The sequence below is a fragment of the Callionymus lyra genome, chromosome 8, assembly GCF_982586985.1.
Source record: "Callionymus lyra chromosome 8, fCalLyr1.hap1.1, whole genome shotgun sequence".
NCBI lineage: Eukaryota > Metazoa > Chordata > Actinopteri > Syngnathiformes > Callionymidae > Callionymus > Callionymus lyra.
This window is the reverse complement of record NC_141825.1, coordinates 14,700,358-14,844,536: the sequence shown is the minus strand read 5'-3', so window position 1 is coordinate 14,844,536 and position 144,179 is coordinate 14,700,358. Positions and strand designations below refer to the sequence as shown.

Here is a 144,179-nt window from a genome sequence, read left to right as displayed (position 1 = left end):
CACCTTTCATTCGAGTTAAATCTTGTTCTCTTTTTACCCCGCGGGACGGGATAATTTTAGATCATTCCTCCATGTTCAGCTGGAAGTCTGGTTCAACTGGAAATTACATAAAGGTCTAAATTTACTGTCATAGTGTCCCTTTCATCCTCTTGTTAGCATCTTAACTGATGGTTAACTATTTTTCTGCAGCAGGTTGATGAGGTTAAAGCATTTGCTCAAACGTGCGACTCCCAACAGTATTTCTCTGTTCCTCTGAGGCACGAATATAAACTTTTACGTGCATCTATAATGTGAGTGTGTGTAAACTGAGGCAACTATCACAGATGTGTTGTGGAGGAATTTGACTGAAGTTAATGTGGAACTCTTTGGGGACAAATTCTGTCTGTTTGCTTGCACTTCCACTCTTTGTTTTATCATTCTGTAGCTTTTATGAAGTATTGTGTCTTTTGTTGTTCCTGGATGTTTTTCTTTCTTTTTTATGGAGAAAAATAAAAATAAAAAAAACTGTCTTGTTGTTTCTACACTTAAGGAGTGTAAGACAAAAAGACCAAACATCAGAATCAGAAACTTTTATTGCCAGTGTTGTAAACACAGCATAGGATATTTTTTAGCGTCAGTACAGAATAAAAGAATGAAATAAGACGACACATAAAATAAGCAATAGAAAAACAGAACCAAGCACCAGGGCAGCCCTTCTATGGCGCCCACAGATAAGTTACAAAAGCAGAAATAACAAAATTGCTCCTAAAAAAAATAACACTTGTTCAATCTTATCTGTGAATGAAGTTGCCAATGGTTTAAATGAGACGGACACACAATGATCACATTGACTATTGCAACAGTTTATTTTCGTGTCTAAACAAGAAGGATCCGTCTCGCCTGCAGGTAATACAAAACTCTGCAGGGAGATTTCTGACCTGCTCTCTAGTAAGTAAGTAAGTAAGTAAGTAAGTAATATTTATTTATATAGCGCTTTTCGAGACCAGGGTCACAAAGCGCTTAAACAATCAAAACAATACTCAAAAAAGTAACGGTACTAGAAGAACTAGTAGAAGAACTCACATTCCCTAGATCCTTAAAACTCAAGTTTCTTTTTGGATCCATTTGAATAATTTCTGGTTCTTACTTTCATATCTATTCATGGTCAGGCTCCTCCTTCCATCAGTAATCTGATCCAACCTTACACTCCAGCTCGGGCTCTGAGGTCTGTGGATCAGAATCTACTTTCCTGGTTCCTGAACATGCTTTCCGGACCAGAGGAGAGAAATCCTTCCAGTCTGTTGCTCCTAAGCTTTGGAACGATCTTCCTCTCCCTCTGTGTTTGATGGATCTACTGACTCCTTCAAGAAACATCTTAAGATGTTTTTATTTGTTCAGGCTTTTCCCTGATTGTCTAGGACTCCTGTGTTTGTCTTATGTGTCTTGATCTTTAAAGCATAATGTATATTTCAACTGTGTATTGATTTTGATTGTTTAAGTCTAGAAAGGCCCTTTACAAATAACCTTTAGCTACTAACTTACTTACAATGCTTAAAGGGGCAACTTAAAAAAGGGAAAGTGGCAGAGTGCTAGAAGCCACAATTCATTGAGTGTCCACTTATGGCTTTCAGCAAAAAAAAAAACACGACTGAACACGAGATAAAAAAAAAAGGTTTACAGACTTTTAGACGATTAAAAAACATATTAACAGCCTGGGTCACGAAACAAGAACTTACACAATAATTCCATTATTGTCAATGCTATTGTGTAATAATTCCATTGTTGACTCATGTGCAATTACATACAAAGAAAACATAACTACTAAAAAAAAATACTTTTCCTATGTGTCAAATTGTGATGTCAAGTGGAAATGTATTTTTTTGGTATTTTTCCAGAAATCCTGTATAGAATGTTGTAACTTTGCACTTGAATTTGCTTGGTTTTTACTGATATTTCAGCCATTTTTGTGATATTAAAACAAGGTGGTGCATGTAGCGTCCATAAATGTAGCAAACAGATCAATGTTAAAGTATATTGTTGGTAAAAATAAAATGAAAGGAATGGACAGCTACAAAATGTGGAAAGTAAAAAAAAAGAATGGTTTGAATTCCATTTGCAAACTGTTAAAAAAAATTGACAAACTATCAAGTGGAAGTAGAACAATTACTTTACATTGATCATCATTTTTCAGTTTCCTTTGCCGTCAGATTTTCGTAGCAGGACATAAATCAGTTGTTGTTCATGTAGTTTGATGAGTCAGATTTTTTCTTTTTGGTAATTTATAATTTGTACAATACTGTATATAGGAAAAATGCATCTAGGAGGTGTATTATTATCAATTCATTTCAATAAAGTACAGGACATTATTCCTGATGCGTGTCGGATTCAAGCCCTCCTCGTGTTAACATGCTGTAAGACCGCATCGATACAAACCCAGCAGACTTAAAATCCTATTATGAAGAATAAATGAAGTGTGTGAAGCAGTGAATCGTCTCGTGGCCATCAGGCACAAGACTTTAGATCCCGTTAGGACTGATACTGTGGTATAATTGATTTCCCAACCAATCGACTTAAAACCATGGATATCCGGGAAGGAATTCAATGAGGCACATACTGTACTTCCACGGCCATGTTTCTTTTGTCTCCCTCTCTGCGACGTACAGTATCTGCTTGTGTTTTCTCTAGAAAAAAAACATTGGTCCACAATCTGCCAACCTCAACGATAAAAGTGCAACAAAACATTGATTGACACCCATACATCTTCTTCGTCACGTCTATGTCACCATTTTAGCCAAAGTAAGACTTTTACTTTTTACTAAATTACTGAATGTAATATCTCCCACTTAATCGGACTAAATACATATATATATACCGATATGGGAATTGTAAGTAATTTCATTGCATACAAATGCAAAATGTATTGTGTTCCTTTCTTTACCTCAAATCCATTAAACCCTTAACTAAATCACTTACAGTGCTTAAATTAAACCGGCAGCTATTTGCTCAGGTACATGCAATAGAATAACAACACGTGAAAAGGAACGTGGGTCATACACAGTCGGTATTTATCGTGCACTTGTGTACCTTTGTTAAGGCTGGTCTGATGTGTATTTATATTCTCGTTAGAGCATGTGGTCAAGCGTGGATTAATTAGCGGTAATGTAATTCACACTGTCACCTCTCATTATTTTCACAAATCAGGAACCGCTGCAGTCAATACATATTTCCTTTCTCTCTCTCTCTCTCTCATTTTTTGTTCTCCTTCTTCCCTTCCTTCACAACCGTTTGTCCTCCCTATGTCACTTCTTTCTCGGTCTGCACTGTTTTCACATCACGAGGGGGACAAAAACAAACATCTCTTTCCATCACAACCGCTTTTGGTTCAATTAGAAATTAGGTCCTTAAACTTCAATTATTTAACTTAAATGTATAAAACAGAACTTAATGTATTCATGAATAAATATTTGTGATTGTAATTAAAAGTTGAATTGTCAAAGCAAATAAATGACTTCTGATTTAAACGGCGCTATTTCTATGTGTATATACATTTTGACTTTTATTCATTTCATTATTTTATGTATTTCCTTCTTTCAACGTTCATTTATTTATGAAGTTATACATTTCATCTTTAATTTACTCATGTTTTTAACATTTAGTCTTTTTTTTAATGTATATATACATTTTGTCTTTTATTTTTTCATCTATTTTACGTTTCGTCTTTTTTTATGTATTTATACATTTCGTCATTTATTTTTTCATGTATTTAACATTTCATCTTTTATTCTTTCATGTATTTATACATTTCGTCTTTTATTTACTCATGTATTTTACATTGTGTCTTTTATTTTTTCACGTATTTTACATACCGCCTTTTATTTCTTTATGTATTTATACATTTTGTCTTTTGTTTTTCATGTTTTTAAACATTATTTTAATAAATAAATAATAAAAAAAATTTCGGGCCATTGCGTCACATTGACCCTGAGATAACACAAGGATTGATCCTTACTATTATTATGTATTATATACGTTAGGTTATTAGGTTTAAATGACTCTAACCCCACAAAAAAAGAAAAGAAAAAGTCTGGATCCAGAAATCTTTTTTGGATTTGTCGCTAAGTTGTTAGAGTTTGTTTGTTAGAATTCTGCATTCAGGACTTTAACAGCTTTCCTAATTCATTCTGTGAGACACTTTGTGTTGTATGTTTAAATTAAAAGTGACCTTAGAAAGTGTGATTTTTCAAAAGCACATCTTTTCTAGGTTGGTGATGTCTTTACATGAGGGACTGTGACATTTTCACAAGCCGTTAACAATCACCCGCTTCTGCTCGATTCTATTTTCATCTCAAAGAATGTCACATTCTAGATCCAAGTATTTTAAACTCAGAGCCTCCACTTTCTTTCATTAACGGCACGTCCACACGTAAGTGTAAGTTCATCATCGTTGTTACCGTTTCACTTTTCTCATCATCTCAAGCGCTGGATCGACGATGACGGAACATCTGAGTGCGTGCGAGTAGTTTGAGGTGGGGTGAAAGGCAAGTCAAGGTGGAAAGAAGGCAATTTGTTACCATTAGATGTTGAGAAATTAGAGCCTTAAATCAAAAGCCTAATGTGAGCTACTTCATAATGATTTCCTAAATCAAGTGGAGACTCTGAATGAAGAAGCTATAGACGTTTCGCTCTCCTTTCTCCTGCACTTTGACCGAATGTATTCTTGTGGTATCAGATCCCAATGTTGGACACAATAATTTTCCAGTCGGAAAAACCTTCTGTCACTTACAAGGACATCAGTAATACCAGAGTTATACATATTCCTGTCGCTTAATATTGAATAATGAGACGTGGCGATGTCCCGGCCTCATGCATTATTTCACCTTCATTACGTCGAGCCGGAGAACAGGCTTGGGGTGGATAAGAGGTATCACAGGTGGCACAGTTAAACAAGGGAATGGGGGGAAAAAAAGGAGAAAATGGGAGTTTCAAATGAGACCCTACTCGTCGATGTCTTGTAAGGTTGCAGGAACAGAGAGGCCGGTTAATGGAGTGCTGCATTGAAATGACAATGGCTTTCAAAAGACTCCACTGGACTTATTGATGGTCTGCCAACCATCTGTCGGTGCTCTCTTTTTTTTTGTTTTTTCTTCTTCTTTTGGCACGGGGGTGAGTTTGTCCTTTGTGTCCAGCCCAGGTAGGCTGAGGACACGTATGTGAGAGACACTGTAAAGGCAAGACCCACAATAAGTCATGATTGATTTTGTCCCCTGACAGTTGGAGGAAGAGACAAACTCATCCCCGAGCGGCCGGAGCGAGATAGATGGTGCACCAAGACTGTCATTGTGACTGAAAAGCACATTTTTCCTGTCAAGGCAGCACTATTTCTCCTCTGCGGTCTCTGTGCGCAACCGCTTTTGTTTCAACTCCATAATCATTTTAGTCTATTTCTGTTTGACATATTTATTATTTGAACACAGTAAAAGTTGTTCATCTTTCTTTCCTTTTTTTTTTACAATAAAATATATATTTAGAAACGCTTTGAAGGAGATAAATGGCTTGAGCAGATGTTGTATTTAAAATAATTGAGCAATTACACATGTAATTATGTTAATTTAACTGACAAAATGAACAGAAAACACAAACCTCCGCCTTTGTAGCTGAGTCATTGTGTTAGCTTTTTTTTTCAGGCTCACTAAAGTCAGCAAAGGAAACAAGGTGGACTTTTACAACGAAGTAGCAGAGGTTTGTGTGGTGAAAGAAAAGTTACCCAGTGCAGATAAATTTGCATGTTTAACTCTTTTGTTGTTTCAGGGTCAAAGTGACCCAAAGGCCCCAAAACAAATGTGTTTGTGTTGACCTCCCCAGCTTTCAGAAATACATGTGCAGTGGTGGAGGTCGTTCAACTTGACCCAGAGACAACACATGGGTTAATTTAAACACATTTGTTTTGACCCTGAGATACCAAAAGATATAAACTGGTTAAATTCTCAGAATTGAAAAATTCAAATAATTGTCCATAAGTATTTAGTATATAGCATCGCCAGGCTGTATATTTTAAATAGTCAGATCTTGTCAAAATATATTTACGCAAACATTAAAAAAGCTTTTGTTTGTTTCATTTTTCAATTCTAGGTATCATGTTTTAGCATGTTTTTACTACTTCTTCTTCTGTACAAGCAGTGTGTTATGTTAAAAAATCAGTGGCTTAAGTATGCAAGTACATACTATCCACACGTTTATGGGCAAGTCAACTTTCTAGGATGAAACCAGAGTCTTACCCTGTGTAGCCGGGACTCTTATATGCCAATCGGGAATTGTTCAGGATTTACCTGGTCATCAAGGAAAGAAAGTACATTGTGCTACAATATTATTCTCACTCTAAGCACCAGATATCCTCGCCACAGTCAGTACCTAATGTTGCCGACTCTGTTTGTGGGTTCACTCATCCTGTTAACAAGGAAATAGTTGGCACAGGTAGAAGACAGTGGAGAGCAACAGCCCACTAGTACAAGAAAGATCAGCAAGAGCCTGGTTTCTGCAATCTAGATCTTTTTTAAATAATTATGGATCATTCCATTTATTATATATAAATATATTATTTATATATATATTTATTATATATTTATATATTTTATTTAGGTGATGGGCTGATGAGGTATCATGATACAGTGTCTTCATTTGGGAAGACCACTAGATGGCAGTTTGAAAATGATACCATTCATTTAAATAAATCAGAAACAAAGATTATACAGAGGGTGACATCATCATGCTACATCATCAACTGTTTCATAATCACTATTCCCACAGCACTAGCACTTTTTTTAAATTCATGTTATGATGTATTGTTTTTGCCAATGTAAGTAATATAGGAAAAATATCAGCAAGTCTTTGTCGTATTTCTCACCTTTAATAATGTTATCTCCCTTTAAAGTGATACATCAACATCAAAAACAGCTCAACAGTAAAAAAAAAAAAAAAAAAAAAAAAAAAATTGAAATTGCCCCTGTTAAAATCCCATTCCTGCTTGTTGCACACGCTCCGATACTGACATTCATCTGAATTAGCGAAGCCAGATCCTGTATATATTGCAGAGTGTGGTTGCCTAGTAAGACTGCAATCTCTTTATCCAAAATAGCTGTTATTGGCAACAACACCACCATAAAAACCAAGACATTAAATGAAGAATGATCCTTGAATAAATAAATATCCGATAATAGCCTCACAGCAGGAGGGAAAGAGGGGAGAATTACAGCATGATAGCATTTCTGCTCCTTTCGTAATGACGAAGGTGGGGGGAAAAGGAAATTCATGGCACATGGCACTGTGACACAAATTGTACTCATCAATCTGTTGTGTTCCTTCAAGAAGGAAATATTCATCTCTCCCATGTGTGAAATCTGACTCCAACAGAAGCAGCACATGTGAGATGGAGAGGAGGCGCGTCAACAACGCAACATTAAATGATAAATAGACCAAACAGCAGAGCACATTCTAAAATAATAGCCCGAAATGTGCAAGAGAAAATGTGAAAACTACCATTAACAAAAACCCTTTATTGATTTTAAATAACTGAACGATGCCCAGAGTGGATTCCTCACTTTGAAAGAAGACATTTCAAGACATTAAAGCAAGCCATTTGTAATGATTTTCTTCTCAAAGTTGTGTTGCAGTTAGTACAAAAGCAGTGTTTCCCCAGACAGAGCCACATTGTCACGATGCAGGACCCTCGCTGCGATTTCTCATCTGCCACTCAGCTCCTGTTGATTACAGCTGGCTGCCAGGAAGAGGCAAATTAATCAGCGCTGTCACATAACTCAGCAGATCATCTGATCGCGCTCAGGAAGAGACTGCCAGAATTTATGCTAAATCCGCACTCCAAAGCCATCCAAGAGACTGCTGAACTGTGTACTTCCGAGGAGGAAACATTGCAATTGGTCTTTGAGAAGTTGTCAAACACACTCTTGCGTGCACTTTTGATTTAGAACAACACAATTGAAGTCATGTGCACGCTCGAAATCAACTAGTCTGGTTTTGTCTGAACATTTTTATTGCCGGCGTTTTGAACAGAACACATTAATTTGTTATGGTGGCGTTACCGGTTATAAAAATTAAATATTACAAATTAAATAGAAAGAGATTCAGTAAATAAAATACCATAAATTAAAATAAAATAAGAGACACCACTCCAAAATGCCATATAAATAAATAATGAATACAACAATAAAGTTTAAATATTTGAAATATTGAATAACACTTTAGAACTTGAACATATATTAACTATTACCGTATTTTCTGCACTATAATGCGCACTTGAAAGCCTTTTAATTTCTCAAAAAACAACAGTGCGCCTTATAATTCGAAGCGCCTTATATATTAACATTACCTGGTGGGTGACTTGTTTACAAACACTTTCATGACTCTGCGCCGACTTGATCGACACGCCATGGGCAGGATTACATCAGTGCGTCATCACAGGGTGGGATTTACGACTCACGTCACATCATGGCGGACGCTGTGGAATGAGATTACTGCCATGGGTTTGAGCGAGTGTGTCTTGTTTGTTGTACACTCAAAACATGTTTTTTGTTTTCTTTATCCAGTGGATGCACAACGCGACCCCACTCAAATGTTTGACTGTATCTTTTATTCTATGCGCCTTATAATCCGGTGTGCCCTATTTATGAAAACCGTTAAAAAATAGGCTGTTCATTGAAGGTGCGCCTTATAATCCGGTGCGCCTTATAGTGCGGAAAAAACGGTAATAAGATCTATATTCATATATGAATTAATGGAAAATTTGCCATTTATCAACCAATATAAATTACTTACTCACACCTAGTTCATGTCACTATATTCTACCCGTAATAGCATGATATTAAGGAGTTCAAGCTAAACAACATCTTAATTACTGATTACTAACAGGAAATAAAGAAGTTATTAAAGATTAAGATTTCTGTGAAAAAATGCTTCTACTTTATTCACCCCTTATTGTTGAGAAGTAAGATTCATGAACTGGATCTCCAACCGCATCACAAGAAGAAAGCTAAGACTCAACAAAAGGCTAGTCTTGCCAGTCTTGTTATACGGATGTGAAAAATGGAAAATAACCAAAGGAGACAACAAAGCAGTTGATCTATTCCATAATAGATAACTAAGCCGAATGCTGGGTATACATTTGACAAGATCTTGCAGAACTGAAGACCTGCTAGAAAGATGAAGCCACTGAGTGAAGAAATGAAGCTGCGTAGATGGAAAATGATTGGACACAAACTGCGGCAGAACCAAGACAAAGACCGCAATATAGCAATGACATGGGCACCAGAAGGGAAGAGAAGAAAAGGAAGACCAAAGAGACCACCTGGATGAAAGAAACAAAGCAGGATGGATATTATGTTTTATATTTAGTAAGTATTAACAGCATCCTAATTATTGTACATATTCACAGACTTGTGTTCTAATAATTAGGATTATATTAATACCAGTATATTTTTTCTTTTTTTCTTTAAAAGAGAAAATATTAATAATAGTCAAATACTTCTCTTATGATACTTACACGCAATACGGGGTAAATATAGAGAAGCTAGTTTTCAAGTTAATCTTTAATTACATCCTTATTTTCTGTTAATAATCAGTTTAAGCTTGAACTCCTAAATATCATACTTTTAAGGGTAGAACATGGTGAGCCAGTACTTTATATTGGTTAATGAGGGGCTTCTGATTGACATCTGTTAATATCTTATTATAGTTAATATGTGTTCCATGTTCCAAGTGTTACCATGTATTCCTATATTCCCTTCGTATTAGAACTGAACCGATCAGGCCCCAAAATGGCCCTTCAGGCTGTTGTGTTGTTTGTCTTGTGTGATCACTACTAATATTTTCCCGCTTTATTTGTGCTCCAGGGAATGTTTACTGCTTAAACTTGGACGCATATTCGGTCAGCAACATTGACGTATATTCATTTAGCAACATGTCGCTAGAGCTTGCAATAATTGAAATGAGAAAAATAGGAAAACCGAAGGGCAATAAATGCTCAGAAAAAAATATATATTCTAATATGATTACATAACAATTCAATGAATAAATGTATTATGATTATATGACTATCGTCACATAGAGAATAACTTGGAGACAAAAACAAACGGAATAGTAGTTACCGTTCAAAGCAGACTTATTACAGATTCAAGTAGTATTTTTTTTATTTGAGTTCAGAGTTCTGAAGTATTTGTTAACACAAACTATTTTTTGTTCCCAAAGTCAAGCTGTTAGCTAATGTATTTATGAACAATGAAACAACCACCAAAAACGTTGACCAAGGAATAAACAATAAAAGTTATTTTGCTGACAAAGAGACCAAAAAATGTTGACATTTATGTAAATTATTTGGGGGATTGTAAAGATTTATGTAAAGAGCATTATTGATTTGGGGTTTTGAACAATAGAAATGATGCACAAGGTCTCAATCCGACACCCAAACCATATTCGATATGTAATGCATCATAAAGGAAGTAACATTTAAGTTGCTTGAAGCTTTTTCATCAGGATGCAATCTTCTCCTCACCTACTATCAAGGGTTCAAGTTTACTTTGGTCTCCTTTCTACACGCAGCATTAGCCGTTTTGTAGAAGTCATGTTCTTGAATGCAACAGAAAGCGATCCTAACATTAGAAAATAAAACACTGAGAAGTGATTCTGAAGACTGCTCAGCACATGACTAAAGTTGAAGATCCAGAGGGAAGCCTTATTTTCAGTCAGCAGAGCCGAATGTTTAAACTATTGCATTATCAGTTGGGTCGGACAGCAGATTACTATGAGTCTCTTTGATTTGGGGAATCAGACAGCAGGCAGCTTAAGACTTCAACTGCTGAGCGAACAGGCAACCTGCCTCATTTCCATTTTTCAGAACATATCCCACAAGACTGTAAAAGCGGGAGTTTCAGTGAGAGCAAATCAAATTCCGCTCGCAGGCTCAAGTGTTGCTTATACAGCTCAGGGCGAGGATTTGTGGCACGTCGGTGGTCTCGGTTAAGGACAGTGCTACTGAGGCAGAATTATTCAGATACTTTCTTTTCAGGTTTGTTGGTGAAGTGAAAAATAAGTCTGCGGTTCGGAGCATTTCTGCAGGAACGCCGACTTCATCTCCTACTGAGATTGGTCAGACTCCTAAACTCTGCTCTAAAGTGCTCCAGTCGTCTTAGGAGTGCTCTAAAGAATGTTGTGGAAAAAAGATGTGTTTAAAATAAAGGGCGTAGGAATTATATGACGAAATTAAAAAAACGGTTTCCACTCCAATAAACTAACTAAAATATATACAATGTATGGTCTTTCTAAAAACTACAAATAAAAGAGGTCAACAACTTTGTTGTATTTCACAGATATTGTCAAGTAGAGACTCAATTACACTCCAAACCTGCAGAGGGCAAACATGTGCAAAAGACTCTGGTGGAACCAACATTCTGGCATGTGTTGCCAGTAGGACAAAATTCACCTTCACACCCACCAGAACAGCATGGCCTAAATGTTTGGACTGAGCCCAGTCAGTCCTTCTCACCTGCTTCTGAAAACAGGACATGACCATAGCTCCTGATCACTGGTAGGAAAAAACTACTCTTATTGAGGATTATGTTTTCTCAATAAGAGTGCTAATAGTCGATTTAGATACTTTTGTTTAAGCTAATTTAAGCTTGCATTATGTCTTACGAAGAGTCTTTGGTTTGATCTGACGGTTCTAGCAAGAAGGCAGTTAAGAACGAGTCTGGGAATACCCATATCTTTGCGCTCCTTCTTAGCCGAACTCTTCTTAAGAGTCCGTGAAGGTTCTCATTCATCCAGGTCATCCAAGAGGTTCAAAAGCGAGTCAACTGGACTGTGTTGACTTTCTAGGAAGACATTTCGACTCTCATCCGAGAGCCTTTTTTTCTTCTTAAAAGCCTTCTTAAGTCCTTGAGAAACCTTAAAGACTAAGAAAATGGTTGAAGCGGTGAACATGTGCCCAACGCCTAAATCCACTCACCAAATTTCGACTATATGCGAAAAGCGTAATTATATATTTCATAAAAACAAGTGTACAGTGTTTTAGTTTCCACTATTGAACAATGTACGTAGAGCACTGTTTCTTAACTGGTTTGATTTTGGGACCATGTTCCCTTCATGACAAGCTGTGAGCCAAAACAAAAAAAAAAAAATCTAAATATATGTATTTAATTTAGTATATTAAAAGAAAAAACTAGACATTTGAACCAACTTTTATAACACAATTAAATGTAAATGTAATTAAACTATCAGAAGGTGTGGTTATAAAAGAAAAAATAGAAATTAGTGTCATGCCTTTATTTTGAAATACAGTTGGGCTAACTGTAAAAAGTAACTTTTAGGTCAAAATTATTTATAGTAAACAAGGTCCTAAATATTCAGCCCAATCTGATGATGCTACTTTTGGTCGCCTTGTTTGGTCCATGTTTTTTGAAAATCATTTTATTATTAACTTTTTACAGCAATAACTAAATTGAATCAAATTAATTTTTCTCTGGTAATAGTCTGGCAACGTTTTGGTTCCCGAGCCGACAGTTAAGAACCACTGGTCAAGGCTATAAACAATAATGCAATGATTGCAGATCTATGGTCTAAGTGAGGAGCACCAGAATGAGGAACATATTCTTTCCCACAGTGTCCGACTGTGTAAACACATTATCCATTACTAGTAATGTCGGTTGTACCGTTTCTTTCTTCAGGGAGGCTGATGATGATGATGATGATTATTAGTGTTGTCTGTTATGTTGTTATATCGAAAGTCTTCACTTGGAATACATTTCTTCATTCCTAGTGAATGACATGAGTGGAATGAAAAGTGAGTCCTTGGAACTTCCCAAAAAATGAAAAGGAATATTGATGTAGATGCTTTGTGCTTCATGTGCGCAAGTTTTGATCGTGAGTGACTAAAAAAGACACCATTTCAGACAAGCTTTAACAGCATTATACCCTTAAAAACGCTTGATCAAAAATATGAAATGTGTAGCTATGTTTGTTTGGTGTTATCGCAGAGCTGTGTTCGAACGTTTGCGACGCGATGATCTGTGTTTACTTGCTTTAATTTCCGTCATGTTTATGCATGCCAGCAATTCGGCGACGATGGAGCCGCAATTTCACAGTGTTTGCTCACATCATATTGTTGCCATGTGCCTCGAGATTTTTTCATTTAGACCAGCACTAAACTAGAATGTGTCGTCCGATGCAAAACATGAAGACCTCTGACCGGCCAACATATCTATTATGCTGCCACATTTTCTCCAAACCTCATCTAAATATGGAATATCATTTTTCTTGTTGAAAAAATGCCAAGGGAGCATGCCTTTTCCATTCTCTGCCACTCCTTAATTAGAGTTGTGTAATTACTGGGACTATAATTTCTGGGTTGAGGAAATAGGATGTGTAGTGTGGGTTGGAGTAGAAATCCTCTGAGCTTTTCATGCAAAGCAATGCAAGATTTCTTTTTTTTTTTTTTTTCGCTGCGATGCAATCATGTAGAAAGCCTCCCTATAGTATCATCTAAGTGGAGATAAATTGTGGCCTGTGCGTCCCATTATGTAGGCTACATTTAACATTTGCAGCCATTTTGATCAATACAGAAACTGACATGTGTATTAACAACGCAGTTAGGTCTCTGGTCAAGTCTGTAGATACAGACCGCCAACACAAAGTACACGAGATCAAATGCAGAAGTGCTGACTGAGGATTGAGTTCAGTCCAACAAGAAAAGTTGATTGTGTATTAAAGCATCGGGAAATGCCATGATACAATCTTGGGCTGAGAAAATTCTCTATGCTGTTTAATTTCCCTGAAGCATCTGTCTCTAAATGGGGGTTTTATCCTCTAAAGCTCATGCACGTTGTAACCTTCAGTCAATTTATTACCTTCTACGCAGTAAGCAGGATAGCCAGAGGGAAGAACCTGCTGCCAGGACACCGAACACTCTTCAATGTGGGTAATTACAGCAGCACTTTTCATCTCACTGTGCTTAAAATAAGACCTTAAATATATAAAACATGAAAAAGGATGTTCACCCTCGATGTATTTTCAGGCTAAATTCTGTTTCTTTAGTTGTTATTTTTAATTGATGTCATAAATCATTGAGCGGAAATTAATTGTTCATGAGATAGAAAACTTTTTTTTTTTTTTTTACGTCAATATTGTTTCTGAAAATAAAACTATGAGTAAATGCAAAAATAAAATCCATTGATTTCATACTATCGCTAATGTTATTGCCCTTTTCAACCTCATCCCTCGTGCAAAAAGAAAAAAAAGGAAAAGAAATTAGGCAATAAAAGTCCTGCCCATGTTTTAGTTTAAGAGTTGCAAAATGATAGACATGTATTTGATCAGTACAAAAATGGATGAACACAATGTTTTGGTCTCCAGGCAAAGATCCAGTCAATGAGTCATATGGAAAACGTAGATGCAGCAGCATCAACCACTGTATATCAAAAAAGAAAAGAATGTTGTACATATAACTGCTACACCTATATTACTATAAATAAAAGAATGCTTTTTTGAGCGGTGCCTGTAACACAGCAGTAACACAACGATTTCCAGGCCAGTCAAAAACAAAATATGTGCTTTATTTCCACTGAGAGTCCCTGTCTTAGGCATTGAGTTTTTTCTTTATGTTGTTGTCTCCAGCTGCTCATCACCGGCAAGCTTAAACTGAAAGTCACTTAAAATTTAAATTTAACTCATTTTCTATTCACCCTCATCTTGACTAAGGATTGGGATTATTTTCGGTGTAATCTGTTCCTTTTCCTAGTTATAGGCCACAATGTGTGTCCATTTTAACGTTGGACCGAAGCTCGGTTGTCTTCATCTTCGTCCAAAAAGACACACTTAAAAACATCCAAATACCTCCATGGTGCTCGTCTGTAACGTCCATCTTGTATTGAATCCGCCACATGAGGATTTGTTCTGGAACAAATTAAAGAAGTCTATAGTTTGAGCTTCTTTGTATCTGAAGGTCCCAGTCCATCATTTTAAATCTTGCACATGGGCTCTGACACTTGCAATGTGTTTCAATGAGGAAAGAGTTCATGCAGGAGACTGATCACTTCTGCTACAAACAAACTTGAAATATATAGAATTAATAAGGTCTACATTAAAACGGACTTAGATTTTTGCCAATTACTCAAACAAAAATATAACTCTGAATATGAAACCCTTAGTTGACATGAGGGTGACTAGAAGATGAGTGAAGTTTGAATTTTGGGTGAATTATCACTTTAAGTGCAGGAAATCTCCAACAGCCAGATCGATCACCTTTAACATTTAAGCTCTATCAATTTAATTTTCTTCATGTGTTCTCCATTCAACTATCACCACCTTCTTCATATTATTTTTCAGTCTTGCTCTTTCCATTCCTGCTAGAGCACTTCCTGGAGGTTATTAACTTCAATATGCTTTCAAATTCTTCTAAGGAGTGTGAAGCTGACCTGAGAGAGAATTTGGCTCGTGTATAACTCATAAATGTTGTAGACGTATTCATCACACTGATTAAAAAGATTAAAAAGTTAAAATGTCGTCAAATGAATGAAAAACACTGCTTTACCATTTGATTTAATAAAAGAAGGGGGTTTTTGCGATGAAGCAATAGTTAAAGAGAGTTAAATTACAAAATCATTCTTAACTCCTTCACTCACAAATGTAGAGTTCACTGTCTCTCGAGAATCATTGTTTTCAGGCTTGCATCACAATTTAATTTATTTAAATCCTTACTTTTTCTCTGGGCTTCTTAACGTGCGCCACTAAGCTATTTGCTGGCCTCCCTGTTGCTAATTTGAAAGGTCTCTGAAAAATCCATCAGTATATTGTCAGTTTTGAATCCACAGCCTCTGTGGTCTCCTTCTTTCAGTCACTCCCTTGCGTTCAGTGTATTATGTGTTGACAGCTCTTTGAACTTTCATATTTGTGAACTAGTCAAGTGAGCAAAAAGTCATGTGGATTTCCTTCACAGAGAGGCAGTGATTTAAAATGCTTCTGGCTTTTTCAAGCATTGTCTTTCGGTTGAGGAAATTTCAAGAGCTGACAGTCAATTGAAAAGAGAAATGAGGTGGGCCCTATTATTGCATTACAAGCTTGTAAACCCGACGTTTTAAGGAAACGCAATCAGGACCAAAAGTAATAATGTTTACTGGCTGTAACTTTAGAATAGATAGAATTCTATACATAACTGAACATGGACCGTTTTTCCAAGCTTACTATGTAACACATTAGATAAAGACTTAGGAATGATATTAAAGTAGTGATGTTGATGAGGCCTCATAAAATAGCTGATGCCTCATGAAACAGCTGATGACATACCATGATGCAGTGTCATTTTGAAATGATACTATGTTTTCATGAAACCTCATCAGGTTCATGAGGCTTCAGCTGCTTTATCAGTTATCAGCTGTTTCATAAGTTATATGCTGTTTAATGGGGCTTTGATTGTAAAGGTTTCATGTGGCACCAGCTGTGTTATGAGGCACCAGCTGTTTTATGAGGCACCAGCTGTTTCATGAGGCACCAGCTGTTTCATGAGGCACCAGCTGCTTCATGAGGCACCAGCTGCTTCATGAGGCACGAGTTGTTTCATGAGGCTCCAGCTGTTTCATGAGGCACGAGTTGTTTCATGAGGCTCCAGCTGAGACACCAGCTGTTTCATGAGGCACGAGTTGTTTCATGAGGATCCAGCTGCTTCATGAGACACCAGCTGTTTCATGAGGCACAAGTTGTTTCATGAGGATCCAGCTGCTTCATGAGGCTCCAGCTGTTTCATGAGGCACGAGTTGTTTCATGAGGCACCAGCTCCTTCATGAGGCTCCAGCTGTTTCATGAGGCACGAGTTGTTTCATGAGGATCCAGCTGCTTCATGAGACGCCAGCTGTTTCATGAGGCTCCAGCTGTTTCATGAGGCACGAGTTGTTTCATGAGGCTCCAGCTGTTTCATGAGGCACGAGTTGTTTCATGAGGATCCAGCTGCTTCATGAGACACCAGCTGTTTCATGAGGCTCCAGCTGTTTCATGAGGCACGAGTTGTTTCATGAGGCACCAGCTGCTTCGTGAGGCTCCAGCTGTTTCATGAGGCACAAGTTTTTTCATGAGGCATCAACTGTTTCATGAGACCTCATCTACCTATTCCTATATTTAAGATATTATATCCTCTATCCTGTAGACAGCAAGACAAAGACCGGAACAAAACAAATAAAAATACTCCACACATAAAGAACACAACTGAGTTTTGTTTTGTTGTTAAAGCGCTTTGTGACCCTGGTCTATCAAAGCGAGTTACAAAAAAAGCTTACTTACTTACAATTACTTCAGTTGAAGGACATTAGTAAGTAAATATTTTTTATTTGTACAGCACAGGGTCACAAAGTGCTTAAACAATCAAAACGATACTCAATAAAGTATATATTTTAAAGGGCATTAGCTTCATAATGGAGTCCATTTTGACGACATTAGTTTGTGTCATTTGTTCTGTGTGGTGACCTTCCTCAGTCTGAGATTTGACGAGACGAATAGAACTGGAGACAAAAACGACCAGCGAGTAAAAACAGACCATAGACCGTTATGAGCAAGATGAGACCAGGTGCTTTTGGATCTATTTAGATCCTGGAATAAGAGGTTAAAAATACTGTTTGACAAATGCTGTTTCAGGTAATAGAACTATGACTACTTATGAAGATTATTTTTCATATATAAATAAATAGAACTTTACTTAAAGTGTCAAATCATTACAAAGGTATCTCAAGACAGTTTACAGTTTAAGTAACACTATAAAAGAGAGACAGGTTCCTGTTTCTGAACCTACTATACTTTACGTGTAATTTTTCCTTCCAGGATTTCCAACAAAGTTAAATCAATAATGCAACACATCAACAATACATTTTCACAAAAAGGTAGCGTTGAGAGTATACTTTTATATAGTTTTCAACAGTTGATATCGATATCATTACTGATATTTTCCTTTAATCAAATATAAATAGATATATGCTATAAAAGTCTTTTAGATGTGAGCCGTTGACATAAGTGCGAGCATCGATGAAACTTGAATAATACATACATGTATCTACATATACATGCTGTAATATCAGACTGATGACTCACCAAGAAGTGAATAAACGCTTCCTTTAAAAATGTCAGGTCAATGGTACAAGTTATGAAGTTATATCATAATATCCTTTATCAATAGGATCTGGAGTTTACCAGTATTTTTTTTGTCTTTCAGAATCTGTAGGTCAGACTTTCCTTCTCCCCCATGAACCTCAATGTCTGCCTTCCTCTTCTCCTCTTTCATCCTCTTCTTCTGTCCAAACTGGCCTTCTCAACTTTACCTCCAAACTTCTGAGCGGTTCCTCTGATATACTCGATCTCGTAACTCCCGACGACAACCTCTGTATCTTCATCTCCGTGACTTCTAACTCTGCTTCCTGTCTTTATGTCAGAGCTACTGTCTCTAAATCACCGCGGCAGCTCTCACTGCTGTCCTTTAAAGCCTCCACTCTCGCTGCTGCTCTTCCCAGCATGCATTGGTGTTAATGTTCTGTTCATTCATTTGCCTCATCGTCGTTTTCCATACAGTAGTCACAGCAGCGAGCAACCATCCAAGCGCTGACTACTTCTGTGTGCAGGCATGTTTCCGACGACGGGTGCCAACAATGTGTGACACACTTTGGTCCGCCAAGTTCGGGATTTGTCTTCCTGTGCAGAGAGAAGACGATGAAAATCAGTCTATCCAGCTAAGATGAGATCTGAGCGGCACAGTGAGGCTGTTCAGCCAGATAACATTGTTTTGCTTGATGGAGTTATTTATTTATAGTTCACCCTCACATGTCTGAAAGATCTGACGCAGTGACTCCGGCGGAGAGGGTTCGACTGCTGAGATGAACATCACTAATGCAGACTTAAGAAGGGAAGCGGTGAGGCTTTTAATCGCAGAGTGACGGACTGAAGTGGGACTCAGGTGGACGGAGAAGGTTTGGTTGAAACACTTCCTACGTGGGAAAGATTCCACCGATCAAATTCATGATCTGACATTTCCATATCAGCTCAGAAGGATGTTTAAAAACAGTTGTGTCCATTATAGGATGTATTAAGATTGTTAAGGGTGTTGGATGTTCCCGGGAAAAAGGACTCAATATTTAAAAGAATGTAATTTCACAGAAGAGGAAACAAGCCGATTTCAGAAGAGACGTTTAATCCAGTCGTCGCTTTAGTGTCGTTTTTTTTTTTTGTTCCCTGGCATTAAATATGTACGCTATTTACTTAACTATTTACATAATTAACATAATAAAAAGGCTCCCTGATGCTTTGTGGTATGTGAACTTCAGCTGAACCCCATTTAGAATTCACAATCCTCCCCTCTTTCTTCTGCCTTCGCTTGTCAATCACCATTTTTTTTATGCTCTTTATTGTCTTGTTGTGTCCTTTCTATCCATATGTACGCCTGACCTTCCACAGCAGAGGTATGCTGCCAGTGTGTGTGTGTGTGTGGTGTGTGTGTGTGAATGTGCGTCTGTTGAAGTCCCAATACAGCATGAGGAGCAATCTATCTGATCTGCCCCATCTGCTATCAAGACAGGTAGTGTCTGCACTCGGTTTAGACTCCTTTTCTCCTTTTGTCTTTCCGTCTCTATCAATCCGTCTTGTGTTTTTGACACACGTGCACGGACACGCACTTTCAGACACGCGCACATTTTTCTGAGTCATCTAGCAGACATCACTCATGTGGGCTTAAATAGAAAATGATGGGGCCACCACTTTTCTCTCTACATCCATCTCAAGTTGGAATGGACTAAATTGTGATGTCGTTTTTTCTGTTTGTTCGACTCATTCGTTCAAATGTTCCCCACGATGGGTTCGACCGGCCGTGCATCCGTTTCTGGATGTCACAGTGAAGCAGAGATCCTGAGATGATTGATAATGTCACCAAAGTCCACATCAATCTGTCAGTTGTTTTAGATCCTAAGGTTTATTTTATTGTGTTCTTGTTGCATTTTCCTGTGTTTCTTAATTAGATTTAAAGTCAATTTTAAATATTTGATTTCCAATCAATATTACTGCATTTCCTTTTTATTTGTTAGCATTTCTTTTAACTTTTTAGTTCTTTATTGTATTGGCTTTGTTTTTATTTTAATTTATTTTTAATTTCTCTGAATGTAGACTACTGACCACACAGAGAAGGTGTTTAGGGGGAGGAGGGTGCAACTTAATCAACTCTAGGTAAGGGGGTCAGAAAGACCCCAATTAAAATTAATCTAAACCATATGTATTAAATACTAACTAAAGGAGATTTTCAGATGCTTTTTCCAATTGTAAGGGGCACCAATGAGATTGATGAAAATGTAATTATGTCCAGTTGTGATAAAATAAAAATCATATACATCACATTATACATTAAAAAAAATCAGTTATTTTTGTTAATTAGAAGCAAACTGAAAGGGGGCCAGTAGAACCGCTTAAGATAGGTGAAATTAAAATTGAATATATATTATATAAGGAGGATTTTCTTATTTTTAGCTCCTTTAGGCAATTGTAAGGCCCATAATGCCTGCCTCATAAACATCAACAAACTCTTTTTGAGTGTTTTTATATATAATTTCTTATTAATAGGTAAGTAATTTGTATTTTTTTTTGCCAGGCAACATTAGGTATTTCCCCTAAAGGTTCATTATTAGGTGCAAACAATACAAATAAAGGAAATAAATATGTCCATATACAAGTCCAAAAGGTTCATGACAATAAGTTTTTAATTTATCAGGGATCCAAACCCTGATTTTCTAGTTCCAATTTGTTTCAAAAGGACAAAAAACTTGGCTGGAGACAATGTGTTTCCAAAAAAAAAAAAAAATCCCGGACCGGATGATAAAATCTAAAAGGAGCTGGCACGGTGAAGTGGCTTCTTACAGTGCAGATAATGAGGAGCTGCTGTGCAGATGGAGATTGTGAACAGGTGAGGAAGAAAGGGCAGTTCAGGAATTTACCTTCATCCTAAACTAAAAAAAAAATTTTTAAAAAAAGGAGACTATTTCTACAAATGCCATGGTGTTTGTGTATTTCACTGTCAGTTGAAAAGCACAACCTCACACACACTAAAACCGGAATCATGAAGCTGATGCTGATTTCAAGTATGACAACAAGTAATTAAAGAAACGTGAAAATGTCAACTGATAAATGATTGCTTCATTTCTCAGGGGTTATGATGTAGAAAAAAAAAAAAAAGAACCCATGGAACTGTGAGCCCATGAGGAAGAAACGTTATATACAGAAGATTAAATCCAGAATGTCAAGGTATCCTTTTAACTGTTCAACAAGTGTCTGCATCTCATCTCTCTCTATCTTCTTTTCTCCCTTCACTTTCCATCCCTCCGTCTCCGCCAAGGACACCATCCCTGCTGTTGTTACCATGGAGACAAGCCCAGAAGGGCTGTGGGCGAGACATGTGAGGGGACTATGGGTGACTGTGTGTGTTTGTGCTTCCTTGTGTGTGCTCTAAGTATGAATGAATGTTTGTATTCTTACGGTTTTTCAAGCATACTCCCTAAATGGTTCTGCTCGCGATCGTAAAAGTAAAAAAAAAAAAAGGATTTGTCACCCACGTTCGGCCATCAAAGGGGTCAGAGAAAATCATATTCTGTTCCTCTAAAAGGTCACTATGGCCTAGAAATTGTGAATAATGCATGTTTATCATGATAAATTCACCACATTCACGTGTGTCTTTGCTGTCCTTGGCATTGATCAGCCTCACAAGGTGCAAGATTCCAGACGTGGTTTTTGATTTACTTCACGCCGCAAATCTCCGAGGGTTTACGTGTGTGTTTTCTTGTGTGTCACAGTATGTAGGTGGTAATGCATGTGCTGACAGCTATTACTCACTCTATTTAGTGAATGAGATGAAAATGTCATTTTCTCGCTCTCCTCGTCTCCAGTAATGTCACTCTTGCTGTGGCACAGTTGAAACGTCTAACGGCCCAATATATATCTGATCTTTTGTGGGACTGAAAACAGGTTAGTCGCTTAGAAGGACATAAAAGAAATAGCTGTTATATGAGTTTATGAGTAAATCATTGTCGATCAGAGCAGAAATGAAATGTGGCTTCACTCCGAGATAGATTTATGACGCGAGCTGCGATACATTCATTATTAAAAAAGAATGAACTTTGCGTTGTGCATATGCATTAGAACATTGTCATCTGTCGCCGGGATGTAAATTCGACATGTTTACTAGGGTGTAATATAAAGTGACACGATTTGATAATTATACAAAAAACAAGTAAAGGTTGCTTGTTGCAGTTTATAATGGAAGACGTCACGTGAAAACATGTCGTTGGTCAAACATCATAATTACCATATTCAATATATTGATACATATTTAACACTCTTTCTGACATACCAACGATTCAATAATGGAGGGAATATAACACCATTACAATAAAAAATAGAACAAAAACATTGCAATTACATCAAATAAAACTGGTGACATATTTGTTTTGCCGTATCTCGTTCAAATAGCTTTTATATTTCCTTGTTATCATAAACTGTCACCGAGCGGATGTCAAATCATACAGTCGTTGACAGGAAAATAACAAGGTCACGCCGTGATTTCCTTCATGGCCATGAGGCTAAAACAACGTTCAACAACACAGAGCCATATAAGATTGCTCTTAAAGCAAACATCATTTTACCTGCTGTTTAATCTGTCAAGTGAAAAATGTCATTACTATAAAAACATTGGTTCCCTTTAAGTTGTTGAGATACAGAGGGCAAGAGAAGGGTTCGGGCAAGAGAGGCGAAGTCCAACCAAGAGTTGGATTTGAACCATGGACTTTCTTGACTGCTGTGAACCCGCAACGCTAAACACACTTTGCTCCCTTCATACAAGAATTATTGCAAATGTTTAACCATTGTATTATCTTAAGGTGACCCATGTGCCCGGAAACAAACTTGGTTTTGGGCCTCAGGGTTCATATATTACTTGAATATAAGTCTAATAAATCAAGCTAATCTTGGTTTATTCAAAACTTAATTTAGTTCACCCTTTAAGTGTGTGATATTTATTTTAATCAGGCACGACATTAGATAGAATTAGATATTAGAATAAGGTTTAAATCTATTACCCTATGAGAGTTTCAGCCATAAACTGAAAGCGAAAAAACATCTTTAGCAACCTGTCTCACAAAGCATGGACACATAGTGACGTAGCAGTTAGCACACAAGCTTCATACCAAAAAGGTTGTTGGTTAAGCTCCAGTTTGACGACCTTGCTAAGGGAATCAGTGTAAGAAATTAAATAACATCTCGTAGCACAAAAGACAATTCCAAAATTTGGCCAAAATGTAACATGGACACAACTTATATCAAGGGTAAAAAATGTTCATGGATTGAAATAAGTTTACTTGAAATATATCAAAACATAATATTTATATTATTTTTTATGCATCTTCAACTGGAAAAATACTCAACTTTAGGATAAAATTTGTTAAATACAGTTGATACGCTGGAAATAAAGCGGGAATAGAAGTGAAGGACTGTAATAAATTGACTAATTACTATTTTAATACTAAATCTCCTGAGTATATGAGTCATGGCAGACATATGTTTGGCCAGATTTAAGAAGATACTGTATAATCTAATAAATAATAAATAAGATTTAATAATCTAATCCAAGTTTTTAAAGGGCAACTAATGTAAAAACCCAACTTTCCTGACTTGCTCACATGTTTTAAATGTTGAAGTCTTCCTCTCTAATATGCAGTAAGTCCCTCATCATCACGATGCTTGGAAGTTATTATTTATAAAGTTTTCTCCCCGCCTGAAATCTGGGCGAATGCCAGGTTACAAGAGGTTATGTATTACATACATAATGATGTAACAACGGGCTTCACTCCTTGTCCAGCCAGCTGTAATCTTGCCCCGCTTTGTTTATACAACGAGTCCCTTGGAGGTGGAGTCTTCCGGGATTGATGACGCGAGGTGATGAGCATCGATGCTTGACCAATCGCAGGGGAGTGGGTGTGGTTACTGTAAACAGGATATCATATCCAGAAAAAAAGAAGCGTTTTCAGTGGGCACATTTTCTGAAAGAGAGTTTTGTACAAACAAACACATACTAATGATACAAAGAGGTCCCAGATCTATTTAAGACACACTTAAATCAACATTTGTTGCCCTTTAAACTGTGTTTCAATCCCATTTTAAATAGTCAACCTCTCTTGTGTTGTTTTGTAGCTCAAGGTCTCAAGCCAAAGAGTCATTAATTCATGCACCTGTATTCATAACTTCCATCACTCCTGGCATTGCTGGCACATGGTATTCCTTCACATTCCTGCACCTGCACAGAATAGGTGATCTCACCATGTTAACACTCGAAGCGAAGACAGCAGGAGCGGTCAGGAGGGGAAATCAAAAGGGCTAAAAAGAGAGAAATCAAGACTAATACACAGTCTGTAATTACCCTCATTAAACAGCCATCCATTCAAACAGATGGGAGCTCGTTGGTCCTCTGTTAAGCATGTGTGAGTCTCCATTCATGCGTATGTTTTACCTCATCTTGAGCCCGCTAATGTAGCATCATTATCGTCACCTGGACTGACGGTCAAGAGTCTCCGCGGCTCGACGAGTGCCGCTCGAATGTGGTCATACGCCGTGAGTGCATCTCGCTCTTGCAGTCAAAGTCTTGCTAATTCCGCGAGCACGCCAGGGCTCCAGTGGCAGCTCCCTTATGCAAACAAATGGCCTCGCTCGGCAGGTTCAGCGAGGGGTGACGCTCGCCCTCTCGTCGAAGGCAGTGATGGACGTAACATTCAGCCGGAGAAAGAGCACCGTGTCAGACGCACCGCATCTATCCAGCGCTCGGTGCAGATGTTGTGGCCGTGATTAGCCGGTTTAATTGTTTTTACACTCACGCGAGCGGGTTTCTGGCGTGGACTCGCTCCAGAGCGCTATTGTCTGCCTCTTTTTTTTTTTTTTTCCCTCCTCGTTTGAAGGTCAGTTAAACAACAGATGCACGTCCAAGTTTTTATCATCAACCAGGCAACAGGGCTGCAGTGAAAATTATTGTCCTGACATGCACTTCTGAATGTTTTCCACCACCTTTTTTTGGGGGGACAAAATGATGTTGCTTTGATCTGATCCTTCACAGCGGGATGAACACATAGCCCTGAAATCTATCTATCTTTCTTTCAGTTACATCAGGCAAGGTAGCATCTCCCGTGCCATGTTTTGTTAGGCACTCCGAAACCAAACACCCACACAAATTTGCGAAAACATTCACACAGTAGCACATTGCGGGTTCCACGCTCGCCATGAGCAACAGGTGCGACAACAGCCTGCGTGAACCCTGTGATCCTCCACATGGAGAGTGAGTAGGTGTTGTGTTTTGATGATTAGGTAAGGACGAATATGTGCCAACACATTAGTCTCCTGCAGCCCAAACACAAAGTTTTGCCAGTCTAATGTCCCGAGAGACGATCAGCAACTCGGTGCCACTGACTGCACCGTAATTGGTTGAATCACTTCAATCCACCGCCTTCTGTTACGAGAGGCTTCTTCGGGTCCTTGAGAGGAAGAAGAAATGGAAAAACTTTGTATTTACCGCTGTGTTTAAGTGGAAAACAATTTGTCTCAAGTCTTAGTGTCAAAACAGTTTAGCATTTTTTGTTTCCCTCTTGTTCTGACGCTCTTAGACTGTACTATTGTATATTTAAGGTCGACTGATTTGATTTCTTAAATAGATGTTGGACCTCGTTTGTGCTCATGGACGTGTCTCTTGGTACAAAACCTTCTTTTAACAAAGATATTAACATTAGAAATGAAATCCCACTCTGCTGTGATTGGTCAAAAATCAAGGTTTGTCACACAGCACCATCAATCTCTGAAGTCGCCAACTCCAAGGGACTCGTTGTATAAACAAAGCAGAGCGGGTTTTTTTGGCTGCTGTGGGTGGAGTGAAGCCCATTGTTACATCTTAATGGACTATACTCTCATAACCTCTCGTTCGCTGAGATTTCCGACAGGGGAGAACTTTATAAAGTAATAACTTCAAACAGTACAATCCCCTTATACTGCTATATCTGTTTTTAATACGTTCCAAATTCATGAGTTAAGTTGGTTTAAGGAGTCTTGGCCACGGAAACAATGAGACATGATGGAAAGAGAAGAGGGATTCAAACCGCCAACCCGACCATTGAACAACCCTCTCCGCCTCTTGAGTCATTTCCACCACAAATACAACGCAGAATTTTTTTTTTTTTTAATCTGGCCCAACATAAGACTTTTAAAACTAAACATTAAGAACATGAAACCAAAGAATGTAATTCAATATATGAGGGAATTTGACAGTCATGGTAATTATTTAGACACAGAAGGTGATTCTTCTTCTTATTATTATTATTATTCTCAGTCTAGATGGTTACAACATAAAAAGTGCTGTGTTTATGTAAAGGTATTATTCAATCCGGAAATGTGTACATCCGTGTGAATGACCGACCCAATAACCGGCGCCGACACAGGTAATGACGGTAATTAGCCTTTGCCTTTGTTTCCAAATGGCTCTGATTGAATCGGAAAAGTTGAACTGCCATGATTGTTTGCACACATGTGATTGCGGATCTGAAACCCATTTTGTTGATGCCATCTTGTGAAAAACCAATCTATGCTGCAAAGGGACAAAACATGGAAGCAAGGCAAGTTCCAATCCATCAGCGGAAGACACTTAATTTTCTCTGGGCGCCACATAAACGCAATATTTCGATGCATGTGACAGTTTCACGAGGCAGTTTCACGAGACATGCTATTATCTCAATATGTTGTATTAGCTATAAAGAACATTATACACAATTCTAGGGCTGATTTTGAGCAAATTCAAATCGACATTGAGATGTAACATAATGCAATTTTCAAATCAAAGGGGATTCTGTAAAAAAAACAAAAAAACAGAAACACTTACACTGGCTCCACAGTAGGTGGCAGCAGAAACAAAAGTGGACAGAGACGAAGGGCCATTCAAGATGCTGTTTTCTTTACTTTTATCCTTGTATTAAAAAGTGCAAAAAAAACGTTTACATATCCTATAGTTTAGCCAGTTTTATTTCGATTTCTTTTTACACTCTAATTTGTGAGGTATTTACAATTATTTATTTTATTTGGTCATTCCAGGTGTATTGTGTAGAGCTGTGTAGTTTAAATTGCAATTTTTACAGTTCAAAAGTCAAATAAAGATTATTTTTTTCTTTAAATGTGTATATGTATCAATACATTCATTTAATTTAAAATGAATATGCTGACTTGCCCTATGGGAAGGAGTAATATATGTTATGATTTTATCAAATGTTGTGTTGTTCGTACTGTAACTTGATTTGTATGGTATTACCAGAAAAAAAAAACTGAATAAAAAAAACAAATGTTTAAATGCAATTAAAATGTTCAAAGAATTCTTAAGCCTAAAAAAAGACGATATAAATAATGTCAATATCAACATGAAAAGATAAAGTGAAATAAATGTATGCAATAGGGGCAACAGTGTATTGGTTTCAATGTATCATGTCACGAAAAGGCAAAGATTTTAGTTTACCAATTTCCTAACCATACCTAAGAAAAGATGATGAATAAAAGTGACTGTGGTGAGTTTTTCCAAGGAGGTTTGAGGCTTCATGAAACGGATGACAATGTATCATGATACAGTAACTTCATTTTGAAATACCACTAGATGGCACTCTAAGTTAAAAGATGATTCCAGGTTTCATTGATTTAATAGATAATAGCCAGATATTATAAAGCAGAGACTGACATCTAGTGATCCTTCAAGATGAAGCACTGTATCACGATACCTAATCATCTGTTTCATGAAGCCTCATCAACACATCACAAACTTTTCCTTGAGGTGTTTCAACTCGAAAGAGAGATGCAACACAACATTGTAGAAAAGGGAATCTGAGTATAAGGAATACTGGACAAAAAATAAATAAATAAAATAAAAACATAATTTATTTATTATGAACACAGTAAAAGAAGACAGCATGTTGCTTATTTATTGAGTACTATACTATCACTTCTATAAAACAGACCAAAAATCCAAGATTCTGACTGTTATCTTACAAAACGAAACACACACATTCCAATGAACACAGGGAAAAAAGGAGAGTGTTTACCTAATCCGTGAGTGTAACCTCTATGAACAGAAACAAACCAAAATGGACCTGGCAACCACAGGAAGTGGAATGAATGGAGGAGAAAAGTTGATTATAAGGCTTTTAACGACTCCACTAATTAACTTTGATGCTAATTAGATGGGGCTCAGAGTTGCAAGGAGGGTAATCAGTGTCTGGAACGAGACAGAAGTTAGAGTTAAATCACCATCTTTCAAGCGATTATGTGGCGCAGTTAGACGGTATACATGCGTCTAATACGGCCCGTGAAATCTTCTTGCCATGATGAGATGTGCCCTGAGGAGCTTCTGGAAAGTCTGCCTATATAAACTACAGTGAGTATGTTTTTGTTTTGTTGTTTTTTTTTACTTTGGAGGCTGATGTCAGAGTAGTTTCTAATCACACAACTCCGCACTATTTCAATCGGCACTTTTATCACAGTCAACACGCATCGTCACCCACGGATATCTATGAATGTACACTTAACTTGACTTATGTTGACAGCGAGCTGTTTTTTTATTTATTTTTATTCCCAGATAAGTTTGATTTCTGGCGGTTCTCGGGATATCAGCTCAATCTTCTCTCATGCACGGCCGCCGTCTCCGGATTTACTGTGGAGAAATGACTAACCCCGTGGGCAGGAAGCACACCTCCGAGTCTGACTGGTCGTATGTTTCAAGGGCAATTAGGTTTTAATGAAACGGCCTTCAATCCATCTGCATGTTGGTCAAGTAATGCTTGACAAATCTGTCCTTCAGCGAGTCTCCTCTCTGCTCTGAACTGTGGTTCTGCTTCATTTCCTCCGCCTGTTATGCTATGTGAAGAGCTGCTATCAGTGTGTTTCACCTGTGTAACAACTCACAGGGATGAGCTGTGTGACCGATGTGGGGTCATGCTTTGTAAAAGATGAAGCCTCTTTAAATATGCTCTGTGTCGCACAAACATTGGACCGAGTTGATCCGTGCCGCGAGGAAGGTCTGCTGTGGCCTCTCCTGCTTCGCTAACACACTTTAGACTGATTAAATTGACACTTGGTATACCCGAGAACTAGCACGAATACTCTGTTTTTATTTTATGTTTGGTACGCTGAGAAAAGTTTGTATCCCCGAGATAAAACTGTAATGTTAGCAAAGTTCAAAAGGATATTATTGGTCGACAAACCAGGTTCAATAAGGATGAATCAATAGCCGATGGGTCCTCTATCTGAATGATCTATTACTTTTGTAAAATATTAAACAGCTGAACTGATAACAGAATCCTATTAATATTGTTTGTAAGTCATCAAAACCAGTTTCTGATTGTTGGCAAGAATCATACAATACGATACATATCACAATGCAGGTGCAACAATACGATATATAGCGATACTTTAGGAACAAGAATATATTTGTAAAAATGTAGAGTACTTGACTCGAGAAAAATATCCATTACTTTTGTATAATAGTAAACAGCTGAATCGATATCAAACCCTTATTAATATTGTTTTTAAGTAATCTTTCTACTTAAAAAACAGTTTCTGAGTATTGTCAAGAATGTGTTGATACGATACGTATCACGATACAGGGACAACGATACGATATATTACCATATAAAGTGATACTGTAGGAACAACAATATATTTGTAGTATTACCGAGTGGTTGACTGGTGTTGCAGAATTTACAGACCACTTGACTCTTGACTACCGTAAATTCCGGACTACAGAGCGCACCCGATTAAAAGCCGCATGCTCAAATTTTAGAAAGAAAATCAATTTTGTAATTATACAAGCCGCACCGGATTTTAAGCCGCAGGTTTAAACAGCCAAAAAAATGAACTACCGGTAATTCACGTCCATTTCTTACACTTAAATAAATAAAGCACTGTGTTATTCTTCTTAAGCATTGTTCAGATATTTACAGTCCGAGGAACCAGCGACAAAAGCACGAGGCAGGTGGACAAACTGTCCGTGTCCTTCAACCGGGGAATTATTTCTTCATCACGCCGGCAACACGGATGAGTAGTTTGCTTTTTTCCACCTGATCGTAACGCAGTGATTGCGCGTATAAACGCGATTTCACGGCGGGCCGTCCTGCGTCTCTGCGCCTCACCTAGGATTCAATTAACGCAGCCTTTTTTCTGGACAATAATGGACTTAAACATTGGACACTGATCGCGGGGATTTGACTGTGGGGTGTCGTGGGTGTTCGTTGTTTTGTTCATGTTTGATTGATCCTCCTTTAAGGAGCGCTTTTTGTTAAATGTTATTAAGTAAATATATTTTAATTAACTTCTATAACGGCTTCATGTGTGGTCAGTGTTGTTAGAATTAATGCTGTCACTCTGGAGCGTCACCAAGTCCCCATGAAGAGTGTGTGTGTGACGATCTCTCTAGGAGTTATGTGAGAAGGTCCGTTACAAAACGTCAGAGGTACTTCATCCATATTTATGATTTCATCTGGCCCGATGGAATTCTCCGCTATCTTTGTTTGAGTGAATGTGCGGAATGAAGTAAGTTTCTCCTCGAAGTCGGGAGGGAGCTGCTGACACAAAGTTACTCATTCATTCTATTGGTCTACTGTCGCTGAGCAAAATGTTTTTCCCGCCATTAACCGCAGTGTTTAAAGTGTAGTGTAAAAAGTAGCGGCTTGTAGTCCGGAATTTACGGTAATTCATTATTTCAAAGTACTTTTCACACCCTGGTCATTGTCACTTCCAGCTATTGCCATCAGGTCAGAGATACAGATTAATGAAAACCAGGACAAACCGTCTAAAAAACATTTTTTACCCAAAGGCAATCATGGCCCTTAACAGCCTTTTCTTCGCCCTTAACCCACTGTGCAATTTATTTTTCTTGTGTGATGTATTTTCATCAGTGCAAGCTGTTTCTCTCTTTTATACTTTAAATGTATATATTTTTTTCCTATATATTGTTCTTAAATGTTGTATACTTTCTTTGAGTTGACAGCACCTTCAATGTTGTTGTACGTTTGAAAAAAGTGGGAATGACAATAAATATGATCTAATCTAATCCATATAATCTATTTGCTGTGAAACAAAAATATGTCCAAACATCAGCCTTAAAAACTGCTCGAGTCTACTGTATCCTCTCGTCCTCAGTCATTGGCAGGATCTCGCAGGATTAGTCCTTTACCTCTGGAGGACGTAATGACTGCTGCCCTCTAGCATCTGGATGTTTAATCGCAACACGAAATTGATCAAATGTTATAAATATTTCACTTAATAAACATCATTGAATCTTTTTAAAATGTTAAAGGAAAAATCGAGTTATTTTATTTTAAACACATTTTATTGATAAAAAGGAGCAATGTTAAAATATATATATATATATATATATATATATATATATATATATATATATACCTGTATATATCATGTAAAATTCCCAAAATTGAACCAGGGCTGTTAAAGATCAATACAGTATCCTTAGGAAAAATGCTGCATTAATATTTTCTAGCAACCCTAAACACAACCATGTCGTTGATATCAAAAGTCAACGCACCTTTGACATCTTTTTATGTCTTTCAAAGACAGACTTCCAACTCATTTAGACTGAATCACTTTGTTGTTGATCAAACATTTGCAACCTCACTTTATCATTATAATCGTTCATACAATATCTGATGAATTAAAAAATATCACTTGCAAGAGGAGGATTTCTATACTGAAATAGTAAAATACAAGCAGATACGGTATACTCACAGATCCCACAGTGACCTCTCATATCAATTATTCCGATAAAATGTTGAGAATCCGCGCTCAGGTGGATTGTTCTCCAAAGGGACACTATCCATCCTTTCATCTGGTTTGTTTAATTTCATACTTATTTGATTCATCTTTCCGCTCTCATCAGCATCCAAACAGCAGGCAGCTTATTTAGCGAGAGAAAGGGAGGATGTGTGGGGGGGCAGTGTTGCAGTACCCATTCATTACCAAACAGCAGAGAGTGCTTACAAAGCAGCCAGCAACCACCACTCCACATGACTGCCAATATTGCTGAATAGCAGCTGGTTGTGTTCAAAAACAGGATTCTGTTTTGGAAATATCACCAGAAGATGCGGTTCAGTATTCAATATGCTGGAATAAAAGCCTTATTTGATTTATTTTTCCTGTTTGTTATGCCGTTTCACACATTTAAATTCTGTAATGAAGCAGTTGAACGTAGCAGTTGTCTAGACGTTCACTGTTACTTTTGAGAAGTATTTTTTGAGTAAAAAAGAAAACAAAATGAATAAAAGATTTTGCCAATAAAAGAAAATCATCTTTAAACCTCTCAATGTGAGCTGTGCCTCTGACAAACATATTTCTAATCTTGTCCATCCTTTTTACTGCTGAGTAAACAAGCAAATTTAATTGATACAAATAGATGCTCGTAAACAACAATCCAGACTATACAGGGCAACTTAATACAGCCTGCATCAAATAAAATAAATAAGTAATTTCTACTTGTATAAGCAGGATCTGTCTGTCACCAGTTAACATGTAACAAAGATTGTACATAGAAATGATGCTTGAATCAATGCAGTAAAACGGCTGGGTAAAAACTGGCCACGGTCATAATCAGCTTCAGGAATCTGCTTTTATAACCTCTCAAAATCGACTTATGCATTTGCTCTCCTTTTTTTTACGCTTGCGTCTCCAAGGTCTCACCATCAATTCATTGATGTTTAGCATCTCTATTTCCTTCTTTGAGAGACCGATCAGTCACTTTTAACTTTATCTACGTCATATGCATTTGTCAGTGTGATTCAAATCATAAGTGATCAACTGTTAAACAAAAAAACAATGTTGTCTTCTTCAGGGACCAAATATTTCTTCTGTCTTACTTTTTCACTTCCTGCTTTATAAATATGTTGATTAGCCGATCTCTGATCAAAGTATGGTCCAGGTTTCCGAGTGAAAGTATGAAAAAGATCGTATAGATATATTTCTGACAACTTACTCCACTTACTTTATTTTGTCCTATATACTGTACATTGTAATTTGCTAGTTCATCTTTCAACAACATTTTTGGCATTTCCAAAAACATTGAAAATGTAATTAATAAAGGTATTATGTATCATATTTTTATGTTTTATGCATTTTGTTATTTAAATTAAATCTTAAACCCTATTGTACTCATCAGTATACGTCTTTTTGTACAAAACTCTTTTCATTTAAATATTTACATTAGAAAACAAACCTTGTTTTTCTGGAGATTGAATCTTGTTGAACATAAACACACTTACTCTGCTTTGATCGAATCGAGGTCCGTCACCGCGAGTCATCAATCGCTGAAGTCTCCACCTCCAAGGGACTGGTTGTATAAACAAAGCGGGGTGTGATAACAGCTGAATGGAGGAGGAGTGAAGACCATGATTATCTCAAAATGGACTCCGCTCTCATAACCTCTCGTTTGTCGAGATTTCAGACGAGGGAAAACTTTATAAAGTAATAAGTTCAAAACATGGTCATGATAAGAGACTTACTGCATCTTGGAGAGAAAGACTTCAACATTTGAAACATGTGAGTGAGTCAGTAGAGTCGGGTTTTCATATTAGTTGTCCTTCATTAACAGGTTATCGCCCAACCATGGATTACAGTAGCTGCATCATTGGCAAAAATGAGGGCTTCAAAAAAAAAAAGAAATCACTTACTTAATCAATAAACTTAAATCACATTAAACAAAATCAAAAAACACATCATCAACTGCAGCATCATTTGAAGAAGCCTAATCATGCTAAAATGTGTGGATTTCAACTTCAATATATTGTCCCTAAAAGGGTTTGTGGTCATGTTTAAACACACAACACACACATCTCGGGACTAAACTGAAAGGCAGAGCCCTCAAAATAAGGTTAATAATAAGTAAGAAGGTTCCACCTCAAACTCACATCGGTCCATCACGGCTACATCACAACATCTAAAGATCAAATGAATCCCTTTGGTAAACATCCTTGTCTTAGATCTCACGAGTGTTTTGACTTCATTAATCTGATCTATTTTCTACCCCCTGGCTTTGATCCTCTGATGCTGCTCCAATGAACCGCCCGCCCCAAAGGGAGGGTCTTCGACCGTAAATCCCAGCAGAGGTGCTGGTGGAGGGCTGGTGGAAGTACTATAGGCTCAGACCGGACCTTTAATCTCCCACAGGGAACTGCTGTCCATTGGGATGGCTATTTGATACGCTTGCTTGACCTTGTGACCGTAGGCTGTAGTCACAGTGGGAGTTTTTTCATGCAGTTTGTGTTGTTGCCGGTTTGAGTGTGCGCAAGAGAACCATTACAGAAGGGAAAAAAGAAGGTGAGACAAATGTGCGCTGAACTCCGTGTCCTTGAGAAATAGTGGCTTGTTTGTGCTGACACGGCTCTCCCCGAGACTTGTCTTTGTGTTCGCTCTGAACACACCTCATTGTGTGAAGCTCCGTCAGATCCCTCATTCTTATTACCTTCTCTCCGTGACTGCAGCCCCGGGATGTTTTCTCGTGTTTGCACCTGAATCTCATGGTAATTAGATGCATTGCATGTGTCACAGCAAGTTTAGTTTAAACCGTGTGACCTGATAGCGATTGAGCTGTAACAGTATTTTATCTTCTCTTTGGTTTCACAGATGAAAGGTTCCCCCTGTTAGCTTAAAGCGTTAGTTCACCCAAAATTCATACTTAACTAATTTTCCTCATTCCCTCATGCCGACTTAGGGTATGATGATGTTTTTCAAAGAAATATGTTCCTTTTTAGAGTTATAAGCAAAAAATGTTCATTTTAATGTAGCGACTTGAGCTCAGGTTCCGTCGTTTTCATCTTCGTACAAAAAGACACACTTAAAAACATCCAAATACCGCTCGTCTGTAACGTCCATCTTGTCCTGAAGCCTCGACATGAGAAGTTGTACCGGAAAAACTTAAACAAGTCTATTTTTAAGCTTATTTTTAGTGAACGCTGCTGGGCCATCGACGACAGGAATTACTTAAATATCCTGAGAGCTTCCAGTCGAGTCTACAGTCTTTACAGGGAAAACGCTTGATATGTTTTTAGTGTAAAATGTTAGCAGCTAGCCTAACAGAGACCGCTAAAAACAATCTTAAAATACAGACTTGTTAAGGTTTTTCAGGTTTCTTCGATACAAGAGTGAGACGAGCAGTAAGGAGATATTTGGATGTTTTTAAGTGCGTCTTTTTGAACGAAGTAAAGACGTAGACCATCAGTCGATACGTTATAATGGATGTACATTTGACTATTAACTCTATAAAAGAACAAATGACTCTGAAAATAATCCCAACCCTCAGTCAAAATGAGGGTGAGTAGAAAATGAGTACAATTTTAATTTTGGGTGAACTATTGCTTTAACAATGTGGCTTAATTTGTTGCGGTAAAATAACTTGTCATCCGCAGTCAAGGACCTACTGTAAGAACCAAATAATCTGTTGTCACGGCCATTAAAGTCTGCCTTCTGAACATCTAAGAAAAATCCCACGTCCAACTGCATAAACTTAGTTTCACCACTTTATTATTATTTTGACCTCCAGCAAAGCAGCGTGACTAACTTGGGCAGAACAGGCTGACGAGCACCAGCGCAGTGTTCGGTGGCCGCGGGAAGTGGAGATGACTGAGAAAGCTGAAAGGCAGCTGCTTCTCGCACACTCATGTGTCGGGGCCGCTACAGCAATTCTGCTCTTTGTTCCAACTGTGACTTCCCTCTGGGTGAACGAGACGAAAAAAAAGGAGGTTTCATGCCGCGATCAGCAAGATTCACAAATATAAACTTTTTATTTTCATTACTGCTCATAGTCGTAGACGACTTTTGAACTGTTTTGGGGTTGGAGTTAGTTATTTATTTTTGTAGGTTTGGAATATTTTAAATAATTTTTCAAAAGAGAGTTGAGGATTATGGATGGTGGAAATAATGATTAGTCTTGGATTAGAATTTTTTTCGCTAGCTTCTGCTGACTCACCCTTCTATCCGATTGAAAATACTACGTACGGATGGCTTTATTAAAGTGTAAAACTCGCTTTCTGACTGGCTTTAAATATTAATTTATCATTACACGGGCCAATGTTTTTCTGTTCCTCGTCCCAACGGGTCTGCTAGTCTGTGCTACTGATACACAGCGGCTCGTCTTCAAGTGGAGGATGAAAAATCTCTGTCCTCTGAGCATCTGTTCTCTACAACAGGGATGTTGAAGCTCCCAAAAGTACTTGTATTAACAAAATACATATTAAAAATTAAGCTTGGAAACCTCAAGGAAAAGCTAACGGATGAAATAGTTTTAAATCAACTATGATTTATATGGAATGTTAATTTACAAAACGCTTAAATCTTAACCAAATATCAACAGATGAAGGGATATCTCTCAAATAAAACTTTTGATTCAGGCTTTCAGTGGTTATTTCAGGATTTCAGTGGATATTTAAGCTAGTTCAGGAAATATTAACAGTACTTGTGTTATCTCAGGGTCACAGTGACCCAAAGGCCTGTAAACAAATGCGTTTGTGGTATCCCTTGTGTTGTCTCTGGGTCAAGGTGAACGACCTCCCTGGCTTCCATAAATACATATGCAATGGTGGGTGCGTTTAAATCAAACCAAAATATGCCCAATCATCTGGTGTCTGAACATTGCTGGAGTCAACTGTATCCTCTCGTCCTCAGTCACTGCCATGATCCAGCAGGATCTCTTTATTTGCAGGTTGAATTGGGTTTAATTGCAACAAATAAATAGACAAACGCTGTGATTATTTTATATGTTAAGTGTAATTGTTTTCACTTAAGCACATTTTGTAGCGTAAATATTTAAATGAAAAGTGAGTTTTGTACAAACAGATACATACTGATGAGTACAATAGAGGTCCAACACTTGCACTTTTAATTATTATTTCCTATATTTCTGAAACATAATTCTTAAAAAGAAATGTAATTTTTAATATGTGTAAGTTTACAGCTAATTTCTAGTGTTTGAGATTGCAGGTATTTTATCATTTTTTCTCAACGTTGACTGTTTTTCTTTTCATTCGTCCAGGCCTGTGCTGGCTTCACATTATGTGGAATTTTTATGAACCTTTTCAATAAACCAACAGTAACATATTGCTTCCAGCAGCAGATGCACTTAGACCTGCACTGCAGATAAAAAAAAGGAGTCTTGGTGTAAAGGGTTGAAAAGCAGAGCTATATTATGTTTTTATTTCCATATATGCAGCTACTCATACTCAAACTCTCACCTGAGGCTGTTAAACTAAGGTTCTCTCCACATAAACCCTCCAGTCGTCAGAGCAAAAAATCAATTTGCCTATAGTCGGTGCTCGAGCTCATCGCTGAGGTAAATATTCAGTTTAACAGAAACGAGGCTGTGTTCTCTCTTGAAGATTATACCTAATCAAAACAATTTTTAAGGTATTTCCCAGAAGAGACGGAATCATGTACTATTATATCTAATGACTATCACCCTCCTGCGGCACCTGCTCAAGTTAAAGTGAAGCCTCGACCACCATTTGTGGAGACGCCATTCATCCAACGTGTCATATTCCAGAGAAAATAGTTGACACGCATCCCTGCTGAAATGGCCCCAGAGTGCCCCCCCCAACTGTCAGTGTGTGCTATTGATAAGAGACTGCAAGTCCCGGCTGTCAATCATTCAGTCAGTGTGAGCGGGGCTGGTTGCGTCAGGTCATAATTTAGCTGGGGGTTCATCAAGTGAAGCGATATCACATCATTTCATCACGTCCTTTCATCAGCCAGACAGCTTTTCAGATCTACTGCTGCGGGGATTCACCCGAGAAAAGCAAGAGAAACAAAGACGGCCACCTGCTGAAGTCAACTGGATCAAAGTGTCGACTGGAGAGAAACCAAAAAATAAATAAATAACATATCAAAGGAGACGTCAAAATCTTCTTAGATGATCTCACTAATGGGTTTGATATTACACCAAACGTATTGTTATTTTTCATTATTTGTTACAGAAATTTCACTTAAATGGATGAAACAAAACACATAAATAAATACAATTATCATTGAATGGTAAAATGAGGAGGAAATTCATAAAACATGTTTAACCAGTGTGATAGAAAGAAACAGCTTCTTATTTCATATCAAAAAGACCTACTGAGATGCTCCACCCCAGTTTTATGATCACATTTCACACTCTCACGCGTGTTTAACTGGCTATCTAATGGAAAACAGGTCGAGTTCTGGATGAGTAAATCAGAGATCAATCTTCATTCCAAACTACCTACATGTTATTAAAATACACCTTTGGGATTTGAATACTTTTATAGATCCTCAGAAACAGCAAAAATGTAGTAAGTAAGTAAGTAATAGTTATTTGTAAAGCGCCTTTCTAGACCAGGGTCACAAAGCATTTGAAAAATCAAATAATGGCCAAACTATAAGAATTTAACACTTTTACTGTCTAAGGGATTAGATACAAAAACACAGCTCTGAGTTATATGTAGTATGAATAATGATGTCATATATATTTATACATACCGTCTATTATATGAATTTCTTCCCTACTTTTTGTATATGTATTTTCCTACACCTATACAGTATGTTGTTTTATTGACATGTTTATAAATGTGAGAAATATATATATATATATAAATTTCTTACATCCCTTTAACCAGGACGGTTGAAGATTTTCAGACTTGGCAACAAACAAGTTTTTGAAAAGCCTGTGATATATTCATGTTTATACTTCACTTCAAAGCATGCATTGTTATTGTTTCATTAAGTCTGACTTAAGTTAAATGTGTTAATGTGGAACGGATTAAAAGGATGAAAAGACGTGTCTGCCTTCAACCACTTTCTGCTGTGTATACCGTTGCTCTGTCAGGCCCTTCCAAGTCCAGTCTTGTTTGCTGGAGTCAGGTTCCCGGGCAGTGAGGTAGAATGATAGAAGATGAAATGGACTTACCTCGCTACAATGATTTTTCTTGAAGGATACACGAGAGCGAACCATGTGACGAACACATTTGACTTACTCGACAACATGTCCGGGTCTAGCTGCCTGCCTCTTTTGGTTTCTGTCATAATTGTGCAGCTTCACTTCATCAAATACCTTCAAGAAAGTTGAAGGTAATTCAGTTGAAACTATTTTCTCTATAGAGGGACAAGTTCATTTTACCCTGAAACAATGCTAGAAGTTAGAGAGGGAAAGATGATGAGCGGTGAAATGAATGATGGAGGCGCTGGTGTCACAGTGAAAACTACAAACTGCTGCTAATGAACGGCTGCTTCAGCTCCTGGGCTGAGAGGAGGATCTGAATTGTCAAAGCGCCGTATAGAGTGTGCACTCAAAGTAGAAAAAGCCTTTCTAACCTCGGTTGAGTGTCACTTCACATCGACCATAGTAACCACGGCAGGAATGTTTGAATGCATGAGCAAGAGAAGCACTTGAGCTTAATGTAAATGCAGAGAAAACGTCACTAGTTTTTCTGTTTAATTCTATTTCGCATTATGTTTATTTTTTCAAAGATATTATTTTCCTGGAACATGTATTGCTGTAAATGTAGATGATTTAAATAAACTATATTCTTGGCATTATACTGTTTTTCTCCTGTACATTTTTTTATATTTTGTAAAACGTTTCCTCATTTCTGGGCCCAAAGTGCTGCCCTTCAGATTATGTATCGGAATTTTATTTTTTTATATTTAACTTTTCAACCCAGTTTGGTTTCTTTCCTAATTTATATTTCTCTCCCCCCAGTTATATATTGTTATATTGAGAATTTAAAAAAACAACAACTAGAAATGCTTATTATTAACTCTATATTTCTCCCTCATAATAAATAATAAACAATTAAAATAAGTATTTTAATCTTACCATTCTTATACTCACTAGTCAACTACGAAATCCTATTTACATAATTTGTTTATCATGTAGATACTCCTACTCACATAGAGCTTATTCAAGTGTATACATTGTATGCAACTATATTTTAATGGTATTTCTTTTTGGTTTTAATTGGGTGGACCCTCACAATAGTCCTATAATGATTTTTTTTTTTTGGTTATTATTCACGATACTGTACTGGTATGCAACAGCACTTTCAATTTCTTTTTTACTATTCTATTTTTTGCATTAACTTTGTAATGGTTTATTTTTTAATAACGTTTGAAAATACAATAATACATTTTTTAATTTACAATCAACATGCAAATATTCTTGGCGTTTTGTTAATTTTTCGGTTGAAACTAAACATCTGGCCACAAGATGGCAGCAGTCATTACGTCCTCCGCAGCCGGCGTAACACTGAAGTTCTGCCGATGAATGAGGACAAGAGGATACAGTTGACTCTAACAGCTTTTAAAGCTGATGTTTAGACATTTTTGTTTAAAAAAAAAAAGGAAATAAATTATGACTTAGTCAAGAGTCATGTGGTCTGTAAATTAAGTAGTACTCTGGCAATACTTCAAATATCTGGTTGTTCCTGCAGAATCGCAATATTTTGCAATATGTCATATCGTTGCCCTTAAATCGTGTCGCCAGTTGCTTGCCAATACACACCCCTAGTAATATCGCCCTTAATGTGACTTAAATTTGCCAAAAATCAGTTTTCCTTAAACGTTCATACATAGTAAAACAAAATCTACATTTGATAAACAGTCAGCGTCTTTAGAAGGACGAAAGAAGAGAAGTTCATGGGCCACCGGGATGTCTTGACTTTATTGGTAGAGTTCCAGCTCTCAACAGCACACAGTAAATTCTCCAAGAACATCTCAGAACAGTTGTCTAAAAATACTTTTATACAATGATACATAGTGGGCTGTCCCGGGACAGTGACTCCTCCTAAGACCTGATTTACCGAGAGTCCCCTGTTTCCATCAAAACAACCAGTGTTATCACATATTTCTACTACATTTGGTTTTCTGTGTTTCTGCTCCATCCAGTGCTGGCAATAGCATTCAGTTTACTCTTTCTTAGTCAAATCCTCCACCACACGTCTCACTTACAAATAGATTTTCTAGTCTAGTCTAGTATGATCTAAACCAAATCAAAGCAATAACAACTTAATTACAACTATATTACAAATTATTGTAATTATAAATTAATTAACAAGCAGAGGCTCCTCTCTCTCCAGTCAGATCGGGGTTTTTGTGTTTTTGTTCACCTATGTGCATATGTTTGTCTTTGTCGCGTTCGGTGAACTCATGGCGCACGTTCTCTCGTCAGCGGAACCATAGCGACGGACATTAACAACGCAGACGGAAGAGCTTCGCAGCGGTGGTCTGCTCCGGGAGTCTACTCCGCTACACCCCCCGCTCGTGCCCCCTCGACAACAACCAACACACATTGGAAGCACCACAAGCGGTGTACGGAAAACTTCAAAGACTCTGTGTGAGTGTTGTGTTTCTGTGTTTGGCTTAAAGACAGCGCCCCTGACTGTGCTATTCAACTAACTGAGCACACGTGTTATCGGGTGGACAGAGAGCTCGTCGAGGGGGGGGGGAGGCACGTGGCGGGGGGACTCTGTGTTTACATCAGCGACGCCTCGTGCCGCAACGCTGTTATGGTCTACAAACACTGCTCATCTATGGTGGAGTTTACGATTATTAAATGCCGGCCTTTCTACCTGCCAAGGGAATTTAGTGCCATATTACTGGTGGCAATATACATCCCCCCTGGCTCCAATAACAACAGGAGCGAGGCACTACAAGAACTCCACCAGCACATCAGTGACCAGCAGACAGCCCACCCAGATGCCTTACTCATCCTGGCTGGGGATTTCAACCAAGCCAACCCAAAGATTGTGTTTCCACAAACACATCAACTTCCCAACACGAGGAAACAATATCCTGGACAATGTTTACACTACACATAAAGCATTCTAGGATTGCTTCTCCACCACAGACTGGAGCATGTTCAGAGAAGCAGCCACCCACGACGGCACTACAGACCTCCAAGAGTACACGGAGTTTGTTACTTCATACATGTGGAAGTGCATGGATGATGTCACGGTCACTAGAACCATCTCCATTCGGGCTAACCAGAAGCCATGACTGACAGGTGAAGGCTACAAGCTCTTGAGAGCTTTAACACAGCCTTCAAAGCTGGAGACAAGATGGGTCTGAGGACGGCCAGGACTAACCTGTCACAAGGCATCAGCATGGCCAAGAGGGAGTACTCCAGGAGGATTGCTGACCGCTTCAAGACAGCAGAGACACCAGAACCTGTGGCAAGGGATGCAGACCATAACAGACTATAAGCCCTCTCCACAGACCTGCAACAGCTCCACTTCTCTGCTGAACCATTTGGACAACTTCCCCACTCGCTTTGTGGCAAATAAAAGCACCCAGGCACAGACAAAGACAACGCCACCTCCTGAGGACCAGGTGCTCACGCTATGCCCAGTGAGTGTGAGGTGATGCCTCAGACGCACGAACCCATGGGAAAGCCCAGGGTCCTGATAACATTCCTGCCTCAACATGCCTCAAAGCCACCACCATCATCCCAGTCCCGAAGAAGTCGTCCCTCTCCAGGTACAACAACTACCGACCGATCGCACTCACTCCCATCCTCATGAAATGCTTCGAGCGGCTAGTCCTGCAACACATCAAGTCTGAGCTCCCCCCCGCCCTGGAGCCCTTCCAGTTTGCATATCGGTCTAACCGCTCAACTGATCTCCGCTGCCCTCTGCTTAGCCCTCACCCACCTGGAGACTAAAGATTCATACGTCAGAATGCTGTTCATCGACTTCCAGCTCAGCATTCAACACGATCATCCCCCTGCAGCTCATCCACAAACTGGACCAGGTGGGACTCAACGACTCCCTGTGCAACTGGCTGTTGGACTTCTTGCACACCTCTGAAGATCTGTCCTGGAGCCACAATATAGCATCCCTGGCCAAAAAAAAACACCAGCGCCTGTACTTCCTCCGCAGACTGAGGAGAGCAAGAGCCCCACCACCCATGATGCTCACCTTCTACAGAGGCACCATCGAGAGCTTCCTGTCAAGCTGCATCACCGTGTGGTACGGCACCGGTACCTGCACCGTGTTCTGCCGCAAGACCCTGAAGCACTTTGTGAGATTAGCTGAGAGGATCATTGGTGATTGTTATTTTGTTGATATTCTTTTTATTAGTTCATTATTTAAGTATTGTTCAATACAATATTTTCAGGTAAAGAGAAGCCAAATAAGAAAGTCACATGAACTATATAACCAAACATAAAAGTGTTTTGATGTTCATATGCTGTTTGAACATACATCTCAATATTGTGTTTTCATAACATTTAATGTTTGATATCATTCTGATCCTGAGAAAAAGCTGAGAAAGTTTTGATAAATTAGTATTATGTGTGAACCTCAGATCTTTCATTAACATCAAATAAAAAAAGTTTCAAAGTCAATCAGAAGGAGGAGAAAGACAGAGCAGAGCCAATCTCTAACCAATGGGTGCTGAGGAATCGGATGTCTCCCACCAATCCAGGAGCACGAACTAAAAAAGAACTGTGTGATACAAATATTTATTTTCTCACTCTTCTCTCGATTCTGGACGAGATTGTGGCGTTGTGTCCTTAAGCAAGACACTTTACTCTGATTGCTCCTGATGGTTGAGCTGGTGCTCTGCCATACCCCAATCAGTGTGTCATTGTGTGTGTGAATGGGTGAATGCGTAACTTAGTTTAAAGCGCTTTGGGTGCTGAATTAGCATAGAAAGAGGTTATATAAAGAAAGAGCCATTTACCATTTAATACTCGGGCAACAATTCAAATATCTAGTTGTATATATACTGCAATATGTCGTATCGTTGCCCTTGTATTGTGATCGTATCTTAATGCAGATTCTTGACAATACACACCAAAAGTAATGTGGCTCTAAAGGTAAATAAGACAAACATCTATTTTCAGGAAACTTTCATGCAGAGTAAAACAAAATGTTCATGTCTTGCAAACAAAAGTCGTCAGCGTCTCACTGATATAATATATGTATGATGGAATAAATACGGTCATCTGGTGGTTGGAGCGCCCAGAAGTCGTGACACCGGCTGCTGCCGATAACATCACATTGAAATTCATGGAGACCAACTTTCCCATGAATATGATAATGTCGAGAAGTGCCGAAGCACCGGCACGTCAACAAACACCAAGTCTCACACCATGCACTCACACATGTCAGGGCAGGCACTTTTCTTCCCTCACAGCAGTTTGATTGTAAATTCATCAGGCGCTCGCTGTGTGTGACATGAGCCGGTGGAGAAGAGTCGGCTGACACAGGTGGCACAGCAACTTGGTTCATTCAATAACGCCGGCCTGCTGAGGAGAGCTGCTTACGCTACAAATATGAGCAGCAGGGCGGAGAAAAGACGGGAGCTGCAGGCTGAAGAAGAAGAAAGCTGAATATGAAGTCAACCAAGAACTCCCTGAACCTTCCTTTTAAAGGGATGTTTTTGGATTAGGGATGGAAACGTTATTTTAAAGCATCACCATACATCTCACCTCCATCAAAACTCACTCTGTGTTGAAAGACAAACGGTTTATTTGTAGCAGAAAGACTTATTGTGGCTCTCCAGAAATGTGGCAGCCTTCCAGTATCCAAAAGTGGATGGATGGTCGTCCAGGCACACCGGCAATCTGACCGCTCGGCTGTTTATGAGACGGAGAGGGAGGAGGGGGAGAGTGCAAGGGAGGTGAGGAGGAAGCGACGGGTTGAGGATTAATATGAAAATGCAGGGCAGATGATTTGTTACGTGACTAGTGTCTATTAATCTACACTAATGTACTCGTACACTGCAGGCAGGGAGGAGGCCCGTGAGACAGGGCAGCAGGTAGAAAACACTCAAGAGCTTGTTTCTTCTGAAATACACATGTTCCACATAATTGTTCGGTAAATGAAGTTTCAAATGATTTAAGCGCTCGCTTAGATGTAGCACCAGAATGCCAGCCCTCCAGAGAAGACACACACAGTCTCTCACACTGAGCTTTAGTTGTACTTTGAGTCTCTTTAAGATGACAGAGCTCCTTATATCATCTCTTAAGAGGAGAAGCAAAAACTTGTTACACTTGCCAAGTCTCTTTTCAAATGTCTTTCCAACACATTCATACGACATTATAATGCAATTATCAGGTTTTATAGACAGTTTATTATTATTACATTTATTTGTTATTTTATTGTACTTACAAACAACATTACCTGGTTGATTTTACTTCAACTTCAAGTTCTTACCATCCACCACTTATAGCACCCTATTATTATTAATTATCAAGGATAATAAACCACCTTCTATTAAGCCTTATAAATGCAGTATAATGTCATATTCTTTCAGGATCAACTTTAAAATTCTGGTTCTTACTTTCAGAGCTATTCATGGTCAGGCTCCTCCTTACCTCACTGATCTGATCCAGCCTTACACCCCAGCTCGGGCTCTGAGGTCTGTGGATCAGAATCTACTTATGGTTCCACGCACACGGCTCAGGACCAGAGGAGAGAAATCTTTTCAGGCTGTTGCTCCTAAGCTTTGGAACGATCTTCCTCTCTCTTTGCGCTTGATGGAGTCTACTGACTCCTTTAAGAAACACCTTAAGACGTTTCTATTTGTTCAGGCTTTTCCGTGAATTTCTCAAACTCCTGTGTTGTTCTCAGTATTATCTTGATCTTTAAAGTATGTACTTTTTTGAGTATTGTTTTGATTGTCTAAGCGCTTTGTGACCCTGGTCTCGAAAAGCGCTATATAAATAAATATTACTTACTTACTTACTTATATTAATGTGAACATAACATATTATACAAGCAACCTTGATAGAAACTCTCCTAAACTCCCTTCATACACTTTTATCATTGTTTTCTATTTCAGTTACTACCACGTGACTACAGGTAACAGTCGGAACATATGTCAACGTCGACTTTGGCTCAGCTCTTTTCTTTCACAGTGCAGAACAGATAGATCATCTACCTGGTCTCGCAAACACTACAATAAAAGAGGGCAAGATATCAAATGCATATGGCCTTCTTTGTGGAAATTTGCATCAGCAGCTTTCGATTTCATGCACGATGTAAGTCAAAATCAATCTCACAAGATGCCAAAATCTTTTAGCAGTCAAGGGCCAAACCAAATGTATATTTGCCAAACTGTCTCTAACAGGAAGTGTGAGCCTGATTGTGATATTCCTTCTCTGTTAAACAAGTAGGTGTATAGAATAGTAAATGTTTGCCTTGCAAATAAGTAAATATCAAAAGAGGAGGAGAGAGAAAAAAAAAAGAATGTTAATGGAATTCTCAAGTTGATTCACAGTTCATAAATGATGACAGGAGGCAGACGACAGCGGTTAAGTACGTCAAACCCGCGATGCCATTCCGAAACAACATTTCCCGAGAGACTCTCTTTCCTCGCCAGATACACACTGCTGATGAAGACACTGATCCCAGTATTGACGCAGCCATAAAATACAGGATACCTCACACATATCGATCCAGGGCTCGTCCGCACTTCAACATCTCCTCACACGTTTGTTGTTTTTCCATCGAAATAACACGTTGTGTATTTTTAAACGTGTACGAATGTAGACGACAAAGAGAAGCATAAGAGCGACGCGAGGTTAGCGTGAACATACACACACATGTGTACAGCTAATAAAATCGACAAGAATCTGTGCCAAGCAAGGTCTTTCAGATGTAGATCGATGAGAGACGAGGCTGTAACTAACAGCACTGAGTGAAAGGCCTGCAGGCAAGGTGGATTAGGGGAGAATCTCCTGTCACAAGCTATCACGTTTACTGTCCCTGTCCTTAACATGTGTATTGGAGGCATGTGTGTGTGTGTGTGTGTGTGTGTGTGTGTGTGTGTGTGTGTGTGTGTGTGTGTGTGTGTGTTTGTGTTGGGGTGTGTGTGTGTGTGTGTGTGCGCATCTTTTCTTGTCTTTAGATTAGCTGTTAGTTGCAATTGAAGCTCCTAACTTATCTTATGGTGAGTGAAAAATAAGACTGGAAGATAAGTGTTAACATGAGGTCAATCGTATATGTCAAATATTGTGAATACATTATGCAGTTTTCCATGTTAGCTTGGTATAAAATTCAAATTATGATTTAAAGTTTCATGATTTATTAATATATACAAAAAAAAAGAAAAAAGGAGCTTGTTTCTCTGTTTCCATTGTTTCCGTTTTTCATTTATTTTTGATGTTGTGGTTGCTTAGCAACACCTGAAGTGGACCTTGATTTGTCCGTTAAATTGTACTTACAGGACTTTATTTATATTTTACATTGATTTTTAGTTTTTAATCATTTAGACAGAAGGACATAAATATTCCACTTTGCTGGTGGAAACGTAAACTAGAAACCTGGGAATATAGTCTGAAATACATCAGAATGGAAATAACTAGAGCTCCAAAAAAACTGCATATTTATATATAATAAATATCACGTCAATTTTGGCTTGAGTTTAGCCGTATAAACTGCAGCTGGAGTATTTTCGGTATTTTAGTATCTAGGTTTTGCGAAGTTGCTGTCAGGGATGCTCAGGTTTTTTAATCATGTCCCTCCGAAGGTTCCTGACTAGTCGTGTGTTTCTTCCTTCCTTTCATCCCGTGGTTGTGTAATGAGTTGATTGACCTCTGCTGTCAGGGTCCTAATTAGACATGGTAATTAAGGATTAGACGGGTCAGTTGGGAGGTATGTTGCGGGGGTGAGGACGAGGGTGTGTGGCGGCGGTTGATAAGGGATGTGAAAAATCAATAGGTAGCTTTTTTTTTTTTACATCGAGGGACAAAGAATCGCCTCGGCCTTGTTTGGAAGATCAATTAAAGATGGACTCCTGAAGAACGTAAACAATGTTAATTAGAAAGTATCACTGTAACCAAAGCCTGTTTATTGGTGCAAACAAGCTGACTGGAGCAATACAGGGAGAGGGAACGAATACAATGTTTTAAAAGCAAGGCTTGCAGGAAAAAAAATGTGGTCGGAGCTGGAGGATGTTTTCTCCAGACTAAAGTAAAAGAGGTGCTCAAAGGATTGTGCTGCAGGCCGACTGTTCGAGGGAAACGCCTGCTTGAACTCCTCATGGGGTTCCATTCCTGTTTATGACAATATTTATCATACTGGGGGGAAAGATTTACTGCATGGTGTTGTAATACAATAATAATACATTTTACAAAAAATAATTGTATTTTCAAAAATAAAAATATATTTTTTTGACTAAAGAGTAGTATTTAAGAAGTGTTTTTTGATCAATTTGATTGATGTATAATAATAAGAGCATAGGAGCACCACGGAGGTATGTGGAGGTTTCTGAGGGTCTTTTCTGGACGAAGATGAAGCTTTGCAGCTAGCAATGTCTGATGCTAATGCTAATAGAACACTTCAAATGAGCCCTACTTTAATGTGTAAATGTTGTTTTTTGAAGGCTCGTAAAAAAGGTATAATTCGACCGATTTTTTTCACTAAAACTTTAAAAAATGGCCAAAAATTGACATGTCCGAAAATGGAAAAAATGCAGAATACTTAAGTATGATATCAGACGGACCATGTGAGCGCAAAAAATTGTTGCCCAAATGTTAAAATGTTGTTTTTTGAAGGCTCGAAAAAAGGTATAATTCGACCGATTTTTTTCACTCAAACTTTAAAAAATGGGAAAAATCGACGTCTCCGAAAATGGAATAAAATGTCGGAATACTTAAGTATGATATCAGACGGACCATGTGATCGCAAAAAATTGTTGCCCAAATGCGTAAAATGTTGTTTTTTAAAGGCTCGAAAAAAGGTATAATTCGACCGATTTTTTTCACTCAAACTTTGAAAAATGGGCAAAAATCGACGTCTCCGAAAATGGAATAAAATGTCGGAATACTTAAGTATGATATCAGACGGACCATGTGAGCGCAAAAAATTGTTTCCCAAACACGTAAAATGTTGTTTTTTGAAGGCTCAAAAAAAAGTAAATTAATTCGACCGATTTTTTTCACTCAAACTTTAAAAAATGGGCAAAAATCAACGTGTCCGAAAATGGAAAAAAAGTTTGGAATACTTAAGTATGATATCAGACGGACCATGTGAGCGCAAAAAATGGTTGCCCAAATGTGTAAAATGTTGTTTTTTGAAGGCTCGAAAAAAGGTATAATTCGAACGATTTTTTTCACTCAAACTTTAAAAAGTGGGCAAAAATCTATGTGTCCGAAAATGGAAAAAAAGTTTGGAATACTTAAGAATGATATCAAACGGACCATGTGAGCGCAAAAAATGGTTGCCCAAATGTGTAAAATGTTGTTTTTTGAAGGCTCGAAAAAAGTTATAATTCCACAGATTTTTTTCACTCAAACTTCAAAAAATGGGCAAAAATTGACATGTCCGAAAATGGAAAAAATGCGGAATACTTAAGTATAATATCAGACGGACCATGTGAGCGCAAAAAATTGTTGCCCAAATGCGTAAAATGTTCTTTTTGAAGGCTCGAAAAAAAGGTAGAATTCAACTTTTCTCAATCATCAAACTTTAAAAAATGCCCAAAAAACCTTGTTTAATTTTTTTGGAACATTTCCTAATGTTAAATCTTCAGTAAAAGATGGACATTAAAGACGAGCAGTTTGGAGGCATTTGGATGTTTTTAAGTGTGTCTTTTTGGACGAAGATGAAGACAACTAAGCTCCTATCGCTACATTTAAATGGACATTTATTTTTGCCTAAAACTCTACAAAGGAACAGATAACTCTAAAAATAATCACAACCCTTGGTTGACATAAGGGTGAGTAGAAAATGAGTGAAATTTAAATTAAGAAGTTAATCCTACTAAATATACAAAAAACAAGGTGACAGTAAAAAGACAAATGTTTGACTATTGATTTAAGCCCATTTTCTCAATTCTTTCTACATAAAGTAAAGAAAATTAAGACTTTTTATTCAATTTTTTTAATCAAAAAGGGAAAGGAATTTAAAACTTTTGCTATTTGGTCTCGAAAAGCGCTATATAAATAAATATTACTTACTTACTTACTTATTTAAAAATGAAAAAAAAATATTAGAAAAAACTCTCAACTTAAGTTTCTTTTGAAATATTCCAGATATGCGCGATGTTCACCTTTTAAACAAGTTTTTATTTTGTATTGAGTCCAGAGATAATCACAGTGTTAGGAAGATAAAAGCAGGAGAAATAGCTAAGTCTAAAGAATCCTCAATAACCAAGTTTCAAGGTAATGTCTGAAACTGAAGTGAAATAAAAAACACCTACAAACCCACAATAGAATTCCACCAAACAGCTGCCTGATACATTATTCAACAAATAAAACGAAGAGCTGTATAAATGTCTCCATTATAAACATCTGAAGATAAAAAGTTACGTCCAAATCAACCGAGGTGCGACTATCTGAGTCCCTGCTGCGAAATGAAAGACAACACAGAGAGACAAATGCCACCGTGGTGCCAGTTCTGCCCCGTTTACACAGTGAAAGTGTGACACTGAGATGGTTGCTGAGCAAAGACAGTTTTGCAGCTTCTGGAGTGTCAAGAGAGTGTGCTGGCACCAGATACGGAGCAGCGACAGACAACCCAGATCCTCACTCAGAGGGGGCACCCATCACTCACTGTGGCCCAGCGGGGGGTTGAAAAGCGTTCCTTTTTCTTTCCCAGTTGTCACTGCCCCTTGTCTTCATGACATGTATTATATTGTCAGTCCAAAAGATGCTGTAAAAAATGGAGTTATTACAAATAACATAAATATTATTCCTTCTCTGAAGCAAAGAAGAACTCTTTAAATTGGTCAAGCGGCTCATTTCTAAATTACTAAAACCTATTGACCTAAAACATTTATGTTAAGATCCTCGTTTTACTCCCCTTTAGTAGAAAACTTTGGTCCCAGTATGTGGTGTTACTAGGGTGTGCTTTGAAATTCCCTTAAGCTGCTTATGTCAACGTGGCCGCAAATCAACAATCAAAGATACAAGATAAAAGTGGCAAGATGTTCATTTTGGTGTCCGTGAACGTCACACGTTCATCTTCGTCCAATAGGTTGCCAGATTACAGTCCCAAGACCCGGCTAAAAACACACTTTTTATTTTTCGCAGACAAATACTAAATATGGCAACACCAGCCATAGGTTGTCATGAAAAGAAAGAGCAGCATGTAGACGACAGACTCGTCAAAGCAACAAGGATTCATCCTATAATCATTTCAACTGGTTTTCAGATCGACGAGGAAGGAAAAAAACACGGTTGACTTTCACGTCACGTTAAGCACCCATGTTGCGCCTGTTGCTCTAACAGCAGCAGCAGCTCGTCACACAATCACCACTTCAGCAGCAGAGATTAAAGCCACCTTTCCTGCAGCAACGGGCGCCAGATTATAATCGTCTCACCCTGGTATGCACGTTCTTAACACTCCCTGTTGGATTACTGCTCTTACTTGTTTTTTTTGTCCACCTTGTGGCAGAGCCTACTTTTTGTTTTTTTAAGTCTCTTTTCAGAACTTTTTATTATTATTTATGAACTATTGTGATGAAACATTTTTGGTTTCTTTCCCTGTTTGTCTGTTGTCTGCTTGTTTGCATCTGCACATTTGGTCATCCTATGTTAGGAATCAGAACACTGTGAATTGTATCATGATCGGGTCAGTCAACACAAGGGCCGGTAACCCCACCATAAACAGGGTAACTCGGAATAAACATAAATTTCTCAACATTACACAAGGTCAGCCAGTGTCTGGAGAATATTTTTTCTCTGTAAAAGTGTCCAAGATTAGCTTGGATTCAACAAAATCGATCAGCCATGTCTGGTTTTTCAAAGATAAAGAGGAGCGTTAGGTCACATGCTTGCCCTGAATGATTAGCTTCGTTATAGAAACCTTTATAATTGGGCATGAATTATATATATATATATTATATAACATACATTTTTCAATTATAAATCGAAACAAATGTTTTCGACCGCAGAAACCTTTAAAGATCAGAGAAATTAAAGATGGAGACACTTTCCTGTATCCATGACTCCAAGGCTGGTGATGGTGAGATCAAACGTTGAACTCTCAAATCTGCTCCGTCAAGAACACCTGTGACATTCCAACGGTCCTTATCTGGAAGAGAAGCGGTGATATCCAGAGGGGTAATAAATATGTAGGGATTACTATCTAGTCTGTGTCAGGAGAGGTGTTCGCTCAGACCTCTGTAATCAGGGTGACCAGCAAAAGCTTGGTCACTAGCAGGAGCCATATCTTTAATCTATTATGGGATGTTAGAAGGGTTTCTAGATAAGGACAGCTGATAGCAATTTAGAAAAGAAAACTCCTGTTTCTCTGGTGTTCTTATGCTGTAGTCCCCTCCGACAATTTCAGTTGAACAAACCTGCTCCGTACCAACAGATATATCATTGACTTGTTTGCACAAGTCAGAACAATAAAGAATCTTTTTGATTTATTTTTTATCATCTGTTCTATAACATACATATGTATAATCTTTCCTCTAGACTGAAACAACCTTTCAACCACTGTATACGTCTCTGTGTGCGTTGTAATGATCATCAATGATTGAGATCCATTGCAAGTACTTTATTGAAGTTTCACCCCTCATCCGGTCTTAAGCCGTGTGCTTTTGGAAGGATCTGCAGTCCCCAGCTTCCTGGATCAGGATAAAAACCAAGGCGGTTCATTTATTCTGTCAGTCCCCTGTGTGTGACGAGGAATATCAAACCATTTTTTGGTTCAATCAGATGCAACTCTATCACTAACCTATAGTTATTTAACCAGATCACGGGGTGTTATGTGACTGTCTCAGTGTTGTACTTTTTTCTTTTGTCACAAATTGAGTTGCATCAGGGGACCCCCGACCTTTTTTGCACCACGGACTGGTGTTATATCAGCCTTATTCATGGCTCGACCTTCAGATAAAAACTAAAATAAAAGTGTGTTGAGTTCGTTTTACACCAAATCAGACTTCTTATTTCTATTAAACTTCAACTGAAATGAGTGTTTTGACTTTTTAATAGTCAAAGGCTAATGTTATATAGTTAAAAAGTTTTTTAACATTTTTTAAACATTTTTTTTTAAACAAATGCCTGATGAACTGGTGCCATTCCCGGAAACCAGGCACTACTGAGTTGCATTATACTATCCAGTGAAGGCATTTCTTCCCTTAAAAGAATTAATGTGATTTGTTCTGACTTAAGCAATTTGGATTGAATTAGTTGAACCCATTGACTCTATATAATATGAAGATAGTACTGTACCTCTAAGGTGACCCATGTGTTACTGAACCACAATTTTTATGCCATTTCGCTGTCACAGCCATATTAAAAATGCAGTCTCTGTTTTCGCCAGACCCAGGCTAATAGACAGAATACAGTTGGTTCGAAATATTATTGGGAGATGAACCCACGCAAATTAAGTTTAGGCTATTGTGGCTTGGGCAAACCTTAAAAGGCCAATTTCCAAAAACGGCTCAAGTCAACCTCAAATGGACACTCGATAAACTAGGGCTTTTTTCCCGAAATAAGCTTTACTTTTAAATACCATATACTGTCCCTTCCGTTTTACTAAGAGACATTGGCTTGGACATATTACTATCTTGGCGAATTTGGTACAGAAAATATAAAATTTCTGTTTCCTCTATCGTTGGGATATGACATTCTAACTTCATGATATTGATGACATATGGAAAAATGGACAAATATATAGAATTAAAACTGAAAAAGAAACTAGATGTTTCAAATTCACAGATTTGAATGTCACAGCCAAAATATTTCCCAAGATATATGTTAAATCAACTCACATGTTTACAACTTAGACCACACTAAAACAGACTGAATGCAGGACAGGAGTAAAATCTCTGGTGTTTTTTAACATTCCCTTACTCCTCTGGGTAAAACTAATCCATTCCAAATAGTGCTTTTGAGCTACCCAAGGTAATAATTTAGCCTCTGGTGTCTGCCCTCACCGACTTCAAAATCATGCTTTTGGCTTCTCAAGGACCTGGGATTTCTAAAAGACGTACTGCTCCGAGATACCATAAGACCATACCAGTAAGTTCTCCACACAATCCTCTTACCAGAGGAAATAAAAAACACAGTATTTCTTATTTAAAAAGAAAAAAAATTCTGTCATAAATTGTTTGGATAGGTTTTGAATCAACTTGGAGAGATTCTGAGCACTTGGTGTTCATAATTTAATAAAAGTTCCACAAGTGCTTTTAGGGTGTCGAGATGGCCGCAAGAAATATTACATGGACCGTCGCTCACACCTGCACTCAGAAGTGTCCTTCAAGTTCTATTTCCTAGTTTGTTTATTTTCAATCCCAATTCTTCGACAAAGGTCACAAAGGCTAATTTAATAAGGACAAGTGCTATGTTGGATTCATCTCAGTCAGAAGTCATCCGGTTGTTTGATTGGGCCCACTTTGTCGTACAGTATAGTCTCTATCTTTAGGCGTATGCATGTTGACTTAAAGATATATAAACGCACTTACATTTAATGTGGGATGAGCAGTTACAGAATGCATATACATATTTAAATATGCATTAGTGGTGCTTATTTTAATTGTAATTTGTCATTGTTTAATTATTTACTGTAATCTGTTCAAGAAACATTAAATAAATTATAGCCATCGAAATTGAACAGTTATACATGCCCAACCTATTTAAACCACTTGGTACTAGTAGAACTTGTACTTAAAAATTACATAATTTCATCTTAATTATGCAAAGTTAGTGTTATATTATTTACTAAAAAAGTATTTTTATTTAATCCTAACGGACTTGTGTGAAGACTTGTTCTCAATCCTTCCTCTACAGGGCTCCACATTGAAGTTATCTCCCACAGAAACTACAAGGGGAAGAAAGGAACGAAAAGTATAGGTTGCCAGAAGCTATGAATAATAATTGAGAAAAAAGATTGAGGGAAAAGATTTGAGGGACACACATGGAAGATTTGAAGAGATTAAAAAAACCTACTGAAGATGTTCCTTCTTGACAAAGACGATGTCCCATCATGATTTCTTTTTCTTAAGTTGAGCTACAGCAAGTCTATACGAGACAATCTTAAGTCGTGGAGGTGGAAGATCTGTGTCACATCCGACAGCTACAACTATAAAGATCCTTATGAAGAAAAGTGTTGAACTTTTTTTGCACTTTTGACGGCAAAGGCTTGTTTTACATTTTGAATAAATACTCTGAAATCCAATATAGTTCCTAAAAGTGCAACTAATGTGTAGATTTAAGTGTCTCTTAAATGAATCTTAGACCTCTATTGTACTCATAAGTTTGTGTCTGTTTGTACAAAATCTTTAATTTTAAATTTAATTTAAACATTTTCATTAAATACACTTAAGCACTGCCCACTGAATCCGCTGTGATTTTCTTGATGTCTTGTCACTAATAAAACAGACAGAAGTGACAGATAGAAATGGTATAGAAATTAATATTTTAATTTAGTCTTTTATAATTTTTCTCAACCTTGCAGAGATGCTGACATTTTAAGTGGAGTTTAATATAATAACACACTTTACAGAAAGTTTTCTATTTCTGTGTGGACATTTGGATCTTTACTCATTCATATATTATTCTTTACACATCCTTTGCAAGATTGGGTCGTGGAAGCAGCTCTGGGTAAATTCCCTGGGATTCCTTCAGACAGAGTTTCTCCAATATGCTCTTAGTTTGCCCTAGGGCAGTCAGCGATGCCAGAGGGGCATGTGTGACTCCAGAAGACCCTGTTTTTTTTTTTCTTCCAGTACTAGGGTAACATGTTATTGCACATCCTCTACAGTAGGTAAATATTCCCAGGAATTATTAGTGTAGATGTTATGATGCAGGGTTTGCACTGGCAATGCACACAAGTTATGCATCGCTACATTTTCTTTTAGCGAAAAACGTTTAAAACAATCATTAAACAATTTCAGTAAACCAGCGAGCACTGTAAGTAACGTATACTAGATAATTAACTGACTTAACATTAACTTTTTTGTAAGGATCTAATATATTGTCCTCCTGAATAACTGTTATCAGTCTATCTAAATCTATTATTTTGTATTAAGTTTGTTTGATTTTATCGTTTTTTAGGCAAATTGATTAACTTCAAATATTTGCTGTTACAGATTCAAACATACAGATTCAATTCAAGTCCTGAGCTTAAGTATGTTCATCAAATGTACTTAAACACGTGTATTTATATTCTTTCCCCAATGTTTTAATAACCGCTCGTATGAGAAGGTAATGTGAGGATTAGAGATGTCTTCGTTGCCAGAAGGTGGTCCATCAAGGAGTAAATGCCACCTCTGACCTTGAGGATAATGAATCATTCAAGTTCATTTTGATTGACAACATTTGGAGTAAGTTAATAAAAAACGGCTTGTGAAACTGTGACGCAGATACAATAGCAAATTTCCAGCTCTGTGCTCCGGAAAGGATTCCTGACCGACATGAATACTCTGTTTTTCTACTTTCCCACTTGTATACAAGTAAAATGTGTGACTTAAACCAGATCTGAGTTCTACTCTTTGTTTAAGTAAGTACAAACTTAAAGTCAGAATCCTAACCTGACTAATTATTATCCTCAAATTCATATTTATGTCCTGCTTTTTCTGCCATCTACTTTTGTTTTCTTAATAGAGATACAATGTTATGCAGTGTTATAGACTAATGATACTAAAGTTGCCTTAGACAGGTGGCATCTCTAGAAGAAGATAAACAGTTTTGATTTGAGTCTCGCCCAGATTACTTAGTTCCCAACGTGAAAGAGAAAGTCGTCCTTGGGAGTAAATTCCATTTCACGTGTTTATTCTTGGGATACTTGTCAACATGTATGTGACTACTTTGAAGTCGCCTCCCAATTGTTCCCTTTGCTTCAACAAGCTCTCAGGTACCGTGATACTTGTTTCTTTAATGAGGTATATATAATTTAAAAATGTTCCTTTTAACAAAGGGTTCAAATCAGAAATATAGGCATACATCTTTTACTTTGAAAGTCATGTGTTGAATCCACTCAGACGAACAAGATACTTGTGTTTGACAAGGCAGATCAAGGAAGAGGCATCTTTGCGTTTATGACACAGTGTCCCTTTTTTTTTTTTGTTTCAGACCTCACTGACACTGACTCTCAAAGACAACAGAACTCTGGAGACCAAGTTTGAAAGCATGTTTTTCGTCACCCAGTCACGCTTGTCTTCAAAATATTGTGCTGTTATCAAAAAGTGCCTTGACCTGATTTCAACTAGTTGTCACTTCCACTCTTTCTACCTGAGACTGATTAGAGAGTGACTGCTACGATATGTAACCAGTTGAAATAGAGGGTTGGCAATGGGACTTTAGAGTAATATATCCTTTGACATGCTTTTATAGCGACTTTTACAGCTGATGAACACTGGCGTTCACCCCTCGAGGAGCAAATATATATGCGCTGTGTTTGTACCCGTTCACAGAGAGAAAAGAGGAGACAATATTCCAACAAAAGGAAAGAATATGCTGAGCAGAAACACACATCATTTCAGATAAAGAGGGAACCTTCTCTTATAATGAAGCCAAGCTTTGTACATCTCTAAATTTAGACGCAGTTTACTGAGGCAGGTAAGCGTCTGCATCTCACCCTTGTTCCCTTCCCATCCCTGCTGTGCAAGGATGAGTGTGGCTGTCTTATGCTAGATATTTCTCCCTATAGGGTGTTTCCGTTCGGGATGCCGGGTATAATGTTACACACTCCATTATTCTTATAGCCTTCGGGCCTCTAACTGAGATCCATTCGTGAATATATTGACTTTCACTTTGCTGCATGATTGAGGCTTGTTTGCCTGGATGATGGTAGTCTGCAACCAGAGTGTAAAGGATGAAGGGAGGAAAACTGCATCGCTTTAAACCTCTGTTGATTCTTCTGTTAGGGTTTGATAAAAAAATAAAAATAATAATGATAAAAAAATGACTTGAATACGATACATTTAAATCCGTGCTCATGATTAGCAACTGGACAAAATTGTGTCATAGTCAAAGGACGGACAATAGTAGGGGGATTTTATACATAGACCTTTCCTATGGAATGAGGTCCTTTCGTGATGGTACAAGACAAATAACAAGGTGTCCTATAAATGAGAACTTGAAAGAACACTTCCTACTGAGTTGGATCCGACCAATTTTGAGGAAAAATCCTCCCTTTGTTATGTAAATAAGCAAGGCATCAAAAGAGAGGAAGACACCGGTAACAGCTGTCTGCATCTGAAAAAGTTTACTTCACTGGGTCGAAGCTTGTTAAGACAATTATTTTTTGGATGAGGTGGAATTTCAAAAAAAAAAGAAAAAAAAAGAGGAGCAAGAATGAGGAGACATATGAGCGTCGCTGTGGCGATCACTTAAGATGGAGAAGCAAAGACAGGAACAAGTTGGGACTTACTTTGGTGACTGGATGTTCCTTTGGTGTGGGTGTGAGGTTTAACCGTGGCTTGAGACTGGAACTGTTCCCAGATAATTTTGAATCATATTCTGACAGTGTCTCCTACCTTTCTAAAGAGATTCCTCCGGGAGTGATGAACTCAAATAATGTGTTTTTTTTTTAAGTCTTATATGATGAATTCTGCAACGTACATCCTGTTAGAAACCACTGTATGTATATTTTTATGTGACTGTCCAAAAACAAAGAAACCTCCTACTCACAAAATATTTTTGTCTTCCTTGAGACGTGTTGCTTCACACTAATTTTAGAAACCCTGCACCTACCATCTTCTCAGAAAAGCAAAAAATCTGAGGCATCCCTGCTACTGCTCTCAAACTCGGACGTGTACATATATTTTTAAAAAGCTCACATCAAACTGAGCGTTTCGTAAGATTCGAGGTTGTGAGGAAATAGTAACCATTCTTTTTATATCAAGCTTGTCTTTACTCTGGCAGTACATCCTAAATTGATTTTTGTAAACATGCGATTTTCCCAGATACTTGCACAGCTATGTTCATAATATGCACATGTTTATACATTCACTGTCTGTCCTTTTTTTTATCTGGTTGAAACACACGCTTTTAATTACAGGCGTGTTAACAAGAGCTGCTGCCCCTGCTGGTGAATAAATTGTCCCCAGACGTTCATTTCTGTACGTTGAGCAAAGCACAAATATGCCACTGCTTATGTACTCAGACACCGTCGTAATTAGTCACATTTATTCGAGGTGACACTTAAACCTCGGCTACATCGGCGGATGCCGCACCGATGCCCCTAATGAATCACGCCGCTAATGACGAGCGAAAGACTGAGCCACTGTTTGGATAATACGTCTAAATGTGACACCTTATAAACAAGCCGTTGGAAGGAGCCTGTGCGTTTAATAGATAATAATGGGATGATGTTTTGCTAATGCCTGACATTATTTAGCGCACACTACTGATGCATTTGATAATAATAAACGAAGATAGCAATGAGTACACTCTTCAAACCAGAAGTATTATTACCGCTGTTTACAAGCCAAGGCGACTGTGTTGCACAACTCAAAGGTACTTTGCGCTTTAAACTTTTGCATTTGATGTTTGGCCGCCAAATCCGTGGCCAATTGGAGGCAAATGGCCATAGAATAAAACAATTGCTATGACAGAAGCCGACCTCCAATCGGTCTGAATTGATACTCTTCATACAATTGACTTACTATTCTATTTTATATGCTACGCCTGTCTAAATGGAGATTTCTGCCCAATTTTTTTGTGCCAACTTCGCAGCCTCATAGCAGCAGCCTCAGACAACCAAACAATATGAAACTCTGCACAGATAAAGTTCATACAGCGATCTGTGACCTCCTAGAATTTGGCCAACCTGAGTCTGCCGCTTTGGCCACAGTAACGTTCAAAAGTCAAGATCTTTTGGCCTCGATAGCGCAGGAGGTGAATTTTTTTTTGTTATCCACCCACCTAATTTGGAGATTGCGGAACATGACTAACTCAAAACCTAATTTTAAAACTTTGGGCTAGGCCCAAAAAAAACATTTGTTTAGTCTGCCATTCTCTCTCTGACGCCCTGAGAGGAGTAGGCATTTTTATGCGTGAAGGAGAGATGGAAATTGTTTTTATTATAGAAGAGATTTCTAAAAGTTTCAACGTTCAATCGTTCAGAGACAGTTTTATTCAACTCTTTTTTTGTAAAAAAAAAAAAAAAAAGTCTTCATAATTTAAAAGATAAAAATCTGAGGGAACGAATAGGAAAAATCTTATGAAAGTTCAACCACAGGGCACATGCTTCCCTGACAATCCAGCACTTTCAAGGACTAAATATACGGATCTGTATTTACATAAAAATAAAAATAAAATCTTGAATAAATAGGTAGAAATTTTACCCTGCCCTTGCTTCCTAATCTTTACTGCCATTAGGAAATCTTTGATGAAAAAATATAGATGACAAACAGAAACAGACAAAATATAGAAGAGTAAGTCAAGAGCTGAATATCAATAAATCAATTAGCTGAAGAAATTAAAAATTAAATATATATAATAATGCAGTCTTTAAGTAGAGTAGTTGTCACGACATGAGGGTAAGTAGAAAATGAGTGACGCTTGAATTTTGCTAGCTATGGAGCAAAACTAATCAAATATAACTGTCAAAACAGTATCTATATTTATTTATTTTAAATCTTACCTTGCCCTTCTCAAATAAAAACAAAAGGAAAAGTACAAAGAGACTAAAATGCATATTCAGGTTTAAGTCCATGAGCTCTTCTTTGTCTTTATTAAACGCTCTTTCGACTCTCAACCTCTCAGACGTACTTCATTCTTTTTAATACACTAATGGTCGACATAAGTGGCGCTAACATGGTGGAAAAGAAATGTAGGGTCTGACTCATATTTTCCAAGTAGTTTGCAACAGATATAGTTGAGCTTTATGTAAGTCAGCATAATGGCTTTTTTTTACAATGAAAAGACTGGACTCGAAAAGACAAAATGAGGTCTTTAAATAACAGCCCATAAGAGAACAAAATTATTACGCTTTTACTATATAAGGGGTTTATTAGGACATCGGGACAAATTGTTGCACCTGGAAAAAATAGAGTAATAATACCTTTGGATGGGAATCAAGTCCATTAGAGAGTCTGTATGGACCGACAAACACATTGGAGATTTAAAGTCACCATTAAAACTAAAAGTATTTTTATTATTTGAGGACATTTGAGTGTCCCGAGGTACTAGAATATAGAAGCTGCAAACAGAAACTACAAGTCAGGTGGATTTGGAATACAGAAATGTTTTTTGGTTACTTCGCATCAGGCAAAAAGCCAAACTATTGTTTTTCTTCCATTTGCATCAGATGAAAACAAATGCCCATGGTTCACCTTGTGCCTGGACAGGGAAGAAGTGGCGTGTGTAATTGTAGCGTAACAGCCTGCTTCCTTACTGCAGGGCCTCTTCTTCCGAGCAGCCGTCTCCTGGGAATAACAGGCAAACGGAGCATGAAGGGAAAGCGAGGTCTGGACCAGGGGAAGATAGCATGACTGTCTGACAGGATGTGCTTAGTTACACACTCTTTGTTCCTACTAGAGCACAGACAGCACACCAAGGCCACACATCGCAGAGGATGGAGCGAAGAGGAAGCTACGGGACATGAGCGCCCGTGTTCGTGTGTGTCTTATGCAAGAAAAGATATATTATGCCCGTCTTCTGCCCGAAGAAACTCTGGGACACATCCAAAACGCCAGAAGCCGTGACAGCATCATCAACAAAACGCAGCTCTGTTCGACACACACACGCTCAGAGAGTTTGCTACTAAACCACTTGAGGAAAACACTGGAGTGTTGTTTGTAAAACTACTCCTCCCAGGAGAAAAGTTCCATTATGACCACTTGTATATCTGTTCAAATGATTAGCCGCACACATTTCCACCAAACTTGTGTTCATACTTTCTCTGTCATAAAACTTTTTTTTTTTTTCTGAAGTCCTTTGTCTAAAACAAGCTGTTATTACATGTCAAGTTCATTGCAATCCTCCATCAGCCCAACTATCTATCTGATGAAGCTGTTTCCAAATAAAAAGCGACTTTAATGTCTGGCCGTTTGCCCAGTTTACCTTTATGGGCCGTCTCTCAGTCTCATTGCATTTATTCTGTCTCATCTCTTTTTCATTTCCCATGTGAACGATACAAGAGTGCAAAGCGGCAGATTGGTTTTTCCGCCCTTAAACAACCTTTAAAAAGAATAAGCTTGGATAAGGAGCTAATAATTAGAAATCAAGCCAAGCAGTTGACGGACTATAGGACTTTGTAATCCTGGCTGTCGATGCGTTTCACCAGAGAAGGATCCTTAGCAACGTTTTGTTGTATCGGTGCTATGATAGCTGCAAACAATAAGATAGCAGATAAAAAAAACAATAATTGAGGCATTTAACCACCACTAAAATGTCCTACAAATGGGAACTGGCAGCATCCTTTTTAACAGAACAAATAGATTACCACTGTTTTTAAAGCTCGTACGATTGTACCTAGAAACTATAGAAAACATTTTTAATTAAAAAAAAAAAATGTTTGCCAGCCTCAAAAAGAGCTATTTATCATTTAATACCTTTTTCAATTGTTTTCAATTGTAGCTGTTTACTTTTCGGCCTTGACGTAATAAAATAAACATAGAGACTTTAATATATCATTTAAAATTGTGATTTAGAAAGGTGATTGTAGTAATTATGATTATAATTTTGTCCATAAGCTCAAGAAAAAAGCTTTGAGTAGCAGATGAATTGAAAAAACTTTTTTTTTTAATTTACTTGGGGCTGTTGTGTTTGTCTTTATGTTGTCCTGGCCTTTTAAAGTATGTATTTTAACTCTGTATTGTATTTTTTTTGATTGTTTAAGTGCTTTGTGATCCCTGGCCTGAGAAAGGCGCTTTATAAATAATTACTTTCCTTTAAATACATTTTATGAATAAATTAATCTGTTTTTTAGTTAGTTTTGCTTAGTTTTGTCAGAGACAAATAAAACTACACATAACAACAGAAGCAATTTATTTGTTATTTTTGACATTTAAGATCCAAAATTTAATTACTGCTATTTCAAAATTGTATTTATAAGTAAGTAAGTAAGTAAGTAAGTAATATTTATTTATATAGCGCTTTTCTAGACCAAATACTTTTGTTGATGACCCTTGGCTAACCCTTGTGTTATCTTTGGGTCAAGGGGACCCAGAGGCCTCAATACAAATGCCACTGCATAAGTGTTTATTGAAGCCAGGGAGGTCGTTCACCTTGACCCATAGACAACACAAGGATACCACAAACACATTTGTTCCTGGCCTTCGGGTGACCTTAACCCAGAGACAACACAAGGGATACCACAAACATATTTGTTTCTGGCCTTCAGGTCACCTTGACGCAGAGATAACACAAGGGCTCTAAATAAATTACAATAAAAACTCTTCGACAATAAGGAACTGCATCTGTTTTAAACAATAAACCCCAAGATTTTTCACTGGCTCTGAATTTATTTTTCCTTTGTTTCAATATCTTCTTTGCTACTTCACTGCACAGGAATTGTGGTATGTAATATTGAAAGAGGCACAGCCAGTACATCAAGATTCAAGCTGTGTTCTGCTCTCCTCCCTAGCTTTAGTTCATTTCGTGTATTTCATGGAGAGAAGGAACAACTGAGAATGACAATACATGTTTTTCAAGTCACAAATGAGTCACGGTGCACACTACTTGTATAATACCATGTTAAAAGACTTATTCATTTGGTAAGTAAGTAAGTTTTATTTGTAAAGCCCCTTTCACAGACCGGGGTCACAAAGCGAAACATGACTTTACATTGGCTGAATACAAAGTTCTGACTGTGAGACTATTGGAGCAGAAATGATTACATATATAAGAAAAAAAACAAACACTTACACTGCAGTATATATTAATATCACAAACTGAACTAGATGTCTACCATCAATCGTGTCACAAAAAGGTTTTTTTTAGTCCAGTTCATGGATGAAGTTCTAACAAAATGGTGGATCTTTTATAGCATGGAAATGACCTGCAAAAAAACTACAATGCATGACACAAATCTCTCACCATTATGCTGAATATGCAAGAGCTCTGGCTTGGTTACAACAAAATAGCTTCTAGATGATGTTTTTTAGAATGTTAGCATTTTTGTATTTTAGAATTTTTTGTATTGAAGTAATATTTTAAGTAAGTAATATTTATTTATATAGCGCTTTTAGAGACCAGGGTCACAAAGCGCTTAAACAATCAAAACAATACTCAAAAAAGTACATACTTTAAAGATCAAGATAATACTGAGAACAACACAGGAGTTCGAGAAATTCAAGGAAAAGCCTGAACAAATAGAAACGTCTTAAGATGTTTCTTAAAGGAGTCAGTAGATCCATCAAGCGCAAAGAGAGAGGAAGATCGTTCCAAAGCTTAGGAGCAACAGCCTGAAAAGATTTCTCTCCTCTGGTCCTGAGCCGTGTGCGTGGAACCATAAGTAGATTCTGATCCACAGACCTCTGAGCCCGAGCTGGGGTGTAAGGCTGGATCAGATCAGTGATGTAAGGAGGAGCCTGACATCCAATAGCTCTGAAAGTAAGAACCAGAATTTAAAGTTGATCCTGAAAGAAACTGGAAGCCAGTGAAGAGTTTTAAGGACCGGAGAAATGTGAGTTCTTCTACTTGAGCAGGTCCGAATTCTCGCTGCAGACTTCTGAATCAACTGCAGGCGAGACAGATCCTTCTTGTTAAGACATGAAAACAAACTGTTACAATAGTCCAGACGAGAAGAAACAAACGCATGGATTACAAGCTCCAGATCATGTTCCGACAACATTTTCCTAAGTTTAGAGATTTTTCTCAGTTGAAGGAAACAATTTCTGGTCAGTTTTCTGCAATGTCGAACAAGAGACATGTCTTTATCAAATACAACACCCAGGTTTCTCAGGCTCAGTTTGACAGACTGACCTAAGTCACCCAAGTACTGACTCAACCCTGGAATCTTATCATCCGGAGCAATCACCAGTGTTCCAGTTTTGTCCACATTTAGCTGTAGAGTGTTTTCACTCAGCCATTGTTTGATTTCTAGGGCCCCTAGGTCCCTGGGCCGGGGATTGGGGACCACTGTTTTATAGTATGAATGTTCAGATAAACGTCTCCGGTCAGTCCCGCTTGTATTATTGGACAGCGACTCTAAACAATTGGCTTCCAAGATGGCTGTGCCACGTGGACGTTGTGGAAAGATACAAAATAATACCAAGAAACAGAAAGAATCTGTGCAGGTCAGCTTAACACTAAAGATTTGTTTTGTTTTAAATTAATGACTTGTATTGAAATTAATTTGAATTGACCAGAAGTACAGGATTTTAAAATTGATCCTTAAAGAAATTGGCAGCCAATGCAGAGTTTTAAGGATCGGGGAAATGGGAGTTCTCCTACTAGAGCACTCCATCAATACGCAAAGGGAGTGGAAAAGGAGAAGTTTTCTGATTCTGATTTTTTATGAATATTTGAAATGCATGCATAATCTAGATGAATAACTACAGAAAAATTGTAATCTCCCCACAATAAAAAAAAAAAGTGTGACGCAGGAACCAAACAGGAAACGGCACAAAAGCTTTTAGGCCTATGTCAATTAAAGAAATCCCTTTGGTTCTGAATGATTATAATATATTACACTTCAAAGGAAACATGTAATGTACTCTGTCTGACTATGTCATTAGAGGCACGTACTTCAATACGTGGAAGCATGAATATGCATGTGCGTAGGAGGTATCGCTTGAAGAGGCCAAATGATTTTCGCTGCCGGCTTGATCTCAAGGGAATAATGTCACTCATGTGAACAAAACACTCTTGGAGTTAAAAGGCAGAGTTTTTTAGGGTGACTGGCCTATTTTTGGCTCATCCAAGTGAATGACTGGGAAGCGGGGAAAAAAAGGACTAAGGAAATGCGTTGACAAACGAGTAGGAAGAACGGCAACAGTGGAAGCAGCTCAAGTATTTGAAAAAGACAGAGCAACATATGCCGATGATGAGAAGGATTTTAATATTTCATGTGTCCTAGATTCCACCCCATAGTTTCCCCAGCGGGATGTAAAAAACTGAGCCAGGGACGAAGCGTGGAGTGAAAAAGAGATGGAACGAGTGAGCAATTTAAAAATGGGAACATGAACATGCAGTTGGTGTTAGTTTGACCGTTTGCCCTCAGAGTGAGTAGCGTCAGAGGTTGTTCTCCTTAAATTGAGCGATAGTAGAGTTCATGCAAGTGAACGATGAATTGACACTGTGAAGACTTTCTTGGATATTTTCTTTCATTTTATTGATCCATAATAGCAAATCAATAAAGCCTCTTAATTGATAATGATCAGCATTTTCAGTGATAGGAAAAGGTATTTCTTTACGATACAGTAAGAGTGAGTATTGGCAAGAATTCGGCATTACAATATGTATCATGATACACAGAAAATATTATGATATATTGCCAAAATGTATAAAATCAATATACATATATTTGAAATATTGCCCGAGTTCTTGACACTGATTTTGCAGAATTTACTGTATCCTCTCATCCTAAGTCATCGACAGGATCTCGTAGGATGTCAACTTTTCTTTGGGTTGCAGAGGACTTTTTGAAGCCCCTTGTGGCCAGAAGTTTAATCGCAATACAAAATTGAACAAAAACTGAGTATTTGCATGTTAATTGTAAAAGTAACAATTGAATGATTGTATTGTACATACACTTTTTTTCAAATAAAAACCTAAAATAAATACGACGAAATTAAAATAGGATCCATGTCCATTCATCCATATTTTTCAGTTCACTTTTGCACAAAGAAAATCCACTTTAATGAACTCCACAATATTTATTTTCATTTTTATTATTAACAAAAGTAAGTACTGCCAATTACCAAGACTGTTCTGAATAAATTCAGTGTTTGAAGAAGTGTTTATATTTCTTTTCTCCTTCTCCATGGACCAGTATATCTTTCTTAGTGACCACCTCTTCCCCTTCACTCCGTGTCTCCATACCTTCTCTAAACCGCCTCCACTTTCTGCCACAGTAGCTTATGCTTAACACCCACAGATTGACACAGTTTTTTAGTTTATCTTAAACTTTAACATTTTGGGTTAAAAAAAAACAGCTTCATCCGATCACAGCCTGTTGCCAAATTATTAAATGGATATCAAAAATACATTCTTTGCTTTACTAAATATAATTACTTTACTGACTGATACCTGCACATTTCCTTTTTAAAACCAGATTAAATACAAAATGAGTAGAAATAAAACAGTAGTGATGAGTTGATGAGGCTTAATGAAACAGCCAATGAGGTATCTTTACCACTAGATGTCACAATAAGTTTGAAAACGACGCCAGGTTTTTATTGAATTAGACCGGAGCGAAAGATTATAAAGTATTTTTGGTCTTTCAAAAAAGGAAGACACTGTATCATGATACCTTGTAGAAATAAACCAATTTCACTTCACTCTCTTCCTCCAGCCTTTCCTTTCTCACTCGTTCCCCCTGCCCATCCTACCACTTGCCCCTTTCCCCTGATACCATGCCAACTTCTGAAAGCCGCCACGCTTGTCGGTCCTCCCTTCATCAGTCATCGGATCAACACTTCTCTGTCAACTTAAATAAAAAAAGTATGAATCCCCTTTTTCATCCATTTGTATTCATCTACCTTTCTTCTATAAAACACTGGAGCGTGCCATTTTTTAAACAACTGTCAGCCTGTCTACACAGCGGTGACCTCAATTCTCACTGGACTAGCTTCAAGGCAGGTCGCTAAACAGAAACTGCCCTTCTGAAAATGAAAAGACTTAAACTTATAGAGCAAATCTGTCCTCCTTGACCTCGATGCTGCAATCAAGCGAACTACCACGATCCTAATCTCACACCTTCAACATTTTACTATCTCAGTGGCGTCCCACATTTCTTGCATGACTCAAGTGTTTAGTTTGAGTGAGATAAAAAGATTCCTGGTATGAGGCTCCATTATTGTTGATGTTGGATAATAGCGTAATACACGATCTGCACAGAAATGTGTTTGATAATGATACTATCAGCAAACACACCTGAGTAAAGGGCCGGGCGATTATGTGATCTCAACGTGTGACGGTGAAACCTTTTAGTACAATCTCGATTATCAGCACTCGCTCGGTTTCTTGATCAAACAAAAATGTTCCACGTCTATATATAGCATGCATGCAGTGTGATCCCTAACATAATGTCTGGAACCTGAATTAAGTACAGTCCTTTATATAATGTATGTATACATATACATATAATGATTAGCCTGGTTCTTTATTGGGGATCTGGCTAACCTGTTTAGTTTAAAAAACGGTTGTGGGGCAGTGATTTGGATTTGTGTCAACGTGACCTGGTGGCAAAAAAAAAAAAGATATATATATGTTTGGGGTTTCCTTTTTGTTTCTGGGTCGAGGTGACCCATTTTCCCATAACCAAATGTGTTTGTAGTATCACCTTGACTTAGGGACAAAACAAGGGATAAGGATTTTTCTAAATATTCTGTCGGCAAAGACCCAAGATCTTGACCGAGAGGTAACTAAAAGGGTTGAATTATTTGAAGAATCTACAACGGGCAGTAAAGTTTTTGCAGTTTCATTACCTCTGATCAGGCCTTTTAAAAAATAATAATAATTGTTGTATTTATTTCTAAGTTGACTTTGAAATATTGCACTGAAGTTTTGATTCAGTGCAATCTATTTATTAAATATAAATGTTAACTACATTAGTTAATAAACTGGAAACCAACATCTATTAGTGTTTTGCTAGACCAGGGTCACAAAGCGCTTAAACAATCAAAACAATACCCAATAAAATATATGCTTAAACGGTCAAGACACCACCGAGACGAACACAGGAGTCTCAGAGAATCATGTGACATGGATCGCCCAACCCTACCCGAGTATGCTAAGCTATATTAATAATATTTCAAATCAATGAGGCCTCAGCAATTTGAAGAAGAAAGTAAGTGTAGCTCCTCTCCAGGGGCGCTAAGTGTGACGGTCAGGGATATTTCTCTTCACCACAAGGGAAGTTTTCGCTGACTGCAACATTTCTCAGAGCTTTCCTTCCTCTGCATACATATTATACAAGGAGTCCCGAAAAGCTGTTTAATCTAAATCCTCTGAAAGATCACTGAAAAAGCTCTCGCACATAAAAAAACGACACACTCCCCAAGATTCTGCTTGACTTTGATTCTTGTCTGCATGATCCCCCCCCCAGTGACCTTGCACTTTGTAATTCAAGGACTTTGTTACAATTGAGAGGAAAGCAGAAGCATCAGCATTTCCACATCAGACGACAGGATCATTAGTTATAGTCTCTCTACAGCGTGTTATTTACCAAGATGCGGCAGCAGTCTGTCGCCCATATTTGTCTTTTTCCACTACATCACACCGTTAATTAGCATGAAAAGTTGTAGCTATCACAGTGAACGCCTCCTGTCAGGTCACGTTCACTTTTCCCCCGTGTTTGTCTGCGTCTGTGCAAATGTATCTGTGTACAAATAGGTGTCATTACTGCACTTTGTGTTACTGTTAACAGCTAGTTTGGAAGACTGGTCAACATGATAACAAGATCAACCCACATCACATCTCTAATAAAATATTAATTAATCATGTGCACAGTTTAAGATCATTTGAACTGCTTTGGTTTGATCTCTTTTGAGATAAAGCTTAACTTGCATATTAAAAGAAGTATACTGCCAATAGCTAAAATATAATCAAAGTGTGTTTTATAAAGCTGAGACAGAGCTGAACTCCAAAGTTGTTTTTAATATCAAATATACTAACATTCAAAGCAGAATTTATAGAATTAAGAAATACCTATGACAGGGGTCAATATGGGTTTTTTGTTTTTGATGAGTTATTTAACAGGAATACACTCAATAATAGGAGGGTCTGTCACCTCCGGCCAAAGCTTTAAAATATAAAAATACAATATAGAAAATTATTTTAATAATAATATTATTTGTGAGTGTAAAACCCTTATTTAAAGGGTAAATAAAGATGATTATGTATTTGTAAAAAATGTTTAATTAACTAGAGTAATTTGATCATTTGAAAAGTTAAAAAAAAAACTTGTGATGTCATTTTTAGGACAATATTACCTGAAAAATAATCAAAGAATTTCTAATAAATAACTGAAAAAGGGCAATTTTTGTATAGATTACATGTGGTTAGAAACTTGGTTTATTATTGTTCTTTGTTTGGAGGTTACACACTTTTTTTAAAAGCTCTGAATGTCCTGTATTGAAATATAATATAAATAAATATAATTTTACTGCATTTATATGGTGGAGATGAGTGCTGGTCTTACCATAAAGAAGTCATTTTAAACAAATAAAAAAAGATTACTCAGTTAAATTAGCTTTGTTAAGCAGGTTTAAAATGTCTTATCAGCATTTTATGAGACATTTGGATGAAGATACTGTTTTGCAAAGCTCTTTTTTTTTTTATCTTGCATATTTCTCTTGCCGACAAGTTAAGGCCTTCCGGACTAACCGGCAAAGTCGAGATATCACTGGGCTCTCTTCTTTTCTATCAGTGGACAATTACAATATTTATGAGGAAGACCCTGCAGTCGAGGAAGGAGAGATGTTTTATTCGCTGGATGTTCCTTATCCCTTTTTATTCTGTGATTTTTTTTTTCTCTCTCCCTCCCCATCTCTATTTTTTAATGAAACACGGCCAAGAAAATCACTCAAGCATTTGTCAGTGTAATTGTACAACACAATGCAATGAATGGATATGAGGCTGCCATTTCAAACTGCTGACAGGCACAGAATAAAACACCTCACACCCAACGCTGGATTAGAAACGGGGCGACTTAGTAAAACAGCAAAAGACAGTTGATGAGCCGATGTGTACGTGTGTTTTTGGATTCCATTATTTTGAGCCAAGCTTTGGAGAGAAGAAAGAAAATACAATTTTATTGTAATCCTTGATTAAACATTTGATAATGTTTACCTTTGTTTATGCACAAGTCTAGATAGTGACTAATGAAAGAGCATCTGTTGCTCCTGAGCAGGATTTGCACGATGTTCTGTCTGATAAAACCTAATTACAACTGAAATTATCCCCAGTGTCTATTATCCCTTTTGTATCCTCTTTTCTCATCATCCTATCTGCCATTTTTTACACCTCGCTTGTAAGAATTTGCATTCTAGACCTAGCCAACATTATTTTCTATTGATCCAAGTCGTTCTGAAAGAGTAATTTCCCCAGAAAATATGTGTATTTGGTGAAATTCTGTCCACACTGACAGATGCTGTTGCTCCGTAGGGACTGGTGAAGCTTTGAAGCCAGAGGCCATCTATTGGAAGGCTGAACACAGGAGCACAGTAAATCAGAATCTGTTTCAATAACGAGAATTTGGCTGAAGCTTTATTTACAAGTCAAATGTTCTGGTGATATCTATTTTTTAAAGGCTTCACAGTCTTGCTGTGTGCATGCTGAAAGACAGAAAGCGAAAGCCAAGGAAGAAAGGAAAGACGACACATCTATTAGGGAAAATCAATTAGCGTACACAGTCTGAGGTCTGATATAGTGAAGATACTCGTGTGAACATGATTCAGTCTTCAGCACTAGGAAACCCAAACAAGTGACAAGTTGAGAGTCTCACGCTGTGAATATGAAAACCCTTTTTTCACCCCCCCGCTGAACACAAAATGCAGCTCACAATGCTTATTTTAAAGCAATTATTAAATACAATGCCCTTAAAGTGTTAAATTATGTGGAGAAATGTTCACTATGCATAGAAAATACATGAAGAAAGATATTTTAAATTGGATTAAGAAGCTAATGGAAAACATGGGTTAACATGACTTAGATAGATATTCTTAAATCACTTTTGTGCATTATGGTGTTTCAGGTATCCAGTTGATTGAAGTGACGTTGTTGTGTAAACCCCAGAGAGTAAATGTTCCACCTTTTGTCAAATTTTTACAGGTTTCTAAACCCCTTTTATTGTCAAAGACCCGTCCTCTTTATTGTTAAGGACACGCCCCTTTATTGTCAAATATCAGCCCATTTGTTTGTCAAAGACACGCCCCTTTATTGTCAAACATACGACTATTTGTTTTCTCAAAGACACGCCTCTTTGCTGTCAAATATCTGCCCATTTGATCATCAAAGACATCATTTGACCATCATTTTTAAGAACATTTTGATATAAACTTAATATGTCAGGTGTTGGACTTAAGACAATGAAAGGGACTTGGAAACATGTCAAAATCAGTTTGACAAAAGTTGCAACATCCTACTTTTGAACCCCTAATAAATGGATACTTCTCAGGATGAAGCACAACATGCATCATGGTTTATTGAGATGAAATCCGATAGGCGAACTAAACAAAATTATGGAAAAAAATATGAAAGAGTGCATCTTGCGCTGTGTCTTTCATCTTTACAAAGAATCAGGAGTGAATCATCGTAATCCATGTATAGAGATGGGTATCATATTCTCATTTAAGGGGGAGATGTCCACCCTTTAGTAAATTGACATCATGGACACTTTCTTCCTACGTATGCTTTCATTCAATATAGATAACAGTAAGGCTAAGATGTACGACCTTCAGTTACCGATTTGAGTCCAGCCGAGATTAACCTTCAGAGCAATTATTGTTCGTAAGGAGCAACATTTTTCTATCATCACTATGGAGCATGTTATTTTACCACTCTAGGACTTGTTGTATTTTTATTACAGAAGTTTTATCTACAGACGAAATGTCACCTTAAAGTGAAGTGTTATTTTTTCCAACCTACTTTTAACTAATTTGTTGGTTGAGAATAACATTTTATATAGTTTTTAATAGATTTTTTAAAATTGAAATATACATTATATTGAAATCTTGGTGAAAAGACGAACTTTTCAGTCGCGCTCTCTGGTCTGATGGAAAAATAGGGCGTGGTTATGTGTGACGTCGACAGACAAAATTGCCAGCTACGTCACGTTGACGTCCATGGTAAAATAAGTGAAAATCAAGGAGATATAAGTGAAAATCTGAGTTTTCACTTCATATGAGTTAAAGATGATGAAACAAATCGTGATGATTATTTGCAGCTGAACTGAATTGAACTCTATTTAGATGAGAATCTTGATTAGAACACGGAATCTTCATAACTAGTTCTGTATTAAATGATTATTATGAAATACTTAAGGTTCATTGCAGGGCACGAATTAGCTTCAGATTCATATCTAAGGGTCTTGAAAAATAACACAATAGGCCCATAATGAATCAAAGTACCACAATAGATTGAGTCATGCAAGATGTGGCACCGGCTTAACGGTTGCCATGACAGTGACTGAATAAAATATATATAGAGAGCGATAGATTAATTTATTTTGAGGACAATGCATAGGAAGTGTCGCAGTATCTGACACTAAACCAGAGACAAGCAAATCCTCTGCTGACCATTTTATAATAGTTGGCTTCATTCTGACTCGATAAATAGTGACAAATGACGTGTATTGTTCCCGCTGAAACAAATTGTACTCAAGACAAACATTGACGAGTTAAAAAAAAAAAAAAAAAATCAATCACCTCTCTAATTGGGTGGCTAATGGAATTTGGTCTCAGAGCAATCTTTGTCCATTGCAAGTCTATTATGGACCAAGTTGTTGACCTGCCAGAGAAAATGGGCAGTGTGGTTCCGGCACTAATTAGTCTGGGCTCCCATAGAACACACAAAGTCCAGACTCTTGATTTCCAGAAATAAAACTGCTTCAGACCAACTCAAACAAGCAGCATTAGTTCTACAACAAGATAAAAAGTATGTAATATTGACATCAGCTAATCCTAAACTTTGGAACGATCTTCCTCTCTCTTTGCGCTTGATGGAGTCTACTGACTCCTTTAAGAAACATCTTAAGACGTTTCTATTTGTTCAGGCTTTTCCTTGATTTTCTGGAACTCCTGTGTTGTTCTCAGTATTATCTTGATCTTTAAAGTGTATATACTTTTTTGAGTATTGTTTTGTTTGTTTGAGCGCTTTGTGACCCTGTTCTGGAAAAGCGCTATATAAATAAATATTACTTACTTACTTACTTACTTAGTTTCTGTCAATTGTACACAAAAATCCAACAAATATAAAATGTGGTGTGAATTTCATGTCATAAGTGGATGTGTAAAACCTTAAATGACTGTTTGTGTAGAAAATCCATTTTTCAAAGAAAGTACTCCGTGGGCTTCTTAACATTCTCTCGCGGTACATTCTCCTGTTTTGGGATTATGACCGGCAAAGCCGAAGATTTGCTGTGTAATTTCCAAGCTCTATCTATTCCTGTCTGTGTCTGAAGAACTGTGTTGGAGGAGACGGAGAAAAAATTCTGCATCACCTGCCCAGGAGATTATTGCTCCTGATCCAAATTTGCATTGGAAAATATGAGGGGATCACAAACCATTAGTAGACGATGAAATGAGAACGCGGCCTCACACAGAGTTGTATATCAGCGGAGAAGCAGAAAAATAACATGCACTTTTTTGATGAAAGCATGTTTCAAATCCCGACTGGGGATGGGATTTAATCATGCAAGACTTCCCTCTCTACTCGTCTCCATAAATCTGGGATTGAATAGAGTGTAACCTGCGATGTGCTTGACATTGCATGTTCATGTCTGTCTCTAGTCATTTGGCCCATGTTTTCCTGAGTGAGGTTTTAAATCCATGTTCATGTAAGTTATATCATTTTATTTAAAATGGAAGAGACGCGCTTTATTATGCATCTTATTTAACTCGACGCTGGGGTTGAGGCGTCTGACAAGAGTTTGTCAGTGTGTGTGCGTCTTCTCCAGCATTTGTGTGTTTTCCAAAGTGGTGCTTTAATTGCCTTTACACTTCGCGTCCTTGTCAGGGATCAGTTATGGCCCCATCATGATGTCTAGCTCCATCATTATCTCATTAGAACAAAGACTAATAACACAGTTCACACACCTTCATAAATATCCCTTTGAACAATGGCTCACACTCGTGTTTAACGCTCCTACTTCTCGCTGTACGTGGAAACGCATTGCTTACGTAAGTTCGCCATCCCTAAAATGCGATCCTGAATCCGTCGGTAATAAACAAAAACCACTGGATTTATAGCTCACAATGCAGATGAATTCAACAAGAATGTTTTACAACCAGAATGTTTTACAACCTTCATGAACATTCTCTCATTCGGAACGGTTCTGTATTCATGTTCGCAATAAATCGTTCTCTGTATGTTTTTTTTCAATGACTTGGCTTTAAATTTCAAACCTCCACCATTATCAGAAAACGTTTAATTGAAATTACATTTCAGAAACAAGCTTCATTTGTCATTTTAAGTTTGTAGAAAAAAAACATTTTATTATGAACAAAAAATCCTATTAGCTAACATTTCTCCTCATCATGTCGTCTCTCCAATATTTATATCAATTTCTTTGGTATATCCATTACAATACAAGCCTTTGTGGCTGATGAAAAATATCCACGTGTTTAGAAGCAAATACATTCTAAAGATAAGGCTGGAGAAATACTATACATGTCAACAGCACCAAGGCCGTTCATGTAACCTGTGAAAAAGGATGATGGGATGGATGACACAAAGGTTCAACATGCCAACCAGGATAACTAGTTCAGCCAACATACTAACAGACTTCATCAAAGGACTTCTGTGTTGAATTTATAACTTTATCCTTAAGACTACAAAGTGGATTGGACTGGTTTAAAATACATTCAACAGCCAAGTTCCATCAAACTCTTTTTAAGCAGTAAATATTTCACAAACAAGTTTTTCCAGAACAATTCTTCTGGTCGAGGCTTCAGTAAAAGGGGGACTTTACAGACGAGTAGCACGGAAGTATTTGGATGTTTTTAAGTGTGTCTTTTTGGACGAAGATGAGCTGAGCACTAGTAGCTGCACTTAAATGAACATACATTTTTATCCAAAACTCCAAAAATGACCAAAATGACACTTTTGCAAATGGTTTAGTTGAAAGCTTAACAGAATATTCAATGGTTAGATTTAACAACCATTTTTTGGGGGGAATATTCTATTTTTAAAGCATTTTTTGAATAATTCAATTAAATAATTTCTACATTCATCGTTTCATTTGTTTTATTGAACAATTGAATTAAATTATCCTCATTAAAAGGTTATTAAAAATATTAAATTTAGAATTTTAATTTTTGAAATATAGTACTTAGAATTTCAAATGTATTGTGTAAAAAAACTTTAATTTAGAAAATATTAGTTATTGATTCAATTGTTCAATAAAACCAAAGTCAATCTTTAAATATATATATGTTTTAGTGTTTAATATATATATATATATATATATATATATATATATATATATAGCTTAAACACTAAAACATTTCAAAAATGTTAAATGTCAATATTTTGATGGCAATTTCATAAAAGATGATCTCAATGCTTGAGCTATTAATATATGTTGATTAGTAAAAATATAAAAGAATACGGAATCCTTTTTTTTTCGTTGTGATTTTTACTTTTAGTCTAAAAAGAATGTTTTAATCTTTCTGAACCCAAAGCATGTCATGTATTGATGTTTATGTGATCGAAGCATCAACGTGACATAGAATAAATAATAAAGAAAAAACACATTAGCTTGAACAATATAAGCTACAAATTAGAATCAAAAGCGCAATTAAAATGAAATGATCTATAGAACAGATTAACTCCTGAGCGTATTCCTCATGTAGGAATAAGGACATTTAGTGTCACACTGCATATGTGTGCAAAATGAGATTGAAGCTCAGGAAATTAAAACGTCATGGTAAATTAATCTATGTGTTTTAAGAGCCCAGATATCCAAGGCACGTTTGACACAATCTCCTTTAATCAAAGCCTTCATCGTTGGGAAAGTGTGAATCACGATAATTACTTCTGATAAAGAAACCATTCCCACGGAGTGCTCCTTGGAGTCATCCTTCAACCGCTAAGTCGTTCACTGCCTACAATAACGGGTGCCATCTTGTGTTGGAGACAGTGCGTGTGAGTTGGACTGTTCATGACAGAAGCGAGGCTTTCCTAGGATTTTCCGGGGGAGCTGGTAAGCCACTTAACATCCCACAAGTCAGAAGCAAAGGGCGAGCTGCCAGCGGCTCATCATTTAGATTTGAGAGATCTGATTGTTGTTCCCATGTGTGTTGTCACGGATTTCATTTACAATTGCCGGATGCGAGCTGCACGAAAAGCAAAAAGCGAAAAACCATCTGGATAACTTCTCTTTCCTCTGTGAATTCTCACACTCTGGGGACGCTTGCATCAAACTAACCTGCTGCTTTCCTGCTTGATGTCTTTTTTTTATTGATGAGCGGCCACAATAAACAAGTTTTGGAGAGGAACCGATCCTCTTCAGAGCTTTTGAAATAAGGACATATAAAAGGGGCTTTCAAGGTTAAACACATTTTTGATTAAAAAAAAATGATAATGCTTAAGATTCAAGTAGAACATTAAGTTCTCACATGATTGATAGGTATTCAAAACATAAATCAACACTCTAATGGTGTTTCTAGGATCCCAAAGCAAAAGCTAACATAACACTGATGAGTATCCAAAAACCAATATAGCTTTTGAAGCTCCAAGTAAGCAATCTACAAATCATTCACATCATTACAATCTTTCCTTTGCCTTTTTAAAAACAGGGGATTACCATTAATGTCTTATTCCTTGTATAGCTTTTCACGAGAAAAGGAAAACCAAACATTGTCTGGCGGAAACGATAGCCTGGTCCTCTTGACCGAGGCAGTACTGTATGCGTGTTCCACGATCAAAGGGAAAACACTTTTTATTTACATTTTCATTTTGTCGTGTTTTGTCCGTGGGCAGTTGAAGGGGGGGCAGTTGTCAGCTTCTTTTAGAGTCCAACCTGGTAAGACATTGAGTAACCCTTTTCTTTTGATCCTATGTGTTTTCTTTGATTTGATTTGTTCCTGGCTGCTCTTTAAGTTACTCAGTTGGATTTTTTTTGTTTGTTTGTTTCCACGTTTCGTGTGCATCTGGTCCCCAGTACCTTCTGGATTACTAACTTTTTGTTTGAAATACTTGTTAAAAGAATGTTGCCATTTTGTTGACTCTTATATCGCGTTTATGTCTGAAAGGTTCGGTTTTCTTTGTGAATTAGAATTGCATTCAATAATTGTTTTGCCTTGTCAATCTCTCCTGTTAATCCTATGTGAAACAAATTTGAGTTTTATCATGTTGTTGACATCCATAATCTCTGTCCTTATCTTATCTTAAACACAGATAACTTTATAAATTACACATAGATGTACATTTACCACAATGTATGAATCAAATTTTTCATATTTTTATTATCTCGATGAATTCTTCTTAGTTGACCTTACCAAAAAAAATTATCTTTACTCGTATTGTTGACACGCGTAATCTCTGTCCCTTATCTTATATTAAACACTGACATCTTTATTAGTCACACATGAATGTATATTAACCAGGAAGTATAAGTCTGGCTGCGATGTTAAGTTTTACTCGTATTGATAACATCCGACATATCTGTCCCTTACCTTATGTTCATTACTCACTTCATCAATGAATACTAATCTACTATGATTTTGAGACCACCATCTGGGGGGGTCACATAAAATGACTTGGCGGGCCAGGTCAAGTATGGGTGAGGAGCTTGTTCATCCAGGAGAGGCTAGGAGTAGATTCTTCTTACGGGTTGAGACTCGTGGTGAGGTGTTCAGGGCGTGTCATACCAGTAGGCGACCATTAGGGGGGAACCCAGGACAAACTATGGAGACGATATCCCTCAGCTGACATTGGAATGTCTCAAGGTCAAGGGAGGAAAGTCTGGGCCTTTTTTTGGCTGAAACTGAAAAGTGTAGAGATATAATGTCGACAAAGATCTGAATATCTCAAAATGATGCATTTTGTTTTTCTGCTGACAGTCTTTTCACTTCACATGCTTTTATCAATAGTCCTGCTGTCCAATTTAAAGCTTGATGTGTCCGTCAATGTGCGCGCAGTCTGCCTCGGGACGTTTTCACGCGCCTCGATTGCTTGTGGAGTCGTTTATTTTTTTAAGTTTCGCTCTGAGATTTACATACGAGGGTGTAAACACGCTCCTGGGTTTTCCAAGAACGATCGCGGCGCAGTCACCAAAGCTCCTCCTTTAAACACACAATCCCCTTAAACCATTAGTCAGCATCGGAGGATGTGTGTGTGCCTGGCAGAAGGGGTGGTGGGGGGGGGGGAACCTCGCGTGGACTATTTCTTGTTGCTTCATGAATGTATTCATGGAAACGCTCCGCCAGGATCCCAATGAGCTCCGCTGTTACAAGGCTCAATGTTTTGTTAATTAGCATTCTGCATATTTAACACATCCAAATTCTCATTCATTATTTATCACTTCAGTGTCAGCTGTCAAAGGCTGCAGGTGTTCCGGATTACATGTCCTCCGTTTGCGTGAATAAGTGCACGTGTGTGGCCAAAACACATCATTATACACCACCTGTTTTGGGCAGTGACCTGTCACTCACAGGCAGGATGTTTGGCCGAGGAGCCCCGGCAGTCAATCATGCCGCAATAAAGGGTTTAAAGAATAGCTTTTTTATGGTTTTCTCCGTATGCCTTTCGATTTACCATTACACCGGGGAGTTGTCTTACTCAGCCCTCAAGGACAGAATCATATTTATCCTTTAAGCATGGTTTTCAGGGAGCGACTGTCTCATGCCCACTCGGTCCTGCCTCGGTGCACTTGAAGCCCGGTTTTCCAATTATTCAAGATAAATATCACCATCCATCAGACACACACGTCTTTTAAAGGTGTCACCAGCTGCCTACGCCTCAGGATGTGGGATGAGATCTCTTTGTTAAAGACAAAGATTTATAACAATTCCCAGTCCATCAACGCCCCCTCCGTGTCCACATGTAAAGGATTGGTCCGCCTGGACTGAGGAGACTCGATCAACCGGTGAGCAGTCCAGATCAGTTTCCAGCATGTTGATCCCAATGCGCATGCTTCCATGTGTGTCAATGCTGCGGCAGTGCCAGTCATTTTCTTGCACTCGTCGACGGAGAGGAGGCCTATATCTCTGCTGCCTCTCGCAGGACAAACAATGCAACTGACGGCAAATTCTCGGTTCCATTGTGCTTCTCTAAGTCCCTCAGGAAGCCCGAAAACTCCACAGCTGCTTCTTCACCTAAGTCACGGATGAGCAAACAAATTTACGGACTTAAAAAAAAAAAAAAAGGTGCCGCTCACTCACACAGATTCTCCGTAAAATGGTCTCTCCAGGCAGTGACACACAGGTGACAGCTGGGCTGGCGGTGTGTGTACGCCATGAAGGATGCAGGTGTATCTGCATCTTGTCTTTCCTCAGGGAGGCCAATATTAGTTTTAAACATTGGTGCTAAAACCCCAAGGGCTTCTGAGGAGGGCAGACTTCTTCTGCATCTTTTGTAACTCCCTTATTACGCTCAACTTCAAACTGTAGAAGAAAATGATAATAGTGTCATTATTTCTAGAGTATTTAGTTTCCTAGTCGAAGGATATAAACACTATGACAATATTTTGTAATTTTTATAAGCTACGGTGGATGAATACTATAGACTATCACTGATTTGTTTTTTCTGCATACCTTTTTTTAACGGATTTTGACATAATGCCACCTATAATCGTTCACCCCATATTGGGGAACTGTGCCGGTGATGTGTATCCCATCTGACATGCATTAAAGGTCATATTCAACCATGTTTCAACTCAGTTTAGATTATACAGACTTGTGGAAGGGAAATAAGACAATAGAAAATTGGTGATATTTGAATCCTTGGGCTGGATACTCTCACGATACTATCACTATATTTTGTGATATCGATGAGGATATCACGATATATGGCCATTCAGCAATTATTTATTTTTGATAAATCATGATATCCACAAGATTATTATGTTTTTACTACATCAAAGCCATCCAATGCCCTTTGTGTTATTAATAACACATTAATAATCATAAAAATAATGAATACTATACATTATGATTAAATTTATTTTATTAATAAACTGTGCAGCCTCTGAGTCAAGGTGATTTGGTGGCCCGAAAACAAATCTGTTTGTGCTATTAATTAATTAAAATATATATTAAATATTATTAACTAATTATACCAATGCTTCACCAAAATGTTTTCTTTTCTTGGCAAAATATCTAAAGGATATAGTAACAAAATACTACTACCTAAAAGTAATGCTTAACAAGAAGAATTAAAATATTTTTTTCTAAAAGACCATGCATGTGACAATAAACCTCAATATATTTTTGTTTTGGTTTTATAATGTATATATTTAATATATTAATATAATAATTATATATGATATATTAATCAAACATTTAGTTTGATAAATAACTACGAACTGATTCCTTCTGAAACAGATAATTTATAGCAAGGTATCAAAAAGCAAAAAATGAAAAAGAAAATAAAATTCCTTGAGGCTTTGTCTTGAATTAATTGTATTTGTGAAATGTCAACTATTTGTAATGCTTATTCAACCAAGTATACTAATAAAGTGCATGTAAAAATGATATCTTTACTTTCAGTGTTCCGAGAATAGTTTTTTCTTATTATAAATGAAGGGTTTTTTTTATGTACAGTATCAAGAAAATCATCAACAAACAAACATAATTCACTTCTGGGAATCTGCAAGAAGAATTATTCATCTGCAGAAATCTTTCTATTAATATGAGCAGACATATCCTCAACAGATTCAGACCGAAACAAACAAACACTGCTGATAAAATATCAATCTCTTTTCCTTTCCTATTGACTGTCCTGTGGGTATTTGAGTCGACTTGGCTGTTTTTCCCTTTGTTTGCTCACTTTTTGGTTTTAAGGCCTGAATTTCATCATCCCTCGCTCTACAAGCAGACGACTAAATCATTGCATCCCCAGCTTGACACGGAGCGTCATTCTCTTGTTTGCACCACATGCTACATCTTAATCAATATTTTCCTAACAATGGGGACACTATTATGCTGCATAAACGGCGATATATAATTATATTTGTTATACTTTATTGCTTTGAAGTGAGTCACACCTGTTCTTGCACAGTAGGGGGCCACAGTTATGATTCAGGACGTAATGACATGTAAAAGTCTGAACTTAATTAATTGATAATAAATTGGGTTTTTTATTTTCATCATATTTCACTCTTTTATGAAGTAAAAAAAAAAAGGTAATTTGCACTTGCCACTGATCATTCCCGGCTGCCACACATGCCAGAAACTCTATTATTATAAAGTATAAATCTTATCTACTTTGCTTTGATAAATCACTGCCGAGACATGAAGCAGCACGACAATGTTGAGAAGAAAAAGAACCTCACACAAAGACTTTTCCCTGGAACTTTTTTTTCCAGCACTTAAGAGAGTTGGTGTTTACGGAGCCACATGAATGTCCCAGTATGTGTCTCGGTTAAAGCTATCTCACTTGGCCACAGGGTCCTTTAATTCTTTATGAGGCCCAGCGGTATTCACATCAGAAACAAATGGAGTCGTTACATATGCAGAAGTGAAACTTGAGACACAAGATACTACAAAGAGGTTACATTGAATTGTATATATAATTCAGGATATGTGAATTAAACATGAAACGAATTAGATGAAGCCTATTAGACATGTGCTGCTGAGCAAGTCCGTGACAGACTGAAAACTTCAACAGGCAAGTCGAGCAAGTAGATGACAAGATTCATTCCTTTGATGATGCAGGTTGATCATTTTTAGGGATTCAAACATTTTAGTGTATTCTAAATTACCGTAAAATCGGAACAAGCCATTCCTTTCTCATGATTTGTATCCTGCACTTATACAATGATGAGACTAATCTATAGATTTGTATAGGTTACCGGCCTCTAGGGGGCGCTCTAGCAGGGCATCAGCCTGACAAACATGTGGGAGAGATAATGCCCACAGGAAGAAGAGTTTGCCTTTTAATATTAGCACATCATGCACGATGATGAAGAACACAAAGATGCATATGACGCAGCTTTTAAGTCAAAAATCGATCTAGCTCTCCAAGTAGCAAATAGAAACTCAGTGTGTCAATGTTTTCACAATTTGTCTTCACTAGAAGTCAAGGGTTGTAACCGTTCTGTAACTGGTTACACGCACTTGCCTATATAACCACTAGTATCCATTCAAACACCTCATAATCCCATTATAGCAAAGCCCTTCCAGTAGTTATCATACACAAATTATTTATTCTTGTAGTCCCACCTAAAATAGATACTAAATTATATCTATCATAGCAGATACATCACAATATTTAATCTAACCGTATTTTGTGGACTACACAAAGCCCGTAAAATCCTCTAATTTTAGCGTGCTCTTTGCAGGGTAATGGAGCTTTCCCGGTAGTAAATAGAGCAGGTTTGAACTAAAAATGTAAATAATGAACTATAAATCCTCACATTTTTGCAAAATAATACAAAGATTTCTTACTTAAACACCAAAAATAATTAAAGCTGTGCAACTCTGGTTCTCTCGGGTCCAATATTTAATGTTACATAACAGCAATAACTAAGCTTAAACATACGTATCATCATAAGTGATGAAAAGCTATTGTTGGACAATGGATACCTCACCACAGGATAAACACATTGTACCCTGTTATTGTCTTTTGCTTTGTCTCTTTGTAACTATTAAATGTTAAATACAATAAAAAGTAATTAATAAAGTTTTTCTGCACCTGAAAATGTATCATGATGGTCTAAGAATTGAAGCTAAAAACAAGCTTAACATATAGAATTATATAAAGAAAAAAATTAGGTATTAGGTATTTGGATGTTTTTAAGTGTATTTTTTAGACAAAGATGAAGAAGACGACGAGCACCGGTCGCTGCATTAACACGGATATTCATTTTTGCTTATAACTCTAAAAACTAACGGATTCAACCTGAGTCAAAATAAGGTTGTGTAGAAAATTAGTAAAAATAGAATTTTGGGTGAACTATCACTTAAATGATCACAGATTTTTGTTTTCCTTGGGGCTCCAAACTGAAAAGCTACATCCAACTAGAGTTACCGTCTGGGTCCCCTTGTGGCCAGCATCTCCTACTACACTTCTGATGTCATTCTCAGTTGGGCAGCAGCTCCTATCTAAAATTTACAAAGAGTTATTTATAAAAACTTTATTTAAAGCTCTGCCTGGATAGCTATAAATGCTTGAATAAATACAAAATTCTTCTTTTTGACTTGATGCCGCGTTCAAACACAGGCTAATCCATCTTCTTAAAATAAGTTGAAAAGAAATAAGTGAACAAATTATTCATTCATATTATTTCGGTTGAAACTTGAGAAACAGGGATGATGCTCGGGGGCTATTTTTCTAGAAAGCAATTATACAGCAGAAAAAAATGAGACTCAGTTGAAATTTAAGTCAGCAGTAATAGTATAAGTGAAGTGATTGCTTAGACACTTTTTTTATTTCCTTAAGGCTCAAGCCTTTTTTTATGAAAAACCTTCAGTTCTTTAGTCCTTTTTTCAATTGTATTCCATGAGAGATAAGTGGGTTTCTATGTTGCATTCCTTGGTTTTTTATCTACAGAATTAAATACGTTCTATGTCGTCCATATATTTATTCACTCGGTGTGTGTATGGATTTCTCTGGGAAAGTAACTGGAATCACACCAGGGGATGTTCTCTGAAAAGAGGGCGAGCGTTTAATACGGTAAACATTGTTGGATCAGCAGATTCTTGGCTTTACAGACTATTGGTTCGTACAACAGCATGACCCCGCTTTAATATAGTCAGCTAATGTGTGTCTCAAGCTAATTGAAAGATGCCAGCGTCTCCCTGCAGTGCCTTTACAAAGCTGATTAAGAAACGCAGCATTTTACAGCAGGATAAACACCCAAAACCTTTTAATTGATGCAGGAAATAGCCGAGAACCCAGAATCCATCAACGAACCCCTGAGTGCTTAATCTGCCAGGTGAAGAAACTGTCTTTTTTTTCTCACCAAAAAAAAAGAAGGGGACAGAGGATAAATCAGAAATATGTGGAAATTAAACCCTACATAAAGCCAGTGCAGAGCTGGTGTCTCCGGTGGCAGTGATTTACAACAGCCTGAGCTAAACTGCTTACCGTCAGGAGCTGTAATGGATGCCAACGTCTGCTTTTAATTTCTCTGGCTGGGAATAGATATTGCTGCTGTTATTTTCCCCCAAAGCGATGTCTACTGAGGTGTCCAACTGTGTTCTACTCAAACCATATGGGTACAAAATCATGCAATTAGAACCTCTATTAAACTTCTTAAAATGGATCACAGAGACAGCAGTGTCGAATGCAAACAACAATGTTCATCTAAATCTGAGCAATGTTGAGGCACAAGATGAGATGAAGATAACATCTGTATGAAAGCATACATAAGGTACCAGAGTTAAAAGTAATCTTACATATATACTGTATGTATGTACAAGAAGAGATCAAGTTTTTCTGTCACGAGAAAGTAAAGGTTCTTATTTGAAAGGTTTTAAAAAATGACCATATTACACGTATGAATGAGGGTTATCACATATTTTTCTTTTAAAGGGCAATTCATTTGAAAACCCAACTCTCCTGACTCACTCACGTTAAAAATGTGTGTTTCGAAGTTATTTCTTGATAAAGTTCTTACCCTTATGAAATCTCGGCGAACAAGAGGTTACAAGAACGGAGTCCATTATGACGTAATATTGGTCTTCACTCCTCCTCCAGCCAGCTGTAATCACATGTATTCCCTGTGGAGACTTCTGGGATTGATGACGCTCAGTGACAAACCTCGAGCTTGACCAAAAGAGAGTTTTGTACAAACAGACACATACTGATGAGTACAATAGAGGTCCAAGATATATTTAAGAGACACTGAAAACAACATTAGTTAGTAAATCATGGAACAGTTTTGTAAGTAATTTCCCGTCAAAATGTTCTTGTCAATGACACCGAGGTCTAATGCATCTCTGAACTAATGTGATCCAGTCACATTTATGCCTAATGTTTAATTATCAGCCTATTACTCAATGATTTAAAGCAGAGAATTTGTCAGATCCCTCTACTAGGATAATTATTTTCAAGTGTGTCTTAAATAGATGTTGGAATCTATTGTATCATGAGTATGTGTCTGTTTGTACAAAACACCCTTTTCATTGATGTATATACATTAGAAAATGTGCTTAAGCCCCGCCCACTGAAACACAGATATAATCCTGTTTACCATAACCACTCCAACTCTGCTTTGATTGGTGCTTACAGCTGGCTGAAGGAGGAGTGAAGCCATTATTACGTCATAATAGACTCTGCTCTTGTAACCGCTCGTTCGCCGAGATTCCAGATGGGGGAGAACTTTATAAAGTAATGACTTCAAAACACGGTAATGATGAGATACTTACTGCATCTTGGAGAGAAATAATACAATATTCGACACATGTGAGTGAGTCAGGAGAGTTGGGAAAACAAAACAACAGTTTAACTGCTAAAGTGAACATTAAATTGGAAGCTAAATAACACAAGACCGACTATATAAAGTCAATTTTATCATCAGTCATTCAGCTTAGATTGACATCTATAGAAAGCGCACAAGTTGTGGACATGACCACAATGAAAACAGGAATGTATTGTTACGTACACAAGAGTAAAGAAACAGAAATATAACAAAATAATCAAAACTGACAACCTTTCTCACACACATGGACAATTTAGTGTTGCCAATGACCACTTATTGTTAACAGTGTAAAAAAAGGTTTGTAAATAAAAATTGTTTGTTTGTGGGGTAACATATTGCAATACTTAGGTTGTGATTTTAAGATGTTTTTATTAGCATCTCCCTTTACCTCTTTTAGTGCAATAATTTGTCTTTTACACAACTTTACTGTATTTATTTTATACCAAAACATATTTTATTTTGTTTTAAATTATGTGTTACAGCCTCTCTCGACCTCTAAAAAATGATCTGTCTTTCAAGTTAAAGAGTAATGAATACAAATGTTTCCTTCTGCCACCTGCTGCGGAAGAAGACCACTGCACCTTCCCAGGATTTCCAGCGTCAGCCTCTGCAAATCTTGTCACAAACGATCCTGCGTTAATCTGTCTACAGCAGAGTCCTAGAGAATTAAAATAAATAATAAAAGGTCATGGTGACCATCCATCAACCTTGCACACGAGGAGGAGCAGGGTTGAGAGCAGATCAATTGTCATCTGTAAGTGATGTTCAATTAATCCACCCAAATAATCTGGTACCTAAGAAGAAACGATGACCATTTTTCTCTTTCGCTTCCCGTGATGCTGCAGGTCTGAAGCTCGGCCGGTAGATGGCATTAGATGTTTACGATTGACACTGAAGGGAACGTCAAGAAGTCGTGATGCGCGCGCTGATGGTGGAAAAACATCGAAAATCTGTTTCACACAAACAAAATGAATGTCAATAATTCCTTCTTTTTTTTTTAACTCATGATCACTATGGGCCCCATTTAATATTCTGTAAGTTATGTGTATATGATCCACAGACACATACTTTGAAATAACAGATTCGATTTTAGGAATATATGGAGAATTTCCGTTTTTAAAATGATGTTCTAGAATTGCTGCTGTCATATTTTAATAGTATTTGCTAAAATATATTATATTTTTACAAATTTGCCACAATTTTCCTCAACATATAAATCCATTGTTTTCAATATTTTACGTGAGGTTTTTGTGAGAGATTAAAAGTATTATTTTACATGATATATTTAACTCACAGGTTGTTGTATTTATATTTTTCTTTTGGTCCTTTAACATTGACAACATAACATTTTCTCTATTCAAATCATTTGGCATCCTACAATGACTTGAGTGTTACTGTAGTATCATTTTAATATTTTCCAATACAATGGTACTATTTTATTTTAAATATTTGTATTTAGTTTATATTTTTATTAGTTTATAGGAAACTATACTTTCCTGTTATAAAGTTTTTTTCTCATAAACCATACATAAGTATTTCAATATATTGAATTGTGTATACTGTACATTTTTATCCATTTTAACTTTATTTTCCTTAAATACAATTATTGTCTGTTTTTTTGTCAGGATATATTTGAATGATGATGCAAAGCATTAGCGTCAAACTCAACGACACCAGGCGATACTTTCCAAGTCAAAACTTAACTTCAATTCAACAGACTTTAATATAAATGTATTATTATTTATTTAAAGTAAAGTACAAACAAAGTGCAAAGAACAAGAATAAAGTGTTCTGTTGGTGTTACATCTGGGGAGGAGCATCCTTCAAATCACTCAGCTGCTCTGTTCACCGTTCACAGTTTGCAGAGGATTACTGGCATCATCCACAATGGACAGTAGTTGGTACGAAGATCTGCTCTGTGCAACGGTAAATAGCAAGTCCAGCTTCATGCCCACCACAAAGACAGTCCTCCTCAAAAACCTGCTCCTCTTTGACAACATTCCCACTCCAGCATGAAACCCAACACTGGCCACCACAGATAGAACTTGTAGAGAGGTTTCCTGCAGATCTTAAATTACCAAAGCCTCCTTAGAAAGTACAATTTACTCTGAACTTTTAGGTGCAGATGGTCTGTGTTGCATGATCAGTCCAGTTTATTATCAAGGAGCTCTCCAAGGTACTTATAGTTATACACAATCTCCACCTCGTCACCTCTGATGGACAGTAGACATGGGTTTATCGTGAACCTTCCTGCAGGTGGTTCTTCCTATTCCATCCAGTCCACACAGTCATATATAAGACTCCTGTACTCGTCAATGTTTTGTCCCTGGTGCATACAACAATGACAGCGTCATCAGCGTGAACTTCCTGGTGTGAGTCAGCTCGGATCTGTGGCAGAAGTCTGATGCGTAAACGGTAAAGAGGAGAGGGGCCAGCACTGTCCCCTGCGGTGCTCCTGTACTGCTGACCGCAGTGCCAGATGTGATATCCTTTAGATAGAGATACTTAGGTCTGTCGGTAAGGCAGGTAATCTGTTTAAATTTAGATTTAGTTTTTTTGAGATTTAAAATAAAATAGTTGTTGTTAATGATCTCGAGCTTTGTGTTGGTTGTGATGTCTCCATTAGCGTTATCATTTAGTTTTGATCTGATATGAATGCCAAAATGGTGCTGGAGCTTACATGGTTATTAAATGTTAAATGTTACTTCGATAATGGTTTGTACGAAAACATTTAATTTACAATGGTTTTTTTTTTCTTTGCAAAATTAAAATGATATTTTGTAACGTTCTGACAAAATACATGTTTTAATAATATAATTAATACACTTTATTTCAAGGCTCCTTTCTAGTCACTCAAGGTCATTATATATATACATTAGAAATGGCAAAGCACATTAAAACATAGTTAAAAAAAAAATTAAAAAATAAACACTAAAATTGCAAGAAAAAGTAGATGAAGTGGCAGTAAAGTGTGTGTGTGTGGGGGGGGGGTACATCAGGTGCAATAGGCAGTTTTGAACATATGATCTTTAAGTTTTGATTTGAAGTTTTGGTGCTTTTATTGTATTTTGATGCAAAATTTGCGTGTCTAAAATTGTGCATTAGGGGATTTGCCGGTTGAGTAAATGTTGTTTCTTTTTTGCCATATTCATGATGGAAAATGAAACCAAAACACTGCACAAAAAAATGTGTTTCGTTTTTGTGTGCAGTTACTAATATGTATGTCAGGACAGACTTGGATAGTACAGTGCATTGATGCCAATCATAATTCAACATGCATTAGAAATGAGCAAGTTTTAGGTATGTTTTAAATATTTTGTATTTTTTAGACAAACATTAAGTATATAAGCTCCTGCAGGCCACCTATGACAACGTGGCGGGCTGGAGTTGGCCCTCGAGCCTTTTGTTGACATGAGTGGTCTCAACCATTTGACTGTTTTATTTTTTTTTCTCCTTAGTCAATCTTCAAAGTCTGTTATTTTTTGTTATCTCCATAGAATAATTTCCTTCAACATGTTCTACTAACTAAATGTTTGTATACAACTTCAATTGTGCTACAAACTGTGTAGATGAGCAAATGATTGTACATAACATTTTGAATTTTTTAATAGTAGCATTGTTTTTTAAATCAACCCTTAGTTTGATACGGGCGTTTTCCAAAATTTTATTTTCTTTTAAATCACAACTTCTTTCTTCCTAACCCCACTATTTCCATTTGGAGGCAGTTTTATACACACAGATCGCAACAAGAACCAACAATCTTTCAAAACAAAGTCTAGTGTAATGTGTCTGCGTGGAGAGAGCTGTGTCCTTCAGAGACCTCAGAGAAATCATGAGGCTTCATGAAACAGCTAATGATGTATCATGATACAGTGTCTTCGCATTGAGAGTGACATCTAGTGACCACTAGATGGTTCATAATCGTGGCTCTGATCTACTAATTCAATGTAATTTAGAATAATTTTCAAACTTCCATCTAGTGGCTTTTTAAAATAAAGACACTGTATCATGATACCACAACTACCCTGTGTCATGAGGTTTTGGATTGTCTTACATCTGGTCAGAGCAAAGGTAATTTGTTTGAAGTTCTCATTGGCCACGTAAGACCCTCACTCCAGGACCCCGGGGCAAAATCTGGCCTTCCAAGTCATTTTATGTGGCCCATGGATGGCTGGTTTTAAATCCAAGTAGATTAATGTTGATGTTGATATTGGGATTTATAAAGATGACAGTGTCTAAAATAAGATAAGGAACACAGATTAATCCAACTGATGGATATGCCAATCACAGAGTATGTTCAAGCCTCTTAAAAAATACAAATAAGAACAATATCGCCATCAGAATTCTACTTCCTGTTAGAAACCGTTATTTTGCCAGTAACCTCAACTGTAAAGGGATTTTGGCGCCTTAAGTTTATTTTAATTTCATGTTTTTCTAGCTCTAAAGCTAAATCCATCACAGGGTGTAAACTCCATATTATCAAGTTTCAAATACGATTTCAAATGTGTATTAAACAAATGTATAAATACTTGATTATAAAAAATATGTGTTGCCGTGTTCCCCCCTCATATTTTAAATTTGACAATAGAATATTTATTCCTCTCACATATTTAATCTAAATCACAGCATCATTTTCATTTTTTTTATTTTTAACTCCTTCCTGCCTGTGTCTCGTGTCAAACACAAACACACAACCGCTTCGTTATCCTTTAAATAAAAACCCAATTCTCTTCCACTCTCTTTCAGATTCTGCCTCTCTCTCTATTCTGGTGGGCCCTCTGGGACGTTTGTAGTGACGTCAACGTGGTATATTTTAAGCACTGCACCATCAATCGTGCAAGAAAAACAAAAGAAAAAAAAAAAAACACACAAAGAAATGAATGAATGAGTCTCGGATGAATGAATGAGCGCCTCCTGCGAGTGGCAGGGTCTTCGTGTGATTACCTAAGTGGAAGGGTCTTCTCCCCCTCCTCTCTTTTTTTTTTTTTTTTTTTTCTTGCTGGATGACCTGCTCTTCTGCTATTTTTATCCCAGTGGTGCTGTTTCTGTTTCTCATCCAGCCAGCAGAAGGGGGGAGAGCAGAGGTGCGGGCGTCTCTGATCACCCCCACCACCCCTCCCTCCATCCCTCCCTCCCTCCCTCTTTTTCCAAAAATAGCCGTGAGTCGTGATCAGCTCGTCCTTGAGAGAGAGAGAGAGAGAGAGAGAGAGAGAGAAATGGGGGGGGGGGAGAGGAAGAGAGACAGAACTGTATTATTGCCTAGAATCAGAGGAGGGGTTATGGATTGATACAAATAGTCACCCCCGCCAAGCCAACCCCGGCGCAGGCTGAATTAATGTGTTGCTATTTTTGGGAGCCCCGTGTTTCCAGGGGAGACCTAATGACGCAATGACGTCAATGCGGGTCAATCGCAGACTGGAGGAATTGAGTGGCTTCCATTTGGGGCTTTTGCAGTATTTTCCTTCTGAAAAGGATGGAAACCGGTGCAAATAGAATGGAGCAGGGGGACCAAAAAAAAAAAAAGAAAGAAAGAAAGGTGCATCGAGATGAATGAGAGTGAGTGGCGTCCTCGTCGTCCGAGCAGCAGCGAGGGAGGTGTGTATATTTCCTTCCCCGTCTTCCTCTCAGTCACATTTCTACGTTTGGATTCTGTTGTCACGCCACTTTGTTTATTTGCGCGTGTGTGCGCCTCTTTTTTTTTTTTTATCCAGATAAAACCAACCGTCAATTCTGCGCGGAGGGAGAAAAAAAAAGGTAACAGCAGCCGCCTCACCTCTCTTTTTTTTAAAAAAACAAGATATATATATATATATTTTTAAGGAATCTGCAGCAGATCTTCGAGCTTGTTCTCTTCTCCCCCAAACTGAAGGCGCGAGATCAGCGAGTCGCGCGTCGTGTCCGCGGACGCGTTTTTTTTTTTCCGCCGCGCTCGGGTCGAACTTCACCGGCGGATCTGAGCCACTTTCAAACTTTTCATTCGGATCTGAGTCGTGGGTTCGGGAGAAAAAAAAACAACAACCGGGGAGTCGATCCGAGTCACATACAGGTGTTTATTCAAGGTTTTTGTTTTATTATTATTCAGTTGCTAGTCAAATGAGCTGATGACGTTGGATTTTCGCTACAAGTGGAGAGAGGGTTGAGCGAAGGAAAAACACTGCATGTGAATGATCTTGTGTATTTGTCGGATGATACTGAGTGATAGACAGAAGCTGAGTTGCACACACACACACACACACACACACAGTGTCGTGAGGGAAGGTGGGGAGGAAGGAGGGGTGAAGGCTATGGGGGGGTTTAGGGCGTTTACCGGCAGGGCTGCTGTGAGGATATCAGGACCATGGACAGATCACATGAAGCTCCATTTTTTTCTTACCATCATATCTCAGACACACACTATCAAAACTACCTGTGAAGCCATTTTAAAAAACCGACAGCTAAATTATAAATTCCACTTTGAACTGTTTTTTTTTAAATATTGTACTACTAGATTAATGTTGTCACCAAAGTAGACGACGACGCCACGCACAAAATGTGTGTTTTGCGTGCTTCTGAATTTTCCATCAATGTTTCATGGATTCACACCATTCATGCTTAATCCGTAATGATTTCTTAACCCCGGAGTGAATCACAAACATGGACCTGCAATTGTTGCCTCAGAAATGTTGGTCGTTCCGTCTCACGTTTGTTTAAAGAATTGTGATTTTCAAATTCACATCATTTAGTTAAAACTATCCTCGGACTAAAGTAGCTGGCTCTGCTCGTGATCTCGAACTGGCTGGACTCAAACTAGTTTCCCCCCCTTTTCGCCGAGAAAGCCCCCATGAAAAAAAAAAAAAAAAAAAGCCTGTTGAAATGTAACTCTGTTGATGATGATCCTTTTTATCTCAGTAATGGTCAAACAGTTGGGTTAGAGCCTCACCCGTCACGCTGGTCCAATACTTCAGACAAAGATGCTTTATGTTTTTAAGATGCTGCGTAGTGAGAACTATGGCCTCAGACTCGCTCATGCTTTAAATCCGACAATGTCCAGGGAGCATTTAGGGTTACAAATGGATAAAGTTGACAATCCCACATCAACAATAACAAGCCTTCATTTTTAAAATCAGACCTTTTTATAAAGGATAGAACTCACTTCTGTTGTCCAACTCAACTTGTGTTGTTTTTAGTCAAGAGGAATATGATTTTTTTTACATATATTATTACAAAATATACATTTAGGATCATGTGCCTAATCGTTTTAATGACAGTACAATGATATGTATTAAGTTTAAGTTGATTAACTTGAGGTTGGATTTCATCTTCTACCCCAGATCAGGATAGCAAGTTGTTCATCATATAACAAATCAAAAAGCAGTCGTAGAAGCAAATTGGAAAAAAATGGAAATAGAGTAAAAAGAACAGAATCAACACCATTTAAAATCCTTACAATGAAAAGTATATATGATTCATTAAGCACAAGCTTCACAATTCTGAATTAAAAAATGAAAATGCTTCATGGAAACCATTGTGACTTTACAGACATAGGAAGGATCTAATAGGTACATTTTGGAATTCGGAGGGTTTCAATATGTTAGGTGGAGACCATGGGGCAAAGCCAGGATCAAGTGAAGAGATTTTAATTCAACTCTTGTTTTTGATGAAACTGCATTTCTTCTTTGAAGTAAGCCAGTGACAAAGGACTCTTTAGGATTTGAATCCCAAATTAATCAAATCCAAACCAAGACCTGCCTTTTATGATGAATTTGTACTAGATAATACTAGAGTTTAGGCATATAAAGAAGTCATACAATGAAATTAAGGAAAAACAACCAATTGACCAATTCATGATTTTGTCTTTAACCATTAAAACATGAATTCATTAATACAGTTGCAATCATTTCGAAGGAAAAACAGTGTAAGATCTCGCTTTACACTCAAGATATATAGATCATAAGATCATAGTTATCTACCCTGAAAACAAATCAGCAGCACAAATCTAGGATACAAAATATTACAAGTCAATTTAGTAAAATTGAAAACAAAAGAATATATATATTTTAAATCTCCACCTCAGGAAAACACTACAGTTTTATTCTGCACGATGGTGTGTGAATGAGAGATGAGTCCAATGTTTGCTATGAAGTAAATCTAAAAGTACTGCAAACCCTACTCACACACACACTCATGAATACAGACACACGAACTTTAAAATGGCGTAGAGTTGTTGTGGCCAGTGACGTCTTTAGTCAGGGTGACAAGTGACCATGTTCCTCAAATTGTAGCTCATTTCAACCAAAATTCTAAATCATTTCATGTGCGAGTGTAAAATGATGTAAATCTCCACCTGAGGAAGCGTCACTCGTGGCTGCATGTTTCAGTCTCTGACCACAAACTGAACGTTTGTGAACGAGTGAATCTAACTAAAGATTAAAACCATCATCATTCATCGTGATATTCCTGAACTGAACTATATCAAGTGAGCATTACGTGTGAGTGTGTATCAACAGTTCACACACACACACACATATCGTTAAAATGACAAATAACAGTTTTTGACGATCAAACAACTGAGTTTCTCTATGAGCCGGACACAAGAGTGGAAGACACGAAAAAAATGTTTTTCTGAAATTGATTGTTGAACAGATAACAAATGTGGATCATTTGACAACCTAAAAACAATCTCAACAGTTGTTTGGTGTGTGAAGAAGTGAATCTACAAGTTCTGCAAATCATGATAAAAACAATAATTACATCAGGGCGACATCTTTATAAATAATATCATTAAAAATACCTCGAATTATGTTTGCTCATCCAATGAAGATAAACTGAAGTGTGTGTGAAAACATGATCCATTCTCTCTCTCACACACACACACACACACACACACACTGAGAACACACACTCTGTAACCCTTCTTCTGACCGAAAAAGCAAGATTTTATGTAAATCATATATATATATATATATATTTTCACATCTTTCTGTATTCTCTGCATGTAAGTAAGTAAGAAAGTAATGGTTAGTTTTCTGGAGCTTATCACAGCTACGGGGGGGGAACAGGAGGGGGGGACCCCGTCGACGTATCGAGAGTCGAAGTTGTTGCTTCAATTTATCTGCAACTTATTTATCTTCCTTTGACCCTTAAAAAGATGTGCATCAAAGTTATCTATCTATCATTCTGACTCCCATCTTGATATGTGGCAATTTATACTATTACAAACCTCTTTGACAAGTGTGTGATAGAGACAAAAGTCAGGGTTTTGTAATGCACTTGCAGTTTTCTTCATCATTTTAAAATTCACCGTATTAATTGAATTACCGCTGAAATGAACACCTGCACAGGTGACGTCTGAAGATTCCAGTTCTTCCACGTGTATTTGATGTCGGAGCAAAGCGGTCTTTAAATGGTTTACAGAAGATACGAAAATAAAGTCTGATGATGCATTGAAAGGGAAAATATTGTCGTAATAGTGAAGAAAAAAACAAACAATCTTGGCTTTCATAAGGTTGTAAAGCTACGCTGCGCAGAAGGTGTGGTTGTGTTGATTTACGAGGGGAAAAAAAACCTACTGTGGCGTCATTTCCACTTGTTGAAGAAGCTGCAACATTCTTCAGATTTTATTTCTGAGTTTTAATAGAAATATTGGAACAGAAAATATTCTGTAGTTAAATAAAAAAGAAATGTTTGTTCAAGTCGAACCAGGTGAGGATGAGCTGCTCGTGGAATATTGTCAGGACTCTCAGTCGGAGGTTGTGGAAGTAAATGAAGCTGAGAACCAGTAAAACCCAGAAAAGATGAAGACGTTACATCTTGAGAACGTTCTTCAAATGGAGGAAGATGTTTCTGAAGAAATGAGGGTTGAGAATCCTTGTCAGTTCCAGTAATACTTGATTTTCTTTTCTGGAGAATTGTGTTTTTTTTATTGCAAATTGAAGTGTACAAATCAAACATAAACATTTAGAAATAACTGAAGTTGAACTGATTATATTTCTAATGTCTTCTGGTGTAAATCAAAAGTTTCTTTCTTTCTTTCATTTCTAGGTAAAAATCTATTTTGTGTATGTTTAACAAACCACAAAGACATTTCTAAACCTGTGTGTAAATAAAATACGTACAAATCTGGAGGATATAAATAGATCATGTATTTTAGGGAAAGATTAAAAGCAGTTTTAAACATTATACTATTATTATACTATTATTACTAAACATTATATTTAACACAAATAAAAATAGAAAATCCTGTTAACCAGTAATTTAAACATCAAATAAATGAGATATAAAAAGAGAAAGCACTTTAACAGAGAAAAAACCTAGGTATGAACCAGTTTGAGCATTTTCCTTATAACAAAATCCGACAAAAATTGTTGTTTTGAAGACATTTATAATTTCATTATTACATGTATAAAGCTAAATAGAATCTTAATCATCATCAAACACGAGAATGCAACGAATTAGTATCAAACAGGTGTATTTAAAACAATATATTTTCTATATATATATATATATATATATATATATATATTAAATGTTTCCTCTTGTGTGTTCCAGATCCGCGAAACCATCAACTTAACCCTGGACTTGTTGTCCCTTTCAGGTCTTTTTGCGGTCTGGGCTTGCTGTCACTCGTCTCTCCAGGAAGCCCTTACCCCAAAAAGCATCTGCAGGGGATCCTTTTCTACCCGGAGAGTTGGACGGATGTCCTCTTATTCTAGCTGCAACCCAACAGTGCGCTGTTGTGTAGAACAAGTGTGTAGAACAAATGATTTGTGTTGCAACAGGATTTTCGCTGAGGAAGAAAACGTCGCAGCAAAGTTTGACCACAAGATGGCAGCATCGTTCGGTACTCCTCTCCAACTTCCACGTATTTCCTCCTGAAGAATCGAACTTTATTAAAACCTGATGTTTATCATCCGACTTTTACAAATGACAGATACACCATAAATTACGCATCGTTTTTATTTGAATGTGTGATGTTTTGCTTTAACTTCTCGATTCCAGTGAAAGTGACGGTGATGATGACGATCTAACATCTGTTACACAAGTTAGTCCTTATTTCCCGGAGAATAACAGCGTGTGTTTTTAAACACAATTCAATAAAACAAATTAAGCATTTAAGCCAAAAGAAGAAAAAAAATGTTGGCTGAAGTTGTAGTTTTTTGCCAGCGAGTTTGGTAGAATTTACGGTCGAATCTTTTGAAACATATTTGATATTACTCAGCAGGGATACATTCACATACTTTCTCATATAAAACGCAATATCTCTAACAATATAACAATATAGTGAATACTTAAATATTTGTCCTGCTCCAGTGTAATCCACTGCAATACTACTTGTGTACTCAGTTACATTGTCAGTTTCTAACGGAAATTGATAAATAATGAACAAGTATTTAAAATAATGAGGTTATAAAATAGTGAATAGTAAAGAAATTCAAATAAAAAATGTATTTTTTGGATTTTCAATATTTGTCCTTCACATCTCTTTACGTGTGTGTAGGTGTGTGTGTCTCGGGGTGTGTGTGTCGTGTGTTGTTAAGAAATACATTCAAGAGAATATATAAAATATTGATCTAAATCATGAATCAACATGAGTTGTAACAGCAGGATTTATTTAAAGCAGTTTATCTTGTGTGGTTTTAACCTCACTGTAAATATCTTAGCCTTATATTTATTTCCTCCTTACATTACTTTAATGGGAAACTCTTTAACACTCTCGTGTTTGGATTATATTGAGATAAAAAAAGTGTCTTTAACCATCATTATAATTTTCCACTAAGATATTCACGTGCGGTTGGAGTCTAATGTTAGGATTCAATTTAATTTCTTCCATATTTCCCACATGAGGAAACGAATTGCTTAAGCCAGATGTACTTGGATCGAGAGGTCACTGGACAGCCCACTGGTCGACAAACAATTACATTATTTGTTAGACTCTGTTGTTCAGGGAACATGTGTTCTTTCAAAAGCAAATATCGATCATTAAAATTTGATTAGTATGTGACATGTGTCATTGATAACACATCAAAGAATGATTGTAAAATAGATTTTTTTTTTGAAAACAATCATGAATGTTATTACATCAGACGTCATACAAAGATGGGTTTTGTAAGAAGTTTGAAGACACATTTAACTCTGAATTAGATCGATCATCTGGTACCGGATCACAAACTACCTCATCAACAGGTCGAAGGCCTTTCAGTCAGAGGTGTGTTTGAATACAGGAACTAACTCTTGAACATTTAGACATTATTCTATTCAATACATTCACGTCACTTTAGACTTTCATGCCGACTATGAGACGAAATGACGCTTGATAGGATTTATTTTGGACTAAACCTGCTTCATGAGACACATGTTTATTCAACCGTCATCAGTCGTGTGTTCTCCTAGTACTTGAGTGGGTTCACTCTCTTCCTCCTCCCACATTAAAACACATAGAGAAACGGTCCATAGATGTGTGTGTGTGTGTGTATGTTTGTTCGTCTCTGAGTGCAGGGTGACAGGAAAATGAATGAAGGACAGCAAATAGCCTTTGAGTAAAGATCAGAAAATCAAATCAAATGAAGCACTTCTGCGAGTAACTTTTAGAATTTTTAAATGAAAACCTTTTTTATTTTTGGTACGACTTCATGGGGGTCGTCTGTCGCCCCTCCCCGGGCAGCGCTTTACCCAGAAAGAGGTGAGACTGGGAAGGTGGAATAAAGCTGGTGAGACGAAGACAGATGTTTTAAGGGAGTATTAGCTGGAGTTGAGATGGAGCCCAGGGCTACAGGACTCTGCACCAGCATGTCCACCACCAAAAGCTCATAGTTACAGATCCCCCTGAACACAGTATCCATAGCAACACATCTGTAACACATAACAACTCATACATGTGTTGGAAGTTTTTTTTCTTTACATTCCATTGAGCAACCCTGACACATATCCCAATATGAACCCTCGGAAAAATCTATTTATACCCAACAATTTAAGTTTAAAAAGTATTCTTCTATTAAAAAAAAAAAAGGAATGTTCAATCTCTCAAGTCAATATTGAGCTTGTTCATCGATCTCTTCCCCACATTGACGTGATCACCGTCACCCAGGCCAATACTGCTGAATCAAGGATTTTTCAATTACCGTACGTCATTGTTAACGTCACTCAGATGTCTGGGAGAGATCAGAGAATTCCCGTCGTTCCCGTGACTCACTCCTCGGTTTTGCATCTGGATGTAATTGGATAACGAGTCTGAGGCTGTTAAAGTGTCGCCCGGGCCGGAGGTCGGGACCATAGTTCGTCATTGGCTGGGTTAGAGAGTGAGGGATGCACAGGGTTTGAGACCTGTGAGTGGAGGTATGTGTGTGTGTGTGTGTGTGTGTGTGTTCGAGTGTGTGTGTGTGTGCGGGGCTCCAGGGGCACATTCCTCCGTGGATGTGACTCATATGTGCTACCATAAGTCATGTGACAAACCATGCTCATGAATTATTAAAGACTTTCTCTGCTGTCCTCTTGTTTTTCTGCAGAAAGTGAACCTGCAAAAAACTTTCTTTTTTTCCCACAGAGCAGCGAAAAACATCTTGTCCATTTCGTAACAAACATGTATTTATTCAAAACTAATTCAACTTTTTTCAAAATGGTTATTAAGTGTCATGGGTGAAAAGTTGAATCACTGAATCTAGCTGTTATTAACTAGCTAAACTAGCAAGTATTGTGGAAATTCCCTTTTGGTATAAGGACAAGCGTTCAAAGTTGTAATCGGATCCATTCTGTGTATTCATGGTGGTGGTTAGCTTATCAAACTTTATCAAACTTTATAAATTATGAACTTTCCTCCTGGAGATCTTGGTTTGTGTGAAGCTTTGAGTGTCGTCAATTAAAGAAACAGTGTCTTTGTACAGCTACGACATGCTTGTATTATGGAGTGGTATACAGGTTATTAAACTGTGGAAGGAGTTTTCAGACAATTTATTTTACTGCCATTTAAAAATAAATAAAAAGAGTACATTATTATTGATGAAAATATGGTGAATGTGGTTTTTATTTTGTTGTATAGTGAATATTTATTTATTATATTATATTATAAGAAATTATATTGAAATGTGTTCATTATTCATTATTGAATTGTTTTGATTACCTTTTTACACACATTTTTTTACAAGTCATGGTTTGATGAGGCTTCATGAAACAGTTGATGAGGTCTCATGATACAGCGTCTTTATTTTTGAAATACCACTAGATGTCACCCTAGGTTTGAAAATGATGACAGGTTTCGTTGAATTAGTAGATCAGAGCCAAATATTATAAAGCAGAGAGTGACATCTGGTGGTGTTTCAACATCAAGGCGCTGTATCATGATACCTCATCAACCGTTTCATGAAGCCTCGTCAACACATCATTATTGAGATTTTAGAGAGCTCATGAAATGGACTGTTGCACTATAAAGGCACCATTTTTCTACAGTTTCTACAAGTGGCCGTAGAAACTGGTTGTAAAAGAATGTGTGAACCAGGAAGTTGTATCACAGATACACCGAGGCTACAATAACTTAAATCAACTTGAACTTATTGCAAATAAATCCATTATGGGTTTTTTTTTTCTTCAACCAAGATTCCAGGAAACACTTGTATGAGTTATTTAAATGTGGAGTCCATCTGCAATCTTCATGTTTTCTTTATAATCCAGTATTCCCGGTGAAACTGCAGATGAACTCATATTTCCCAAAAACTTCCTTAAGCAGGACCCTTTCAGAAATGTGCCAAGTCAAGCAGCTAGAGCCAGAAGAAGGATTAAAGTTTGATATGATACTTTTTTTATGAAGTAAAAGTATGTGTAGCTTTTCACAAGCTAACGGCGAACTTAGCTTTATATCGGACTCACTGAACATCAGTATAAAAATGAATGACTTTAATTAATGGTAGAAAATAAAAAAAATAAAAATGTAGCCCCATGCTTTTATACATCTTTCTATCTGAATCTGTAACAATAGCTTCAACTGATTGGAGAAAATATCAGATTCTAACATAAATAAAAACATATAATTCATAGCATATATATGGTATCCACCCTGACTTCCATCTTCACCTGTTCCACCCTGTCTGCACTCTCTTCTTCTCCTCCATTTCTCTCTGCATTACTGAACTGTTTACATAACCTCCGCCTTTACCTCTCTATAAATCACTATATCATCAAAAAACATCATTGTCCCAGGACGCGCTTCTTTTCCGGCAACCAGTGCATCGACGTCGCAAACTAAAGAAAGCTGGTGATCATCTTGAAATCGCTACGTGACTTACATCATGCATCTCTCAGGACCAAGAATCATTTTTGGGAACTCGTTGGGAACCAAGGTACTCAGGCTTCTGTCGAAGTCCATGCTGGCTGCACATGTGCAACCAAGAAACTGCTTTTACTCAAATCAGCAAAACACCAATTAGTTCTTTCTACACACTAGTGTGTGCAGACACAAACACACGCACACACACACAAGCCCCGCACATACACACACACATGCAAAAACACACACACACACAAACAAGCACCCACAAACACACACCAGACAAGCACACACACATGCACAAACCCACAAACACACGTACAAGCACGCACATACATACGTAGAAACACACACATGCATAAAAAAAACCACACACATATGTACACAAAAAATGATACACTCCCACATACATAAAAACACACATAAGCAAACACACAATACCAGGCACAAATGTACATACACAAACACAAATAAATTTCCTTTTTTTTTTGCGGGGTTCGCGCAGGAGTTTATGAAAACAAACAGCAGATTAAAAAAACAAAAATTTAGATGGAGCGATTGCACCTGGACTCTCAGGTCAAGGTTATCAATAAAACACTCTTGTTAAATGGTGTGTGTGTAGCTGAACATCTACGATAAGATCAAAAAACCTACCCTTACAACTCAACATTCAAGATTTCTTTACGCAACAGAATCTCTACTATTTAATATTTATTCCCTCAAATTGGAGGCGTCCAAACAGAAAAGGTTTACTCTAAATAAACATTGATAAGAGTCCGCATGTGTGGAAACAGCACCTTTGGTCTTTTTACGTCACATTTATTGTATTTTATTCGAGAGGCAGAAGAGAAGTTTTTAAGGAAGAAATGAATGTAATAACGTGTATCGAAAATGTATAAAAGTTGAAGGAGCTTCTGGTGGGGGGGGGCTCAGGGGGGAGAGATGTAGGGATGTGGGGAAGTCGTTGGGGGTGGGGGGGGGGTGGAGGGACAGAGGTGAGTAAGAGATGAGTCAACGCCTCTCCTTTATAAGATCCACTGATGGAGCCCGACAGAGAGTACATCCTCACCGGACGAGGTAAGACCCACAACGCTTGTGACTTGTGTGTGGATTTCTTTACTCTGTATGTTTTGGAAATATGATTTACAAAGATGTTTGCTGTAAGAGTTTTTAGTTTTTTGGGGGGGATTTAGACAAATGATATAGTATTTAATCTTTTCAATGCAAACAATTTTATCAACTTGACTTTCTCGCAGTAAACGGCATCTATATTTGGGACACGCCGGAAAACCAGGAGCCATGCACTGCAGCAGCCTCGTGTTCCTGACGCTCTTTCACGTCGTGAGCGTGACCACGGGGGTTCCTCTTCCCACACAAGGGCAGAAAGAAATTAAGTTGAAGGTCCGGAGGATGGCGGAGCAGCTGGCCGCCAAGCTGCACAAAACAGAGGTGAGTCCGTCTTCCAACTTAAGGGACTTTGTTTTTTGTTTTGTATTTTCATTCTCAAAAAAAAAAGCTTAATGAGTTTATTTATCAGTGAAAAATATTTTTTTTATATAGTTTTGATGAACTTTGTTTAATTGAAGCTGAAATTTACATTAAAAAGTGAACCTAAACAATCTTTAAGACAAAACTTTTAATCAATGGTCTTATAATTCAAGAACTAAAGTGATATGATCAAGAATATGTCAAATCAACTCTTGAATTAAACTTTTTCTCGGCTGTTTTTGTTCATATAGTAAATTTGCTCGAACAAAGCCACTAGAATTAACAAGAACACCGAAGGAGCTTTAATCATCTATAAATTATACTATACATTTTCACTAACTTAATCACATTTAAGATGCACTTTTGCATACTTTTAAGCAGTTTTAAACCAACAAATAAATGCAGATTTATCAGACCATACAATGAAAGAAATCCCCATTTTTTTTTAACATTACTTTAATTTTATTCTGCAACAATCTTTGACGAACACGACAAAGTTACATTTATTTAGGCAACATAGCCAGAATGCTTCCTTGAGCATGACACAAACAAAAAGGTTTATGACGACAAGATGCGTTGTTTGTGCTTCTGGATTCTAGTATTTAATTGTTGACTTTTTGTGTTATATTTCAATATATTTTAATTGAATATTACTTTTAATTCCACACAAAACGATTATGTGTTCTTCTGCATTTGTTTGCAAAAGTTCTGAATCAATTCAAAGGACAGTTTCAGGAAATGTCAATATTGGAACAAGGAAAAAAAAAAAAAAAAAAAACCCACTTAATTTTGTTTTAGACTTACCATCTGGATCCATGACTCTTATGAAGGATTTACTAAAGTTGTAAAGTTAAATTTTACTTCTTCACTCTTAATGTGTGCGATGTGCGGGTGAGTTTTGCACGGGCACATTCTGTATCATGTATGTATCATCGAGAACTTTGCAAAAATATTAAAAGTTTATTTATACATGTGCATAAAATATTGAAATTATCAAAACCTGCAATGCATTTTATTTTGTTAATGTAACTTCAGAACATTAATTTGATTTCTAAAATATTAACTCTTGAATTGTGGTTTGGATTATATTATGACTTTTATTTACATTAGAGGTGTTTTAATATTGATGCAGCAATGTATATGGCCTCCAATGTATATTTCTTGATATAAACCTGAAGAAAACTTAGATTATGTGGTAGTAAAATATATAAACAACATCACCTACACCAAAATGAAGCCTTTGATTTTAATTAAATATTTGTGATTTGTCTTTTTAATTTTAAATAATAGTGTGTGGTTTTCTTTTTAACTGTATAGAATATCTTAATAAATAACTATATTGTAATTTACATTTATTTGTAGGGTACTTTTCCAGACCAGGGTCACAAAGCGCTTAAACAATCAAAACAATACTCAATAAAATAAATACTTAAAAGGTCAAGATAACACTGAGAGAAACACAGGAGTCTCCGAGAATCAAGGAAAAGTCTGCACGAATAAAAATATCTTATTATGTTTCTTGAAGGATTCAGTAGATCATCAAACACAGAGGGAGAGGGAGATTGTTCCAAAGCTTAAGAGCAAAAAGCCTGAAAGGATTTCTCTCCTCTGGTCCTGAACCTTGTGCAAGGAACTATAAGTAGATTCTGATACACTAACCTAAGAGCCCGAACTGGGGTGTAAGGCTGGATCAGATCAGTGATGTAAGGAGGAGCCTGACCATGAATAGCTTTGAAAGTAAGAACCAGAATAAATTAAAATTGATCCTGAAAGAAACTGGCAGCCAGTGAAGAGATTAAAGGATCTATAGAATGTGTGTTCTTCTACTAGAGCGGGTCAGAATTCTGCAGGCGAGACAACGAGTTTGACACGGAAATAAACGGTTACAATAGTCTAAACGACAAGACACAAATGCATGGATTACAAGGTCCAGATCGTGTTGGGACATGTCTTTGTCAAATACAACACCCAGGTTTCTCAGGCTCAGTTTGACAGACTGGCCTAAGTCACCCAAGTACTGACTGAACCCTGGAATCTTATCATAACCAGAGTTTTTCTGTTTTGTCCACATTTAGCTGCAAAGTGTTTTCACTCAGCCATTGTTTGATTTCTAGCAAACAATTGACCAAGTTCAGCCCCTGGGGCTCATTTGGATCAAAAGAGCAGTAGATGCTATCGTGTCCTGAGGTTCTTTTTTCACAATTCACTAATTCTGTTTAATTCGTTTAGTTATTAAACTGTTTCAACACCATCTCTCCTTCACCAGGGTCCCACTCACCTGACTATAACTCCAGAGGACTTTGACGGACTCTCTTCGTTCGCCGTGATCTTGGAGGGTTTAAACGAATTCATCTCAGGCTCCTTCGGACGCTACACTCAGGTGAAAGCCGAGATGGCGTCACTGACCGGCCACATCGTCCACCACTGCGGCGGCCAGCAGACGAGAGCGCCGACGTCCAGCACTCTCCAGACGCTCCAGAGTCAAAGGCATTACACTCACAGCGTCACCATTGAGGCGGTGGAGAGGGTGAGGAAGCTCTTGGATCAGCTTCTGGAAAAGTTGGACCGCATGGATTCCTGCTGATCAGACCCGAGATCTGATGAAAGACACTTAACACTTGGCACTTATTACAAAGCATTTGTATTTATTTCAAGAAGTTCTATTTTGCAACCAAAAATATTTTGATACGGATTTTACTTTCAGTGAATATTTTTATTAAGAAAATAAGAGTGAAGCGAAAAGAACGTTAAACTATCTTCACTCGTGAGAAACAGGATAGAAAAAAGTTTTTTCAGTCACTGTGAACGAGTCTAGAATTCAACTTGACCGGAAATGATGAAATGAAAAGAGAGAATAAAAAAAAAAAGTGGGATGTTTGTTTTTAAGGGGACTGATAAAGTGACTCATCTACTGTCAATGAGGTTAAAAAAAACAAAAAAAAAACACGGCCAAGACTCAAAACATTTGTGTACACATTACACAGGAAGTATAAAGTTCAACTCACATTGAGAGAAAACTTGAAAATGTTTTATTTTTTTGTGTAATGGAGAATCCTTGTTTGACTGTTAAATAAAACATTTAAAATGTAATCAAAAATTGTTGAAGACCATTTGTGTGGTGCGAGTACCAACTACTGTACTTTTAAATGAACTAACCCTGGACTCTCAGCAAACGTGACGATGGAAAAACAATGCAAACATAGAAGACGACACACGCCGGGACTACAGGACAGGAACGTAGATTATACAAGAATAAATTCCATTTTCCTCGTGTCGGTGCGTCATACAAGATTGCTGTAGTCTAGAAACAAGTTATAAAAGTAAAGTGTATCTGATCACCATTAAACATCATTGGCAGACGATAATCACACTCAATACAAACACATGGACTGAAACATAGACATTACGTGATACAGGGCCAGGTACGGAAAAGCTGGTCACGTTTCAAATATTAGTCTTCCTCTCCAAATTGCAGTGATGATCGATTAAACCAGCCTCCACAGAGCTCTTAGTGCGAGTCCGGGGTTATGTCGAACACAAATATATTCATGTTCAAATTGACTTTATCTGTAGGTGTTGTTGACTCACCTGCATCCAAGGCTGATTGTGTGTATTTATCTAGTGACACAAACACAAGACTAACATTTGCATTCCTGACCAGTCATCAAAACACAATCCTGCTGTTATTAGCTCTTTTAATAAAAACTTGATATCACATGACCTCAACATTTCAACAGGATATTTCTCATAAACAATTGAATTACACAAAGAAAAAAAACTTGATCATGGTTTATGTTTAAAAACCGCAGCACAGGGTCTCTAACTATCGAACCACTTGCTTTTTCTGATGGAGCTGCCACTGCTGTTGGCCATCAGCTTCTTCTTGTACTGCTCCACCAGCGAGTCGAAACGATCTCCTCCCTGCCTCCTCTTGGCCGGCTTCGTCGTCGCTCGAGCCTGGAATCAAACACCAACATAAGATGTATACAACAAACCATTTAGTTTGTCTGTGCAAACTATTTGAGATAAACTAGTTAGCGATGTTGACCAATTACTGATGGAAATGATCTCTTTTTTTTTTGTCATGTGAAGCACTTTTGCTATTATTTAATAAGAATGTAATCGTTGGTATTTATGACTAAACACGGACAATTTGAAATATTGCATTAATCTTTCATCTTCAGTACTAAAATCAAGTTTATTCAAAGAAAGATAATCCGTCATCAAACCTTAATCAGTTTTTATCTTGCACTCAGTGGTAGGAACTGTATTAAAACTAGAAAGAGTGCATTTCCAGAAGAAAATGCAGTGTGAATGTTGACCCTGCTGTGCTGAAGTAGTAGTGGAATTAGTATTAAAAGAAGAACAAGTGGAATTAGTAGTAAAAGAAGAATAAGTAGAAGTATTAGTAGAAGAAGTAGTAGTGGAAGTAGTAGGTCAAAGTGGAAGGATTTGAAACATGAGTTTCCCATTGAAATGAATGGAGTAGAAAAAGAGGAATAAAAGAAAGAGTGGAAGAGATAAAAGGAAGCTAGAACAAAGCCCGCATTTCGGAAACAAGCTGAATTGATAAAAGTTTGAACGGTCTAAATCGGATAAAATTTGTGGGAGGAGAAGCAGAAATGCTTTCCAGCATTCACACAATGAATGCTTCCCAGCATTCACACAATTACTCTGTGTTATAGTAATATTTGGTTACTTTTCAATTGCTTTTTTAGTAAATGTGTTTGATAATCAAGATAAGCTTCTTGTAAAGATGTTTTTGCTAATATATAATCCTCCTTTTATTTCCAAAATATCTTGATTCTTGATCTTTTTAAAATATGAAGAGACAATATTATCAGCAGCGATTTCATTTCAGCTAAGCTGGGATGAGAGAGAGGAAATCTGTGACAGTACAGTTTAACGGTTCCGACCAAATATTCTTTCTTTATTTATTCCTGCTTTGGAAGGTACATTTTCAAGAGGAGGAAGTACAAACCTGATTTCCGGCCTGTGTTGGTTTCTCCATTTGTCGTCTCTGGCGATCCTTCCTGCTCTGCCCGGGTCTGGTCTTCTTAGCTGGAGGCGCCTGTTGTTTTCCTTTGTCGCGCAGTCTGAAACAAAATATGGATGAAGATTTTTAAAAGAAGAGAAACAACTGTGGTGATTATCTCCACATTGCAAAAACACACGGTAGAGATTTCACAATAAAATAAAATATTTTCAGAGACGTGTGGAACGAACTGTACCTGTTCTTAGGTCCGTGGTGAGAAGGCATCGGGAGAACCTTCTTCCTCTTCTTCCCGTCCTCCAGCTCCACATACTCCACCTCAGATCTGGTCTGGAAACCGGAATATTTCGCATCTGCCTGCTGAGGCTGAACCGCTGCTGAAAAATAAAAATAAAAATATCATCAACAGATGTTTTTCCTATTACAACAAAAGCAGCCAATCAAGCTGCAGTATGTTGTGCTGATGAAAGAGCTGAGCCAAAAGGCAAAGCTCTCAACTATGATTACAAAATTTGAGTGACCTAAAGACCAAGATTGTGGATAGAAGCAATAGAAGTTTCTCCACAGTGTGTCTGGAATCTCCCTTAGAGACAAGGCAAGGAGCTTAATCTTTCTGGAGAGACTCAAAGCAGAGACGGGTCTTCGCCTTGGACTTGGGTGGCACTTAAGTCGAACTTATCAACGACTCGAAATTGTTGTTTTTGTCTCGAGACTGGACTCGAAATTGTGGTTCCTGAATAAAGACTCGAAATTGTGGTTTTTGACTCGAGACTTGAATCAAAATTGTGGTTTGTGACTCGTGCTGGACTCGAAATTGTGTATTCTGAATCAAGACTCAAAATTGTGGTTTGTGACTTGAGACTGGACTCGAAATTGTGGTTCCTGAATAAAGACTCGAAATTGTGGTTTTTGACTCGAGACTTGAATCAAAATTGTGGTTTGTGACTCGTGCTGGACTCGAAATTGTGTATTCTGAATCAAGACTCAAAATTGTGGTTTGTGACTTGAGACTGGACTCGAAATTGTGGTTCCTGAATAAAGACTCGAAATTGTGGTTTGTGACTCGTGCTGGACTCGAAATTGTGTATTCTAAATCAAGACTAAAAATTGTGGTTTGTGACTCGAGACTTGAATCGAAATTGGGGTTTGTGTCTCGAGACTGGACTCGAAATTGTGGTTCCAGAATAAAGACTCGAAATTGTGGTTTGTGACTCAAGCCTTGACCTCATAATTTGTGACTCGAGAATTGTGGTTTGTGACTTGTCTCAAACTTGTGGTTTTTGACTTGAGACTCGACTCGGACTCATGTTTTTTAACCAGTGCACAATTTTGAATTTATGGTACAAATAATGTATTGTTATTTTTTAAATCGTTCACCAGTCCGTGGAAAATTCCATTTTATGCGTTAACTGAGCCAGTTACGTTTAAAGTTCTGCTGCTCAAGATAAAAAAAACACTCTATAAAGAAAGTAAAATATCAAGAGTATTGCTTCTGATGATGATATGTTACAGTTCATGCTTTAAAATAGTGATGCATTGGTCTAAGAACGCTGATATTGGCAGCTCACCATAGAACACTCATTCTAATGAAAGGATTTGAGACTTGACTTTCATTTTCTAATAACTTTTTTGGGACTCAATGGAAAACTGCAGATACTCCACATTAAGAATAGCCAGTAAAGGGGGCTCAGGCACCTTTTAGTCCAGTTGGGAGGAGGCCTCAGGGCAGACCCAGGACATGTCCGAGAGACAATGCCAACTACTTGGTCTTCTAAAAGGCCTCAGTGATCTCTTATAAGAGCTAGAAGAGGATTTAGAAGTTATTTTATCTTCCCGTTTAAAAGTGCACCAACATATAACAGTCATATATAAGCGGTCATAATGATGGCGTTGATGCACTTTTTCAGAACAATAATGAGTAAAGTTTTTCATTTGACTTGGATACATTGAAAATAAACGACTTACCTTGACGTTTTCTTGGTGGTTTATTCGTGGGTTGAGCAGCAGGTCCACCTTTTTTAAGTACTTTTCCATCAGCCGGTTTCTGTTGTTTTGATGCCATTTTTTCATTCTGCCTCCTTATAAAATCCTACAAAACAATTCAATATATATAAATCCTTCTTTGTGATGGAAACTTCGCTTTTTTTTTTACTCACTTTATTTTTCTGGTGTCGCAATTCTTTTATTTTCAGCTTCCGCATATCCTCCAGGGAGAACTCCACGATGGGTCTCTGTGGAAAACATATTTGAAAACGGCTTCACATGCCGAGGATGTCTGACCAAATAGAAGTGACATGAAAATACCTTTTGCTCGCCGAAGATATCAGGATTGTTGTTGAGGTGACGGAGTACTGCGAGAGCGTGCTCGTGCTCCTGGAACTGGACAAACCCGTAACCCAACGACTGTCCCATCACCTGACCTTTCTGTGGCTTCTTGTCATACATGATTCGGCACTGCAGCGGACAGAACAAAAACCTGTGACAACACCACCCCCTGCTGGTCATGACTGTATATTTAAAAAGTATTTCTCACCTCTGTAATTCTTGCTCCTTTGCTGCCCTTAAAAGGCTGAAGACAAATAGTTTTGAATTTTTGTTGGTCAACAAATTTCGGGAGGTTATGGACACACAGTCGAATCTTTGAGACAAAAATGCTCTGGTCCCGAAGTTTGGCCCTTTTTAAGTCTTCAAACTGTCAGAGAATCAAAGAGAGAGGATTATTAATAACTGTGAGAAGCTCATTTATAAAGCAGGAGCTTTGAAAATAAACACTCACTCGAACTCTTTTGGCCATGTCCATTTCAGAAACTCCTTCGGCCGCCTTGCTTCCAACCCGGATCACTGCAGAGACGCCACAGAAGTCAGACAAGGCAAATAATAAACTGTTAAACCGAACTTAAAACATGTTATATCATTAAACCAGGCTGTTTAGAAAGACGTTATTCTTGGAGCTGCCACCTGGCTTACTGGAAAAAAGGATGATGCATATGATCAATCAGGTCACATGACTGAAATCCATTTGACCTCCCATCAACACTCATCTCCTCTCCATAATGGTGTGTTACTTTTTACTAGCTTGTTAATGCACAACTTAAATCCAGGCCCTCTGAACGTACTTAAATCGTTGTCGAGACTAAAAACTATGAAATGGATAATGTAGAATTGTAGAAACTAGAAAAACAATTTTATTTTTACTTGTTTTCATCACTCATTATTAACTACTTACTTACTTGCGCATAAATATAACTCATGTCTGTACAAATAGGGTTTAGATACTTAAATAATTAAAGTATTTTACTCACATCCTTCTCTGGCGAGGAAAAGGTTTCTTGATCCGGACTCCGTTTTCTTTTTGTCCACCTTCAACTTGACGGCATCTTCTCTGGTGACAGCTGCTACGATGAAGAGCTTCCTGCCATCCAACCGGATCCCACCCTGCGTGGAGGAGATGCAACATTAGGAGATTGGACTAACGGACCGGATCGATTGGATGAATCTGTTAACCAGAATAAAAAATACCCGTTCTTCGTCCGCTGCCACAGCCATACATTTATCAGCAGCTTCCTTTTTTTTAAACTGTGCAAAAGCACAACCTGGAATAAGACGAAGACAGTTATAATATAATGATAAAAAGAAAATTAAAAAAGGTAAAGGCAGGAACTGTTCGCAAACCTTTGGAATGTTCAGTGTCTGGATGGAGAACAATCTTGATGTAATTGAGTTCTCCGTACTTCAGAAGAACTTCCTCCAGGCCTTCTTCTTCGGTGTCAAAAGAAAGATTCCTAAACCAAGTAATATCAAATACATTGATGATGGAAAAATACAGAAAAAAATAATTAAATATTGGAAGAAAGTTTAAGTATTATAAAATGATAAATAAGAAACAAACCTGATAAATACGGTTCTACCTTGGTTCACATCTGATGGAAGATTCTTTTTGGGAGCTTTCTTTGGAGCTGAGAGGGAATAAAACTGTGTTTTAAAACGATACAAAATAATCTTAACACCAAGCTTTGGGGTCTTACTTAATTCCATTTCATCATCATCTTCATCATCATCATCGTCATAATCGTCACTATCTTCATCATCGCTGTCCTCTTGCTCATCGTCTTCATCATCATCTTCCTCTTGTTCAGAAGCAATGCTACCCTTCTCATCTTCATCCTCATCACTGTCATCATCATCATCATCATCATCATCATCATTTTCCTCATCATCATCCTCAGATTGTGGCTCTTCCTTTTTATTTTTCACCGACTTCGAAGTCGTTTTGGATGGAACCCTGCATACATATTCAAATGACAGTGTTTTAAAAAAAAACAACATGAAACTTAAAACGATCAATTTTATAATGAGTTTACTCCACACATGGGCAGATAACTAAACACACACCTCTGAAGGTCTAGGTCTAAGTTCGACAAATATTTTACACATTTTATGAATAAATATATCCTCCACAGAAAATTACGTCGACTGCATTTGATATCTCTGCAGAAATATCACATCAGCAATTCAATTGAAAGACAAATAAACATATAATTTGAAGATCATACTCTGTCTTTTGTGAGGGTTCTTGGTCCTTTACGATCACTTCTTCATTTGCTGTTTTTTCTTTTAAAAATATTTAAAAAAAAGTATTGTTATTGTAGTTCATTGATGATGATTTGAATAACTGTTTACCTTCAGCGGTCGTTTGATTGTTGGCAACATATTTGTCCTTTGGCACGGCCCAGTCCACAGCAATTTGACGACCTTCAAGGCAACACATTTGAAATGACTTGACAAGAACAGAGCAAATTTCAGAAAAGCTTCAAACATTTCCCACCATTTATCTCCTTCAGGTTCATAGCTTTCAGTGCCTGTGACGCTTCGCAAATATTCTTAAACATGACGAAAGCAAACCCTCGCATCTTTCCATCTGTAAAACATTGACAACATATTATTTGACATCATTTCGAGCTCACCAGACAAATTGTTTATTTTACCAGGCTTGAGAGGGATTTTAGATTCAACCACTGTTCCAAACTTGGAAAAAACGTTTTTCAGGTCATCTTCAGAACACTAAAATATAAGATAACTGTTGTTAAAAAAAAATGCAGCATTACCTCAATTTCAAGACAGAAGAAAAAGTAAAACTTGCCTTAAAACTTAGGTTTCTGATAATAAGTCTGGACCTAAGTGTCTTTTTCCTTATGGCTTTGGGTTTAGGCTCACTTTTCGCCGGTTCTCCAACTGGTTCTGCAGCTGGTTCTCCACCTGGCTCTTGATCTGGATCCTTGGGTGCTAAAAATAGATTTCAATGTAAATGACTTCTATATACATCATGGAATAGGAAGCTGGTGGATATTGCAGCCTAAAAGCTATACAGATACTGGTTAGATTCAAGCATGATGCAAACCATTTGCCCCCCCCTGTGCTTGAGTATTTGATTTAAATCTAAACTGGCCTACCTGACAAAAACGTTATGGTCTCATTTTGTATTTTACAAAACCTCTACCTCTTAAAGCGAAAGATTCACAACACAAGTGTTGGGATTATTTTCAAAGTTTTCAGTTATTTTTTTGGAGTTATAGGCAGAAATGTATGACCATTTAACGGTGGCAAATGAGATTTTTTGGATCAGTTTTATTCATCCAAAAGGACACTTAAAAATATCCAAATACCTCCATAAGGCGCTCTAGAAATAACCATTACTTACTTACATACTGCTCGCCTGTAATGTCTATATTTAAAGATTATTTGTAGCACAATCTTAAAGGCTAACATGCAGACACGCAGAGAGGAAACACTCCAGGTAGATATTGCTCTAAGTGAAGACTGTAGCCTGGAATGCTTGTGATATTAATGTTGAAACGTGAGCCTTATTAGCGACTGTCAAATGGACGTACATTTTGCCTATAACTCTAGGAAGGAACGGATTAGTTTAAAAATAATCTCAACCCTTAGTCGACATTAGGGAGAGAAAGAAAATGAGTGAAATTTTAATTTTGGCAGAAATTACCCATTAAAGTGAAGCTAAAAAACAGACATATATCAACTATATTTGATTATCAATATGTTGTCATTATGAAAGTATAATTTTTACATTATATATAATCCTTATAATCCTTAAACTATAGACAATTTTGGTCATAATTGAAGAGGTCCACAACACCATCGCTTTACATACCCGCCTTCTTTTTTTCTCTTATCTTCTTCTTGGCCACTGACAAGCTCAACTTGCGTCCATCGTATTCTTTGATTTCTTTCAAAGCTCGCAGAGCATCTTCTTCCATGGAGTAGGTGACATAGCCGAAGCCACGACACTTTTCCGTCCCTGTACGACACGTGGAACATAGTCCAGGTCCAAATTAGTACATAGAAGTTTTTTATAAATTAAAAAAAAGGGGGAATACCTTTCTCTTTGACCACGAAGCATTGTTTGACAGGTCCAATCTCGGAGAAAATTTCCTCCAAGCGTTCATTTGTTGCCAACACTGGCAGCAAACGTACAAAGATGGTCTGCGCTGCCATGGCTTCACACACTTACCAATGAAATATTTTTTGAAACGTTTGATGATATGAACTATATCTCACTCGATGTTGAGTTAAAGAAATTGTCCTGGCGTTAGCTTTAATATTTTATCTGAGACAAAACTGGCAAAGCTTCATGTCGCATGTTTACATGCGGGAGCGGCCATGTTGGAAAAGTGAGCGGAAGTCGTCATAGTTTCGTCTCTGAAAGAAAGAGCGCCAATGTCGCCACCTGCTGGACGTCCTTTGTTGATGAAAAGAAAGTTTTTTATTAAAAAGATAAATAATAATAGCAAATATGTCGATTAGTCTTACACTAAAAATAATGTAGATTTAAGCAAGATACTTGTAAACGTGAATGTTATGACACGTGATAAAGTCACATTCTTTCTCATATTTTTACAAATAAGTTACAAACCACCAAAAGAAACAAATCATTATTGATGCTGTTTAGTTTTTTATTTTCCAACACAACAAAAAACACAAATTAAGGACAAAAGGCACATCCTTTTTTTTAAATGACATTATATAGCAATACCTGCTATGTTTTTTTCTTTTTACGTAGAAATAAATATCGTAACATACATTAGAATATTTTTACACACTTATACATCACACACAAGTGGCTAATTTCTTATAGCAATTTTGGTTTTTATCTCTCCATATTTTCAGGACATCTAGTTTCTAAACAATAAAAACAAAAAGTATTTTTTTTAAATAAACGTTTCCTGAATATCTTGACTATTTTTTAAATACATTAAATGTTCAATTTTTTTTAATAATAAAAAAAATGACATTTCCCTGGATACATATTAATACCGCTTCAATAATGGATAGGTAACAAGAAAATCACTCAGATTACACAGACCTTCACCTCATTTTCATTTGATTTTCACCCCAAATTATTGCCATATAGTCTTCTTTACAGGCTGTTGGACTGTAAAAGCTACAAGGACATTGTCGGTGTGGCATTCAAGTGCTGTCGGAACATCCCGGTTCCACCAGTACCATTGATTCAATAAATTAACATTTAAACTCTAATCTTAATGTGTAACCTATTTCAAGCTAATTCAAGTTAATTACCGTTCAACTTAAGGTACTCTATGTGTTTATTTTGGTCAAGTATCAGTAAACATGAGTATTATTTCTGACGCCAAATAACTGACGACATCTGGAACGTTAGGTAACGATGACCAAACATAAATAAAACCGCTCTATACTTCTCGATTGATGTACAATTCTGTTTGTTTTCAAGTGCATTCAAGGTGATCAGGACGACGTAACAAAACTTTTTTGCGGCGCTACATCTTCGCCTTCAGCTGACTGACGTTGACTGAATGAAGAAAGACATCCAGGGCCGCCAGGTACTCCTGCGGGTGCGTCTTTAGGTGACCGGCGTGAATTGACTCCTCCCACCTCTTGTGGCCGACAGTGACGCCGCGTTTACGCCACAGGTCGACCATTTCCTCCACGGCGCACGAGTCGCTGAGTGCATCGTTGTCGCAATAGAAGAACAGAGCCGGGGCCTTGACTGGACTGTTTTTAAAAACCTCGATGCTTTTGTCGAAGTAGGCCACGGTCTGCTGTTCGAACACGCTGAAATAAATGAGGCTTGCTTGTTTGATCACGGTCTCCAAACGCGGGAACACCGTCTTACCAAGTCCTGATAGGAGGAGGAGGAGGAGGAGATGAGAATCATATTTGTATATTAATCATAAAGTTGTTATTTCAATCCTACCTGTGGCCATCCTTTCCAAAGAGCCGATCACTAAGCTATCATACACTTGACCTTTGATCCTCCCGGTGAGTTCCTGGTACTTCTCCATGTCCTGAGACACGTGCACCAGCATCTGTGAAAAAGTGAATACACCGAGCGAGAAGGCGTGGACGAGCATCGGCCTCGACACGAAGCTGTCGGTGTGGAGCAAATCCAGCAGCCGCTTGCCCTGGTCCAGACCCCACCGTGGCCACAGAAAGTCTTTCACCTTCATGGAACCAGAGAGTAAAGTGTCAGCAAAGAAAAGGTCATGTTTCCACAGGATTTTTTTTTATAACCGCAACCTCTTGAGCTCAAACTACACCCACTTCCAGAAGTTTTATCTTATGATTCATCCGTGACAGTACTGGAATGGACTTGAGTGAAACAAGCTGCCTGACCAATAGAATCTCTCGAAATCAAAACCTTTTGACCACTTTTTATGTGCCCATGTTTTTAAGAGCACTATACAATGTGATTGTGAATATAAATATATACTAAGTAATTATAAACATAGAACATATTCATTGCATTTTTATAACTTTATAAAATTGAATCTTGTTTTCAATCATTATTTTTGGAAGAATCATGACCCTAGTACTAGATTACATGTATTCTTGTTTATAAAAGTTTATATTGTTTTTAATAAAAACTATGATTTACACCAGACCCACAATTTGACATATGTTCCTAATAAGACTTACATCTTCTGGTTATTACAAAGACACGATTTCTTTAATAACACAACCAATAACACAACATTAAACAAGCATTTGGAGGTCTTTCCACTCAAATGAATTAATTATGATTATTTACTTTCTCTTTTTTTCAGAATCTAATGTATGTTAATCACAATTAAAGAACAAACCTACGCTGTCTTAAATTAACAACTTACATTTTAAGAATAAAAACTAAATTATGTCTCAGATGAAATGCATATTGTCTGTTGTGAAGAAATATAACTTGGACCCAAATTGTTGTAAGTAAGTAAGTAATTGTTATTTATAGAGCGCTTTTCCAGACCAGAGTCACCAAGCGCTTAAACAATCAAAACAATATTCAATAAAGTATATACTTTAAAGGTCAAGATAAAACTGATAACAAAACAGGAGTTCCAGAAATACCCTGATCAGTCTTTAAGATATTTCTTTTATGAATTTAGTGATATAATTTAACCCTTGTGTACTCTAAGGGACAAGGTTACCCAGACACTTAAATACAACCTTTTGTGGTATCCCTTGTGTTGCCTCTGGGAATATGCAGTGGTGGAGGTCGTTCACCTTGACCCAGAGACAATCAGGGATACCAGAAAACACATTTGTTTTTCAGCCTCTGGGTCACCTTGACCCTGAGATAACACAAGGGTTAAAACATAAATGAAGGTTCAAACCCGTCTAGAACACTAGCAGTAAGAAGTATTTCCAGTTTTCTTCTGTCACTTCACAGCAGATCAAAAGTTGAGATAAAATGTTTATTCATTATGAGCAGAGAGGGAAGCACCCGCTCTCATTTAGAGTCATATTCGTTTCGATTTGTATTAGTTCTTGTTTGGGTAACGGTTGACCGACTTTGTAGACATCACAAGACATCCCCCTCGTGTCCTCACCTCACTCTCCACCACAAGCACATCGAATCCTGTGCGGAGGTAGATTTCACAATATTTGGCCAAGGCCTGAGGACGCGCCCCCATCCACGGCAGCATGAGTGTCAGGGGCTTGTGACCCCCAGAGGCTTCTCGTGGAGGTCGTCCGGTCACCGGTGACGTCATCTCGTTGACGTATAGCGTGGCGTGCTGACTGAGGCGATGGCAGGCGATGCCTTTGCTCAGAGCCGTCCTGGCCACCATAGCTGCAGGGAGGGTGTCTGTGGAGGAGGAAATAAAACACGTTTGATTTAAGAAAATATTAAAATTGACACGTTTTTGACGTGTTTAGTATTTATTAATAATTGAAAAGTAAACAGCAAACTTGGCTCAGATTGTGTATGTTTTTGTTCAGATACATAACAACTTGTAAAAAATATTTAATGAATAACAGTCCAACACAGTTATTTCAAAGTTAGATTTGTTACCATGGTATTTGTTTATGAACAAAGTTTAGACAGTGAGGACTTCATGGTTAACGAAACTTACGTCAAACGCTGGTCAAAATAGCTTTTAGCGGCGAGTTTCTGGTGGGAAGAGTTGCTGGTCTACAGTCTTTTTTCGGTCTGAACAGAAGATCTGGTCCTCGGATCATTCATGTGAGGTCGACTCGGGACAAAATAAAAAAAAAACTAACAACAATCTCCTTCAAGATAGCGGTCAGTTTTTAGTTTTACTCCATTTAATTTCTGGCAGAAAAGCCTCATGGAGTAGGTTTAAACGCAAATTTAACTAGTGTTATTGTTAACTAACGGTATCAACAAAAATCGTTTTGCGGACGCATCACTTGCATTGTTTCTTCTTTTCACGCAGGTCTTACCTTTAAAGCAGGGTTTCTCTTTTCTTACAGTATAAATTCGGAAGGAAACTTTGCCCTCTGTTAACTCCTTCTACCTCGTTGGATACTGTGTTGTGCACCAGACCATATGCTGCCCCTAGAGTTGGAATCGAAAATTGAAAATCCACAAGTGTTTTAGTTTATATTATTTTATTTTTGCAATATAGCGACACATGGAAAGAAATACACAATTAAGTCAAATGAATTATAAACTCAAATAAAAGATTGTATTTAAATGTATGCATCTTCTATTCATATTTCCAAATTAAATCCACGTTGTTCAAGAATTTTGAATTTCCTGTACTGTTTCTGTTTTACTTTACTTGATTTATTTCTGAGTTCCTTTTTTAATTCTGTAGATATACACACGTAAGTAAAGTCAAGTTCGACGATACATTTCTTTGCTTTTTTTTTTATGAAACATATTTTATATTTTGTGTGTGAAAATGATTGGCATTATTATGATCCAATTCATCATATATTTCTCAAAGTACGTCATTAATACGACACAATTCATCCTGTTCCCCAGAATCAGATTACACCCAGATCAAAACTATGAAGTTCAACCGGTTTTCCAGGTGCTACTGCACATTACCGTGACAGTTAACAATTAAAGACACTCCTTTTCACTGTAGTTCTCACTATCATCATCCGCATGTAAATCATAAACCAATAAATATTATAAAACATGCTTGTGTGTTATTTATTTGACACTTCAAATTGTGTTAAAAAAAACATTTTGTTATTCTTTCCTCCGCTCGAGCAGCTTTATTTCTGACTGTCCTGAGCCACTAGAACACAGTCCCTGCTGAATGTGTCTTGTTGCGAGGATGGCTTGTCCAAACAAGGCCCTGCTCCCCAGTGGATTTGGGGCACATGTGAGGAGCGGGGAATCATTTGGCCACGTCCCTCCATGAGCTCACATGTTTGGCCTTCCTTTGTCGATCTCCAGTCCTCTTACTTACGGCTGACTTAGTGCTTTCCTGCGCCCTCATCAGAAACTGGACAATTCCCGTCCGCAGGAAGTTCCTGACTTTATTTCTCTATCTGGAATACAATGATAGCTTGTATAGTGTTCTCCCGCGTGCATGTACAACAACAGCTCATGCATTTTAGTTTCATTGATGTTGAGATGATTCCATGGGTAGTCTTTTTTTTTTCTTCCTACATGATAATAAAACCTGTTTTAACCTAACTAATACAACTATTAGTACATATGCCAGGGTGTCTTGTGGTTGAATCTCGTCTTTTTTTCAGTGATTTAGGCAGAGATGGACAATTAAATATCTTAACCCTTGTGTTGTCTCTGGGTCAAGGTGACCAGAAGGCCGAAAAACAAATGTGTTTTTGGTATCCCTTGTGTTGTCTCTGGGTCAAGGTGATCTGAAGGGCCCGAAGAAAAATGCTTTTGAGGTATCTGGGTTTACCTTGCGATAACACAAGGGTTAAGGGGGTCACGTTTTATTTTAGTTTTGTGGTATGTCAATTTCAAAAAAATAACTAAGGAAAATAGTCTTAGTATGAATTGGGAATACAAATTAAAGAAACACAGATAAACAAGGAAAACATTTTTAAAAAGAAAATGTTTAAAAAATATATAAGCATTGGATTATAAATTACGTCTTCAAATATAATAGATAATTTGTTGTTCAACTATTTTCAAAGGCAATTATTAAAGATAAATTAAGAAATGTAGTTGTTATATAAATTATAATTATAATTAAAATGTTGTAATTAACGTTTCTATAATCCTTAATCACAGCACAAAGATTTGAAATAATAATAGATGGTTAAAAAAAAGTTCTCCCTCATCAATGGATGCATTATAGTTTTACTCTGACCTCATGGCCGCTTTAATACATGTTTGTCTTATTAAAAGAAGAATGGCTTGCTAGTCTACATATATTTAGAGGGGAAAGTAAAACTATACAGGAAGACAATGTACAACTTCAACCCTCAACTGTCTAAGGTTTGTAGTTCAGAGTCTATTTTGGATCCGACATGGGGATTCAAATCAGGTCACGAGGCTGAGAAGGTTTTTCTAACATGAGTTTGAAGCTGATGAAGAAATAACTGCTGTAACACTAGCGCTTACAAGATGGACATGTAAAATAGAATTATCAAACACAATCTTGACACGTTATGATAAACAAGTGAAGCAGGAAACCTCTTGTCCTTTTTAAACAGGTCTCAGTAACAGGAAGATGAGGATGAAAAATGTGTCGTAGAGGACGCGACAAGTGAGTTTTATACGTGATGTTTCCTGCACCCACACTGCGAGTTTTGCCCTGAGCAGTGGAATAGGAATGAGGTGGATCTACGCAGATCACAAGAATTCGAGGAGACGTGTCTGTTTGTTCTCCTCGTCGATGCATGTTTTATGAAGGTTTTTACTCCAGTTTCCTTTAAAGCCACGTTTTGTTGGCGGTCTTCTACAGTTACGGTTGTAATTTATGTTGAATAACACGTATTGATCTGTACTAGTTCTGGCTAGAGCCCTGCCTGGTTGATGAACGTCTCTGACACATCTGACTGTTTTTTTTTCAATGTACAGATCAGGGAGTCGAGGGTGGATAACTGAGCTGGGTTGCACTGGGTAACAGCAGGGAGGGTTCGTGCTACCAGTCAAACTGGCTGTCGGATGTGAATGTATTACGGTGGGGGGTTGTCTAGAGGAGGTGGGGTCTGTCCCATGTGTCGGGAGCCTGATGGAGAGAAGAGGGGCACACAAGCATGTGAGGATAGAGAGAGAGAGAGCTTTTGCTGGAAGACTGCAGGCACCGACATGAAGCAGCAGAGCTGGATACTGATGAGGTAAGAAAAACATTTGCAGCAGCCGCAACTATATATTTACCTCGAACGTGAGTGGACTTTCTTGTTGTGAATCCAGCGTACGTCTTGTTTCGGCAGGTGTGGTAACTGATCTGGCTCACACCATGTTCGTGATTTGAATTGGTTAATCATGTTGTCCTCGTGGACCCCGCTCCTCTGGTTGTCTCTGGCATCCTACGTCTCAGTCTCTCCTGGACAACATCCTCCACAGACGCCGGCTCTTGACCAGGATGTTTGGAGTCACACTAAGCCGTCAGCCAAACTTTACAACCCTGGTTTGAAACCCAGACTTGTGCTCGATGAGAAAAGTGTCTCCTTTCAAAGGCCGCCAGCAGAGGACGAGGACGGACATGGAGTTCTCGGCGAGTACAGCGACATGGACGATCTTTTAGCCACGTCACCTTCTATACACACGGAGAAAACAATTTCACAGAAAGACTTATTAAAGGCTTCATCACTTGATCATCTGCTTGAGACGACGACTTTGATTCATGAGCCGAGCACTAATGGATCAGAGGAGAATTCCACGGAGACTTCCATGGATGAGAGAAGTTTACCTGGACCTCTCAGCTCAGGACAGAACTTATCGACGGGAGCCAGCAACATATTCAACACGTCTCTTGACTCGCTCAGTTTCGCGACGGAAGCCACGGCGACGCTCCTGGATGATCAGGAAATAGGTAATTAAGAGGAACTTCCTCTTCATCTTCACCTAAGTGCACTAACTCTCACCCACGTGTCAAAGCAAATGATCATTTTCGTCCGTGAGCATTGAGACGCATGAAGGTTTTCACGTTTGTGTGTAAATGTTCTTTCTAAGGGGGATTAGTCGGTAATGAGTCCAAGGATGCACAGTCTCAGCAGCTCTACTCAGCATTGTCTTTCTAGAGAAAAAAAAGTCTTCTATTATTGATGAAATGCGGAATATCCCTCGTTATGAGCCTTAAACTCATGGATATATATATTATTTTATATTATTTTTGACAAGTTCAAATCTCCCAATTGTTTTTAAAAATAGCTCGGCACAAAAATGGTGGAAAGTCAATAGCAGCTAATCAACAGACATTTCACGGCTTTCGCTCCCACTCTCTCCCTCTCTGTGACCCAGATTCCCAGTTACAAGCTTGCTCTGTTTTATAATGGATTAATGTTGCACACTGCGTTCCCCACGACGCTGATACCTTCACAGCAACAAATCCAATTTCTTTTATTGCCAAAGCGAGTCACTCTTTTCGCTCTTGACACTTGTTAAAGCTTCCCACACGTCAAATTCTAACTCTGTTTATAACATATTGACTCGAGAAAATAACCCATAGTTATTGTTATTTGTTTGCTCAAAGCAGAAGCATGATGAATCAAAAAGAGGTTTAATCTGTCTGTCGTTACAGCGACGGCTGTGACTCTTCCAAATTGTTATATTTGTTTTTCTCGCTTCTGTTTGAACAAATATTCAAGTCTTACCTTCACAGAAACTCCGACTGCTTTGGCACCTCGCATATGTCTTGAAGACATATTCAAGATCTTTTTTGGTCGCATTCATGTACAAGAAAACAAATTACAAACATGAATATGAACTTATTTTTATTAGATAATGAGATCAATTTTTTTTTTCTTTTCAAAATGAAAATAATTAAAAAAAACGTGTAATATTTATGGTTAGTTTTCATCCCGTCTTTTACAGATGGTTTAAAGGGTCATAAAACATACTTATTTTTACAACATAATTATACTCTATATCAGCAATTCCCATCCTGTGGGCCAAGGTATTGCAAATGGGCCACAAAATCTTTTCCAAAATGGTTCTTTTTTTTGTGGTAGGGTGGATGTAATTATATAAAAATAAAAATACACGTAATAATGTTTTAAACTTAAACTTTAAACTCGTTAAGTTTAAAAGGATATTAAAGGTTTTTCAAATATTCTTTTCATTATGTGGCTTTTCCTTAAGTATTATACATGTGACAAGGAAATGAGAACGCATTATAATGCCTTCATGTTTATGGGGTCGGAGGTGGGCCGCAAAGGTTTTTGAGACTTAAAAGTGGGCCCTTAGTTGTAAAAGGTTGGGGACCACTGCTCTATATTATTTGTTTGCAAATTAATCTGTTTTAACTTCACCATATAAGCAAAGGATACCTTTTAACACAGGTATCTTCTTAACCCTTGTTTTATCTCAGGGTCAAGGTGACCCGCAGGCCGAAAAAAAATATGTTTGTGGTATCCCTTGTGTTGTCTCTGGGTAAAGGTGAATGACTTAGTTTTCAGAAATACAAGACAGACAAGGGTTAGACAACACAAGGGTTAACAAATGAGATACTCCCTTTTGGCTTTGAAACCCTTTGGTGTATCAAAATGCAACCTGTGTGATGTGCTAGAGTCAAAACTTCAATCCTGAGTAACAATTAAAATGCTCGGTAAAGAGAAACTAATTACTTTTGCTGGTAAAAGATAGGGATAGGAAAAGTTTACAACCTAATACATCTTAAAGGCTCAACTCATGTGTCTCTTAAAAGATAGCATGCTTTAATATATCAACATTAAGCATCTTTTTTTTGTTGTCTTTTTTGCTTCCCAGGTGATAAAGACAATGCCCAGAAAATCAATGAGTTACACACCCAACTCAACAATACTGTCAACACAACATCAACGCCGTGCGGGACTAACCAGACTTGGACAGCGTCCTACCCGGAGGATTTGGTCCCCCATGAGAATCTACGACAGTCTTTGGCCCTAAGTGCAGCTCTGTTCATCCCTTTGTATCCAGATTGGAACTCTGCCCTCGCCACCTGGGGTTTTGCCTGGGAAGCCCACATATATGGCCTCGGATCTGTCTTTACGGGGTTTGGCTTGATTTCCGTAGTCTGCCTGTTAGGGCTGCCCTTCCGTTGTCCACCAGGCAGCCCCTACTTCATTCTCCTACATTTGCTTCTGCTAGCATTTGTTGGGATTCAAGCGTTTTGTTTGATCTACGATGCCTACAGTCATCAGGAGCGTCTTCCCACTCTGCCTTCTCTGTTGCTTTCCCAGCTTCCGTTTCCCTGTTTAAGCTCTGCTTTTTCCGTGGCTTTCCTCCTTCTTTCACTGCGTTCGCGCAAACGCCTGTCACTACCACTTGCTATTTCCTCCTCTTTCTCAGCCCTCCCTAAACCTGGCTTTTTACTTCTGATGTCCTTCTTGCATTTCGCTGTGTCCCTTGTTTGTGTTGGCGTGCTTCAACTCTTCCATAGCTTACCCTCCAAAATCCTTCTGATCCCACAGGGTATATTTGTCTGCCTCACAGTCTATCTTTCCACCTCCTACCTCATTTATTACTGCTTGATACAAATTGATACCGGTCACGTCTATAGACTCAATGACAGTGGAGAAAGTGGCGGGTCTCCAGAAATCGTCTCCCCTGTCAGTTGTCCCTTTTCCAAAGTGGAGGACTGGGGTAGGGCGGCAACTGCTGGAGTTAGCGCTTCACTCTGTTTCCTGGGATGTGGGGGGTTTCAGCTTTACGGGATACTGCATGCACTTGGTTTGGGTGGAGTTGAGCGTTACGGGTTCCCACCCTGGTCCTGGTGGGGTTTACAAGTCGGCTGTCGACTCTGTGAGGTTGGACTGTGTCTCAGTTTGTCTGTAATCGGCACGCATCCGTTATTCTGCCAAAAGAACCCCAGAAAGGACAAACCCCCACCACGTCCAGGATCATGGTCCCGCCTGTCATACGGCTCCCCTTCAAGAGGACTCTCCCTGTCATCACCAGGTGGACTAAACTCCCAGAGTCACTCCTCACACGACTCTTGTTCGCCAAGCAGGGGGGAAAAACTAGTCCTATGTGAAGTCATTACAAATGGACAGTCAGAGTCACATCCGCGTTGGTCGGCAGTTCATTCTTCCGGAAATGGTCAGGGCAGCGATGATGCCAAAGTCCCACAGTCGCAGAATTCCATGCCTCAATTTACAACACCGATGTCTGATGGGAAACAAGTGCCATTATCTCAGCAAATCCGGTGGATCAGCATTGGCCTAGAAGCCGACTCTACTGTGGATCTCAGACCACCTTCGCCCATAGATTTATCACGCAGCATTGACCAGGCTCTTTTCAGTGAATCCCTGTTTTCTCATAGCATATTTGGTTTGCCAAGGCTGTCGCATGCATCGTCGAGCCATTCTTTGACATCGGTTAGCCACAGTACCTTAAAGCAAGGGTCTAAAACGGAGGAGGATTCTTTATACAGAACATCATCCTGTGTTGACATGGATCAGGAAAACCAAAGTTTGAGATCCCACAACCCTCAGGGTCCTCTTGCAGCAGAGATCAAACAACCGATGGCCACCGACTGGAAAGGAAGTGGATCCGGTTCCACTTTAGGTCTCTGCAGTAAGTCCAACCAGATCAGAAAACTGAGGTCGAACTCTTGGACCAACAGAGGTCAGAGAGTTGCGCAGAACAGCCTCCCGCGAGCGATACCCCACCTCTCCCTCTACAGACGCTACAGGACACTGAGCACAGCCTCGCGGGACAGCCAGGGATCTCGCAGACTGGCTTCCACCAAACAGTTGAGTGAGAGCAAACAACTGGAATGGGATCTGGCGGTCCAGGCGGAGTTTGTCAATGTTTGCAGACAAATAGATGCTCTTAGTGTTTGCAGTGACACAATCGATTTGTAGACGTTTCAGGACTGACCAGAGTATTGTGTTATGATGAAACGACAACTGTGTTCATCATGTTGTGTGTGTGTGTAACCGGAAGAACTGTTACACTACAACAAAACTATGAACATTTTCTGTTAAAAATTAGACACATTTTAGTGTGTTTAATTTCATTAAGCTGTGGGAATATACTATATACTCGCACACTTCCTACTTCCTGATGAGCCCGGCCTTCACTTAAGGTTTCAGCTATTGACCTAGCAACAGCTAATACACAGACACATAGCTAGCTGTAGCTTTACATTTCTTAATGAAACTTCACCTCCTTCAAATTCTTTCCTGTTTTTATTCTGCTGGGATTTTACTCTGTTCGTGGGGAAAATACATTTAATTCAAGATCAAAGCAAGGGAAAAGCGTAAGGTATCCTGTTGAAAATTGGTTACACTCAAATGTGCAAGTATTTATGGATAAAGCCTATTTTAGTGTTTTTTTTCTGTTAGATTTATATTAAGAGCTAACTGTTGCTGCTTTTTGATAACTTATAAATAAGTCATAAAAGCCCAAAAAAAGTAAAGATGGTTTCAGCATTTCCTATAGTAGCAAATAGTGTTTATTAAAAGTAATTTCATTTAACGTTTTTAAAGTATTTTAACTGACTGAAATGCTTTATTGTCAAGAGACAAACAACTAAGTATGTTATTTAATTATTTAAAAAAGGTAATAATTATTGTTTACTCGTCAATATTGTACATATTATGTAAATACATAAAGTAATTTATACATATATTTATGTCCAGCATTGATTTTCATGAATAACATTCCGTATTTTTTTATATACAGTAAAGTAATAAAATCAGATTTCAATATATGTATATTAATCACAAATAAAGATTGATTGTTTTACATGCATGTACAAAGGATGCAGCAAACAAAAAAAAATGTTTGTATGTTGTGAATTACATAGTTAAATAATAATAATGTAAAACAAATATATTTAGCATGGTTTTACAGTGAAAACCAGCATGTTGCTTTAAATGAAAAAACAACTATATATATATATATAAAAAAAATAAAATCTAATGCTTTGATGAACTCTAGGGACTGGATCAAAACCAGGACTACAATCAGGTTCACCAGGCTATCATGAGAATTTGATTTTTGTTTTTGCATGTAAAGAAGTCAGTCATCTGCTTTCAAACATAAGCCATTTCCACTTCACTTTTTCAAAAATAATCTAGGAAAAGCCATTTTTAAAGATTTTATACGAGACACAAATGACCTGCAAAAAAACATTTACTGCCACAGCTTCTATTAAAATGATCATTTTACTGTAACCCAGGTGTAATTTTATACAATACATGTGTATCCTTCCTAATAAATTGAATAAACTAAAAAAGGAGAATTTTGAATCGATAGATCTGTTATTAATTCTAATAATGACTTTCAAGACATCAAAAGAAACCTTTATATCATGGTTGAAAATGTGTAAAAAGTGCAGATGTGTATATATTTATAAATAAACCATTAGACCAGTAAGCGTTGTGATGATCATTGGCATCGTTTTAAACTAAAAATGCCATCTAGTGGCCATTTAAAATGATGAATCATGATTCAGCTCCAACAACTGATCATGAGGCCTCATCAACCCATCCCTGGTAATATACAGTTATGTAGTATTACAATACATATAAAATCGTGCAGTAACTACACCACAACCATAACGTTTTAAATCACACTCTGATGCAGTACATTTTTAAAAGGCTTTTTTTAATTGAAAATGTCATTGAAATAAAGATATACGTGGAAACATTATTTCTGTTTTGACAATGTCGAGGGCTGTTTGGAATAAAATATATTCATCTCTCTGAGTTGTTCTGTTTGACTTTTCATCATTTCAAAAAAATACCTATTAATATACTATACATTGAATAACAATGTTGTTCTAACTAAAACATCCAAACCATTAAATAGTTTATTTCAGGTCAAATATTATTTTACATGTCTCTTTCCATACAGGTGAAACAATCCCTTAAGTAGCTTTAGATATGTACAATCAGCAGGTCAATTCAAGCAAAAACACATTTATAAACAATAGCATTTTATAGTATGTGTTTTGTGTTAATGACGCCTCATGAAACAGCTGATGTATCATGATCATGATCTTACTTTTAAAAGGCCACTAAATGTCACTCTATGCTTTATGATCTTCGGCTCTGATCTATTAATTTAATAAAACCTGGCATCATTTTAAAACTTAGAGTGCCATCTAGTGGCCTCTTAAAAGAAGACACTGTATCATGATACATCATCAACTGTTTCATGAGCATCGTTAACCGTCATCACTAGTGTTTTGTTTGTAGCAACTATAACTCATCAGGACAGTTTTCTTTAAATTCAACAGGATATAAACTCGTCTCTAATACTGCAGTTTTGTTATTCATATACTTTTGAACTCGATTGATCAGTTGCTCGTGGATTTAAGGGGAGTTGAAAGGCAGCATCTTCTGAAGGGTGTCAGCTCGATGATCAAGTGTGTCGATTCAGGGCAGCAGGAGCTGGAACGTTTGGACCCGAGCGTGTTCTTCCTCTTCCTCCCGAGGCCTCAGTACAGCCGCTTTTCATAACTTGAGAGAAAAAAAGAACAATAATGCTAAAGAGGAAATGGAGTAGTCGCTAGTAAGGATGAGGTGAGAAAGTGATGAAGTTACTTACATGGTACAAAAGAGTATCTAACATGATAGCGTGAGTAAGAAAAAGAGGAAAAAAAGAAAGACAATATGACGCTGAACATGGATACTAATAAGACAAATGACAGAGTATAAGAGAAAAACAAAGTTGATAATGAGGAAGGAGGTAAGAGGGTGGAGTGACACTCACGAGTGGAGGCCGTGAACTCCTCCCTCCATCTGGGCCGACATGGTTCTCTTCTCAAACTTCAGCTCTCCGGAGTACATCATCGACCTGAGGCAGACGGTATCTCGCTCGTTTCATCGATTATAACTCAAAGTAAAATTCAGGGAATCTACCGCAGGATCGACAAACTCTTGGCGCCAATGTCCTGGCAGCCATGTTGAATCCCAGCAATGAGGTAAGGGACAAACTTGTGGATGGAGCCTTTATCCTGGACCGACCCGGACACGCCCTGGGCCACTTTGACTTTGTCGCCTTCACTGGAAGACGACACGCGCCGAGACGGAGGTGAATCACGGTGAAGATGCCGGAGGGGAAAAGCATGTCGGTCTCACCTGAAGTAGCGTTTCTGGCTGCTTTCTTTCTCCATGGCGTCCAGAGAGCCCATCCCTCGATACTTTTTTAGACGCACGCCGTCGGAGAAGAAATATTCGCCTGGAGCCTCGGTGGTTGCCGCCAGCAACGACCCCATCATCACTGTGATGTCATTAAGGAACGAGAAAAAAAAGCTTTTAGATGTCTTTTTTCAATTGATTTAGTTTCATTATCATCATTTCTGATCACATGCATAAATGTTACAAAAAGTTATTTCTGATAAACTAACGTTGTTTTTTCTAGGTGAATTAAAAAATACATTTGGTGTATTGTTTTTTGAAACGATATCACCGTTACACAATTTCTGAATCATCACAAACAGTTGAACTGACTTTTCTGAGTCAACTAGTAGTCACTAACCATCATTAACCACTTGTTTTTTTTTCATAACTCTGAAAAACTGAATTCAATTCAATAATTGACACGATATAATAATTGCATTCACAATGTGTTACCAAACTTTTTTTTTTCTGGCTTACAGCCTGTCAAGGCATTGTCCAATCCTTCAAAACCTCCCTCTATCCAGGCGGCGCTCTGGACCACCACCAGAAGTTTGACTCACTTTGATATAAACTGATCCTGAAAAGTTCATGAAAATCCATTCGCTACTTTTAACGGTAATAAGAGGCAATAACTTTGGAGGCGCATGTTTGTGAAGTAGCAGCTGCTTCACAAAAAGAAGGTTTCAGGTATACTTTTCGCACTATGGCTTCTTGCGTGGGTTCCCTTTAGGCACTCGAGTTTCCTCCCACTTTTTTTGCACAGGTTTAATGTAGGCATTATATTCAAGGGCGATGCCATATTAACTAATTTTTCCACAAGTTTACAGGTTTATTTTTTGACTGAAATGAGTGTTTTTTACGCGTTAAGAGTCACAGACTAAAGTTACTTCAGAGAAAATACCATCTTTTTTCAAAAGGAAAGACATTTCGGTTGCAGTACCAGTCCCCGGGCTGGGGGTTGTGAAGCACTCCCCTAAGCAACTATGATAAACCTCCCTGTAAAATAAAAAAAAAATAATGTAAGTAAGTAAATTATATATGTAGAGCCCTTTACCAGACCAGGGTCACAAAGCCCTTAAACAATCAAAACAATACCCAATAAAATAAATACTTAAAAGGTCAAGATAACACCGAGAACAACACAGGAGTCTTAGAAAATCAAGGAACAGCCTGCACAAATAAAAAAGTCTTAAGATGTGGCTTAAGATCAGGAGCTTTCTGACCTGTGGACGCTCCCAGAGCAAGAGCTTTAACTACGTGTCCGACGGTCTGAATCCCTCCGTCAGCGATCACCGGCACTCCAAACCTGCGGGCATATTCCGCAACCTTGTACACAGAAGTGCCCTGTGGTCGTCCACATGCCATCACTGAGCGGAAGGAAAGAGAAGAACACTCACTACACAGATATGTATATCTGAAAAAAATGTTTTTTTTCCTTCAGATGATTTACCTTCTTGGGTGATACAGATGGAGCCACAGCCCATTCCTACTCTCAGAGCATCCACACCAGCGTCGATGAGGTTTTTCGCCTGCGCTGCTGTCACCACTAGATGGAGACAAACACGCCGAATCACGAGTAAACATAATTAGAAGGTTAAAAGGATGTATACACGTCAATAAGAGAGAGATCAGATTTCCGGTAAGTTTGACTGCAAGTGCCTTAGAATTAATTCCCAGTGGCATATTTGAATTTAGATAAGATTCCTGAAGTGCTATGCAAGATGTTTGGCTAGGTTGGGAATAGATTTCTAGATTAAACCAATTTCTACAGAAGAGACAAATATTCTGGAGAAGTCATGTATCACAGTCACTCAGAGGGTTGGAATGAAACCTACTGAATAAGTAACAGTTGAAAAATACATGAATTACATGCTTTTTCAATGCTGTAAAATGACGAGGTGATGGTCCTGTATTTGTAGTGAGAGGCAGAAGTGAACCTCGCTCTACTGTATCTTAGCAGTGGACATATCAATTATCTAGTTGTTGATGTAGTCATAATATATATATATATATATATATATTTGTAATATTCTGTTGATATTGGTACATTTTGTAACTTTGTGTCTGGCTAAACAGGAAGACTGTATTTCAAAGATTGCTCCAAGCTGGGATTGGATTAAAAAAGGGCAGCATCACGGATACTATGTATTTAATACAGAAAATAAATCACCCCTGATCTGGAAAGATATGCACTCACATGAAACAAAATGTGTATTGTTCGTCAAATTACCATTTCCTCCAACTACTTGTAGGTCCTGATACTTCTGTTTTATGTAGTTTATCATGTTGATCTGATACACTGAGTTTCCCTGAGAAGAGTCCTTAATGAAGGAGAAGAAAGGAGCTGATTAGCTGTGGATATATTGGTATTATTCAAATGATTAAAGCGGTGGATGATCTCACCAGAACCACCACATCGACTCCAGCCTGCATGAGCAAGTCCAGTCTGTACTTGTCGTCCTCTCGGGTCCCGATGGCGGCTCCACACAAAAGCTGTTTCCGTGAATCTTTAGAGGCCAGCGGATAATCTCTGTTCTTCTTCAAGTCGGTTCTTGCGATGATGGCGACCAGCTCGTCGCTGTCGTTCACGATTGGAAGTTTTCCTACCGAAACAGATATGTTTTAAAAAAAAAACTTCTGAGAAGGAAAGTGAGCCACGTCTGTACAGGTGTGTACCTTTTTTACTTCGCTGCAGAATATCGTTTGCTTCTTTTAGTGTGACTCCGGCCGGTGCTACGACTAAATCTTCTCTTTTCGTCATCGCCTGGATAATTTTAAAAAATCCAACATACTCTGTAATAGATATTGAAATGTATTCAATCATACACCAACCTCCGCCAGTGGTTTGTCGTGGTCCTTCTCCGATAGAAAGTCTATATCTCTGGAGGTAACTATGCCGACCAACTTGCTGCCCATTTTGCCAGTCTCTGTCACCGGAATGCCAGAGAACCCGTGGCGTATTTTGGCTTCGAACACATCTCCTACAGTGTGTTGGGGGCTCATTACCACTGGATCAGTGATAAAACCTTGCTCAAATTTCTAAAATAAATAAAAAGTGTTACAAGATGATTTAACCTCACAGACTTAAGACTTTGTCTTACCTTTACTTTGCGCACCTCGTTGGCTTGAAACTCGGCAGAGCAGTTATGATGAATAATTCCAATCCCTCCCATTAACTAAAGAGAAAAAAGTCCATCTGTAAAGCGTTCAATTGTAAAAAGATTCAGTTTATAATTAGCGATGAAGCGCAGAGCGGCTTCTACTCACTGCCATGGCGATGGCCATTGACGACTCTGTGACTGTATCCATGGGTGACGAAATGAGGGAAGTCTTCAGGGTGATCTTCCTTGTCAATGCAGATGTCAGATCCTGAAAACAGAGTTTTAAAACTGAAACACAAAATCCTTTCTACTCTTGAATTACTATTGTTAGTATTGTACTATTACTATAACTGCAATGATTTTTTTTCACTTATTTTTCACTTAATTTGCTTATTATAATTTAACAGTTCTGTATAGATAATACAAATTTTAAAGTAACCGTACACACAATTAAACATGTTGTTTCTGGCGACATCGTGTGTCTGAAATTGAAACTGCAATACCATTTATTTTTGATTGTGCTTCTAAGTAAGTAAGTAATTTTTATTTGTATAGCGCTTGTTCTTTTTCCTATATTACATTTTGTTATTATAATAAAGTAATTCTTTTCAATAGAAAGATCATTGTTAATGCTTTTTACATTAGTATTTCATGGAGATTTTTTTTTTTTATTGCAATCTTGAATTACAAAAATTGAATTATATTAAAAGAAAGTTGAGGCTTTACAGCTTTACAACAAGTTAGGATCAAGAATCAACAGTTAAAACCTGGAATAAAAATGAATGCTTGAAAGAAATTTGGGTTGACACCAGAATGAAGTTGGAGTTGTTGAGGTGAGATCTTTTAAGAAGAACATCTCAGTAAGTAAGTATGTACGGATTCTAAATTAAGAGTGTCTCTGTAGATCATTGTAACTTGTGTATAGATCAGTGCTATTTTAAGACTTCTACTTACAACCTCTTCGGACGTGAAGTCAATGAAACCTGGAAGGATCAAGAAGTCACTGTGAAGACAATACAGGAAGATCTTAGAAGCGAAGAGTTACAGACTTACATGATTAATGCAGCTGTCTTTTACTCCTCGCGGGTTCTTGCACTTCTCATACTATTCCACAATGTGATATTACATGTCGTTACTTATCAGTTAAGATCAAGTGAACAAAAGATGTCCCTGTCCTTGTATTAGACATATAGTTTTAATGAATAATATTAGCACTGAGGAATGTTGAAAAAAGACAAAATATCTCCCCCTGATATCTCTCCTTGAATCTTCTTCACTGCATTTTCTTAACACAGTCATGCAAGTGATCAACATTTTAGTCCCTGTCCTGTAACTGGATCCAAAAGAAATTGTGGCTAAAATAACTAGTACTACAATAGTATCGGGTTTATAAGGCCTCATGAAACAGCTGATGAGGTATCATGATACAGTGTCTTTATTTTGAAAGACTACTAGATGCCACTCTAAGTTTGATGCCAGGTTTCATTGAATTAGTCGATCAGAGCCAACGATTATAAAGCAGAGAGTGACATCTAGTGGCCTTTTAAAACTGTATCACTGATACACCACCAGCTGTTTCATGAGGCTTCGTAACTTGCATACATTCATTTGACTTCCTGTCTTCATCATTTCTTTTTAAAACCCCAAATGACCCACATCAAATTATGTGTTTGAAGCATTTGCAATAGAACAATTAGTAAAACTACGATTTATCGTACATGACCACCGAACAAAAAACGTGTACAGTAATAAAGTCTCTGACATTTCAATGAACCTGACACTGAACACACATAATCTTTCAGCCTTTCAATGCACTTAAACGCTCCACATTTATCCTCTAGTCACGGATAAACCCTGCTGGTCCTCCATTAACACATGGATACGCCTGCATATACAAACATCACAGCATCCTTGAAAAGTATCGCTCAGACATAATCCTCACCAGCATGAATACTTAACGGATGATGTTGCATAATACCAAGCATGTTTCTGGAATCTGTGTCAATATGCTAGCTATAGCCTACTAGAGGAAGTGCCCTCTTACTTGTAAGTGAGTCCATCGCCGATGGAAAAGAGCTGCTGGGCCGTTAATCCGTCTTCTGGGACGTAACCAGTGCCTCCACTGATCAGGTAGTCAGCCATGCTGGAGTGGAAACACAAGGGAGAATTTATAGACTCAACTTTGATGGTCAGGGAGGGATAGCACGATATCCTATAGTAAGATTGAGCAGTACCATTTTTATATAATGCTATAGGAATAATATAACAACCTTTATCCATGGTAGCTTTTTTGGACGTTACTCTGATTTAGTGATGGTTTGTTGAGGCTTCATGAAACAGATCATGAGGTATCACGATACAGTGTCTCCATTTTGAAAGGCCACTAGATGGCGCTCTAACTTTAAAAATGACATCAGGTTTAATTACTAGTTGAACTAGTATATCAGAGGCAAAGACAATAAAGCGCCATCTAGTGGTCTTTCAAAATGAAGACACTGTATCATGATACCTCAGCAGCTGTTTCATGAAGCGTTAACAAACCATAACTACTCTAAACGGCCATTTAAAAAAAACAATTGTGTTAAGATGTGTCTCTCTCCCTTTGATAGTCATATATTTATCTATATAATTACTGTATATATATATTCAGACACCAACTAATATATTTAAGATGAGTTTTAATTATTATTATCATTATTATTATTATTATTATTATTATGATTATAAGACGAAGATGAATAAACTAATATGATTTATAATGAGACAGTGAAAGAACAAACATCAAACTACACTGTTTATCTTTGGTGTTTTGGATTCTAACTTTATATTTCATGTTAAAAAAACATGTTTTAATGGTCGACTTAACTAAAAAATATTTTCGATATACATATAACCGGTCTCTGTATCATTTGATTAACTTTATGACTAAAGAAAATCACTGTGAACAATCGCAAGCAACAGCGAGTAACACTTTCAGTCACCCTCCATATCCACACATTACTTCAACCATTTTTGCATTGTTGGTTTGTTTCATCTCTCTGAAGTTGCTTTAAAATTCATATAATCAGACCCGAGTGAACTATTAAGAGAACTCCATCTAGTGGCCTTTCAAAATAAATCATGATACCTCATCGACTGTTTCAAGAAGCCTCATCAGTAGTAAGACTTAACTGTAGAAATGCTAACACCAATTTCCCAGATATAAATGATAGTGGAAATTTGTGAAAATGAATGAAAAAGATTTCCATGAAAATAATGTACTGTTCATCTAGTAATTGTATATAAAAATATTAAATATAAACAAATAAATGCAAACCGGACACCCTTTAAAGTCACCTAGTATGTTGTGGATAACCAACTCAACATCAACGATGACCAACTAATTAACCTTTTGTCTTCCACCTGCAGTCAGATCCACTTAAACACGCTGGCGTCAACACAGGAAATAAAGTTTGTCCTTTCTACACACCAATTAGAGCCACTGAAGTAAGAGGATTTGGACCTGCAGCCCGGGGGGAATTAAAGAATATATTTACCTGACATTGCTAGAAAGTTGGTCTCACCTCTGAGTTACAAACAACCCGGCGTTTAGGATGTTAATGTCAAGACCTTAGGTGTGTGTTACTGACCTCTCCGGTTCATATCCTGCTTGAATCCTGGTGGCGCTGTACCTCTGTGCCGCCGTCTCGTGCCCGTGTCCGTGCACCGTGGGGTGGCCGTGGGCGCCGTACGGGTGTGGATGTTCCCCGTCTCGGTTGGGGACGCGAGGTCGCGCCGGCTCCGTGTCGCCCACGATCCTCCTGTAGTCGATCTCCCTCTCGCCGTCCATGAACCGCTCGTACCCTTCCATCTCTAGAAAATCCAGGGCTACAACTTCCACAAGGACACACGGCCTTTTCCCACCCCAACAACAACAACAACAACACAATCTTCACAACGCAACTACGGGCAGCACTCGAGAAGCGTACTCACAGCAACACAATGCCGCCACTTTCATAGGCTCTTACAAACACCCAATCCGTGAAGTGGATGTCCACATGAACACCTTTCAGACACACCTGACACAGAAGGAAGCTCTCTTGCCATCTGTTTTGTCCACAACACAATGAAACACAACGTAAAAAATGTCCAGATTTCCAAAAGTTGTAAGGAGTCTTAGAGATTCAGTTCCTCTTGGTGTTCAGTCGACCTGTTGATATCCTTCCCTTTCAGCTCTGATCCAGGCGGGACCCTCGAAAACCACGGCCCCCCCAGAAGGCTGCAAGCTTCTCTCCGCCGTGTTCTCTTCCTGCCGGCAGAGCTTAACTCTGTTTCTGACAGTAGCAGACGTCACTCTTCCACAAAGAGGATTGGAAGCATTAATACAGGATACGGGGTGGGGTGAGACGGGTGTGCTGTAGGTAGGACCAGGAAGGAGAAGGGTGGGTCAAGATGGAGACACTTTCTCTGGCGAGGATTAACCTGGTGTCAACACGTCTACACAGAGACCGACCAAATCATTTTCTTAACTCCTCAGAGATGTATGGGTGAGATGGTGGATTCCTCTCCATCTGATCCTCTTCAAATACCCAATTACTTAAATTTTTTTGATTCAACTAGCCCTCGATACTGCCTGACAGGTGATCAATGAAGGCGTTGGAGCCAGGGGTCGTTGATTAAATGGAAGAGATAGTCATTTAGTTGCCAGCCCTCAGCACCATCATCTGCAGGTGACTGACTGCTTGTGACAGTTACGGAGGATTGAACCAGAAAAGCCTCTTACCCCATATCTCTGTCTCTGTGTCTCACCCCCACTGCAGCACACAAGCAACACCCCCCCGACACACACACACACACACACACACACACACACTGAGCACTGTGTCAATAACAATAAAGTGATCAGGAGAATATGATAAGATCAATAACTATGATCATATAAATCAACAGAGGTTCAGTTTTGCACCTAAAGCAACTTAATGTGCAACAAAGAGGGAACTTGTTTTTTCTGTTTGTCATTTTTCTTCTTTAACTTGTGTTTTTAACTCTGATATTTTTCCATATCTATATACAAGTCTCCAAACTAATATTAAGTTGAAGTAAATGTTATATATATTTATATAAAAATAACTAGAACTACTTTAGAATTAACAGAAATGAATCATATAACGATCTTTTTTAAAAAGGGATTTTACAATATTTTTGGTAATAAAATATACCTATATTTCTAAGAACATGTGTATACAGTTTAAACAGTAAACTCAATGCACCAATGTATCACCGCTTGTGTCGCCATCTAGTGGTTTGTATTTGCAATTGCGTGTTACCGGAGCGAACTAAAGGAACGAGCGGGAGAAAACTAATGAATGAATGGAATTGTGAATTAGTTCACTGGGATATCGTGTTTTGTATGTTTATTTGTGGTTTTACATCTCCGTTTTTCTTTTCAAGTATTTTTTTTTTATATATTACGAATCTATATTTTTTAATTATTTTGAAAATTGTGTTCTTGATTTCTTACAATATTTCACATATTTGTCAAATGATCATTATTCAGTGTATTTCTTCCACCTTTTAAATTTCAATAACATTTTAAGCGAAATTATTCATACAATCCTTTTTAGATATATGTTAATTTCCATTTTTCAGAATGTATTTAACATCTCAAAAGTAATGTTTTCCTTCATTCACATATTTGAATAAAACAATGTCTTTTTATCCTCCAATCACAAAGTAGCATAATACACAACCCCCCTCTCACATATTTAAAGCCTTTTAATCTTAAATCTAGGTAATTATTCTGCAACATTTACATCATAGCTTTAATTACCATCAAAGGATTGAAAAATTTCCCTGAATACATCCAGGACAATTATCAGTTTACACACAAGTAGAACATGTTAGTTGCAGATCCCTTGTATTTCAGTCTTTAAGAGGTACGCACAAAATGCTACTAATTTATACTTGTGTAGTTTGCACTTCAGAGACTGCAAACAAAGGAAGGAATCAAAACATCTCTGGTGGAAAATCTGGTGAAGTAGAAAAGAATAATAGTACAGTACAAACCTGGCATAATTAAAAATACTTTTACCACAAAGAAACACATAACAGTTTGGAAGTGAAAGCACATGAACGAATAACATCCTCCTTTTATTAAAACCAGACATTGTGAGGTTCAATTCCACGCTAACCACACCATCGATCCGTTGGGATAATGTATATTTACTCGCTTCCCATGATTCCTTGCTGTTTCTGCCGGCGTCGATAGGTGCGGTCTCCTCCGACTCCCCCTATCTTGGTTTCTTCTCCCCTCCCTCTTTCCCACCCACCATCGTTTTACACTCTGCCTCGGCTCTGTCTCTCCTCCACGTTTCCTCCTCTTACTTTTCCTGACACTGTAGATCAGCTCCCACTGTCTGGCGAAGGACTAGTGTGAAGGGAAGGATCCCGTTGCTGGATCAATGAGCACCCGGAGGAGAACTGGGGGGGCATCACCGATGCAGTCTGCATCCTCTGGACCGAGACATCCTCCAGCCGAGTAACCACGTGCACTGAGAGTGGAACAAACACCAGGGGAAGAGGTGCATGCAAGGGGGGCTGGGAGTGAAAGATTTGCTCGAGGTGAGCGACCGTCTTTGAAAAAAAAAAAGTGCTGTTCAGCGGGAAAATCTTCAAAGACTTGTGGGAAGGATTCCCTTCTTTCTTTGCAGCTCTGTCCGAAGAGAGCGTGGCATCACGATCAGAGAGCGGCTGCTGCAGTGACCGACGCCAGGAGGAGGAAAGTGCTTTTCTTAAATTGCTCCAGAGGATTCCACCATGGCTGTCCAACTCATGCCGGAGTCAGCGGTGTGCTTGCTCATGGTGAGTATCACCTTTTCTCACTTATGTCTCTTAAGTGGTTAGCTCCGCCTTCTTTTCCGTACCCATCCAACTTTCCATCCGAATCCCGGAGAATGTGTTGCAGAAGAGAAAAAAGTCCAGTCTTCTATTATGCCTTGCTTTGCATCGACGGTGGGGTGCGATGATATCTGGAGGTATCTCCACTGAGACATGGTGGTTTCAGCAATGTTTTTATTTTTGTTTGTTTTTTATATCAGTCCATACTGTTGGCATTGTCTAGTCCCGCGGGGAGTCATGCCTCGCCGCACTACCTGCTATCTCCACCTGTCATGGCTGTCTGTTACTATGGCGATAGGCCATGAACCCCTATTGAGGAGAGGGGCTGCGGTACATTGAACAAGGTGGCAGGGAAGGGCAAAGGATGATGGACGGGGAACCATTAAGAAGCGCTCACTGAACATTTTTTTAAAGATTTTGGAAGATCGTATTAACTGAGTCGTGATTTTATGATACATTGTTAAAACTGATTAAAGTTTCACCACTATCCTTTCTCCTCGGCGGGGCTGGGGGGGGCAAACATTCCCACCCTCCTGTTCATCCCATCACGCTGCTGACAAACTGCCTTTGTGTGTGTCTTGGCATTAGCATATTATACTCTTGCTACCTGCCACCGCGCTGTCACCGCTGACATCCCCAAATTGCTCCCCCGTCACCTGAGATTATGTGAGTCGACCTTGCCAGAGTGGTCCCCCCCGACACACATTTTCCAGCTGTACTTCTTGACTGCGGCTTCTGAATAAGGCAGAAGGTGCCGTTGAGCAACGCATTGGTGTCCAAAAGAAACTGCTTTTTTTATCAACAAGATTGGCGTAACTCATTTGCTGAAGCGTTTGAATTCACGTCGCCTTGTTCCGAGCGGTTTTTAATTATGAATGAGAGTTGACTCAACCCCTGAGTGAGATGTGTGTCCCAGGATTAATATTGATCGTCCCTCCCTCGCCTTTGTAGGTATTAATATTTTAGCTGAATAGGTGATTATCTGCTGCCGTGATTACTGGAGCTGCTTTTAATAAATGGTGCCGACAGACGGACCAAATGCGTCAAGCTCAGGGAGAAGTTCGTCAATTCTATCGGAGACGATCGATATCAGGGAAAGTAGGCAAATGTGTTGTAGATGTAGAGCTTTTATCGTATCACTTCCTGATCTAGAGGGCGAAAGAATCTGAGCCAGACTGATATTTCATTCAGGATTACGTCACCGGCAGGATGCTATCTTTTATTGACCCAATTAAGACGCTGCTAGCATTTTAGCATTTAATCAATATTCTATATCAATTATTAACCAGGAATAGAGAGGAAGTGTTAGGGACCGTACCCATCATGCTTTTGGTGCCAACAAAAACTCCCATGATGCCTTTCTGGTAGGGGTGTCAATTTTTATGTTTATTTCAACGCAACTTTTGTGTAACAAGTTACATGCAGTTGCGCTATATAACCTCTAGAGGGTTCTGTCTCAATTCAAAGACCTCCTAATCCCATTACAACAAAGCCCTTCCAGTAGTTTTCATAACCCAAAAAAGTTATTCTTGTAGATCCACTTCAAATAGGTAGTTAATTATCGCTAACATGGAAGATATATCAGATGACGTAATTTACTGTATACTTCAGACCATAAAGCACACTTAAAAACATTTAATTTTATCAAAAATCAACCGTGCACCTTATAAGCCTTATGTACTTATTCTGGTTTTTACTTACTGACCTAGAACCGATTTCATGTGGTTCACACTCAATAACCTATTAAAATATTGGTAAAAAAAAAATATTATTACAACTCTAGTCATCATATACAAGGCTCTTTAGTATTCCTTCGTGAGGATCTATGGTAATATGCTTCGGGGAGTAATACAGCGACTATATTCATTTTGTAATCTACGAACATTTTAAACCATGTCTAAGTACAATGAACACTTACATGAATACAATTATTCTACCTGTCCTATCTTTTCAACAATCGTTCATAAAAGCTTGTAGTTCGCCGTTGTCAAAGTCTCAAAACATTTTTGACACCACAGTCCACCGTCTGAGTCCTGCGACACATGACCAAAACAAACGTACAATTGGTCATCAGCGGCTTCACCTCACTTAGGGTATGTATAAATTGAAGATGAATGAACGTGGAGGAGCAGAGGAAAACATGTAAACAGATGTAGACGTTGACAACCCCAGTTTCTACACAATGCTATATTAAGAAACGACTGATTTGTCGCTACTATACTGCCAAGTCAAAAGTGATCCACAGCTGTGATTTGTTGAGAGGGATGGCCCCTCATATGTAATGATAATTTGCAAGTTCAAATGAATGTTATCAATGTAGAGCTTTTCCATTGTCCATCTGCCTGCAGCAATAATAAATAATTAAATGATATTAAAACAATTTAGTTTCCTTGATGTAACCCTCACTATAAACAAGGGACCACATTTTTTATCTCAACATTATCTTGACTAATGTTTAACATGTATTCACCTCAACCTCTAGGAGAAATAACTGTTAATAACAGTTGATAGAGGAACACATTTTTAGGAAATATAGGTAAGTGAATTGCTGGCAATGTTCCAGATTACCATCTGGATCCACTAATCAATTGGATCATAACTCTCATGAACGACAGCAGTACACATTTCGCTGTTTATAAATTTAAATGCTAAAAAAAGGGAACTAAATATAAAATCAATGTAGAGCAGAATTATTAGATGAAAGAAAATGAGCTGCTTGGTGGAGGTCTGCACTTTGCGAAAGGTCTGCGAAATTGATTTAAACCCCTAATTAAACCTAGCGACATAACTTTGATTAATGCCAGAGTGCATGATGGGGGATCGTCATTACTCTAGTTGTTTGTTTCCCCGTCTTGACCAGCAGCTGTTCACCAGGGCATGTCGCTATCTTGAAACACAGAGCAGTGGGTTAATGGATTAGCTTCATTTTGCTAAAGGCATCACAGTATCTCTGATAAAAAAAAAAAATCACTATGACATCATCAATTTTCACTTGTCAAAGCTGTGTGAAGTTTTTTGTTGTCACCTCATTGAGGGGGTGTTGTACACTTGGAAAAGGTATCGCACAAGCTTCAATTTATCTTCCCTTGATCATTCAATTAAGTGTCACTGAGGATGCAGACCAGATGACTCTCTGGGTCCGAGCCAGAACATCTATTGGGTTCTGATCTAATCACTGCTCGATGCTATGATGCTCCTTCAGATGCAGATGTGGCTCAGAAATAGTGTAGACCTGCCTTGAAAATGTTCTACATGTTTTTCATTAAAAGGTCAATTTATGGTTTTAACAGCAGGTCAGACGTGTAAGACAGTGTGTGCATGGAACAGTCGACTGGGGGATGGGTGTCGGGATGACATCATACTGAGATAATTGATTACTGCCCTACAACAATGGTACAGTGGGAGAAGCAGGCGGTCTGGAAACTACAGAAGGAAAACAGAATCTTCTCAATATATATATAGTTTTTAAAATGTTTATGAATCACATATTTTATTATTGTTTTAATGAATCAGTTTGATTAGGTACAGTAGATTTCACTGATGATAAACATTCAAATATTTTTCATTTAAACTGAAAAAAAATGATCAAAGATTGAATCAACAAATATACAAAACTAAAAACGAGTCGTGAAACAAGAATAAATGAGAGCAAATCCAGTTTTAACCGGATGAAAACACTCGTTCTTATATACAAAAAAATCAATAATCACTTCATTTAAGATCTTATTTCATCACTAGAAAACAATATGGGTTGCTTCTGAAACTATTATGCTAATTTAACAGACATAAATTTTATTTTATAAATCTAAAAACTAATTAAAATCTTCACTCAACAGCAACTGAATGAATTAAATGAAATGAAATGAATTATCGTCAACTCAACATAGCTTGAAAGCCAAGCACTTTCTCTGGTTTTTGACATTATCATTAGTAGCATGCTACTTTTAGCATGTTGATAATGTTGCAGCTATGTCAGCAAGCAACACCTAGGTTAGTAAATTAATGGTCTACATTTTTAGACACTCACTTACTCTTTAGGATAGTTTTATTTACATCGAGTAAATTTATATTGATTTATTAAACCTTAAAACCTTTTTTATTCATATTTTAGTCTCTTTTCAGGCCCGTTAAAAATCTTTAATGAGGCAGGATTAGATTTAATGATCAGGCAAAAGAGTAAACCCTATATTTTAATACCATATACAAATCCTCTCACTAGCACTTACATTTTTTAACTAAAAGAAGATGGATAATGTTGCTTTGGTGTTGACTAAAAGCATTAGAAATCATCTAAACAAACCAGCTCAAGCAGCCCACGCTTGGAAATATAGGACACCTTCCAAAATTCCAAAGTAAAATGACAAATCTACAATGTCATTTTTCTAGCAGGAGAAATCTGAGATGAATGTAGAAATTAGTTATTGGTTTAGTCTAATCTTTTATATTTTTAGCATCATTTGTGCTCCCAAGTGTGTTTCCCTCTCAGCCACATGGATCTACTCTAGCTTACAAACCAGGGCATGTTGCTATCTTGAAACACAGAAGAGTGAAAATGGATTATCGAAAGGCGCTTGAGGCTTCTGCTGCAAACAAACCAGTGA

General features: G+C 37.8%; 5 protein-coding genes and 1 long non-coding RNA gene across 6 annotated transcripts; 3 read left to right on the top strand and 3 right to left on the bottom strand.

Annotated features, from left to right (window-relative positions):
- Positions 1–91,618: 91,618 nt before the first annotated feature.
- LOC148073776 (uncharacterized) lies at positions 91,619–96,934 on the top strand. Its single transcript, XR_015712124.1, has 3 exons — positions 91,619–91,979; positions 92,096–92,138; positions 96,912–96,934. It is a non-coding gene; the product is annotated as an uncharacterized LOC148073776 (long non-coding RNA).
- Positions 96,935–102,621: 5,687 nt separating this feature from the next.
- LOC148073775 (leptin-like) lies at positions 102,622–106,665 on the top strand. Its single transcript, XM_087797595.1, has 2 exons — positions 102,622–103,065; positions 105,371–106,665. The coding sequence occupies exons 1-2, from the start codon at positions 102,916–102,918 to the stop codon at positions 105,686–105,688; spliced, it is 468 nt and encodes a 155-aa protein (XP_087653721.1). The 5' UTR covers positions 102,622–102,915; the 3' UTR covers positions 105,689–106,665.
- Positions 106,666–106,782: 117 nt separating this feature from the next.
- rbm28 (RNA binding motif protein 28) lies at positions 106,783–114,770 on the bottom strand. Its single transcript, XM_087797594.1, has 20 exons — positions 114,493–114,770; positions 114,267–114,413; positions 113,238–113,380; positions 113,083–113,158; positions 112,923–113,015; positions 112,778–112,849; positions 112,651–112,708; positions 112,123–112,379; positions 111,987–112,053; positions 111,770–111,879; positions 111,617–111,690; positions 111,400–111,532; positions 110,874–110,938; positions 110,631–110,789; positions 110,402–110,551; positions 110,254–110,328; positions 110,063–110,186; positions 108,336–108,474; positions 108,086–108,200; positions 106,783–107,061 (listed from the first exon to the last, which is right to left on the bottom strand). The coding sequence occupies exons 1-20, from the start codon at positions 114,608–114,610 to the stop codon at positions 106,924–106,926; spliced, it is 2,313 nt and encodes a 770-aa protein (XP_087653720.1). The 5' UTR covers positions 114,611–114,770; the 3' UTR covers positions 106,783–106,923.
- Positions 114,771–115,047: 277 nt separating this feature from the next.
- LOC148073773 (transmembrane protein 53) lies at positions 115,048–118,758 on the bottom strand. The gene is made up of 4 exons (XM_087797205.1): positions 118,498–118,758; positions 117,973–118,229; positions 116,349–116,595; positions 115,048–116,273 (listed from the first exon to the last, which is right to left on the bottom strand). Exons 2-4 carry the CDS (start codon positions 118,210–118,212, stop codon positions 115,912–115,914), a joined length of 849 nt encoding a protein of 282 aa, XP_087653331.1. The 5' UTR covers positions 118,213–118,229; positions 118,498–118,758; the 3' UTR covers positions 115,048–115,911.
- A 3,029-nt stretch (positions 118,759–121,787) lies between these two features.
- prrt4a (proline rich transmembrane protein 4a) lies at positions 121,788–127,089 on the top strand. Its single transcript, XM_087798111.1, has 2 exons — positions 121,788–122,358; positions 124,254–127,089. The coding sequence occupies exons 1-2, from the start codon at positions 121,809–121,811 to the stop codon at positions 126,329–126,331; spliced, it is 2,628 nt and encodes an 875-aa protein (XP_087654237.1). The 5' UTR covers positions 121,788–121,808; the 3' UTR covers positions 126,332–127,089.
- A 1,763-nt stretch (positions 127,090–128,852) lies between these two features.
- Positions 128,853–136,576, bottom strand: impdh1a (IMP (inosine 5'-monophosphate) dehydrogenase 1a). The gene is made up of 15 exons (XM_087796798.1): positions 136,332–136,576; positions 134,747–134,845; positions 133,657–133,705; positions 132,869–132,970; positions 132,703–132,777; positions 132,434–132,640; positions 132,278–132,365; positions 132,005–132,204; positions 131,832–131,922; positions 131,052–131,147; positions 130,825–130,968; positions 129,560–129,701; positions 129,341–129,484; positions 129,192–129,275; positions 128,853–128,938 (listed from the first exon to the last, which is right to left on the bottom strand). The coding sequence occupies exons 1-15, from the start codon at positions 136,550–136,552 to the stop codon at positions 128,917–128,919; spliced, it is 1,764 nt and encodes a 587-aa protein (XP_087652924.1). The 5' UTR covers positions 136,553–136,576; the 3' UTR covers positions 128,853–128,916.
- Between the last annotated feature and the right edge of the window lie 7,603 nt (positions 136,577–144,179).

Coding starts and splice junctions, on each gene's coding strand:
- rbm28 (XM_087797594.1), bottom strand. CDS start 114,610: ATGGCAGCGCAGACCATCTTTGTACGTTTGCTGCCAGTGTTGGCAACA. Junction 111,533..111,616: donor TGGCAGCGGACGAAGAACGG/GTATTTTTTATT, acceptor TCCTCCACGCAG/GGTGGGATCCGGTTGGATGG. Junction 108,475..110,062: donor ACCACCAAGAAAACGTCAAG/GTAAGTCGTTTA, acceptor TTTATTTTTCAG/CAGCGGTTCAGCCTCAGCAG.
- LOC148073775 (XM_087797595.1), top strand. CDS start 102,916: ATGCACTGCAGCAGCCTCGTGTTCCTGACGCTCTTTCACGTCGTGAGC. Junction 103,066..105,370: donor CCAAGCTGCACAAAACAGAG/GTGAGTCCGTCT, acceptor CTCCTTCACCAG/GGTCCCACTCACCTGACTAT.
- prrt4a (XM_087798111.1), top strand. CDS start 121,809: ATGTTGTCCTCGTGGACCCCGCTCCTCTGGTTGTCTCTGGCATCCTAC. Junction 122,359..124,253: donor CCTGGATGATCAGGAAATAG/GTAATTAAGAGG, acceptor TTTGCTTCCCAG/GTGATAAAGACAATGCCCAG.
- impdh1a (XM_087796798.1), bottom strand. CDS start 136,552: ATGGAAGGGTACGAGCGGTTCATGGACGGCGAGAGGGAGATCGACTAC. Junction 133,706..134,746: donor GGCGATGGACTCACTTACAA/GTAAGAGGGCAC, acceptor TTGTCTTCACAG/TGACTTCTTGATCCTTCCAG. Junction 132,366..132,433: donor ACGACAAACCACTGGCGGAG/GTTGGTGTATGA, acceptor AAAATTATCCAG/GCGATGACGAAAAGAGAAGA.
- LOC148073773 (XM_087797205.1), bottom strand. CDS start 118,212: ATGGTGGCCAGGACGGCTCTGAGCAAAGGCATCGCCTGCCATCGCCTC. Junction 116,596..117,972: donor TGCTTGTGGTGGAGAGTGAG/GTGAGGACACGA, acceptor GGTTCCATGAAG/GTGAAAGACTTTCTGTGGCC. Junction 116,274..116,348: donor TTTGGAAAGGATGGCCACAG/GTAGGATTGAAA, acceptor TCCTCCTATCAG/GACTTGGTAAGACGGTGTTC.